The sequence below is a fragment of the Triturus cristatus genome, chromosome 5_1, assembly GCF_964204655.1.
Source record: "Triturus cristatus chromosome 5_1, aTriCri1.1, whole genome shotgun sequence".
NCBI classification, from domain to species: domain Eukaryota; kingdom Metazoa; phylum Chordata; class Amphibia; order Caudata; family Salamandridae; genus Triturus; species Triturus cristatus.
In genome coordinates, this window is record NC_140587.1 from 764,243,511 (window position 1) to 764,387,689 (window position 144,179).

At 43.2% G+C, this 144,179-nt stretch overlaps 1 protein-coding gene across 1 annotated transcript; it reads right to left on the reverse strand.

The window, feature by feature from the left end:
* Positions 1-42,056: 42,056 nt before the first annotated feature.
* Positions 42,057-102,511, reverse strand: LOC146831442 (histamine H4 receptor-like). The gene is made up of 4 exons (XM_085603912.1): positions 102,262-102,511; positions 101,708-101,877; positions 56,209-56,826; positions 42,057-42,188 (listed from the first exon to the last, which is right to left on the reverse strand). The coding sequence occupies exons 1-4, from the start codon at positions 102,509-102,511 to the stop codon at positions 42,057-42,059; spliced, it is 1,170 nt and encodes a 389-aa protein (XP_085460038.1).
* Between the last annotated feature and the right edge of the window lie 41,668 nt (positions 102,512-144,179).

Here is a 144,179-nt window from a genome sequence, read left to right on the forward strand (position 1 = left end):
TGGACTTTTGATAGGAAGTTATTGATGAATCATGATTATTGTAGCTGGATGGAACAGTGGATCCCGGATTTTATTCAGCTGAATACTGGATCCGCTAGGCCCGAGATATTGTGGGATGCTCTTAAAGCGGGTATAAGAGGCGAGACAATAAGATTCGTAGCAAGGAAGCGGAGGGAGGACCGTGTGAAATGTTTAAATGACTTGGCGGTCCTTTCGCTGTTGGAGCAGAAACTAGCTGCTGAGATAAAACTAGCTGGGAGAGTAACCGAGGCTCAAGCGGAAGTAGCTGCGTTTCGCTCAACTATATATCAAGGATATGCTGATGAGGCAGCTGCTAAATACCAAGTTCACAGAAGGGAGTTTTATGAATATGGGGAAAAGGTTGGGAGTGTCTTGGCCAAAAGGCTTAGGCAAAAGGAGGTCTATTCCAGGATATTAAAGATTAAGGATAGAGACGGGAATGTGCTGGAGACTCCCCCCCTAATTCTTGACTCGTTTAAAAAGTATTATGAGAATTTATATACAGCAGAACCGGTTAGAGGAATACAGCAATATTTGGAGGAAATGAGCCCCCTTGAGTTAGAACAGGGGGATAAAGAGGAATTGGTAGATGGGATATCCTGGGAGGAGATTGAGATTGCTATGCTGTCATTAGCCTCAGGGAAGGCGATGGGGTCGGATTCAATCCCGTTGGAGTTGTATATTAAGTTTAGGAAGAAGCTAGCTGGGGTATTTACTCTAGTGGTTGAGGCTGCATTTAGGGGGTTCCCCCCAGCCTCATGGTCAGAAACAGTAATAATAGTTTTCAAGAAGAAGGGAAAGGATCCTTGTGAGCACTCTTCATATCGGCCAATTTCCCTCATAAATGCCGATAATAAAATATATTCTAAATGCCTAGCAAGAAGACTGGGGTCGGTTATTACCCCCTTAGTCTCACTGCGTCAACATGGTTTTATTGCTGGGAGAGGCACTACGGATCACATTAGGCGGCTTATTTCGGTTTTTGATTGGGCACAGGCAACGGGGGCTTCTGTGGGGGCGGCCCTGTTGGATGCGGAAAAGGCATTCGACAGGGTCTCCTGGGAGTTTTTGTGGGCAGTGATGAGGTGGAAGTCTTTTCCCGAGAACTTTATAAGAGCAATACAGGCTATGTATTGCATGCCGAATGCGGTAGTACGATTAGAGGGAGAAGAGTCTCAGAGGTTTATGGTTAGCAGGGGCACGAGGCAGGGGTGCCCCTGTTCTCCACTTCTGTTCGCTCTATATATAGATCCTCTTATAAATAGATTGGAGGCTGATTTTGAAATCTGTCCGGTTAAAGCACACCTGTATTCAGTGAAAGTGCTGGCTTACGCAGATGATTTAGCGGTATTGACTGCGGATATGGGGAAAGCCATGGAAAGGATTGTGGTAGTTACCAGAGATTTCGGTGTAGTATCAGGCTATAAATTAAACCTGGACAAGACGCAGGTGTTACACACGGAGGTTGGGCTACCAATAGGGATCGATATATCTAAGGAGGCAATGTACTTAGGGGTGCTTATTTCTGTTAAGATCCAAGAGATACCAAGGATCAATGTTGATCCACTGATCACATCAGTTACTAATACCTTGGAGCGTATAAATAGGCTCCATTTATCTATATATGGAAGGGGGAATGTATTAAAGATGTCAATCTTCCCGAAGTTTTTATATCTGTTTCGGGCGATCCCAATTATGTTTTCTAACATCCTTTTTAAGAGAATGGAGCGTATGTGTTCACGGTTTGTTTGGGGGTATAGGCGCTCTAGAAGAGCGATGAAATGGCTTTATTTGCCGGTAGAGCGGGGAGGTCTCGCTATTCCTAATTTTTATGCTTATTATTGTGTTTCATTGTTTCAATATATGGGGGTTTTATTATATGGAAATACTGAGGTATTGGAGGCTACCTTTTCTCCCTCAATATACGAATGGTGTCTTGGCAAATCAGCTCGAGGATTATTGGTCAAAGTATTAGAGCCTAGCTACTATAAAAAGACTAAGTTTAAGATTTTACAGGCAGCATATGCAGTATGGAGGAGGGTCAGGAAGCAATGGGATATGCCTACTATTTTATGATGTACACCTTTTGATTCGTATGTGTTGTCTTCTACTATATGTCAAGATTCAGTTATGAGGAGGTGGTCACAGCAAGGTATAAGAATAATTGGGGATCTTTTTGATACTGGCAATATTCTTACTTTCTTATCGCTACAAGAGAAATTTGGGGTTGGCAGGGTGGATTTTTTTAAATATCTGCAACTTAGAAGCTATCTTCAAGCTGAAATTGCGAGGGGGAATTGTCAAGTGTCCCAGATTCGGATCTTGGAGTTGATAAAGTGTACATCTAAAATCGGACAAATATATGAAGAATTTATGCTAAAGGAGTTTGATGATATCCACAAATTTGAGGCAATGTGGGAGGGGAAATTAACTTTGACGAATATTGATATTCAGCTGGCTTGGAGGACTGCGAATGCAATCTTGCTCTCGGGCAGTCTAAGAAGCCAAGCATATATGGCCGCGTTTAATTTATATTATACGCCGGCAAAGATTTCAAAGTGGAAGGCGGGTAGGGGGACGAGCTGTGCTAGGTGTGGGTTGCACGCTGCAGACTCAATACATATGTTCTTTTCCTGCCCATTACTCTCCCAACTATTATTGGATATCGAACGTTTTATCTCAGGATCTTTGGGTATCCCGATTACGGTGACTGCACATTTGGTTCTGTTTGGGATGGAACATGGTACGGAGGTGGGGAGTAAAACGGTGTCATACAGAGGATTTAAGTTCATATGTATGTCGGTGTTGAGGTTATGTATAACATCTCAGTGGTTGGATTCAGAACCCCCCTCATTCGATATCTGGAGGGCTAAGCTTATTTCATTGTATAATTTGGAAATGGCCCTGTATAAATTAAAAGGCAGGGTAAGAAAGAAGCTAGGGGTAGCAATATGGGAGCCGATTGCAAATTGGCTTTAGAAAGGCATCTCTGATGATTTGTTTTGGGTCTGTTTGTAAAGTCAAGGATTATGTTTGTTGTATCTGATTGTATGTTTGTATATGTGCTTAATTTAAGGCTGTTTTTTTTTTCTTTCTTTTGTATATTATGAAATTTATGTAATATTATTGCTTCACTGAATTGAATAAAAAATTTAAAAAAAAAAAAAAAGAATACCTACAAATGAGGGGGACATATGTGAGGCATGTTTTTCACAAAGGATACAGGAACATCTGAGGGCAGTCAAGAATGGGGACCTGAGATACCCTTTAACATCACACTGCCAGGAACAACAACATAATCTGGATGATCTGGGGGACATATGTGAGGCATGTTTTTCACAAAGGATTGGCGTTTTACAGAAAAATGACCAGTAGCATTGGGAGTCAGGCTAAATTCCTTACAAGTAGGGAACGTTGGCAAAAGTAATGGGATATGTGTAAATAGCATCAATATCAGCGATGGCCATGAATGAAGTTTAACCTGTGCAAGGCAAGAGAAAAATACCAAGACTTCTAAAAGTCCTACGTTTTAACCAATCGGTAATGTAAAATACATGACGGTATTTAAGTGGTTATGTGTAAATAGTATCAATGTCAGCAATGACCATGAATTAAATTTAACCTGTGCAGGGCAAGAGAAAAGTGCCAAGAGTTCTATGAATCCTACGTAAAAACCAATCAGTAACGTCAAAGACGTGACGGTATTTAAGTGGATAAAAAGATAAAGAAATAACCTCAGAACTATCAATAGCACGCTAATATCATTATGCGCCGTGACCCTCCCTGCAGGCATGATAGGAGGCTTCTTACCCGATTCAGTATCCAAAAGCGCAGTGAAAGGCAAATGTCCGCTCCGTCCAGAGACAGCGTCAACCACTAGTCAGAGAAAACTTGTTTAAATAGTGTGGGGTATCAGACTCGAATGAAAAACACCTGTGAGCGATTCCCAAGGGTCGGAAGTTCAAGCCTAGGGTCCGGCGTTAGCCGAGGGGGAAGGATATCGGGAAGCCAGTCGCCATATTGGAACGAGCAACAGAGCATGAATGCCCGTTACCCGTATCGTAACATAAACGGGAAATTGATGATCCCAAGTGTGCCGGAAGACTCTCCCTTCAACCTAATATAATTTCCCAGAATAATGTGGGGTCACCTATCAGTAGTGCCAAAATAAGCAAAACTTTGATTAAATAAATCCAAATTATAATATTACGTTATATTGGCTCTCTAAGCACGACCATTGAAAGCCGTACATGCCTGAATAGGAACCTAGTTGATATCTGCGGCATCTCACCATCTTAGAGAATATATAAAGCATGCGTTAATAAACGGAAAAGCAACGGTCTCAACCAATGTATATCCTAATTCCGCCGCCATCTTAGATAGGCCGGAGTACAGCTAATATGTATATTGTTGTAAGAACTGAATACTTATTACAATACGGCCATAATACGTCGTACATCCCCAAGTGTAAACCAGGTTAACATCTGAAACAACTCATCATCCTGGAGTATATGTGAGGTGTGCGTGGTTGTATGGAGAGAAAAACAGTCTCCACCAGCATGTATCCTAAAAACAGTCGCCATCTTGGAGTGGTCGGAATACAGATCGCTTCCAAGAGGTGGAAACAGATGTGCATAACGGCCAGAAGCTCCTAATTACAAGAATAACCAACGGAAATTTAAGATGTTAGCGAAACCAAATCATCTAAACTAACTCATCATGCTAGAGTACATGCAAGGTGTGCATGGTTGAAACCAAGTCATCTAAACTAACTCATCATACTAGAGTACATGCAAGGTGTGCATGGTTGAATGGAGAGAAAAACCAGTCCCCACCAACGTGTGTCCTAAAAGAGGTCGCCATCCTAGAGGGGGAAACACCCCTAAACGTAAAATCATAGTAGACACTCAGCAAGTAATTGATGCCTCGAAATATGTCAAGCGGGCTACCCCAAAGGGGTTAACACCCAAACCCACTAATTCATGCCTCAAATACGTAAAAAAGTGAAACCCTAGTGGTCTGGCGGACCCCCATATGTTCGCCAACGTGAGAGAGGAAATATGCTGGATATGTCCTGGTAAACAGGTATGACAAAAACCACAAAACCAGTTAAGACACATAGTCAGTCCCAGGTCATGTAAGGGCAACAGATTAGGGAGGCGAATAGAGCCATGACTCCCGCCGGGGAAAAAGGTAGAGGAGAACTGCATATATCCCCAAAAAACCAATTGAGTATAACGCAGGGCATCAATCCCAAATTAATGGTAACCATGAATCATGTGTCATATGGTGAGTGGTACCCAGAGAAAACAGAATCGGACGGGACGGGAGTACAATTGAGGGAACCGATCATGATTAAAGAATGAGATGTCATCACATAACTATGCTAAGCATTGTGTCAAACATGGACATCAGTGACGTCATTAGAAAGCATATCTAATTCGAATTCAGCTTAGAAAAACAGAGGTCATATGAAGATGGAAAAGGTAGGGTAATCTTGTACATTTCAGAGAAAATAATGCATTTCGGATTCATTATTATGACCCATCTCTACACATCAGAGTCTACAAATCCAACTTGCTTCATTTCTCCTCAGGTTCTGTTCCCTATTCCCACCCCTAGGGGAGATCCGTGTGTGATCAATACCAAAAAACCACAGATCATCCAGATTATGTTGTTGTTCCTGGCAGTGTGATGTTAAAGGGTATCTCAGGTCCCCATTCTTGACTGCCCTCAGATGTTCCTGTATCCTTTGTGAAAAACATGCCTCACATATGTCCCCCTCATTTGTAGGTATTCAACGATAAGACAAATTTGTTCTTATCATTCGACTACGAACTGTCACTGATACTATAAGAAGACCGTTTGTGAACTTCTGAATTTTAAATGGTATTATCCATTTCTTCTCCTATACAGTAAGTAGGTTTACACACTGACTACGTCCACGACAATTAGTTTAGAGAAGTTGCTGGTTCCCTCATAGGGCCTCTCATGTGATCTTCTTTCCCTTTTAGGGACTGTGATCTTATACCATGGATATACCATATCCAGCTACACTGTGTTAGATTTTCGATTTGAGCCAATCATAACCATACGCGTTTATATTTCAACCTACGACCTTAGGTGGGTACAAATTGAGCTTTTGTCTTAAAAAGACGCTATTTTCGTCTTATTTTTATCTCTTGGTTTTATCTTCACTAGCTGGTTTCGTTCCACTTACCTGCTGTCTCCTTATCTCACTGGGGTGACGTCTCTTTTTTTTTCCTTTGTTCTACCATTCCTTTTCCCTTTTCTAGTCCCTATTCCCCCTTATGATAGCTTAGGTTCATTCTAAACATGTGACATATGTCGAGGGGTACCCCTATGTCTCACTATAATATTGATTTGCTATCCCAATGCACATGTTTGTTCACTGCATTACTGTTGTTTATCGTTGTAGCCTTTTTAGCAGCATTAAGATGTGCTCATATGAGCCTGTCATTGTTTTGCTATTAATATGCTCTAGTTTAACATGTTTTTTAGTATTTATATATGTATCGTATGTGCTATTCGTGCTTTTGTCTTCATGTATGTCACTTATATTTTTGGTGTTTTTGTGTATATAAATTTGTTACAGCCCTGAAGAAGTCCAAAGTTGGACGAAACGCGTCGGCTGTTTTTGCTGTTGTCAAAGTACTCACATTTTAAATTGAACATTAAAGAAGAACTCTTTGGAAAACGTACTACCTTGAAGACTTGGATTTATTTGTATTACATGAATAGAGTGGTGCATTTGGTGCTGTGTTTTGTCATTTGTATATTCCAAGTATTGGAACGGCATAGTGCTGGCGGGTGCTAACCAATAGTGCACACTCCTGGTGAATAAATAATCGTTTCACCTTACTACTATATTGAGTTATTCTTAAATCCGGTGCTGCCTCAGGGGGATTCCGCTGGCATTGTGTTTTTTTATTTATGTATGATGTCACCCTTGTAGCACGGATTTAACTCTGTTATATTGTACGAAAGGAACGTTTTTGAACATCTTAATTTCATCCTTGTTTTATTGAGTCTACTATGGCACAGTTTAAGGACAGAAGACACGAGTTGGCACAGGACTTATTTGTCAGTAATCCAAGGGCAGGAGGACAGGCTACGGCCACCCCCAGCTCCGAAGGACTACGCAGTAAATTTCAAAAGTTAGAAAGGCTAAAAAAGGCTGAGATGGCACGGTGGTGGGATGGCACCACCCTGACCAAGTATATAGAAAATGATAAAATCCCCAGGGGGTTGAGAATTTTAATCTTCCCTACCTTCGAGAATCTCGAGGAGGGGGACTTGAAAGATTGGGAAAAGAACTTACACGACGCATCATTTGTGATGATGCGTATTCTTATCAAAAATGCAGAATGTAAGGGTAAAAAGCTAGAACAGGAGATCACAGAACTAGAGTCTGAAATAACATCTATGGACCTAAAGGAGGCCACTAAGAAAAACTATGAAATATTAGAGAAGATTTTGGATGACCACCAGATCTATCTTAAAGATAAGAAGGTTAAAAAGATACGCAGGGATGACAAAGACTATAGGGACGGGAGGGTCTACACATTTGCCCGGAAATATGACAACATCAAAGTGACAGGGGAAGGTAAGAGGCAACGTGAGGATACAATGGGTTCCTCGTTAGCGGGCAGTGTGTCTTCAATCTCATCCTCCGTCAGTTCCATAGCCCCTGAGGACACTACTCCAAGACCCTCTGATAACATCCTACCCCACTCCGCTTCATCTTTTTTATTAGAAATGGAGAAAGTCAGGGTGGGTGGAAGACCGTTGGGAAAGGAACAAAGACAAGACGAGGTGGTAGGAGATGGCAGGAACAGCGAAAAAAACAAAAATATAACAAAGGAGATCCCAGAAAGGACGACAAGAGCCAGGAAGGGAGGAATCAGGAAGTGAGGGAAGTTGATGCCAGTATGACGAACAATTTGAAAATAATCAACCTTTCAAAAAAAGTACTTTCTTATGATGAGATTACCGTTCTGAGTAGGGGTTTGGGGTTTTGCCCAACTCAAACAGGCAACGATGTAGATATTTTTGTTGATGTTTATAAATTTGTACGACAACTTAAATTAAAAAACCACTTTGCAAACACTTTGCCTCCATGTATTGATAATTCTTCCAATCGTACTGATACTGTACAAACGGTCTCGGAATTCAACACTTTGAGATCCATGTTATCAATTCAGTCTGAAACGGAGATAGATACAGAGTCACTCCGCATGGAACTAAACATAACGGAGGATCTAAGTGTTAATAGTGGACTTCAACTGAAATCCAAATTTATTCCATCAGGGACACACCCTAACATCGACACCTTTCACGAGAGGGTCATACGTGACCTCTACAAACTCAAAACCGCCCCGCCCAGAACGGTTAATACTAAATTCAATCTCTCCCTGACTGAGAACCAAGCTATAAAAAATCTTAAATCGGACCCCTCTATAGTTATGCGGGAGGCGGATAAAGGGGGTAATGTTGTCGTGATGGACAAGGAGGCCTACATGGGGGAAATTGAGAGACAGTTGGCGGATGCCACATGCTATAGGAGACTTACACTTAATCCCACTAGGCAACTATGTGATCACATTAACAACAAACTCTTTGAGTGGCGTGAGATTGGGCTCATTGATGAGAAAGAGTACAGATATTTGACGGTCATGGAACCCACCTTTCCATGTCTATACATCTTACCAAAGGTCCATAAGGGTGGCCCTTTTCCCCCGGGGCGCCCAATAATCTCAGGCATCAATTCCCCCACGGAAAGATTATCTGAATACGTGGATGGCTTTCTCCAACCACTGGTGCAACAACTGCCTGCATACATAAAGGATAGTAAAGATATCCTTTCGAAATTTGAGGGCCTGGAGTGGTTGGACTCGATGATCTTTGTGACCTTGGATGTCACCAGCCTCTACACCAGCATCAAAAAAGAGTTTGGTGTTAGGGCCATGGAGCACTTTCTGGGACAAAGAACGGCCGACCACCTGGGCCACAATGAAATGTTGATGGAGATGACGGACATAATTCTCTCTAAAAACTATTTCATGCATGATAATGGGTGGTACCAACAGATACAGGGCACTGCAATGGGCTCCAGGTTTGCACCCGCTTATGCCGGCCTTTTCATGGGCTGGTATGAGCGGGTGCATGCCTGGGGCAGACACTCCTCTGCATGGACGGATTTTGTGTTGTTCTGGGGCAGGTACATCTATGATATTATCATTATCTGGAATGGACCTGTCCCAGAACTCATGGAATACTATAACTATCTAAATGATAATCCGTACAATATCCGACTGACTTTAAATTGGAACAAAGAGAGGATTGACTTCTTAGACATTCAATTTTTTGCTAACAACAACACAATTCAGAGTACCATCCATCGTAAATCTACAGCCTGTAACAGTGTTTTACACTATGACAGTGCTCACCCCCGCCATGTGGTTAACAACATCCCATTTGGTGAAATGGTGAGAATGAGAAGGGTCTGTAGTACCCATGAGTCATTCGTTCAAAACTTAACAGAAACGAAAAAGAGGTTCTTGGAAAGAGGTTATCCTGCCAGCCTGATGGATAAAACTGAAAAAAGGGCATTGAATATTAAGCGGGAAAGCACTCTTGCAGTGAAAACACCAAGTATGACAGGGAGAAGCTCACCTACTGCCTTAGTAACGGGTTACAACAGGGACAGTAGCAGAATTTATAACATCCTACGTAAACACTGGAGATTACTTGAGGAGGTCCCAGGCCTCAGGAATGAGATCACTAAATACCCAAAGGTTACCTACAGACGGGGAAAAAATTTAAGAAACATGCTTTGCCCTAGTTTGGTTCTGACACCCAAAGCCCCCAATTGGATGGTCAGGGTGGGTTTTTCACATGCACCCAGTGTTCCGTCTGCAAAATAGGTAAAAATAGGACCCGCACCTTCGAATTTAACACTGGTAGAGTACATACGATTAAACACATCATTACGTGCAGAACCAAATTTGTGACATATATACTGGGATGCCCATGCAATAAGATATATGTAGGTAGCACGAAGAGAGAATTAAAGGTCAGGATACAGGAACATCTGAGGGCAGTCAAGAATGGGGACCTGAGATACCCTTTAACATCACACTGCCAGGAACAACAACATAATCTGGATGATCTGTGGTTTTTTGGTATTGATCACACACGGATCTCCCCTAGGGGTGGGAATAGGGAACAGAACCTGAGGAGAAATGAAGCAAGTTGGATTTGTAGACTCCGATGTGTAGAGATGGGTCATAATAATGAATCCGAAATGCATTATTTTCTCTGAAATGTACAAGATTACCCTACCTTTTCCATCTTCATATGACCTCTGTTTATCTAAGCTGAATTTGAATTAGATATGCTTTCTAATGACGTCACTGATGTCCATGTTTGACACAATGCTTAGCATAGTTATGTGATGACATCTCATTCATTAATCATGATCGGTTCCCTCAATTGTACTCCCGTCCCGTCCGATTCTGTTTTCTCTGGGTACCACTCACCATATGACACATGATTCATGGTTACCATTAATTTGGGATTGATGCTCTGCGTTATACTCAATTGGTTTTTTGGGGATATATGCAGTTCTCCTCTACCTTTTTCCCCGGCGGGAGTCATGGCTCTAGTCGCCTCCCTAATCTGTTGCCCTTACATGACCTGGGACTGACTATGTGTCTTAACTGGTTTTGCGGTTTTTGTCATACCTGTTTACCAGGACATATCCAGCATATTTCCTCTCTCACGTTGGCGAACATATTGGGGTCCGCCAGACCACTAGGGTTTCACTTTTTTACGTATTTGAGGCATGAATTAGTGGGTTTGGGTGTTAACCCCTTTGGGGTAGCCCGCTTGACATATTTCAAGGCATCAATTACTTGCTGAGTGTCTACTATGATTTTACGTTTAGGGGTGTTTCCCCCTCTAGGATGGCGACCTCTTTTAGGACACACGTTGGTGGGGACTGGTTTTTCTCTCCGTTCAACCATGCACACCTTGCATGTACTCTAGTATGATGAGTTAGTTTAGATGACTTGGTTTCAACCATGCACACCTTGCATGTACTCTAGCATGATGAGTTAGTTTAGATGATTTGGTTTCGCTAACATCTTAAATTTCCGTTGGTTATTCTTGTAATTAGGAGCTTCTGGCCGTTATGCACATCTGTTTCCACCTCTTGGAAGCGATCTGTATTCCGACCACTCCAAGATGGCGACTGTTTTTAGGATACATGCTGGTGGAGACTGTTTTTCTCTCCATACAACCACGCACACCTCACATATACTCCAGGATGATGAGTTGTTTCAGATGTTAACCTGGTTTACACTTGGGGATGTACGACGTATTATGGCCGTATTGTAATAAGTATTCAGTTCTTACAACAATATACATATTAGCTGTACTCCGGCCTATCTAAGATGGCGGCGGAATTAGGATATACATTGGTTGAGACCGTTGCTTTTCCGTTTATTAACGCATGCTTTATATATTCTCTAAGATGGTGAGATGCCGCAGATATCAACTAGGTTCCTATTCAGGCATGTACGGCTTTCAATGGTCGTGCTTAGAGAGCCAATATAACGTAATATTATAATTTGGATTTATTTAATCAAAGTTTTGCTTATTTTGGCACTACTGATAGGTGACCCCACATTATTCTGGGAAATTATATTAGGTTGAAGGGAGAGTCTTCCGGCACACTTGGGATCATCAATTTCCCGTTTACGTTACGATACGGGTAACGGGCATTCATGCTCTGTTGCTCGTTCCAATATGGCGACTGGCTTCCCGATATCCTTCCCCCTCGGCTAACGCCGGACCCTAGGCTTGAACTTCCGACCCTTGGGAATCGCTCACAGGTGTTTTTCATCCGAGTCTGATACCCCACACTATTTAAACAAGTTTTCTCTGACTAGTGGTTGACGCTGTCTCTGGACGGAGCGGACATTTGCCTTTCACTGCGCTTTTGGATACTGAATCGGGTAAGAAGCCTCCTATCATGCCTGCAGGGAGGGTCACGGCGCATAATGATATTAGCGTGCTATTGATAGTTCTGAGGTTATTTCTTTATCTTTTTATCCACTTAAATACCGTCACGTCTTTGACGTTACTGATTGGTTTTTACGTAGGATTCATAGAACTCTTGGCACTTTTCTCTTGCCCTGCACAGGTAAAATTTAATTCATGGTCATTGCTGACATTGATACTATTTACACATAACCACTTAAATACCGTCATGTATTTTACATTACCGATTGGTTAAAACGTAGGACTTTTAGAAGTCTTGGTATTTTTCTCTTGCCTTGCACAGGTTAAACTTCATTCATGGCCATCGCTGATATTGATGCTATTTACACATATCCCATTACTTTTGCCAACGTTCCCTACTTGTAAGGAATTTAGCCTGACTCCCAATGCTACTGGTCATTTTTCTGTAAAACGCCAATCCTTTGTGAAAAACATGCCTCACATATGTCCCCCTCATTTGTAGGTATTCAACGATAAGACAAATTCGTTCTTATCATTCGACTACGAACTGTCACTGATACTATAAGAAGACCGTTTGTGAACTTCTGAATTTTAAATGGTATTATCCATTTCTTCTCCTATACAGTAAGTAGGTTTACACACTGACTACGTCCACGACAATTAGTTTAGAGAAGTTGCTGGTTCCCTCATAGGGCCTCTCATGTGATCTTCTTTCCCTTTTAGGGACTGTGATCTTATACCATGGATATACCATATCCAGCTACACTGTGTTAGATTTTCGATTTGAGCCAATCATAACCATACGCGTTTATATTTCAACCTACGACCTTAGGTGGGTACAAATTGAGCTTTTGTCTTAAAAAGACGCTATTTTCGTCTTATTTTTATCTCTTGGTTTTATCTTCACTAGGTGGTTTCGTTCCACTTACCTGCTGTCTCCTTATCTCACTGGGGTGACGTCTCTTTTTTTTTTCCTTTGTTCTACCATTCCTTTTCCCTTTTCTAGTCCCTATTCCCCCTTATGATAGCTTAGGTTCATTCTAAACATGTGGCATATGTCGAGGGGTACCCCTATGTCTCACTATAATATTGATTTGCTATCCCAATGCACATGTTTGTTCACTGCATTACTGTTGTTTATCGTTGTAGCCTTTTTAGCAGCATTAAGATGTGCTCATATGAGCCTGTCATTGTTTTGATATTAATATGCTCTAGTTTAACATGTTTTTTAGTATTTATATATGTATCGTATGTGCTATTCGTGCTTTTGTCTTCATGTATGTCACTTATATTTTTTGTGTTTTTGTGTATATAAATTTGTTACAGCCCTGAAGAAGTCCAAAGTTGGACGAAACGCGTCGGCTGTTTTTGCTGTTGTCAAAGTACTCACATTTTAAATTGAACATTAAAGAAGAACTCTTTGGAAAACGTACTACCTTGAAGACTTGGATTTATTTGTATTACATGAATAGAGTGGTGCATTTGGTGCTGTGTTTTGTCATTTGTATATTCCAAGTATTGGAACGGCATAGTGCTGGCGGGTGCTAACCAATAGTGCACACTCCTGGTGAATAAATAATCGTTTCACCTTACTACTATATTGAGTTATTCTTAAATCCGGTGCTGCCTCAGGGGATTCCACTACATGAATGCTCTATATTCAATCAAGAACTTTTGAAATTGGAAAATGAAGAGATTGTAAAACTGGAAGCTGTGGATAAAATAAAACATGAAGGAATAACTATTATATTGACAAGCAAATTGACAACTAAATTGGATTCTCTAGAGAAAAACATATTGAAAACAGCTGGTTTAGAAAAAAATCTTTATGTATGTATGAACTGTCGAGTAATTTTAAGACGTAATTTGGATGTAGAAAAAGGTTTAGTGAATGGAGCTATGGGTAAAGTTGTGGGTTTTGTTAATTACCAGAAAAAAAGATGGAATTGAATTTTTAAAAATAAAATTTGATCAGATTGAAGAGGTTAAAGACATTAGTCATTGTTCAGTTCGTTTCTTGCTTGTGAAAGACTTATATGTACGTAGGAAGCAGTTTCCGTTTTCTCTAGCATATGCTGTAACTATTCACAAATCTCAAGGATTAACTGTAGATAGTGCTTTTGTAAACATTGGATCTAGTGTGTTTAAAGAAGGTATGGCATATGTTGCTTTGTCATGCGTGAAAAAAATATCTGGTTTATTCATGATAGACTTTGATGAGTCAAAAGTTAGTGCTGATGCAAACTGTGTAAAGGAATATAATAGATTAAGAAGAAGCTATGCTCCTCATTTAGGTCAGTATCTTGTGTTTGAAAAACGTGTTGTTTGTCGGAAAAGGAGAATTGAGAATATCTGTAATGAGGATGTACAGAAGAGAAAACAAAAGGAGAGTGATGTGATTCCAAGCAAAAAGAAAAAGGACAATGTTGAAGAGGGTGTTGGTTGTCCTTTTGAAAATAGCTCTGGTGTCAACTGCTACGCTAATGTAGTGCTGAATGGTGTATTTTATCTTGAAAGTTTGCAAGAGCAGATAATACTAAATCATGAAAAAAGATTCTGTTCTCTGCTGAGTTTTCTTTATGAGAAGCTGAGTAATGATAAAACTAAAATAGAAAGTGCTTATGATGTTAGAAATCTTTTAGATGTATGTTCAGGATGTACACAGTTTACTCAAAATGTCCAGCAAGATTCACAGGAATTCTTAATGTATATGCTTATGGTACTGGAAGATGAAGGGGTAGAAATAGAAAATATGTTTGGTCTCTCTTATAAATGGGAACATAGTTGTGAAAACTGTTTGAACACATGCAGCTCTAATGTTGATTCTGAAAGGTTCATATATTTAACACTACCAGAGAGTAAATCAGTGACTTTTAGTAAATTAGTTAAAGATGCAAATCACAACATGGAATGTTCTCAATGTAAATCAGAAATGTTATCAACGTTATTTTTAAAGAAATATGGACAGTATGTAATTTTAATGATGCAACGTTGTAGAGCTGATGGAACAAAATTGGACATTTTAATAAAGAAGTTTACAGGAAATCAGTTATCAATATCAGGAAAAGCTTTTGTTGCAGTTGCAATAATTTTCCATGATGGACCTTCTATAACTTCTGGTCATTACACAGTTTATCTAAAATGTGAAAAAGGCTGGACACTGTGTAATGATTCTCAATTGATTTTCAAGCAACGTTTGCCTGCAGAATTACCAAATTCCTACTTAATTTTTCTAAAACCAAAATTTTAGATACAAATTGCAGCATCTGAAGAAACCATTATTTCGATTTTATTGGATTACCATTGGATATTTCACCCAAATGTTTTACAAAAATTACCATTTGGCCTCATGGAAAGGTAAAAATTTCTATTGTGGACTTCTTTGACAGATATTATTTTGGTGTATGAGCTTAAGCAACAAGATTTACAGACGTTATTTATTGGAAATAGTTATTGTTCTTAGATGATATTTTTTATATATATGTTACATTTCTATCAAGGTATGTTTTACTGAGGAGAGATTGAGGGCTTTTTTTAAACAATCTTTCAGATTGTTGATTTTTTTGCCTGCTGTCAAGTGATGAATGCAATTGATTTCACAATTTGCAGTGAAATTCAATATATTCTGAAAACAGCAAAAAAGGGCAAAAAATTACTTTCTTAAATATGAAAATATGCGTACTGTATTCTAAAATGTTTTGTTAAATATTACTACTTTTTTTCTTTTTTTTCAGATCGAGAAAGAAAAATTAGGAAATGTAATCCTTTTTTCTAGCAATAAAAAAAAAACATTTATTTATAATTAAGTTATTTTGTTGGTCAGGTAAGTTTGAAATATCTGTATTTCTCACCACTTCACTTTCATGCTCCCTTTTCTTCACTTCTCCTCACTCTGCTTTTCTCATTCCCCTTCTCTCTGTCTTCTTCCTTTACTGCTCTTTCGTAACTCCCTCACTCCTTCTATACTACTCCCCTAGGTTTACTGCCTCCATCACTACTTTTTCAACCATGTTTCTCTCCCTGTCCCCATGTGTCTCAGTCATTCTAACTGCCTTACTCCTTCTCAGTTCCTTGCTCTCTGTCTCTGTTTCTGTCTCTCTCCCTTTGTCTGTCTTACCCTTAATTTGCTTAACATCTCTGGGGAAGATTAACAAGGCCTCTGCGCCACCACTACATCACTTTTCATAATGTACTGGTGGCGCAGGGAGCTCCTTCATATTTACAAGGAGAGGAAAAGCCACCCTGCGTAACTTTTCCACTCCACATAAATACAGCCACTTCACACGCAGCACTGTGCGTTGAAGGGGCGTTCCATGGTTGTTGTTGTGGGTGTTCCCACGCAACACACAAAGAACTAGACACATCTCCAGGTATACGAGAAATCGTAACTCTGGAGCTGCGTGTGAATGCTACGCCACCCTAGAGGTGGTGTTGCGAGGCACAACGAGGAGAAATGTTTTTATTTCTCCTCGTTTTTTCCTCTTTTAGTGCGTCCTCCATTCTACAGCACGCATTGAAAGAGGAAAAAGCCTCTTGTGACAGTTTTTGTGCAGGAAGGTGTCCCTTCCTGCACAAGAACAATCATGGCTGCAGTTTGTACACCTGCGCAGGGGAAGCATAGAGATGCGACAAAAAAATCGTATAAAAAATAGAATTAAAAATAAAGTTTATGTGTTTGGATGTTGGTTGGCTCTAAAAAGAGCCATTGTGTTAATTGAGTGTTTTTGGTACCTATAAGTAAGTATCGATGCAGAGTCTAAAGATCAAGAGGAAGACTCTGTTCCCTTCATCTGTGAAATGTACACCGTCTACTCTATAAATGCCTTGCCAATCCCCTCACTATTTCTTCTTATTTCGTGGGACAAGGAGCAGAACAGGTATCAATTTTAGTTGTAAATGGCAGAAGAGCACTCTACTTCAGGGAGTGAGGAGGACATCTGGATGCACTCAGAAGCATTGGTTCATAGTAGTTTCTCTTCCAGAATTTTCATACACCATAGCCACTCCCCTCACTATTTCTTCTTATTACCTGGGACAAGGAGCTGAGCAGCAATCAATTTTAATTGAAAATGGTAGAACAGCAGTGTATTTCAGGGAGTGAGGAGGAGACCTGGATGCACTCTGAAGGTGTCTTTCAGTAGAATGACAAAATGAAAAGAAAGGTAGTTGTAAAAAGGAGGCTTATATATTTTTTTAATAAAAAGAACTCATTGGCTGTTTCAGACCATTCAACACTAAAAACTAGGCTGTATGTTTACATTTTTAAAAGCATGTTTTGTATTGGTTCAGAAAAATGTGTTCCCACAGAACATTACTTTGGATTTGCTGTTAGGTTTGAAAAGTCAAGCACTCTTGCTCTTTGGATTAGAAACATTATCTGCTGAACTTCTGACGTCTCTGCACACACAAGTGTTACATGATAAAATGCTATGCTAGCAGGCAGAAGTCATGTTGGGGGTAGAAATCATTTGGAAAGGGTTAAAATATGCAAAAAAAAGAAATGTGTGTTTCCATTTAAAAAAAAGGTGGAGAACGTGATAAGGGGGCAGGGTACAGAGTTCCTGACCCCCTACCTTTTGACAGAAGTTCCCTGAAGGACCTTGAAGGGTAAAAAAAACATTTAATTTTTTATAAAAAATCGAGGGGTGCGCGTACCATGCGCGCACGGTGTGCGCACGGCGGGGAAAAAAACTAAAAAAAAAAATAAAGTGTTTAGATGTTAGGTGGCTCTAAAAAGAGCCGTTGTGTTAATTGAGGGACAGAGGAAGAAAAGAATGGCAAAAATTATAGGGTGCCGCACGTGTGCTGCTGTATCTTGATCTCTATAAGGGGAATGCTGGTCTCCCCCAAAGCAAGAAGAGCATTACACGTATTGCACCGTATATGCACCCTCTTAGACAGAGGGTGTATATCCAGAGGAGCAGAAGAAGGTGAAGCTGCCACCGCAGATGAAGTGCTCGGCTGAGCTGCCGATGATGTACTCGGCTGTGCTGCTGCGGATGTGCTCGGCTGAGCTGCTGGAGGGTTTTCTCTAGCAGCTCGAGCATAAGCCACAGGAAATCACGTACGCATGCTCACACAGAGCACGTACGCATGCAAGCCACGTGCGTGCACCATACGCGTACGGTGCGTTCACAGTCAAAAACCCTTTAAAAAAAAAATGTTTAGAGGTTTATAGAAGATATTAACTATGCTGTTCAACTATATCTACAATTTAAAAAAAAAAGGCTGAGCCATTCCATATTGCAGGATACAGTAAATCTATAATTATATACATAGGTAGCATATTGTAAAATTATTAAATAAAAAATATAATAATACATTCATAAATTAGCATTTAAAAAACCTTGCAAATTCACTTAAAAAACCATAGGTTTCACACACGTTATAGTTAGGAATTAGCATTTAAAAAACCTTGGAAATTCACTAAAAAAACATAGGTTTCAGGCACGTAATAGTTAGGAATTAGCATTTAAAAAGCCTTGCAAATTCGCTGAAAAAACCATAGGTTTCACACATGTTATAGTTAGCTGGACATTTCACTCATACAAAACCATTGAAATTCCCCCGTTATAGTTAGTTCAGCTAACTAGAACTCGCGCACCCACAATCCACTGCTGATGACGTCACATATTACATCACTCATGACATGGTCAGTGACATCACTCATGACATCACTGATGACATCTCAAATGACATCACTGATGACATCACTGATGACGTCATCCATGTGATAAGTTACCACATCTTCTCACACCCTAATATAACCTTTGATACACCGACTCAAAATGTAAGAGTTCCATTCTCAAAACCATACAAACTGCAATACCAATAACTACATACCCACTTATTAACTCTTAGGTCTACATACACCTCCAATCATTCACCTGTACAGTCACTCATACTTACAGTCACTCCATACAAAACTATCATATGCATTTATACACCTATATAGACACTCACACACTACCAATCATCTATAGAGGTACTCTCACACCTACTCAGTCATGCAAATAATCACACTCCCATTTACTCACCTATGCGGTTATACACCCTCAAGTTCACTTACTCATAAAAATAGTATCACATTCTTACGCTCTTATAGAATCATTGATACAAGCACACACTCATCCATACAGTCACTCTCACAATCACACACTGGCACATCTACCCACTTATATACTCTTACACGCATATATACTGCCTTTCACATATGTAGTTAGTCACAAATGTACAACTGAGATATACATTCAATCCCTAACACACCCATACATACACTCACTCAACCATACAGTCCATCACAGATGCACTCTTAAAACCATGCACCCATAGAATCACCCACTCACACATCTATGCATAGAGTCACACACACCCTACCCACACAAACACTCAGGAACCCATACAGATACTGAGACAAGCAATCAATAACTCATATAGACACTTATATAGGTATTCACAAAACCATGCTGCCACTCATACACCAACATACAGACACATACAAGCATTTACACAGTTTAGTCACTAGTCTGCAGTAAGATACATTTAATTACTCACTTATAGAGTCAGTTACGCACCACAGAAAATCATCCATTTACACACTTGTACACCCACTCATTCTTCAACAGGCCTTTCCCTATATATATTAAACATATTAAAATTGTTCAGAAACACATACTCAATGGATGATGTCATCAGTGATGTCATGAGTGATGTCATTTGAGATGTCATCAGTGATGTCATGAGTGATGTCAATGACCATGTCATGAGTGATGTAATATGTGACGTCATCAGCAGTGGATTGCGGGCGCGCGAGTTATAGTTAGCTGAACTAACTATAACGGGGGAATTTCAATGGTTTTGTACGAGTGAAATGTCCAGCCTCCTATAACATGTGTGAAACCTATGGTTTTTTCAGTGAATATATATATATATATATATATATTCACTGAAAAAACCATAGGTTTCAGGGGTGTTATAGTTAGCTGGACTTTTCACTTGTACAAAACCATTGAAATTCCCCCGTTATAGTTAGTTCAGCTAACTATAACTCGCGCGCCCGCAATGCACTGCTGATGACGTCACATATTACATCACTCATGACATGGTCAGTGACATCACTCATGACATCACTGATGACATCTCAAATGACATCACTGATGACATCACTGATGACATCATCCAGTGAATGTGTGTTTTTCTGAAAATTAAATATGATTTATATATGTATATCTCAAGGTCGATAGAAGAATAAATGGGTATATAAGTGTCTAAATGGATGATTTGTTTTTGAAAAATTGGTTGTGTAACTGACTGATTAAGTGTATCATAGTGAATACATGGCTTAGTGAGTAATGTTTAAATATGTAAATATCTGTATCAGTCTCTCACTTTGTGTATAAGTGGCTGCATGGGTTGGTGAGTAGCTACATGGGTGTCTATATAGGTTATTGGTTGGTTTTTTGAGTATCAGTCCGACTGTCTGCATGGTTCGGTGGGGGGTATTATGTAGTGCATAGGTGCATGAATGAGTGACTCACTGTTTGTATGTGTTGAAGACAGCATGTGTGCAGGACTGTATGGGTGGATGAGTGTGTGTATGGGTGTGTTAGTGAGTGAATGACTGTCTCAATAGTGTCTTTATGAGTAACTACATATGTTTTAAACTAGTATATGTGACTATTGGTGTATATAAGTGAGTACATGTGAGAGTGAGAGATTGAAAAAGTTCCTGTATGAATAAGTATGTGTTTCTATAAGTGATTGTTTAAAAGACTGAGTATGTGTACGTTTCCGTAGAAGTAAGTGTGGTGGTGTGTGTATAACTATATATGCAAGTAAATGTATGTTTGATTCTTTATTAGCATGAGTGACTATGTGTGTGAGTAACTCTATGGATGAGTGGCATTGTGTAACAGGATGTATAGGTGTATGAGTACATATGATGAGTGAGTACATGTATGAGTGACTGTATAGGACTGTTGGTGAATGAGTGGATGTGTATGTGGATCTTAGAATTACTGAAGAGGTTGTTGTAACTGGTATTGGTATGTCCATTGTTTTGAAAATTTTAGTCTCTATTTTTGAATGTGTGTATCAAAGGTTATATTAGGGTGAGAGGAGGTCTGCCACACTATCACAAGGATGATGTCATCAGTGATGTCATCAGTGATGTCATTTGAGATGTCATCAGTGATGTCATGAGTGATGTCACTGACCATGTCATGAGTGATGTAATATGTGACGTCATCAGCAGTGCATTGCGGGCGCGCGAGTTATAGTTAGCTGAACTAACTATAACGGGGGAATTTCAATGGTTTTGTACAAGTGAAAAGTCCAGCTAACTATAACACCCCTGAAACCTATGGTTTTTTCAGTGAATTTCTGAGGTCTTTTAAATGCTAATTCCTAACTATAACGTGCCTGAAACCTATGTTTTTTTCTGTGAATTTCAAAGGTTTTTTAAATGCTAATTTCTAACTATGCCTACAGAGATAGGACATGTGAAGAAAGAAGAAAAAATGCACAGAAAGAAAAAAAAGAAGTGCAGAAAGAAGCAACAGAAGTCCTCAAAGACGAAGAAAAGTGCAGGAAGAAGGATAACGTGCAGAAAGAACAAAAAGAAGAGCAGAAAGAAGCCTTGTTGCAAAATCATCCTGTACCCTCAACTTTTTCAGACGGATACTGGTGGTAACTGAGTCTGACTAACCAGTCCTAGAGCCAGTGCTATGTTAAAAGACACTTAGAATACAGTGAAAACACCTACATACACTAGGGAACATTATGCGTTGGGGTCCCCCTGTGATTAGCATGACCTCCTCTGTAAGCCCCTAGTATATAATAGGGCAGGGGGATTAAAACTACCTCTTAAAACAGGCCACAGGGCGTTTTTGCACATGTTAACTCAAGCCCCGTCCCCTCCCGTCACCACTGTGTAAACACGTCCTGTGTCCGTTTTTAGTTGGGAGATTAAGTTCATTTGAATCCTGAGGGTCCCTAGGGTCCAACTAGCCCACTAGGTACCTCCTGCCACAGAGCTGCGTTGCAGAGAGGTGTAAAAAGTGGCACGGCCTGGACCACCTCTCTGCAATGCAGCTCAGTGGCGCTTACTGGAAGCACTTGGTGGGCTAGTTAGCCCCGGGGGCCCTCAGTATTGAAGGGAAATTATATCCCCAATTTAAAACGTGCCATAGTGTGTGTTTGCACACGTCACCTCAGGCCCCGCCCCCTTCCTTCACCACTGTGTAAACGCGCCCTGTTGCTGTTCTAAGTTGAGAGATTAAGTCCCCTTGAATCCTAAGGGTCCCTAGGGTCAAACTAGACCACTAGGTACCTCCAGTAAGCACCACAGAGCTGCGTTGCAGAGAGGTGTAAAAAGGGGCTTGGCCTCAGAACACCTGTCTGCAGCGCAGCTCCCTGGCGCATACTAGAGATGCCTGTTGGGCTAGTTGGCCCTCAGGGACCCTCAGTATTGAAGAGGAATTAATTCCCCAACTTACAACTCGCCAGGGGGCGCGTTTGCAGAGTGCTGCAAGGAGGGGGCATGGCCTCCGGCACGATGCCAGTCTTTTATTAATTTTAATTTTTGAAGAAGGGGGGCTGTGTGGTTCCCCTTCTTATTCTAATTTATTGGCCCTGATGACCCCATCCCCCAGGGCCTGTCTCCTAATTATATTTTTTTGACCCCAATCCCCAGGGCCGGCCACTGTTTTTAATTATTTAAAAAATATATATATATTTATAGACACACCTAGGACATGCTGGACAAACCGTACGTACCTATCACCATGTCGATTTGCGTGATATTTATTAAAAGGCGACTATGCATACAATGAATCCACGTGGAATGTATTTACACCACTAGTGAAGCTCTGACATGTCTGATGCCCTACCGTGCCCAATCCCGGTAGACACCCTTGTCGTTTATTTATACAAACATGGGTAGCTATTGACGGGCACATTTAATACACATGCACACCAAGCCATTCAAAGGGGATTCGAAAAAAATTCGACCAAAACTATGCAAGAAACCCCCCTCACGGTTAATAAAACACACATCCACTGCCAGATGTGTAATACTTTTTATTTTTCTCTCTGGAAAGGGGACGAACATCACTTGAGAGTCACAGCGCGCTCCTGGCAGAGCCCAATGCTGTGTTCCACCCACCATTGCCTGCTGAGTGCCACACACCTCTGTGTTGTATTCCACTAGCTAGTGCATATGCTATGACACTCTCTAGCCCATGTGCACTGTAACACCACCCCGTGAATATGTCATGCCACACTTGTCTTCGCACGGGTTATATTGCCCCATCTAACGTGCCTCCCTCGATGCCTATGTTATAACGCACAGTGCTATGCCATACATATTACAATCTGGGATCCATATCTTTGTCACAGTGCATATGCAACGTTACACTCCCCAGCACATATTTTATATTACAACTTTAGAGACTAGTTAGGTTACACAACCCTGCCCTGTGCATATTACACTCCAAGGCGCATATCGCATAGCACGCGCTAGTGCCTTTGCTATCTCGCGCTTTCCAATGAATCTGTCATTGCGCACAATGCATTGCATATTATATTTCACGCCCGGTTCATCTTATATCACACTTTTTGGTGCATAGTTTATACCATACACTATATCTAGTTTTCATTTTCAATCGTGCGCTCAGGACTATGTTCTATATAACACTGTGTTCACCTACCCTTTTCACGGGCATTACATTTTGAGATAGGGGGTGGAGGGTCAGGGGGTGTTTCTGCCAAGTGAGCCCAGAGTCACAGTCACAAACGTCCTCTTCTTCCTGAATAAAAGTGAGATTATGCTGCATACTTGTTCATATTTTAAGTAGTTCGCACAGACACACGTTTTAAAAACAATAAAGCTCCTAATACCCGCCTTCTCTGAACAGTTAGCTTGCTGCCCCATCCCCCTCCTCCCTATCCTCTGTTGTGTGAATCCATGGACTAGCCACCTCCCTCCTGCCATGCATGGTCTGATGTGCTGCCACTGCCCCCAATTTAGTATGATGTACCAGTCCACTCCTCCTGCCCTCCATTGCCCAATTCTATGCCCCATCATTGACCTCCTGCTTAAACTCTGTGCTTAGCTTGCTGCTCCTATTCTCCTTCCCCCTGCCCTCCAATGTCTTTGTGCATGCCCCTGCTCCATCCTTTTTGCCCACCATGTTCCATGGACCTGCCACTCCTATCTACTCTGAGTGTTCTGTTGAGCTGCCACTCCCCTCCCACCTGCCTAGCATTGTCAGATGACTGTAACCTGTCCCTGCTACCTCCACCCTGCCTGTCCACATGCCATGCCCCTATCCTCCTGTCCTACATGGTCCATTGTACTGCCACACCCTTCTGCCCTCCCTGGTCTGGTGTGCTGCAACTGCTCCTCCTGCCTGCCCCGTGCGGTCTGTTGTGAGGCCCCTTTCCCTGAAAGTTCTTGTCTGTGTACAGGTCCTGACCCTCCCTTCTATCCTCCATCGTCCTTTGTGCATGCCCCTGCACCCTCCTTCTTGCCCATCATAGCCATTGTGCTGCCACTAACCCTCCCACTTGCCATGCATGGTTTTCTGTGCTGCCATCGCTCCTCCCACCTTCCCTGTGTGGTCAGTTAGCTCCCACCTTCCCTCCATGGTCTGTGTGTATGCCATCACAGTCTCGCTGTTGCTCTTCATGGTGTGTCTTGCTTCTAGTGCCCATCCTGCCTGACCTCCATGGCTATCTTGCTGCTCCTGCCCTGCCCACTTGCCCCCAGCCCTCTGTTTACATGTGCAGACCCCTACTCCCTCCCTCCTGACTTGTCTGTTCCATTGTAATGCCCCTGATACGTCCCTCCTGCCCTTTATGGTCTGTTATGCTGCAACTTTCTCTCCTGTCTGTCCATTATGGTCAGCTAGCTACCATTGCCTCTTGCCCCTCTGTTCTCTGTTGTCCATGTGCATGGTCCTGTCCCCTCCCTCTTGCTTTCTATGGATTGTTGTGCTGCACTCCCGTCCCGCATGCCCTGTGTGGTGTATTGTGTTGCTGCAAACCCTGATGCCTGCCCTGCAGGGTTAGTTTGGTTCACCTCTCCATGTCCCTCCTGTCCTCTGTTATCCAAGTCCATGTCCCTACCCCATTTCCTTCCATGATCCAATGTACCATACTTGCGAACATTTTGAACTTGGTAAGAGGGAGATTTTGAAAAAAAACTGGGGTATTAATTTTCCCCTTTGAGTTACATTGAAAAAGAGGAGATTGTAGACAGGAGACAGATCAAATAAAGCCCATTTGAGCTTAAAAACATTGGACGTTTCCTGGCTGAATCGGGTCTGTTGGCATGTATGGTTGTACTACCATTGCCTCTTCCTTCTGCCCACAATGGTCTATTACATTGCCACAGCCTCTCTTGCAAGTCCTGTATTGTTGGTTTGTTGCCCCTGCCCCTCTTTCCACTGCCCTCCATAGTCTGTTGTGCTGCCACGGCCCTTCCTGCCTGCTCAGTGTGGTTAAATTGTTGCCTTTGCACCCTCCTACCTGCCTTCAATTTTCAGAGTCCGTGCCCCTGGCCTCTGCCTCTCAACAGTATCCTAATGAACAACTAGATTGCTAACATTCTATATTTATTACAAAAGTGTGGAACGCCTGACGTCATCTTGATGTAATCAAAACTGTAATACCTAGAGCATTTCCTTTAGAAATTACATATATGAGACGGTCTTATTGGCATCAAAATTATGGTTAGTGCTCTAAAAGACTAAAATAAAGACATATTTTCTGAGTTTTCAAATAGCGACAAAGCACTTTTAAATTATTTGGTATCTTTATGTTTTTTTATCCAGTTGACCACTTGATTAAATGTTGCACTTAGGGGAGAGGATGTGGTGTTACTTCCAGAACTGCAGACTTTGCAACTGGGGAACCAGGTTGGAGTTTCTGCTTCAGCTCGACATTCTGTGACTCTGGTCCAATTACTTAGTCTCCCCATGTCTACAACCAAAATGAATTTGTTCTTGTGTGATGTAACCAATGCTCATGTAAAGCACTCCAATACCTGACAAGTCTGCACTATATAACACTGCAAAAACACAAAATAATAAGTGTTTTGCACACTTCTGTCATTGGGCTATATTTGGGCTACATCTGGGTGATTTTGGGCTACATTTGGGCTCTTTTGTCTCCGGTGGCCATCTTGGGAGATTTATTTGTTATGAAGTTTCCTAATTTCCTCATGTACTTCAGTCTCCTCAGTAGGAAATGCTTTCAGTTTTTTACTTTGATTCCATCATGAAGGTATTCAGATATGTCACACATTTGCCATAAATTCTGAATGTTAGCACTCTAGTTGCTCATTAGATCACTGTAGTAAAACTACTGTTCACCATGGAAGTCTGCTCCTGGTATTAAAAGTGCATGTTTCAGTCTGCATGTCAGAATTTTTTAATGAAATAGAAGAGGATTTGAGAAGTCACTCAAAATGTGCCCTCATTTTCGTTCTTCAGCATTAATCATAATTTCTATGGCAAAATGAACCCCCTCATTGTGTTCCTTTTTAAATTAAATGTTTTAATTGTTACCAGTTTATTCCAATCAAGATGGCTTCAGGTGTGCCATACTTTTGTCATAATGAAGACAGTAAGCGCTCTAGTTGTTTTTAAGAACACTCTGGGACATTCTGTCATTGGGCTATACTTGGGCTACATCTGGGTGATATTTGGGCTACATTTGGGCTCTTTTGTCTCTGGTGGCCATCTTGGGAGACTTATTTGTTATGAAGTTTCCTAATTTCCTCATTTACTGCAGTCTCCTCAGTAGGAAATACTTTCAGTTTTTTACTTTGATTCCATCAAGAAGGCATTCAGATGTGTCATACATTTGCCATACATTCAGAATGTTAGCACTCTTTTTGCTCATTAGATCACTGTACTAAAGCTACTACTCACCAGGGAAAACTGCTGCTGGTATTGAAAGTGCATGTTTCAGTCTGCATGTCAGAATTTTTTAATGAAATGGAAGAGGTTTTTTTTGAGAAGTCACTGAAAATGTGCCCTAATTTTTCTTTCTGCAGCACTAATCATACTTTTTATGGAAAAATGAACCCCCTCATGTTGTTCCTTTTTAAATTAAATGTTTTAAGATTTACCACTTTAATCCAAGCAAGATGGCTTCAGGTGTGCCATACGTTTATCATAAGTAGGACTGTTAGCGCTCTAGTTGTTCTTTGGAACACTCTGGGAAGCTGCAGTAGAACACAAAGGAATCAACTGACAGTCTCTGCCCTTGTTGGATGTACATGTTTTACTGAGAATGTCAGACTTCATTCTCACATGACTAAGAAAGATAATGTGAATTTACAGAAAATAAGCTCTCAGTTTAGCTTACAGATCACCTTCCAAACCTCTGTGGGAAAAGCATGAGAAAATATTTTTCTCTCAATCATGATATCCCAGCAGAAGGCTTTTTCACATGGTGAAATCACCTTAGAACATACCACAATTCCTAAAATGAGTATGGTACCATCAACAAATGATTTATAATGTAACTAAAGTCTTAAAACCTTCTATTAACTGCAATGCTTTTTAATGAGGTGCTATCATGTATATTGGTCCCAAGATGGCTGCCAACACTTCTTGGATGAAGTGCTGACAGCCAATCAGATCTCAGGATGAGATGTGTGGTTAGGCTCCGCCCACATATATATATGATTTTACTTTTGATTTTCTCAGGAACTACTGAACAGATTGACACCAGACCTGCAAAAGGCACATCCCTGAGCTGAGGACTACCTCTCTGCCAAATTTCAAGAAATTCTGTTCAGCCGTTCGGGCTGTACCTTGGACTAAAGGTCCCTATGGAAAATTGCATGGGGAAAATGCGTTTTGGGACCCCCCTTTTGTCTCAGCCCCCGCTTGACGAATCCCCTCGAGACTTTCAGGGTAGGAGCGGAGCGGAGCGCCCCACCTATTTTGAAAATTGCGCGAGGATTAGTCATCCGGCACCAAAGTTATTCCAAATAGAATGTTGCGGATTTCCTATGGAAACACGGTCCTAACTATAACTATCTACTGGCGACGCCAGTAGATAATATATATATATATATGTTATGTTATGTTATGTTAGTTACATTTTAATGCGCACAGCTGCTCCAGCGAAGGAGCGTCCTGGCGCAGGGAAAGGAAAACACCACATAACACTGGATCCGGTGACACGAAACAGACAATAAAAACTGGAAATAATTAAAACAAGAGGGTTTTCAAAGCTCTGCGGAAAGACAATAGGTCGTTCGAGAGACGAATTTCCAAGGGGAGAGCGTTCCAGAGGGTTGCGGCTTTCACACGGAAGGAGCGACCCCCCATCCGACTAAGTCTGAAACGGGGGACGACCACCAAGGACTGTCCAAGGGATCGTAGTGAACGAGTGGGAACGTAAGGAGAGATCAATGAATTAAGTATTCCGGGTGCCAACTCTCTCAAAATTTTAAAAACCAGGCAAAGAGCCTTGAATTGGATACGCTTGCATATCGGGAGCCAGTGCAAGGACCGCAGGGTGTTAGAAGTAGGGCAGGATCGAGGCAGACCAACCACCGCCCTAGCCGCCGCATTCTGGACTCGTTGTAAACGAAGAATCTCGGCTTGGTTTGCTCCTAATAGGAGAGAGCTGGCATAGTCCAACCGCGAGATGATCATTGCTTGAATGACCAGCTGTCTTGTAGGGGCATCGAAGAAACGCAGCAGGGGTCTTAGCCCGCGTAGTACTCCAAAACAGCAGGCCGCCACTCTCTTTGTGTGAGTCACAAAGCTAAGCGTATGGTCAAGCCAGACTCCGAGATTCCTGAGTTCCAGAACAGGGACCGGCGCTGATCCCAGCTCTGGAGGCCACCATTCGTCCCCCCAGTGGTCCGCTTCCCTTCCAACGATCATCACCTCAGTTTTTGACGCGTTCAGTTGGAGACAGTTGTTATTCATCCAGCTGGCCACCTCTCTCAGTCCACTTCGGAACCTGAGGGCATCCTGCTTGGCATCCCCGCTGATCGTAACCGCCAACTGAGTGTCGTCAGCATAGGAGACCATGGTAAGGCCCCATTGCCTGACGACCTCAGCCAGCGGCTGCACGTACAGATTAAAAAGCGTGGGACTCAGCGAGGAGCCCTGCGGAACCCCCAGGTCCAAAGGATGGTACTTGGACTGAAAAGGAGGGGTGGCAACGCAGAAGGAGCGATCGCTGAGGAAGGAGCGGCACCACTGCAGAGCTGAACCACAAATGCCAATGTCCTGCAGGCGGCGTAGCAAGATGCGATGGGAGACAGTGTCAAAGGCAGCGCTCAGATCTAGTAAAATAAGCGCTGCCGTTTGGCCTGCATCGAGCACACCTCGCAAATGCTCAACCATTGCCAGAAGGGCCGTCTCAGTGCTGTGACCAGCACGAAACCCATTCTGCGTTGGATCCAGGACATTCACAAGGGTCATGTGCTCCGTGAGGGCCCGATTTACATGGGCCTCCATAACCTTGGCCGGCCAAGGGAGCAAAGATATAGGGCGGTAGTTTTCAGGTCTCGATGGATCCAGAGATGGTTTTTTAAGGATCGGGGAAACCACCGCTTGCTTCCATTTGGCAGGGACCAGGCCAGAGGTTAGGGAAAGGTTAATCAGGGAGCACACCGCTGTGCGTCCCTGAAAAGCAACGTCCCTGAACAGCGCAGATCTTACCGGGTCTGCAGGTGATCCAGACTTGACTCGCAGGGCCCACATTGCGAACTCCTCATCGGAGATGGTAGGAAAGGAGTGCAGCGCTGGACAGCTGCTAGAGCCGCTCCAAGGGATCACAGGAGGCAGTGTGCTAGGAAACGCCAGATAAATTTTCCTGACTTTATCCAGAAAGAAGGTGGCTAAGGCTTCACAGTGGGCGATGGAACTGTCCAACTGTGGAGGAACTCTCTTTGCCATTAAATCTTTTACGGTTTTAAAGATGGTTTTAGTCGGATTAGGGCTGTTTCTAAATTCGGCTGCGTAAAACGCCGCCCGGGCCCTGCATATAGCTCGATGGTAAAGCTTTACTAGGGCCAGGTAGATGGATTTCTTATCGGCATCGTACGACTTACGCCACACCCTTTCCGCCCGTCTGCAAGAGGACTTCAATGCACGCAGCGTGCTGTCATACCAGGGGCTGGCCTGCCGGGGACTGGACTTGCTGGAGATGATAGGTACCAGGACGTCCAGCGCCCTGGTAATCCAGTTACAAAACCGGTCATATCCCGAGGTGGCATTCAGCAAGGGACCTAGTGGCTCAGCACCCATAATGCGGTGAAGGTCCTCTAACCTCAGTTTGTTCCAATGGCGCCGGGGAATCCGCAAGGGAGGCGGTATAGTAGGATTGGCAGGGAGAGGGAGCCAAGCAGACACCAGATGGTGGTCAGACCATATCACAGGATCAACCGCCACAATCCGAACATCCGAGAGAGTGGTAAAAAACGGATCCAGGATGTGGCCGGCCACGTGTGTAGGCTGAGAAATAAGCTGGAACAACTGCAAAGCCTCTAAGTCGGCCAAAAAACCACTGATGGCCGGAGACTCTGACCTGTCAAAGTGGAGATTTAGATCACCCAGGATGGAAAAATTTGCGCAGCCACTAGCCAATAAGCTCACAGCCTCCGGAAAGGCACCTCTAAAAGCAACATCGCTGCCTGGAGGGCGATAAACAACCATCCCTGACAGCGAGAACTGAGGGCTGATGGAAACCTTAAACAGCGCACTCTCACATCCGGCAATCTGCAAGATCGTCCAGGTGCATGTGAAGGCGGATCTAATAAATAAGGCGATCCCTCCACCTCTAGAATGGCGGTTAGATCTAAAGCATGAATAGCCCGGAGGACAAGCAAGATTGACTATGGCGTCGTCAGTATCTTGTAGCCAGGTTTCAGTTACGGCCAACAGATCTGGTGTCTTATCAAAAATGAGATCAGCCACCGACAGATGGTGTTTCACTAGAGATCTGGTATTCAGATTTAAAAATCGTAGACCAGATCCCAGACTACCAGGCAACGGAAAGAGACCAGGAGGAGCTCGTGGTGCAGGAGAAGTGGCGAGCTCGCGAATACCTACCGGCTGGTCCAATGACCATCTATTGCAGGCACACTGACACGGGCCACACAGCGGATGGTGGGGTGTGGCAGAGCAGCGTGGGAGTGTATTTCTGATGGCACGAAGCGAGGCGTCGGAATACTTAATCATCCTGACAGAGCGAAAGCTACGAGCACACAAATATATGCAATGTTATAATAAAAGATGAAGTCCCCAGCGTACCGCGCGTACTTAGCGCGGACGGGCGCAGACGGGCAGACTCTGGCTCGACTCCGGCGCGAGTCAGGCGCTACCGCTGCGCGTCTCCGCTGCGCTAGCAGAGTGAGCTTTAAATACCAGCTCACCTGGGCTACAGGAAGCGCTAGAGCGCTGCAGCAAGTGGCCCAGGAGGCAGGAGACCACCCCAAGATGGCGGCCAAGCGCCACGAAGAAGCTACAAGTGAGTGGAAATTCCGCGAAAAAACGCGGTGGGGGCACAGTTAAAATGCAAGTATGAGGCCAGGGACGGTTCTACTAATTAAACGAGGCTCCAAACAAAAAATAATGCAAACATAAAAACAAGCTTTTTAAAATCAATAGTAAGCGCAGCGCGCTTAAATGTAACTAAAATAGCGACTGATATAGCGCATGCAGGCACCTTTCCCAAGGGAGGACAATGGGAGAGCTCGCCTTAAGTACCAGCTCACCTGGGCTACAGGAAGCGCTAGAGCGCTGCAGCAAGTGGCCCAGGAGGCAGGAGACCACCCCAAGATGGCGGCCAAGCGCCACAAAGAAGCTACAAGTGAGTGGAAATTCCGCGAAAAAACGCGGTGGGGGCACAGTTAAAATGCAAGTATGAGGCCAGGGACGGTTCTACTAATTAAACGAGGCTCCAAACAAAAAATAATGCAAACATAAAAACAAGCTTTTTAAAATCAATAGTAAGCGCGGCGCGCTTAAATGTAACTAAAATAGCGACTGATATAGCGCATGCAGGCACCTTTCCCAAGGGAGGACAATGGGAGAGCTCGCCTTAAGTACCAGCTCACCTGGGCTACAGGAAGCGCTAGAGCGCTGCAGCAAGTGGCCCAGGAGGCAGGAGACCACCCCAAGATGGCGGCCAAGCGCCACAAAGAAGCTACAAGTGAGTGGAAATTCCGCGAAAAAACGCGGTGGGGGCACAGTTAAAATGCAAGTATGAGGCCAGGGACGGTTCTACTAATTAAACGAGGCTCCAAACAAAAAATAATGCAAACATAAAAACAAGCTTTTTAAAATCAATAGTAAGCGCGGCGCGCTTAAATGTAACTAAAATAGCGACTGATATAGCGCATGCAGGCACCTTTCCCAAGGGAGGACAATGGGAGAGCTCGCCTTAAGTACCAGCTCACCTGGGCTACAGGAAGCGCTAGAGCGCTGCAGCAAGTGGCCCAGGAGGCAGGAGACCACCCCAAGATGGCGGCCAAGCGCCACAAAGAAGCTACAAGTGAGTGGAAATTCCGCGAAAAAACGCGGTGGGGGCACAGTTAAAATGCAAGTATGAGGCCAGGGACGGTTCTACTAATTAAACGAGGCTCCAAACAAAAAATAATGCAAACATAAAAACAAGCTTTTTAAAATCAATAGTAAGCGCGGCGCGCTTAAATGTAACTAAAATAGCGACTGATATAGCGCATGCAGGCACCTTTCCCAAGGGAGGACAATGGGAGAGCTCGCCTTAAGTACCAGCTCACCTGGGCTACAGGAAGCGCTAGAGCGCTGCAGCAAGTGGCCCAGGAGGCAGGAGACCACCCCAAGATGGCGGCCAAGCGCCACAAAGAAGCTACAAGTGAGTGGAAATTCCGCGAAAAAACGCGGTGGGGGCACAGTTAAAATGCAAGTATGAGGCCAGGGACGGTTCTACTAATTAAACGAGGCTCCAAACAAAAAATAATGCAAACATAAAAACAAGCTTTTTAAAATCAATAGTAAGCGCGGCGCGCTTAAATGTAACTAAAATAGCGACTGATATAGCGCATGCAGGCACCTTTCCAAGGTGCATATATATATATTCACTTAAAAAACCATAGGTTTCACACATGTTATAGTTAGCTGGACATTTCACTCGTAAAAAACCAATGAAATTCCCCCGTTATAGTTAGTGCAGGCAACTATACCTCACGCGACCGCAATCCTCTGCTGATGACGTCAGATATTACATCACTGTATTTAGACACTTATTTACCCATGTCTTCTTCCATTAATCTTTAGCTATACATATATTACAAATATTTATTTTTCAGAAAGACACATATGTCATCAGTGATGTAATATCTGACGTCATCAGCAGAGGATTGCGGTCGCGTGAGTTATAGTTGCCTGCACTAACTATAACGGGGGAATTTCATTGGTTTTTTACGAGTGAAATGTCCAGCTAACTATAACATGTGTGAAACCTATGGTTTTTTCAGTGAATTTGTACGGTTTTTTAAATGCTAAGTTATGGTTTTTTTTTTCAGGTTTTACACCGTCCCCCAAGAAAAAAAAACAATTTTTTTTTTTAAATTCGCAAGGTGCGTGCACCCAGCGCGCACTGCGAACCGTGCGCGCACGGTGCGCTTCCCACAACGTGCGCGCTCTGTGGGCACTCGGTGCACTTCGCGCACCTAGCACCCACGGTTCGCAGTGCGCGCAGGGAGCTCGCACCTCGCGATTATAAAAAAAAATTGTTGTTTTTCCCCTTGGGGGTCCCCCTGACCAAGGCTAGGGGGTCAGGAACTGTCCACTCTGCCCCATTTTCACGTTCTCCACCTTTGATTTTCACCCCCTTAGACTGCGAGAGACAAAATGGCGGCCGACACTTCCTGGTTTCGACCGATTCGAATGTTTACCGACATCTAACAACCAATCAGAATTGCGCTCTCGCACGGCAGGGTGCGCGCACCCAGCGCGCACGGTGCGCGCGTATAGATATTGATATGCTTTTAAATGCTAATTTCTCAGGAAATACTGAACAGATTTACACCAGACCTGCGAAAGGCACTTCCTTGACCTTATGGCTACCAAATTTCAAGTAATTCTGTTCAGCCGTTCGGGCTGTAGCTGTGTCTAAAGGTCCTATGGAAAAATGCATGGGGAAAATGCGTTTTGGGACCCCCCTTTTTTCTCGGCCCCCGCTTGACGAATCACCCCAAGACTTTCAGGGTAGCAGCTGAACGGAGCGCCCCATTAGTTTTGAAAATTCGTGAGGATTCGTCAACCGGCGCCAAAGTTATTCAAAATAGAATTTTGAGATTTCCTATGGAAACTGGGTTGTAACTATAACTATCTACTGGCGACCGCCAGTAGATAATATATATATATATATGATTGATTGATTGATGTACTTATAGAGCGCAGCTATCACCCTACGGGCATCTTGGCGCTTGCATTGGGAACCCGTCCTGGTTTTTCCCTGTAAGATAACCTGTACTGGGCATCCCCAAGGTGAAAGCCAGGCATCCCGCCGCAGGGGGCCGTTGTGGAGATTAAGCAGGCTTGTTGCCCAGAGCTGCATAGTGTGAACTCGTGCTTAGAGTGGGCACCGAAGCGAGAATTATCGAGTCCGTGGACGATTGGGCTCTGGATATATATATATATATAAATGTTGCTCTAACAAAGTCAGTTTCACACACTTAAATAGCCCAATGTTTTACAGACACATTTAGAGGACCGTAGATATCACAAAGATAGACAGCCATGTATGAACAAACTTACATACTCATTGAATAGGAATTCCTGATAGGGACTCACACAGTAATTGACATATATGTGAAAAGACAGAGATATTCAAGTAAAGCCCTTCTCAAGTTTTAAGCTACTCTTATATAATACATGACTGACCACTGAGGTAGGCTGTAGGTAGTAAATAGGGTAAGCTCCTTTAAGTTAATGTCTGTGTAAGTAGGTGTATGGCTGATGAGAGGGTGTGTGTGTAACACTATGGGTGGGTAAGTGTGTGTCAGTAGGTGTATGAGCAACCTTTTACTCACCCATACATATAACTGTGTAATAACATAAGTTGTCAGTAGTTAATAGGATGGTTGATACATACGTAAAAGTGAACAAACCTAGTCTGAAGATTGCTTTAGGTATATATCCTCATATAAACTAAATGTTTAAATAGTTAAATATGTAATGTGATACTATATAATTAAGTGATGAATGTATTTTTCTATTTTTGTTCTCAGACATCAATATCTAGTTATCTACACAGAATTACCATGCCAACAAAAACTCATCGAAGAAAGAAGCAACAGCAAATAGAGCATCTTCTTAGAACTAAGATATGTAAGGGGCTAAATGCAGAAAATATGGTAAAAGACAAAAGGCTTACTGGTAAAAGAACCAAGACATTTCCTCAAATTGTTTGTGCACAATTGGAAAAAGTGCAGAAGTAAAGAAAAAGAAAACTACATTACCAAGTACTAAAGCACAAAAAGTCTCTGATATAAAAAGTAGGAAGTCATTGAAAAAGTGGGAGACTTTAACAAGAAGGCAGAAGCAGTTCAAAGAAATCAGAAGTAGAATGTTCTGTACTAGAGTAGTTCGCAATTTGTTACTATCTATGAAAAAGTATAAGAGAAGAACACAAGCGATCAGACAGAAAGAATACCTTGAAAATGTAATTGATAAAGTGTTTGCTCTGAAGAGAAAACTATTTATCTTAGTTTTAAACAGAATTAAGACCCTGGACAAAATAGTGTTGTCCTTGAGGAGACAGAGCTAAACTCAAAGACTTGTTAATAGAAGTAATTTTTGCAAAGGTTTTAGTGGTGAATGGATACATACTTAAAGTACTGAGCCTTTCTTTAATGAAGAAGGCTATTCCCATGACAACACATTAGTACATGTTGTAGATGAAAGCGGATGATTTTATGAGATCAAAATTTTTATTCCTGTTTCAAAGAAAGTAATGGTACCTAGAAATGTTGAGGAAGAGATTGCTGAAGAGGTACAAGGAAGGCATAGACAGGTCCCTCTGTACAAATGGAACTGTAGTAGTGTTTGTAGCATTCTTCAACAATCAATTGATATATTGGGAAATTTCCTCTTTGTGTTTGTTTCCAGAAGTTTAAAACAGAAAATACATACTTTGCAGGGATTAGATCAATTCAAAGTAAAAAAGCATACTAATTTACAAGGACACTCACTAGCTTGTCTGTCGAAAAAGTGTGTCAAAGTAGTTTGCATCATTTTAGAATGTTAGATGTACACCATCCAATAATGAGAACTTTTGTTAAGAGGCTTCATTATATAACAACTCCTGCTCTATGTTTAGAAGAAATTAATAGAGCTTTTTGTATGGTAATGTATTAGAAGTAGAAAAGGTTTGTGCTGATTTTTGAAATTCGTTTTTTTGGACCAGAACACGAGTGAAGGGTAAATGAAGAGTTGGTAACAACATGAGTTGTGGAGCAGAACAGATGTATTAGTGTTTCTAATTTTGTAAAAGAGATTAGAAAGTTTAACGCAGTTTCTTCAGAGCAACCAAACTGTTTATATATGTTGTCGATGCACTAAATACAAAAATCAAACTCATAATGTTGATTTCTACATTAAATCTGAAAAAGAGTATAATGAGAGGCAAGAAATTGCTGTTTATTTATTTGTAGCGGGACGATTTGACTTGTACATTCATCAAGTTATATGTAAGCACTGCTCGAATAGGTCAGAGGAAAACAAAATGCCTGCTAGAGCAGTACACAACAACTTAGAAATAGTACCTATTGCAGAAGTACTTAAAGATTTAAATGTTAATGAATCTTTGGAGGAAAACACTTAATAGTCCTGCTACAAGTAACTTCACTAAAAGTACAACCGGTTTTTAAGAAACTACTACATAATGAAACTAGGAATTTCCTAGGAAGTATTGAAAATGTAAACATTTGGAGAAATTTCCAATACAAAGAGTTAATCCAAACTATGCGCCAAGCATCAGATATACATCATGGAGATATTCTAAAGGACATAAGAGTGGGAGTCATCACAAAAGATGGAATGACAGTATTAGAAACCAGACTCATCAAAAATGTGTTTCCAAGTAATATTTCAGCTGCTGAAGTAATGTATAATTTTGTTATGGAAGAGAAATCTATTGCTTGTTTGATGCCTACTCCTGAGGAGTGTAATACATTCAATGAACACTTATTGCAACTGGGAAAAGAAGAGATCATCAAAATTAGAGCAAATGATAAAATGGAATATCAATGAGTTACAGTGCTACTAACAGAAAAACTGCAGTCAATATAGGATAGTTTAGAAAAGTCTGTGTCAAAAACTGCATAATTAGAAAAACAGTTCCGCATCTGTAAAAATGGTTGCATAATCTTATGTCATAATTTAAATGTTGAAGAAGGGCTATTGAATGGCGCAATGGGTAAAGTTGTGAAATGTATTAATTATCCAAACAGAAATGATGTGGAATACTTAGTCATAAAATGTGATGATGTTGGTTAGTTAAGCAGATTAGTAGATGGAGTGCACGTTTCCTTCTAGTAAAATACTTCTATATAAAGCAAAAGCAGTTCCCAGTGTCCTTAGTGTATGCAGTAACTATCCACAAATCACAAGGTTTAAGTGAAGATACAGCTCTTGTCAATATTGGTAGTAGTGTATTCAAAGAAGGAATGTCATATTTAGCTTAGTCTCGAATTAGAACATTGTCTAGTTTATTTCTGATTGACTTTGATGAGAAGAAAGTAAGTGCTCATGTGAACTGTGTAAGGGAGTATAATCGGTGAAGAGGTCAGTATGCTCCTCATTTAGGCCAATATCCTGTGTTTGAAAAACCGATAATGTATCCAAAGCGGAAATCAAAGCAGTCTATGAGAGCTGAATAGAAAGATGAACAAAAAGAAAAGGAACAAAAAACTAAGAAAAGAAAACTACAGCACAATGAGGAAATAGATGGTGATCACTTTGATAATACATCTGGAGTGAACTGTTATGCACATGTTGTGTTAAATGGACTATGCCAGTTGCCTCATTTTACAAATTCTATTTATAAAAGTTAGATGAAAGAATATCTTCACAACTATGTAGTTTACTTGAAGAATTAAGAAGGGATAGAAGTATTATACATTCTGCGATAGGGATAAGAAAACTCACAGATGACTGTACTGGATCAGAAGTGTTTCTCTAAATCTTCAGCAGGATGTTCAATAAGTTTTAATGGTAATGGTAGGACTATTGGAGGAAGATGTGAATATCAATGAATTATTTAGTTTAACTTATAAATTGAACCATAACTGTGAAGATTGTGAATTTATGTCTAGCAGTGATATCAATTCAGAACGATTCCTGGACTTGCCATTACCAGATTGTAAAGCTGCGCCTTATGATTTTTTTTTATTAGAATCGCCCATCAAGATATGACCTGTGAAAACTGCAGATCAGAACTTAGGTCAACGTTGTTTCTACAAAGGTATGAAAAATATGTCATAGTCATGCTACAATGATGCAGAGTGCAGGGTACTAAATTAGGAACTAAAATTACAAACTTTGTAGATGGACAAATTTCCATTTCAAAAAGAACTTTCACAACTATAGCAATCATATTTCATGAAGGTGTTAATATAACCCCTTGGTACTACACAATATATTTAGGATGTCAAACAGGATGGACAGAGTGCAATGACATACAAGTGACATTCAAATCAAGACTACCTAAAAAGTTACCAAACTCATATCTGCTAATTCTAGAACTGAAGTTCTAAGGAGAATTTAGGATAATAAAATGTGCTATTGTGTTGCCATATATATGGATTATCTGTTTCTGAGACATTATGCAGCCTATTAGGGGTATTGTCTACAGCAACCTGTCAGAAATTAAAGACTCTTAAGAATTGTGGCAAAGGAATTTAAAGAACATTTGAGGACTACATTCTGTTACTAAAGATAGAAACTAAATGGAGATACCAGTAGCTTTAAGTTGCATCTTAGAAGTCTCTTCACCACTGAAAAAATGCCCCCTTTTGTTTCTGCTGCAGCAACTTGCACGTAGTGCTGTGTGTTATATTTTTCGTACATGGCCCAAGAACATTTTAGACATCATTTGGCCTAACAGGGATGATGTTTACAAAAGGATATCGAAAAATTAAGAATGCTTCATAATTGTTCGACATTTTGTATTCGGTAAAAATATGAGAAACAGTTTCAATATTTAGTTGCTTTTCATTAAGGTAGTAACCTGTCAGCAAGCCAATATTAACAAACTTGTAGTAAGTGAAATGCACAGTATGACATATTTGTAATGATCTACTGTGTATATTTGTTTTTGCTTTTACAATCCATTGATTTTTTTCCCAGCTGTTTGATGATGATGCTTCATGTAGGCCACTGTTGAAAGTGAAGACGTATGAAAGCTGAACACAGTAAAAAACAGTAAAACATTTGGCAATGTTGAATTCCAGTTTTGGAGAAAAAGGATTGTGTGTTGTTTTGGTTGCCAAATGTTTAAAATGAAATCCTAATACATTTTCTCTGTTTATATTTTTTCACAGTGATAGGAGAACGTAATATATTACGTGTGTCAAATGACTAATCTATTGGTGGACTCAACAAGTCACTACTCATATATTCATCCCATCATCCAGAAACTACACTTGCACTCATGCAATGCCCCAGGTAGTACCCATATAGTCAAGCAGTCCAGTCACCCACACACTACCTATGCACTTATCCAATCACCAAGGCACTGCCTATGCATTCATTCAATCACCCAGGAACTGCCCATGCACTCATACAAACAACTAGACTCTACTCATGTACTCACACAGTCACTCAGGCACTACCCATGCACTCATACAATCACCCAGGCACTACAGTTGTACTCATGCATTTACCCAGGAACTACATTTGCACTCATCAACTCACCTAGGCACTGCACTTGCACTCTTTATTTCACCCAGGCACTATACTTGCGGTCATTCAATCACCCAGGTGGTACCCCTGGAGTCATCCATTCACCTAGGCACTGCACTTGCTCTCATCCAATCATCTAGGCACTGCACTTGCACTTATACACTCACCCAGGCACTACCCATGCAGTAATGAAATCACTCAGGCACTGCACTTTTACTCATTCATTCACTCAGGCACTGCACTTGCACTCATCCATTCACTCAGGCACTACACCTGCACTCAACTATTCGCCCAGGCATGTACTACACTTGCACTTTTACATTCACCCAGGCACTGCAGTTGCACTCATCCAGTTATTCAGGTAGTGCACTTGCAATCATTCATTCACCCAGGCACTACACTTGCACAGATGCATTCCCCCAGGCACTGGACTTCCACTCACCCATTCACCCAGGCTCTACCCATGCACTCATTAATTTACTCACGCACTACACATTCAGTTATCCAATAATCCAGGCACTGTACTTACACTCATACAATCACACAGGCAATACCCATACACTCAACCATTCACACAGGCACTACAGTTGTAGTCATTCATTCACCTAGGCACTACACTTGCACTCATTAGGTCACCCAGGCAATACTGAGGCACTCATCCAATCATCCAGGCACAACCCATGCACTCATCCAAATACCCAGAAATGACTCATGCACTCATCCAATCATGCAGGCACTATACATTCACTCATCCAATCACCCAGACACTACAGTCGCACTCATGCATTCACACAGGCACTGCACTTGCACTTGTCCATTCACTCAGGCACTGTGCTTGCACTCATACATTTATCCAGATGCTGCACTTGCACTCATCCAATTTCTCAGGCACTTATCCAGACACTGAGGCGGTACCCATAGAGTCATCCATACACTCAGGCATTACCCATGTAGTCATGAAATCACCAAGGCACTGCACTTGTACTCATTCATTCATCAGGTACTTCACTTGCACTCATGCACTACATTTGGACTCATCCATTCACCAAGGCACTACACTTGCACTTATCCATTCACCCAGGCACTGCACTTGCACTCATGCTATCATCCAGCCATTGCTTTTGCACTCATACAATCACTCACGCAGTAGTTATGCACCAAGCACTACCCATACATTCATCCAATCACATAGGCACTACTCATGCACTCATTGAGTCACACAGGCACAATACATACACCCATTGAATCACGGATGCCATACCCATGTAGTCATTCAATCACCAATGCACTACTTTTACACTCATCCAATTACATATCCACTACTCATGCACTCATCCAATCACCCAGGCACTACACATGTACTCATCCAATCAACCATGCATGCAACATGCAGTTACCCAACCACTCATGCAGTCATTTAATCATGCATGCACCACTTTGAACTCATTAAGTCATCCATGCACCACTAATACACTCATTCAATCAAACATGCACCACTCATACACTCATTTAATCATCAATGGACTACTCATGCAAGCATTCAATCACCATATACATGTTCATATACTGATTCATCCAGCTTATTTTTTTTAACTGAAAAGATGTTTGTTTTTTGGGACTTTTTTGGTGAATGTTAAAGTTTTCTTGCTGGAGACAAAAATGGTGACTGGGAATGCAAAAACTTCAACATGCACTCAAAAATGTAAAAAACTATGAAGGGACAAAAAATTGAAAAAGATTGCTCTCCAGTACCCACCACAGTTCCACAATCCATGCAGTATGATGCCATTCGGTAAAACTCTGGAGACAAATCTTGAAGTTCACATAGGACCTCTGAAGGGACTTTCTGCCCCAGTGTTGTTGCGACTGCTATTGAAGCTGAGGGTCCTTCAGCCTCGTGTTGCCTTCTTACTGCTTTTAGATAATTGCCATGATATGTTTTTGGATGGCAAAAAATGGACACAGTTCTGCAAGAATATTTCTTGTTTTACCCCTTGACAATGTCTTGCCACATATTGTGCATTGCACACATTTGGAGACTGTTTTTGCTTCTTCCTACAGAATCCTGAAGAAATCCCAAGCAAAGGTTGATTTCCTCTGAGGATGCCCCTCATCTCCAGATTCAGCAGAATCCACCTCTTCGACTTCCTGGTCCACCTGCTGTTCCACCTGATCTCCCTCTTCTGGCTGAGTTGACAATTTTGCAAAAATATGCATAAGAACCAATCCAATAAATGCTAGTGAGCTGCTCACAATGAACTTCTCTTAAAGAATGTTCAATATAGATAAATGGGCATGTTCTGTCTATTCTTTTAGTTGAAAAGTGTATCATCCAATCATATTCATCTATTTCCCGATCACATAATCTTCACGATGATCAGCATCTTCGTGAAGACCGGAAACTGAACAGAATTATATTTAATTTAAAATAAGTACTCAAACATAATTGTTAATCGACTGGTATTAAACCCCCAAAAGTGGATCATACAATGTAATATGTATAAATATGTGTTATACACTTTACCAAAAGCACACCTTCATCGCCGTTACCAACGTCATAGTGACTTCCAGCATTGCCGCGATCACCAAGTAAAAGGCTTTTAATTGAAAAATTCTTACAAAAGTTAGGTTTAAAGAGTATATCAATAAACAACTTGTGTCAAAAATTAATTAAAATATGTGTAACTATGTGTTGCTGAGTTTTAAAAAAACACCCGCACTTCGCATCTACCGATAACGACGCGGTGTACGGAGTCACAGCGATTATATAAAACATCACATTGAAGAGGTTTCTTCACAAAATAATCACACAACCTCAAATATAAAGTCTACATTACAACTAGTGTCTGCTATTAAGTCAGATCTGTTGAAATATATGTTCAAGACTTCCTCAAAAACATGCACCTTACGCAATGTCCCCACTGGTATCACGACGTTGATGCGTGTATAAAAAATGCAAAGAAAAAAAACTACGCTTATCAATCCACTGAAGAAAATACAAGGTTATAAAAATACATGGTATAGAGCCATTATAGATACAATATTCAATTTAAAAACCTTAAATATTCAATAAAAAAATCATAGGTTGCATGGACGTTATAGTTAGGAAATAGAATTTAAAAATCCATAAACATTTGCTGAGCTAACTATAACTTTCACCCCCGCAATGCACTGCTTATGACCTCACATATTACATCACTCATGACATGGTCAGTGACATCACTGATGACATCTCAAATGACATCACTGATGACATCATCCACAGAATCTCTGATGCACCCACTCACACCCCAATATAAATGTTCAATACACCCACTCCAACTTGCACACTAACATCCTCAAAACCATTGACACACCCATACCAGTACATATACACCCACTCACTGATTCATAGGTCTTCATGCACATCCACTCAGTGAACCATGCAGCCACTCAAACACCAACTCAATAGCTACTGCTATATCCACTTAAACATCCATATAACCACTCACAAACTGTTAGTCACCCATAGAGCTACTCACGCACCTACTCACTCACACATAGAGTCCAACACACAGCCACATACTCTCCTATACATTTATACATACATTTACTCACTTATTCATACAGTCACTAACACGTACTCACTCACCTATACTGTTACTGACACAAGCACACACTCACCCATACAGCCACTCTCACATTCACTCACTTACACATAAAGTCACTCATATACTCCAACACTCACCTTTACTGTCTTTTACATAAACAGTTACTCGCCTATATACCACTGACACACCCATTCACTCACCGGCACAGCCATACACATGCTCAGTCACTCAAACAGCCTCTAACAGATGTGCTCACTAACCTATAAGGCACTGACTCACTCATCCATGCAGGCAGTCACACACATTCTCACCCCACCACACAGACACTCATACACCCATACAGGTACTCAGACAACAAATCTGTCACACATACAGCCACCTATGTATCCACTCACCAACCCAAAGAGGCACATAAACACCAACTGACAGATTGGTACAGACATTCACAAAACCTAGTCACTCATCCATACATTCACTGAGACACGTAATAACTCACTTATATGGTTAGTCACAACCATGCAGGTACTCATACACCCACTGATTCACCAATACACCTTGTGAGGTCATAAGCAGTGCATTGCAGGGGTGCAATTTATAGTTAGCTCAGCTAACTATAACTGCTGAATTCCACTGTATGAGTGAAACCTGAACCTAACTAAATCATCTCTGTAACCTCTGTTTTTTCAGGAAAAGTGTACGTTCTTTTAATTTCATTTCCTAACTATAACATCCCTGTAACATTTGGTTTTTTCAATGAATATATATTATATATATACACATATATATATACATATTATGTATATACATATATATATATTTTTTTTTTAACTAAAAAACAAGGGTTAAAGGGTTAAAGTGGGCATCTTCAACAGCGGCTATGGGCAGGAGATCCACCTGTTGCTGATCCAGTCCAGGTTTTGGCTACGCAGGTCACGCAGATGCAGGAAGCGGCACGAACTGCGAGCCGCGAGTGAGCCGCGGGAGAGCATCGTGGGTGAAAATACGCCAAAAACCAGAAACCAGAAAACACCAGAGGAAAGAAGGGGTCTGCAGCTGAGATGACCCGCGGGAGCCCCCACTGAGCCGCAGGAGGTCATACGGGACTCACGGGAACCACGGCTGTGGGAGAGCACTCAGCCTCAATTTTCCAAATTTTCCATCACCACTATCCAACGCTTGCTGAGGCAGGAGTCCCGTGCTTTGTGCCTGATAGACGGTGAGGTGAGGGGAGGTGCTGGTGGTGAGGAGCTGCCCCTGGTGAGCTACAAGTCCAGGCATCAAGAATTTGAATGGTTTGGAGCCCGGGGGTCCGTTGAACACCTGTTGAACGTGATATGTGGCACTGAGAGGCACTGAAGGGCAGTGGTATCAAGCAGTAAAGTGGGACAGTGTGGTTGACGTTAGAGTCAGCCAGAAGTGTTGTGCCAAGGTGCACTTCAGAGGCGACTCAACTAGGCTGGGAGTAGCCTGTAGCACCCAGTGTGCCCTGCTCTCTCGCCCTGCCCAGGATCCGGCGCTGCATTACCGCGCATTACTGCGCATCAGCACACTGCATCATTTCCTCACTGCCCACAGTCTCTTGTTGTTGAACCGGCCTCAGTATTTGCCCTTATTTCCCTTATGCGCATTTTGCGCTTCTGTGCTCCTGTGCAGTACTTGGCCGGTCACAATCACAGGGCACAGGGCACAGACGGTCACAGCCTGTGAAGCCGCTTACAACTTCACAGCCTCTTTTGCTCCATTCTCAGGAGGAGGCCCACAGGACCGAAGGGCACATAAACTTTTAGAAGATTACTGGACTCTATTACTGCGAGCACAATCTCCTTAATGCTATAACGCTTCTCCACTATAATGTTTTACTAGCTACTCACCCGGTAGATAACTACAGTATTAATAATCTACCCTCCACGACTAACTGGGGAAAAGTGAGTAGCTTGCATTTTTTGCCGCACCTCCGCCTGTGTTAATCTCCTCTTTGCGGCGCTGTGACTGCTCGGGTGGGATGCTGTCCCAGGATCCCCGTAGCCTTTGTTTCGTCAGCTGCTGCAGGTGCCAAAACTCTGGGAGAGGACTCCACCTCCCAGAGGGCATCCTATCTGGACCAGCTGCCGCGAGTGAGGGGAAGGCGTCGTCACCGCATTTAAAGCGCTGCCTCTCCACCCGTGGAGTGGGACGCAGCCCGGACGAAGCTCGGACCAAGGGCGGGCCCATCTGAGCCCGTCAGAGTACAGAGGAGGCTGGGTTGGGCCATCCCTCTAACTTTGGGTCCATTAGCAGGGAGATCAGTTTAGCAGCATTAGTGAATCGCTATGCCACGTGTTGGGGCGAGTTTATTGGGTAAACGTAAATCTGGAGTGGGGAGGGGAGTCGTGGGAACCCTCAACGCATTCCTATCCAGGGCCGAATCTGCGCTCATTCATGAGATACAACTAACTGAGCGCAGGTTATCGTTAGAACCTTTAACATCTATAGGCTCAGGTAATCCAGCCCCATTTACCCCATTAATGCATCCAAATCCCCCGTAGCTGCTCTTCCTGGGCCAACTAGGCAGCCTATATCCGTCCTAACTGCTTCACCTGATCCCACCTCATTAAGTCTGGCAGGTCCTCCTAGAGCCTCACTGGCTACTACTAGGAGCAAGCAAGCCAAGCAGGTTAAACAGGGGGCTGTGGGGGAGGAGGGGGAACCTCCAATGAAGAAAAGGAAAGCCTGAGGCATAGCAAAATCACATCCCAACTTAACAGGGGGCTCAAGCAGGAAGGTCTCTGCAAATGGGTGTGGGGGACGTCCGCAATCTTCTTTGCCAACCACCAGCGACTGCTCTCTTGTGGGCATTACTCCTGAACCAGCTAACCGTAGTAAGGATGATTTTACCACAGAGTTAATGCAGAAAATCTCCATTTTAATTGACCCCCTGATGCAGAAACTTGCTTCAATTGAAGATAAGCTCACTAAAATAGAACAGGGCCTCCGTATGAGCCCATCGATTAATTCTAATGCACAATTAGGCGGCGGGGGTATTCCACCAAACCGGAGGTTAGGGGTTTGCAAAGTAAGGGGTCAGATAATATACCACCCAGTTATTCTAGCACGGTTGTGGGTAATAGTCAGCTAAACCCATCAACTAGTGGTGGACACGGCACCCAGGGTGCACAACAGGACCGAGAGCTGGTAGAATACATCGACTCCAACAATCCTCAGCAGATGAGCAATATCTCCCAACATCTCTCCACCTACCGCCAGAAGCTACACGGTATACAGTTGTTTTGGGTAATGTCCCTGAGCTTGCAACACAGACGCTGCAGCACTGGTCAACCCTGTGAAACAAGGCACTACACCTGTTAAGTTCTAGAACAGGGATTACCACTGAACTTTTCACTGAATTTAAAATGGTGCCTAGGGTACTCTGGGTGGGGAAGTCTGGTAAATCTTTTCGGGGGGACTGTGTGGTTTTGAGGTTTAGGACACCTAGCATGGTTCAGTTTATATTGTCGAGGGCAAGGAACCATGATGCAAGGGATACTATCTCAGTACTACCACAGGGATTTTTCTACCGACCCACAACAAATACTAATAGTGTCAATGGGAGAGGGATATTCCATCCATTAGGGAATTACAATTACTCTGTCCCCGTAAGCAATCGATTTGACGCCCTTTCATCATTAGAAAGTACTGATTGACTTGATAGCATTGGTGGCCCTGCATTAATTACAACAAGCCTTATCGGGGACATGGGGAATTAGAACAAGGCGTTTTTACTAGTGACCCTGTTGACCTCATCAAAACAAGGACTATGAATGTATCGAGGGCTGCAGCTGGTAATAATGCGGGCAATCTAGGGGAAGACAAAATGCATTGGGAGAGCAAGTGGGCAGGCCCAGCCAGTGTATCCGAGGTTGGAGGCTCCTTATCGAATGGCCCCCCGGTACTGTGGCATCAAGTACCGCTTGTGGACCCGCAGTCCAAATGCCTCTCCTGAGTGAACCTCCAGGGCTCTATAAGCCCAGCAGTACAGTGGGTTCTTGGAACATTGTGGGGTTTTTATCTAAAACTGAATCTAGTGATTGGTCTACTTTTATTGAACAGCACAATATATGGGTATTTCAAGAGACATGGGCTTTGGAATAAGTCTACCATCCCGGGTTCTTAAATTTTTCAAAGCCAGCACAAGGTGGACAAAAGGGATTACGAATTGGTCGTGTATGGGATATCTTGTTAATTAACATCTATGCAAGAGGGATGCTGGGTGGGAGGCATTCAGAGACAGTTGCCCTCCTTGATAGACTCTTGGACAGCAGGAGAGAAGGTTGCAACATGATCATAGCGGGTGACTTTAACTGCTCTTTCGAACCTCTCGACCAAGAGGATGGCAATTTAACCTCTGATGAGGACTTACAATGGAATATTCCCCCCCAGACCTTAGCCCAATTCATAAATGGACGGAAGCAGCATTACAGCTCAAGGGGCTGTGCCTGGAGAAGGGAGTGAGGGCTGCAAATGGGAGGATGGAGTCGGACCGGAAGGGTGCGCATACTTTTAATAATGGTGTGAGAAACAGCAGGATAGATTATATCCTTCTCAATGTGGAATTCGGGTCCACTTACAAGACATGTCGGTTGTTGAACGGACCGAAAGTGATCATGACCCATTGATATTATCACTCAAGGATCTGAGCCCACTAGACAATAAGGATGTTGCCCACACCCAATTGGAAGCAGTAGTTTCGAATGATGACAGGAGAGTCAGATGGGCAAGGCTCGTTGAAAGAGAAGGGGACCTGGAGCTGATGAAATCTATGGTTGCTCATTCTGTTGCTATTCTCAACAACTGTTCTACCCAGGAGGACATTAACCACACTGTCCCATATGTCCATAGTGAACTATTCTCTAGTTTAAAACCCTTTTATCAAGCCTATTTCAAGGAAGAAAAAGCCTGGTGCAAAAATGGCCTCTTGGTACAATAAGTCATGTAGAGTGGCATACCGGGTACGAACGAACGCCCTTAGATCCATAAATAAAGGCGCGGTTAGATCTGCCAGGGCCAGGTATAAAGCAACCAAATCAACAGCAAAGAAGGAATGGGACGACAAACATTGGCTTGACTTGTATGTAATGATCGGGATATGGTCAAATTCTGGCAGCTAGTTAAGTGGGGAAGCAATGGAACACCACACATACCAGTTAACCATGTAGCACCAGAATCATGGGTTGCGTACTTTGAAGCACAATTTTCTAATTCAAATAATGTCTCGACTCACCCCCAACTTGGTTTCACCCCTACCACTTTATCGTTTGACAGCTCTGTGGTAGAGAAGGTTCTCCCATTGATACCGAAAGGAAGGGCACCAGGTCCGGATTGTTTACCGGCGGACTTGTTTCAGCACGACAAAGAGAATTGGGTCACCTACATCACCTATTTAGCCAACGCGATAGCTAGTGGTGCACCCATCCCTGATACATGGTCTGGAGCAGTCATTATTCCGATTTTTAAAAAGGGTGATCCTTCGCTACCTGGCAATTATAGGCCTATCCGCCTTATTGATTCAATGCAGAAACTAATTGCCAGGTTGGTCCTCAGTAGAATCCAAGCGTGCATTGAGGAGTATGAGATTTTATCACCACTGCAGGCCGGCTTTCGCCCCTTTACTAGGACCATCAACCAAGTTTTTAGGTTTGTTATGATTTACTGGAAAGTAGTTAACATAGGGGGAGGATCCCTTTATGCAGCTTTTATCGACCTTAAGTCTGCATTCGACTTGGTCCCACGTAATAAAATGTGGAGCGTCCTCTCGGACGCAGGGATGCCACAGGAGCTATTAGCCATGTTAATCAAATTGCACACATCGAACTATGCACAGGTCAGGTGGGGCTCAAAGGGTGAGGTCACCGATAAATTCCCTGTCCTAAAGGGGTGCGCCAGGGATGCGTCCTGGCGCCCACATTGTTTTCCCTGTTTATTGACAGGGTGGTCCACTATTACTCCACATGTCATACTGATGCCCCAAGTTTGGCAGGGCTGAGCATACCACTGCTCATGTTCGCAGACGACACCTTGATCCTATCTAAGACACAGAAGGGTTGCAGGCTGCTTTATCCAGGTTTGAGGTGTTCTGTCAAGATCATGGGCTGGTAGTAAATGTGGACAAGACAAAATTCATGGTTTTTCACAAACACAAGTTCATTAAAAGCAGTGTGTGCATGAACAATGCCCTTTTAGAACAAACAGATGCGTTCGCGTACCTGGGGATTACCTTAGGCAGGAAGCTTAACTGGAAATCTCACATTGATTTGCTAGCTTTAAAACACGTACAGCTGGCAGGAGCTCTTGTGAAAGAACATAGCCACTCATTTACCAAGCCCATTGCCCCTGTTCTTAAAATATATACCACCAAGGTCAACACTTCAATCCTATATGGTGCCGAATTATGGGGTTATGAGAACATCTCCATCTTGGTACGAGCCCAGAATAAATTTGTCAGAGCAATCACGAATTTTCCGCAATCTTCACCACTGTTGCCCCTCTTTATGGATTTGGGTTGCTTACGTATTGAGGATTTAGCCCGATATAGACCAGTAGCATTCTGGAGACGGCTCTGAGTCACTCCCGAGCTTTCCCAATATGCCAAATCTCTTCTGAATTTCAAGGGGTTGGTTGTTTGGGTAAGATCAAATGGCTCCAGAATGTAAAAAACACCCTGTGTGGGATGGGGATGAGTGGTCTATGGGAGCACCCTGAAGAAAACCCATTCCCAACAAAAAGGGAGTTTAAGGCTGCCTATTGGGATATGGTTAAGAGTAATTATTTTTCCTCTGCTATTAGGTCCACCCTGTCGAGGGACTTTTTGACGCAAAAACAGGATTTGGTCTGGAAGCCTACTGGGATGTCATCCTAAAACCAATGGATAGGAAACTATACCACCAGTTTAGGGTTGTCTCTCTTCCGATTAACACCTTTAAAAGTAAATGGCTTCTGCATGGGCCAGATTACTGTCCTGTTTGCTTGGCCCAGATGGAATCCATATCTCATGTTCTCTTTGTGTGTCCGGCCAATAAGTTACCCAGGACTAAATGGTTGAAACCAATCTGTATGGACCTAGGTAATAGATCTGCCACGGAGGCGCTAAGGATTCGGCAGACATCCACTAACGAACCAATAGTTATTGCTATGGCGCAATTTTTGAAATGGGCTTGGCTTATCCGTTCCAAAAAACTAAGAGAAACCCAAGTCTAGTTATAACTATTCTTACGTAAAGTTATTTTAGTGTGGCCCTGTTAATGAACTTACAATGGTGTTGAATTATTTTGTCTCACACATTTTATCGATGTATTTCTATGGAGCCTTTTTATATGATACAAACTCTAGTACTAATTCATGTTTTTAGCGATATTTTTTATGATTGCTATTTACAGCTCTGTGTTCTTATCTTAAGCATTTTCAGTGAATTTCTAAGGTTTTTTTTAATTGAAAACTCATACCTTTATTACACTTAACTATAACATTACTTTAACCTTTGTTTTTTCAGTGAATTTCTAAGATTTTCAAATACATATATATATATATATATATATATATATATATATATATATATATATATATATATATATATATTTAAAAATACATTGAAACTAACTACTCCAACATTGTTTGAGCACCGAGAATGTTCAACTTCTTAGTTTTTGTATCTCATATATACAGAAATATTCCCAGCAAAGTTTTCATAGTCTTTGTATGCATCCTTACATAAACTTCATATTTATATTTAAAAAAGACAGTGATAAGTTTTTCCAGTACTGTAAACTGTATGTTTTCACTATGTACATCCTTTTTTAAGGTGTGCGATCACTCTCATGGGAGACTCGACGATGACTTGCAGGAGGCTTGCTAGATTGTAGGGTTGTAAATTTTGTTTTGATCTATGTTACAGAGATCTTTCTCATGTGGTCAGTTATTATTGAATGCTAATCTTTTAATATTAAATTCAGTATAGTAATTATATTGTATATTGTATTACATATTTTGTTTACAAATTTACAGCTCTCGCAAGACGATAACTGGAGCGGAACCCACAATACCTTGGGTGGCGCATGATGGGACTGTACTCCTTGTCCGTCTCTCACGATCAGTTCGTGAGAACATACATTTGGAGTTAGTAAGAGTGCATTTTTTATGTTCTGAATGAAGTAAGACATCAGAAGTTTTGCTCAAAGTAGAAAAAACATTAATGTATTATTGCATTTGAGATATTAAGAAAGCTCTCTCTTTTTACCATCTTGTGGGCCTCTCGTGAAACACCTGCAAAATGCTCTAGATAGGGAAGACATACCAAGGAAGGACTGTGATTTGTTCATATGGATGTCTTTATTTAGCAAAAAAAATTCCTTCCTTTTTATGCTCCATTTACCTATTGGGTTTTGCTGTGGTTAGACATTTTTGCTACCTCTCTGACATAGCTGATTTTCTGTGATCAGAATGTCATCATTTGATTCAGATGAGAACCCTACTCCTCAGCTGTGATCTGTACAGGTAATAGCGGTGGGGTGGTGGGGCAGTGTAAGGGGAGATTCCAAGGGATGATGCAGAGGGAACATTTATTATTTATTTAATTTTCCCAAGGCATCGTCCCTCGGAATCTACCCCTACACGGCCCCATCGCTGTTACCTGCATGGACCGCGGCAGCTACTACTGTTCCTGCAAGTCATCCACCTCTGCCACCCAGGGAGTTCTTGGTTTGCCAATTTTTTCAGATGAGGCCTGGTGGAAAGAAAGTTTCTTGTAAATATGTAATTTGTGACATATGCAAAAAATGTTCAGCAGGGGCAGCCGGAACGAGCAAAATTCCATGAGTACCACTAAGATGTGGTGACATTTAAGGGCAATGGACCCTCAACACCTTGTTAGGGCTGAGTTAGCCTGTGTTGCAAAGCTTGATAACTCATCAGTGGCATCCACATCCTTTCAACCTGGTGACACTGTGCCTGCCCAGGTACTCACCACTCAAGCAGATAACAATTCTGCTTATATGAACGTAGCAAGGAGACCATTTATTTGTTCTGAGACTAGCAAGGGGTGCACGGAACAGGCTTGTCCAGGATCATAAATGCCCATCTAGGCAGTGGTTGTTTCTACATTTTTCTCCCCTTTGTTTTGAAGGAGTTGTTAGTTTTGCTCCCAGTTTCTTGTTTATGCTCTATCCTTAAAAAAATACAAACATTTTTTAAAATGTTAAAAAATCACAAGATAAAGTTGTTAAAAATGCTACTTGAAAAGCTTTTTTCATAGCTACCCTATACTTTCATTGTATATGTTATTTGTACTATACACTCCTTTTTTCCCTTCTTGATGACTCATGTGGGACACTCGAGAGAGCCATGATGCTCTCATACATAGCGTGGTTGACTCTTGTGGGCCTCTTGCCAGAGCCAGGGGCAAAGTCCTCCGTATCCACTCCAAAGGGGCAGTGATTGCTGCATTACACTCACAAGCCTCCCGAGAGAGCATAGTTTTAGAATGGAAAGTGCATATCCTGTTGTAATAGGTATAATTTATATACACTGGATTTTCGCTACCCCTATTTATTTATACGATCCGAAGGAGTCTCTCGAGATTGTAACTTTATTTTGAAAATAGTAATTAACTATCTGCTCCTTACAGTACGTACCTCTAAAACAAGGACCACAATATGCATTCCTACTAATGGAATGTATTGAGAACTCATCTACTCCTTTTTGCTATTCGCGATCCCTTGAGAGTCCCGGGAGTTCGCAAAAATTGGTTAAAACAATATTCATCAGGTTTCTTCACAGTAGTTATCCCTTAGACACCTCCTCTCTAAACTTAGGGGACAGCATGCCTTTCTGCTTCCCCCTTATATAGCTTTTTTGTTTCATTTCCACAACTCCTCAAATGTATCAGCCGAAATGTAGACCATGGCAGGGAAAGGGGATGTTACAGAGTTTGGGGTGGTGACTCAGAATAGGGATGTGACAGGGATTGAGATGGTGACAGATACTGCTAAAGAGACACATTGCTGGAGAGAGGATCTCATCATGCTCTGCTGTCCCATGCCTGATTCCCTCACTTGCTGAATGCCACATTGAGCTAGTCAAAAAAGTCAGTCAAATGTTGCCTTCATTTTAAATCATTCAAAGCTTAGAAAGTGTGTAATAAGACCATAGAGAATTGGAGATATCTCCTCACTGTTTTCATTTATCCTTACACAATCAGCCCATCCTATCATTATCCTTCTTCTAGGCCATTATCACTATCTTTCTTATCTTATTAACTACGGCACAGCCCACTAGTCTCACTGTCCTTCCCTTTATCATCACCCTGCTCTTTTCCTACTTTCTAAGCTCCCCATTCTTTTTCGTACATGCATATCCCCTCTTTGAATTCACTTCAATTAGCTTGTCTCCTCTCCCCCAAATATGTATTTCTTCTCCACCATGTGATCGCTCTCATACCTCCTAATACTGTGTTTTTGGATAAAGTTCTTACTACCGTGGAAGTCATTTAGTTTCCTCATTCACAAACAGATTTCATAATGCATTCTTTGAGTTTAGTAATTGACTGTGTAATGGCCACAAACAGGCATGCATAGTGTTGCACACATATCCCAGCAGACAGTGCTTCACTCAATGAGCTGTCCTCCTTCCTGCGTTATTCTCTCTTTCTTTTGCCACTGATGTATATCTTAATTCCAGGGGAGATGATTACATTGTCAGATACAGTTGTTGACAGGTATACCAGAAGTAGAGATGACACTTGAAAATAGGAGGTTTCATATTTGGAGATTATGAAGGGGTCAGTAGCTGATACTTTATTAAGAATATCCGTAAAATCCCCTGTGTTCATAACATGGTAATTCAGTCTTTATTTACATGCATCATCATTTAAGATGAGCTTACACAACTTTAAATGTTTTTTTATGTCTTCAAGTTGTATTTGCAATTCTCTGATTATATTGAAATGGGCGTAATACAGTGTTTTTTCTGTGCTACCATAATTTTTAAATTGTCTTCCCCGTAAACATTAATTGGATTGCATTGGACGTCCCACATTACATAATTTTTATTGCAAAATTAATTAAAATCATTGCAATCAGGCCATACAAAAACAATATAAAGTGTATATATTCCAATATTATAAATAGGGGTATACATTATTTTTTCACTCTGTTTTTCTGAAGTTTAAAAGGTTTAATCACCACTTTAGCAACTATAAACATGAAGCTCTAAAACAGTTGGCGCTGCGTTATGGATTATAGTTCAGTGTGAATTGTCGGAATCCAAAACTGTTTTTACTGCTGTCAGGTATTTCATGAAGGGTGCCGCCAACTGCACTGATTCGATATTTAAAATACACCAAATTTCACGTTCATTTTTGCACTTTTTAATTCTCCCGCTAAGCCTCTTTGCTGTCTTCCAACCCCACTGCTTCCTCTTCCGACTGGCGATATAGAGTCCATTCTGTTTTGGTTCCTTGTTGTACACTTTGTCATTGCTGCCAATCTGGAATCAAAATGCACTTGATTCCAAACTTCTGAGTGGCTGTCCTATCATGTCCCTGCTTTTCTTCCACACTGCTTTCGTCAGAGATGTTATATCTGCATCGAAGAAAGATGTAGGGGCTCTAGTTCTAAATCTTTGAAACATCTGTGTGGGATGTTGTTACATTGATTCCAGAGCGAAGAGCACTTCAACTTCTCCTGCTCAGCTCCTTTGTTCTTTTATACCTTAAAATACTGTAACTGTAAATTGTCTTATTTCTGTTTAGTCTTGTTTACCAACAGTATTTTCTAATTTTACTTTCTATCTGTATGTTTTTTTGGTGATGTTTTTTACTGAAGGTGCTATTTATTCAATCTTTTATCATTTTTCAGACTTTGAGAGATGCCGCTCATAGAGAGTTTGGCCGACGGGTTACTATGTCACAGACATGACGGATGTCCTGTCTGTCTTGTTGCAAGTGCCATAGAATATAATGTATGTGTAATAAGGCGAGCGGGATATCCGTCACATTTGTGATGTGACTCATCCAACAAACTTTAATCAGACCCAGATTTGTCTTTATTAATTAGCTGAATTTACTGAATCAGCACTTCTTAAAAAATCCATAATAATTGCAAAACACTTCATTCCAAAGCAAATAGCTGCAAATATAACTCACATAATAAGATTTTTTTTAAAGAATTTTACATAACAAAAAATACATTAGTATATTTATTTTGCTACTATTAAAAAATATAAAACATTCGCATTCGATCTTTATACCTAATTTCTCGAGGACTGCCAACCATTTCTTACAAAACAAAAACATGGCTAAGACTATTCTTCCTTCCTTATCCCTTATTCTGTTTGCACCAGTACTTCACTCATCCTCCTCTCCTATCTTAAAATTCTTCCCTTGACATGTTCTTTCTAGCATTTCCAGATTTCCTTGAGGCACTTTTACATCTACATATCGCAGGGAACAATATTTTAATGAAAGCTTTTTTAAAGGCTGGGTGACATAATGGATAAATAAAGGGATTGAGTGAGGAGTTAAGGTAAGTGAAGAGGTAAGCGGTATCAGACCACTCTGTTGGTATACAATCTTGTTGGCATACTTCACGTACAATCATAAGCAAGGAGCAGGGCGCCCAGCAAAGGCAAAATGTGCCCACTAGAACTGCTAGGGACTTCGCAATTTTGATATCTGCAGACAGCAATGCACTGTGTGTGGTAGGCGGAGATGTTCTTGGTGTGTTTCCTACACGGTGCTCCAAAACAACAGTTCTGTTGAAAGATGCATTGGACAGGAGGTTATTAAATAGTTTACTATGTTTAAAAAAAGAGTCATGCTTCTCTTTCCTTTCTTGTTTTGAAGGCGAGTTTTTGTTGCCATTACAGTTTGGCAAATATGCAATGGTGAAAATAGGACGTGAGTCTGTGGTGTTTATGACCAAAGATTTCTGTCTCATCCTTGTGCGGTGTCTGATATTAACGTAGGTGTTCAGGTTAAAATAAAGAATGCCGACAAGGGGGGTAAAGAAGAAAATAATGGATGACAACAGCCGGAAGTACTGGTTGTAGAAGAAATCAGGATTACAATCCCCCTCGTGAATGTTGCTGTAGCCGGCTACATATTCCCAGAATATTATCACTGGGCCATACACAAGGAAGGCGAGTGTCCAAGCAACCATCATTTTCAAAACAGCGCTTCTGATGTTATGCTGTTGTCCTCTGTAGATAACCTTTAAAAAATAATAGATAAGAAAATTGTGTGCATTTAGGCACTAAAAAAAATATCACAGTCAATTAATCTAGATTGCTTCGGTCAAAATGGGTAAAATTGCTGGACAGCCCTTTTCTGCTCCTCCCACCCGATTTAGAATGTGTTTGTGTAGACGGTTAATCCGCATTTGTGTAATGCTCTTATGAGTGGAAAATGTGTTGCCTGTTTTGGAGTCATAGTTTCAGTCAATCTTTAGGCACGGTAAATATGGTCCACGGTCTTCAGTCACTTAATTTGCAAGTGTACCAGAGCGTTCTAATATGAGGCACAGTACAGGTGCATAGTACTTCCACATGACCTATAGCAAAACTCAGGAGCAGCCATAACCTCTAAATCCTCACTCCATTCTCATATGTGAAAACAGGACCTGGCAACACCAATGGGTCTGCCTTAGCCACCAGTGGTTTGGCTTTGTCAATGCTTGTTTTGTTATGTATTTTGCAAAACTTTATTGTTAGCGGAACTGTTCAGCACTTTTCAATGGCTAAAAACTAAAATATTTTTGTTCTCAAAAGGAACACATTGCCATAGTACACCCTGGCATTGAACTGGATGTGCTGCTTGTGAAGGAGCAGCATGTTGTCATTCACAAAGAAGGTAGCCAATGGGTGAAGTGGACTGACCCTTTTCCACATGCAGTGCACTGTAGTGAGCAGAATAAAAATGTAAATGGCACATTAACAGACTAATGGATGAAGAAGGCTGTCTAAAAGCCCCTTTAGTTATGCATTTTAAACATTTTTGTTTTAGTAAAATCAAAAGATCATGGCCAACATCAGACCAAATAAACCATGTCAACTGTGCCAATCTAAACAAGCATTGGCATAGCCAATAGGTCTCGCCTTTGGGACCTTATAAGTGTTTAGCCATGCAACAGTTGCATAACTAAATACTTATAAGGTCCCAAAAGCGAGACCTATTGGCTATGCCAATGCTTGTTTTAACTGCTGCAATCTATTGAAGCATTGGATCATGGTGTGCACATGCACTGTAGCTCTAGGCTGGCCATGGTGGCACTTTTTGGAGCCCTCACAAAATGTCTCGCCAGACCAGCGCATGCGCTGGGTCAGGCGAGTCCTAAAAACCCTATAAACCACTTTGAGTTGTATGGAACAATGAAAAGCATTAAATTAGAGAAGGAGAAAATTAATGTGCATGCTGAATCTGTAAAACTGCAGGAGGAGCTGTATTACATACACACAGTGTTCAGAGGGAGAAACTGGCTTATGAATGAACTGTGTGTGCCCCATGGCATTATCGCATTACAGGAAGAGTTGCACATGCTTTTGCAGCCCCTGATGTAAAATTGATAGTGCTTGCACACTTATAGACCCAGCACTGTCTTCAGAGGGTGTTCTATCACTGGCATGAGGCCGTGACCCATGCAAATGAGGGAATCACTTTGCTTCCGCGCCTGCACCATATTATGGACGCAGGTGCTGAGGCAAAAAGGCCTTCAGGAGATGCACAGATAGTGTGCCACAAAAAAGTGGTGCACTGCGTGCAGTCTCTGCATGCAGCCCTCTGGGAGGGTGAAAGGAGGTCCCATGCACACCCCAGACATCATCCGGCAGAGGAATCTCTGCTCCCTCTTTAAAGTGCAGGCCGGTTGCCACCTGCACTGTGAATTACAGAGCAACTTGTTATCAGTCTCTCTGTATTTCATTGAATGTGCTGCAACCAGGGCAGCAGCGAGTTCAAGGCTGCCCTGGGGGCAGCACTTTGATTGTAATAGGGAGCACTCTCCTTGTTTGCGTTTGGTACACCCTTTTAAAGGTGCATCATGGTGCAAACAGAGACAGTGCGTCCATTACATAATACGGGACCAGGAGTGCAAATGAGAAACACCAGGAACAAGATGACAAGGTCTGTGTGATTCTACATCCCCAAGCACTGTTTAATAGTTTCTGGGATTATTGGTGCTTCTCATGCCGAATGGTGCTGAGTCAGCTCATCCGATAGTTTATGGAATGAGAATGTCCTCCATATTCTACAATCTGACCATCTGCTGCCTCAAAAGAATGCAGGTTCACTTACCTAATTGACGTAGGGACTCATTCGGACACCGCCAATAAAGCAAGTACAGTACTATTTACCTTGTGCAATAATATATTACCATTCCGAGTTTTTCCCATATTCATGGTGATTATGCAATCATAGAGCATACATTATTTGTTCCCTGCTTCTGCGGTGTTGTGTTTTTCCTTGCAGAACCTTCAGCAGGCCCTAACTCACAAAATTAGTGCAGGGAAAGTCCACCATGTACAGTCATTTCACTTACATTGTACAATTGATTTAATTGCAAACTCCAGTTTATGCCTGAATAAGGATTAACTGCCCGAGAACAATGAAGACCTAGATTCTCCAGTCCTATTTCCCTGCACTGCATAATTTTTATTTGACTTTTTAATGTGAAAAATGGTGCATTCAATTCATTATATACACTCATCCAATTCAGGTTTAAATTAACCGGGTTGCATTAATAGGAATATATATTTAAGAACGGTAGGTACAAAGCAGATGCACAGGAATAAAGACATGGGCATGATTGATACTCAGTGTTAGGAGTTTACCATCTGGCCACTGAGTGGCACTCACCAAGTCCTTCCAGTGCCCTGCCTTTATCCCTAAATAGGATTGTATACACTTCTACACTGCATTCCCAGATCCACTTCATATACCCATCCAGGCTTTGCATTATCTTCCTGATTCATCATGGTTCCTGTAGTCCTTTCAGTCTCCCAAGTCTGCCCTGATCAAGTCATGATGGTGGTATTATATTCTCTATCTTGATTCCTGAATCCTAAATCTGACCTCTTTAAACTTGTCTTTTGGACTTTTCTTGCTCTTGGCTCTGACCTGTTCTCTTTTGCTGGATTTCCTGTGTTCTGTCTTCTGTCTGCTGTTTTCCATAGTCTTCTTCTTTCCAAGTCTCAGAACTGATTTCCCTTAATTGATGGTTCCCAGATTCCTTGCCCCTGGTTGATTCCTTGTACTTGGCTCTCTCCCTTCACCTGTGCTCCTCCACTGACCTGCCAGCTGTTACTGCCCTGTCAGCCTAGCGTGCAGGGGCTCACAGCTGACCGTGCTACTGAGCCTCCTTGAACTCTACTGATCCTCCTACTATACTGCAGGCTTGATTACTGTTTTCATTGTTGTTTGATTACATGTTCCTATTCTGATTAGTTATTGTGTTTGTTGTCTTTCTCTTGTTTATCCTGCCTCCTTGGTCCTGTGTTTGTCTTGTTTATAGTTCTGACTGAAGACAACCAGACCTGCATTGTATATGCATATCTCTTGGTGGAAGAGCTGTGGCGCCGCGGCCAGGGCGACTGACTCCGGATTCTGGGGATCATGGTTCGATCCCCGGCGCCGGCGATTGTTCGCGCTTTACAAATGTGGATTATTATATTCCTTCTCTTTTATTTCTGTGTTCCTGTTCCGACTTTATATTCCTGTTCTGATAGTGTGCAGGTTTCTAGTATATTACATTTTGTGCATTCCTGTTCTGACCCTTATGTGAGTGCAGATTTTCCCTGAGCCCAGTTCCTGTTTCTGTGTACCTTCCAGCCATTGTTTTCCTTTGCCTTCTTGGGTGTTTATCCTGATTTTCATTTCTTCCATTGGTGCCAGTTAGACCCCAAAGCTTGTGCCTTTGGCGTTGAGAGACACCCAGAGCTCCTTCATAAGAGCTGCTGGGTGTCTCGCTGAACTGTGGGAACTTAATCTGCTCCTTGCCATCTTGTAGGATCCTTTTCACCTCCCAGAGAGATCAACTCTGAGGAGCAGACAAACTATCATTTATGATACCTTGTCTATTGTTTCCATGACTTTATCATATTGTTTTTACTTGTGTTAGCTTTATAGTTTTCAATAAAGACATGCAGTCCCCTATTCACTGCCTGTTGTTACCTTCTTCTGTTCTGTTTCCCTCCCTGACTCCAGGTACTGTCTTGTTTAATACTAACCTCTTCTCTAGAAACCCTTTGCCCTGCATAGAGAAAGCACCCTCAATTACCCTGTCTGTCCTGAACTAAGCTTGTGTGCCTCACAGATTGTCTTGAACTTTGCTAGATCTCTGACACTCAAGGTCTAAAATTGTGTGTCACAGGGCTAAGGTTGGTCTCTTCCACCACTAAACATGAAGTTCTTGGAGCAAGAGCTTAGAAAATAATTTGCTTTCTATGTTCGGTCGGTAGAATGGCAGGTGTGGGCTAATTTCTGACTTTTTCGGGTTTTTTTAAAAGCAGAAATACTCCAGTGGGAATCAAAGCAGATGTTGATATCACCGTACAAAGGAAAACGTGGACGCCCTTGAGAACATTTGTTGTACTTTACTGATAAAGATAGTAAACTACATTTGAAATTGTGCCTATGGGTGTCTGCCACCATAGCAGATTTGGGGATGTATCACAGTTTGCCCAACTATGAAAGGTTTTGTTGCTGTGGTAATGCTACTGTTGGATCTTTGGAACACCTAACCTTTAAATGCCCCTTAATAAACACCCTCATTTCTAAATGACTGGGAAAGAAATGGTGTTTACCTTCAGAGAAATCAGAGGCTTAGCAGCTAACTTTTCGATTTTTGGGCGAGTACGAAGACGTAATAGAATATACTTTCTAATCACTGTGTAGCATGCCATGGCACAAAGAGGAGGATTGGTCACACTGACAGTTTGTACGTTATTGTTATGTATATGTGAATGAGTAAATATATCTATATTACAACAATTTATTGAAAACTATAAAATAAAGTATTTGAAATAATGTTGACCAACCATCCATGCATCATTCTGAGTAATGCGGGATATTGTGTACTCCTGTTTGTAGGGCCTTAAGGTGCTGTGTGGAATTGTTAATATTCACTGAGCACATTGAGGCTTAGAAAGCCTAGTAAGTGTTTTATAATATAAAAATAAAACATAGGTGCCAGATGGTGTGTGTGTTGTCCTATGTGTGTACGGGAGAGGGGCAGGGGGAGCGATACCAGTAAAACAAAAACAGTTTGAATAAATTGGCCACATCAGGCACACAATATTTTGGCCCCTTACTCCACCACTGGTGAGGTAATTTTTAAGAGGGGCACTAACACCAAAGTACCCGCCATGAATAAAATATGTGGGAGAGGGCAGGAGGCACACAAAAAAGGAACTAGGAATTAATAACAAATGAGAGTGAGGGAGCTGAAAGAGGAATTGTATTGTTGCATTTATATAGAGCTTCCTGCCACTGACTGCGTTGCAAAGTGCTCCAATGGGCATCAGGATCCTGCACATCCTTTGTAGAGTGCAGGGATGAAATATAGGGTTGATTGTAGGTTGACCTGCGTAGGCAGGGTCATTTGATGTGTATGAGGTGTGGAGACATGCTCTAAAACATAATGTGGAGGCGTTGATTTGCATAAGCAATAGGTGTTGCAGAACTGAGGAATAATAGAGGTTTTGAATATGTAGATACCTAACTATTTTGTAATGTTGCAAGAGCAGGATTTTTAGTGATCTTTAAAAGTTAATAGGTTTACAAAACATTGTCATTCTTGCAGGGAGATAGAGTAACTGCTTTGACCAAAAAGGAGTTTCCACCTGTATTGACTTTGTTGAAGGCACAGACAGTAAAAGTAGAGCTAGTCTGGAAAGAGGCTATCTGCACTAATATTATATCCAGAGTCTTTGGTGAAGGAAGTGTAGTTCCTAAACCTTGAATGGCATGATGAAATAATCATATTGCTTTGAAGGGTACGCATCTTGCCAGAGGCAGTGTGTGGAGAGATTGAGGTACAGGAGAAATGTGTGACCTGACATTAAGTTTAATAATTCTCAAAGCTGTGTTCTTGATTCCCTATTGAAGCTTTAGTTTTACAATCACTTTGGTGAGTGCTCTATGGTATATTTCATTCACAAGCGTTAGTTGAAAGCCTACAACACTAAATAACTTTTTTGCTGAAACTCTTTTTAGGGGAAGATTCGACTTAGGCATCTCATCTTGTAAAATGTTACCTTAGTAACTTGATGCCTTAAGGTATCAAACAGATGTTTGTATGCATTATCAAATTAAGATTTTTTTACTTAGGGTGATGGTTTAATTGTTAGGCTAAGCTCCTTTTGCTAGAAGATGGGTAGTTGGTCCTTTTACCATAGGCTAGTAATGTGAATGACTTCTGTGCTAATCCATTCACATCCAATGGCCTAGAGCTATGAGACATCAACCAATGTCACAAAAGTCCAACCTGGATGGGTGAAAAAGTTAGTTGTAACATGTGTGTGTTATCCACGTTAGTTGTAGCAGTGGGTTTGAAAGAAGATGTATATTCTTGTAGTGGTTTGACATGTATGAGCCTTAAAGAACTTCTTTTGAGGGAATAGGACAAGCCCAATTAGTAGAGTGAGAGCAAGAGTGAATGACGGATATAATAATCAGGAAGGAATAGATCTAGTGGAAGATGAAGCCTCAGACCCCTATTGATATGAGTCTCTGGAGCAGGACAGGATAATCAACCATTTAAAATCAGAAGATATATCCAATAATAGAAGGGTTGTTGTCCCATTAGAACCCTATGTAGGTTTGATATAGTCCTATGTTACAATTATCCCTGATTTTGCCCCCTACTGGTACAGAATACTGTGTGGATGACTGAGAGGAGGAGAGTTTCAAAAGTGTAGGGTAATATTTGCTCTTTCAATTTGCTTGCCTGGGACAGTTACATATTAGGCAACAGTTAGATGGAAATGTTGGGTCTGGGCCTGTTACTTGTAATAGATTTAATGTGGGCAAGAAATTAAGAATCAGGGTCAATGTGATAAAGTAACACAGGCAAAAACCTATGCAAGCACATGAATGCAAATTTACAGACATTATTTCTGTCAGCGCACAACATACACCAACTAGAATGGTGCAGTCGCTGGTCCTGCAGGAACAACTGGGATCCACCACCTCCTCACTTAATTGTGACTACTGCTGCAACGTTTAATGGAGTTAGTGACAAAAACAGTGGAAAATGGGATGGGTGAAAGAGAGAGAGCACACACATCTTTTGCAGCTTGGTCCACTCTTGTTGTGTTGGTATTTGTCCACACTCGGGCACAGTTGTTTGGGTCCATGATGTTGGATATTTTGGAGTATGATGATGTTGAACTTGGCCCTTTCTGTCGGGTCATCCCCAAACCTTTTGCCTTACTTCCTGTTTTCTGAAGCCATTTATGTTGGCTTTTAGGAATTTACCTACCTTACCGACTTTTCCACTGCTAACAAATGCTAAAGTTCTTGTGCTCTCTCCTTTAAACCTGGTGAAATTGGCTTACACTAATTGCCACAAATATTTACTTGTAAGTTTCTAGTAAAGTGGTACTACATGTACCTAGAGCATGTAAGTTAAATGCTACTAGTGGGCTGGCAGCACTTATTGTGGCACAAACCTAAGTAGTAATTTTAAACATGTCTCAGGCCTGCTACTGCAGCCTGTGTGTGAAGTTTTTATCTGCCATTTCAACCTGGCAAAATAAACCTTTTTGCCAGGCCCAAATCTCCCTTTTTAAGACAATTAGTTCAAGTCTGTGGTAGACCCTACACAGCCAAGAGGGTAGGGTGCAGTGTATTTAAAAAGTTGGAGGTACAGGCTACATAAAATGGTACCTACATCCTCTCCTCTTTGCTAGCAAAGCTCGAACTCTCCCGGAGATTTCCTTCACATCTGATGGACTTGCCCACTTCTGGCCACATACTAGAAAGAGATCCTCAGCCACATCAAATTGGTTCTTGGCTTCCCCCTGCCTGAAACTCCAGCCACGGTTCTCTTGGGTATCAAGCCTGATAATCTACACGCTCTGACACGTAGAGACTGGCATATCTGTCTTCATATGTTGGGCGCGGCTAAACAACTCATAGCCCTATATTGGAAAAAAGCTGAGACTCCCCCAGTCACTATTTGGTTCACTCTCTTGTGGCATATCATGGCGATGGAATTACTCACTGCGCGATTACAGTCCCGAGACACCCACTTTACCAAACTCTGGCAACCACTAATAGATCATTTCTGTAGGATGGAACATGCCTGTCTTCAGCCTCCGAAACTCCGGGATTACGCCTTTTTCTAGATGCAATACATCTCTCTATCTCCGACACACTCCCTTGACTCCAATGTCAACAATCTGCGATTTGTCATCCCGGCCACGCTCTCTGCAATAACCACCCCTTGTGTCCCACCCTCCCTTCCTCTTCTCTTTCTCCTCGTCTCTTCGTCTATTTTTTCTCTGTCTATTTTATTTTCTTCACTCTATATCTTCTTAGAGTATTGGGGGGCTTATCCCCTCCTCTCACTTGTCCTCTTCTTTTGTTGGTATATTGTTTTATGTTTGAGTCCATTTGTTTGTTATGGTTCTTCCCATTTGGAGAAGCCCTAAAACTTGCAACTACCGCATTTGACTGTCATACTACGCGGCCAGCCCTGCTTGGGTTGTAGGTGACTTGCTGTGTAATCCAATATCCATGCATAGCCTCACAATGCTTCACCCTTGCCCTCTGATCGTTTAGCTCATCACGCGGCCGGCCCGCCAAAGGGTTGTAAGCGACATTCTGTGTGCATGCTGATTCTTCTTCTCTTTCTTAATTAAACAGATTTACATAAAAAAATTGGAAGTATATGTTTAAGTTTTACATGCCCACGTGATGGAAAGCTCCTACATTCATTTTTCAGTACTATGAGGGCTCCATCTCCAATAGGGTAATATTGGGTTCCCTTATTACATTTAATAAGTGGTAACTTCCAATTAGGAGGCAATAGGACTCTCAAGTTTGGTGTCTAAAGAATTATAATTTAAAACCCTCTTTAATGATGAAGTCGGATTTTACATCACCATTTTGAAAATGCCTCTTTTAGAAAGTTAGAGAAAAATTAACTAGGGCCCAACAGTCCTAAACAGAGAGAGCACTACCTTTAGCACTCATGAATTAGTGTATCATCAATGTTATACATCGAACTTAATACTGATTAACAGTTTAAAAAAATAAAAAAGTACTCAGTGTAAACACAAACAAAAATATTTCAGTGCATCTGAAGGTCAACATAAGACAATAACTTCATCCGTATTTCTTCTCAACGCTTCCTTTTATTCTGAAGCAGAGTTCATAAATCATATGAAACTTCAATGTGTGAAGTACAACTTCTTGACAATCATGAAGAAAATCAGTCCCAATGCATTTCGGGTGTATTCGACACCCTTTGTCAGGGGCTATCTACAACAGAACATATACATTTTAAATATATGTTACATCATGTACAACAAATTGATAACTCTGCAAATCTCTCATTATCCGGGAAAGCAAATCTTAAGTCTTAACGAATTGAGCAGTAAAAGTCATCCTTATGGTGCCACTGAGAAGTGAATAGCCACATCCAAGAAAAAAGAAGACTGAAGAAAGAAAACAGTGCCGATAATGTGAATTAAGTGGTTGATAGTGACAGTCGGACATTCCACCCATATTGTGCTAATTCTCATTCTAGTGGGGGTATCCATGCCTTACACATTAGACTTAGAGGGAGATCACGTTACCTAAATTCGTCTTAGATAATAGCGCGCTGCCCACAAATACATTAAAGGCTCCAGCCACGTGTTAAAAGGAACACCTGAAGGATGTCCTTTGATCGTTCTAAAATGCAAAAAATTCTGCTTTAATATGATATGCGACATATTTAACAAAATGGCTGTCCTGCCATCTATCTAATGTTCTCACCTGTCACTTTGGTGTTAACTAGCGACAAAAGTCTGTCCTGCGAACCACAACTGTAATGTAGTGATCTCCAAGATTTCAACCTGCCACAAAATAAAAACATATTATAAAACTCCTATTCATCTGTCTTACCCCCCTGGACATGCTAACACTAGTGTGTGTCTCGAGTGCTGCAGTGATTTTAGAAAGTTGACATTTTCTTATCCTAACTGTTTCGTGCCTGCTGCCAGTATCCTGGGTGACATGACTAGGTGTAGCTGGCAGTTGGCCTTTGTGTATTGCTCCCAGTGAGACAAAGGGGGGATAGTTGTTTCCAGGATAGCCCATCTCTGACTTCATATGGGCATAGCTGTAACCTAGCACATTTACACATCACAAAGCTTCTGCCTGAGCACACTCACAAAGGGTTTGACACCAGTCTATAGTGCCCCCAGACAAGCTGCTGCCAGGGCAGGGATACAGGAAATTCCAGGCCCTTCTAGGGGATGTACGTCTCTAGAAACTTCTACTTTTAAGTGAGCCCCAGGACTGCCCCTGCTGCTCTGTTGCTCTTCTACCATGCTACCCTGCTTACTGAGAAGGAAGACAGGACCTGCATCCTTCACCCCAGGTTGGAGGTATTCCAAGGGGTAACTGACTGACCTCCTGTTCTGAGCCAGTGGGACATGACATGCTCCAGAGTCTCCTTGCAACTACCTCTCTGACCTGTTGCCTGGACCTGCAACTTGACCTGCTTGAGCTCTGCTGGCCTCTGTTGGAGTGAGTTACTGATCCTAAGAGGTGTCCCTCAGGTCCTTGACCCTTAGTTTGGCATAAGTTGAGCTCTCTCTCAAAGTAAAGGGGAAATTCTGAAGTTTTGGTCTGTTCTCACTAATATCTTGCTGCCTGGACCACTCGACAATGCGAAGCACCATTGAACCTCACTCTATGTGCCACAATGAACACCAGAGATGCCCCGCAAAGCAAGATCTGCACTTCACCCTACAGCATCGGCAGCCCACAGTGATCACTAAAGTGAATCTCTAGCAACGATCATCCACAGCGCCTGACAGGATCTTCGTGCTACAGTGATGATTGTCTACAAACATGGCTTGCTCTTTGTGCTACAGCAACGACCATCTGCGACACTCTCCTTGCTTCTTGTGGACCCCCTGGAGACCCAATTTTGTGCTTTACTCCTGAAGGTAACTTTTTCAGCTTGACTAGCCTGGCCTCTGTTTCTGGCCAGCGCTCCATCCCAGTCGGTTTGAACTTGTGATGTTTACTGTTCTCACAAAACCTGATAACCGCTAGTGGAGATTTTTGCTCTTAGGCGCTTTACTTTTTAAAATTGCATATCTCTGGTGCATCTACTTATGATAGTCATTGTGTGGAGGTATAGTGATGCGATTGTTGGTGCATGATGGGGTTGTGCTGACTTATGATGGGAAATATGTGCTGGCATATGATGGGGTGTGTTGGCAAATTATGTTGACTGTTGATGTATGATGATGCTAGTGTGTGATGACGTATGTGTTGCTGTTTTGTGGGTCTATTAGTGTATGGGTATTCTGTTATATGAGGTCAGTTGTTTGGACATATGATAAAACATGTGTAGGTTTATGATAGTCTGTAAATGTATGGTGCTGGATGAGTTGGTGTACAATGTTGGTTATATGGTTGTATGATGGTGCCTATGTTAACCTATGGTGGTAGATGTGTAGACATGTAGGTGTGTTTATTATTGATATTTGTTGTGTGAAAATATGACAGTGAGTGTGTTAGCATATGAAGGAGGATATGATGGATTCTAACGTTGGTTGTGTGTACTTATGATGGTGGGTGTTGGGTGTATAATATTGAATTGGTAGACATATGATGGAGGATATGCAGACATATGTTGGTAGATGCATCGGCTATGATAGTGGTTGTGCATAGTTATGATGGTGAGTTTGTTAGCTTACTATAGTGATGTGTGATATATGCTGATTGGGATGGTTGGCACATGATAATGATATGATATCAACCTGCACCTTGTGACACACAACAAATAAATAGACATAATTGGCCAAGTGTACAAAACACAAGAATATCTGGTGTGCCAATATTCACAAGATGGGCAGATATAACAACAGAAATGTGCAATGTGAGTGTATTTATTTTCTACATGAATCTATCTCACCATTACTCCATATCCGGCGTCCGAGCATTGGACCAGCCAATGTCGTGACATGCTCTATCGTGACACACTCCCAAACATAAAGTGCCTGAGTGCTTAACTTCACAATAACAGAACGTTCTTCCACCCAAAATAATCACCTACCTTACACATTAATCTGTGCTATACAACGAGTAATCACTAACCTCTAATGTCTCTTGTCTTAACAATCTGTATAACAAGAGGGAAAATGTATAGTATATTAAATGTGTAGAAAGGCTACTATCCTGAGTAAGCACATCAGAACTATGGTGTGTCACAAGGTGCAGGTTGATATCATATCATTAAAGATTTGCTGTACACCATTTGAATTAGACACGGTGGTGGTAGTGAGGAATTGTGCATGTGACATGACATGTCAAGACGCTAATACATTGGTGAGTTATTCTGTATCTCTACTTAGCCTTGAAAAAGTTGCGGGCTTGTATTCCCACTGTGGCGACGAAACACATGTTGGCTGGCTAAGATCTTGTTTGAATGAAAAGGAACCTGAAGAAAAGAAATTAAGGAACAAGGGGGCAGATTTATGAGCCCCTTGCGCCACTTTTGCGTCACTTTTCCCATGTTAAAAGTGACGCAAAAGTGGCGCAAGGGGCTCATAAATCTGCCCCAAGGAACTTTATTGTGCTGTTTATTTTGTATTCTAGTGGACTTAAGTGTGCTACTGCTATCCAGTATTTGTTGATTATTAAACGTGTGCTGGGGATTGTTATTGCGTATTTCTGTAGCCTATGGCCACTAGATTTGGGGAGGCTGGTGGTTCTCTCCACCCTTCAGCACCGTTCAGCTGCGAGGAGCGCCAGGATCCCTATATTTTGTACCACGGATCATTTGTTCTAAGATTTTTTCAGACCTAAAAAATTGTAATTGCGCAAAAGACTCCTCATCAAGTTCACAAACCAGAAACAAACACCCATATGTTGATTCACTATGGAAATAAAAGAGGAGACACAACGCATTTCCCTACAGACACAGAATGAGTAAAACCCTTTGATACATGAGGCCCATAGAAACATATACATAGAAACACACATACTAAAGTACAAATAAATAGACAATGGAAAATTGCAAACTAGAAAGATAGATATTAGATAGTTACGTGGTAACACTTGGAATATGGAACCCATTGCACAATAAGCCACCCTGACGCCCCCATCCCCATTAACACTAACCCTGGGTGGAGTTTGCGGAGTTGTGCTATGCAAAACTCCGCGAAGTGGTAAAAAAACTCCGCTGCGTGAAGCTCCGCAAGCGGCGTAGTGTGGTAGAAAAAACGGCACCATGCACAGCGCAAGCGAGCGCTGCTTTTCTTTCTGTCGCTCGAGTAGATTTTTACTCGAGCGGCAGCTTTCTCAACGCGAACGGGCAGTTTCTCAACACGAGCAGTCGCGAGCATACGTGACCACTCGTAATGAGAAACCTGACCCCCTCGCGTTGAGAAATCTCATCGGGCGGTTTATTTTCCATGCTTGGAAAGCTAACTTGATGTTGATGATCGCGAACAAGGAAAAACCTCGCCAGGAGGTGGATTTTCCTCGCTCTCGCCCGCCAACTTGATGTTGGTGGACGCAAACGAGGAAAAAAATTCTGCTTCGCAAACCGGAGTTTTTCGGAACTCCATGAGCTCCGCGTAACGCGGAAAACTCCGCAAACTCCGCGAGCGGAGTTCACTGTCTAGGGTTAATTAACACACGTGAAAAATGCTTATTCAGAAATAGTTTTCTGACTCCTAAAGTATACCCATTGTATCTAATTTGTTTCTGCAAGGTGAATGGGAGTCTAATATTAATGGGGTAGGATTATTCAAATGCTACCGAATGGTCCTTTTGTACTGCAAAAAAGTACTATATCAGAGTCAAAATAAAGGTCAGGTTGTAAAGCATTCAGTAAGCAGAAATAGCTATTGTTGTGCGACTTTCTTGTACATTGGGTTCCAATTCCCACTTCCACAAATGATAGATATGGAACGTACTCATTCCCTCTTTGTGACACCTGCGGACTTCACACTTTAATATCAACAGCCTAAGAGACAATTATGCATCTATTGCCACTATCTGAAAGCTCATCTGTGTTTACTTTCTCTTTCAGAAATCACGACCACGAGTATCAGGAATCAGAGGTACTGAACGCAGGGCTGGCTTTATGGCAGTGTGACCGATGCAGCAGCACAGGGCGCTGACCTCAAGGGGGTGCTGTGTTTAGCATTAACTTGGAAAGATGAGTAGCACTTTTGCCCAGTGGTACTGAGAGAATCCGAGGACGCGTTCATGTGGCGTGAGGGCAACAAAAATGATTGTTGCACTTGGCACCCCCCAGTGTTAAAGTCGACCCTGAATGAACGTTCGTGCTTTTTAAGTTCTCTTACCCATTCTTTCATTCATTCATTCATACTAGAGCTATAAAGGCTAGAACATAATTAATATACATTGGGAATGTGAGACAAAGCTGTACTTGTGGAATAATGTAGCTTACGTGCCAGCAGGTATAGAAAGGCTCCTTTTTATTGAGAAATAATCAAATCAGCAAGGCTAACCCGAGAAATTATGACCAAGTCTATGGAGTAGTTTGATTTTTCATGGCTGGTAGGGCTTACCCTACTTTGAAGGCAGATAGTAGCTCATATCTTCACAAAGGGAAGGGTCACCAGATGTGACAAATTCCGTAGAGTTCAGTACGCTAGCCGTATTAACGCAACTTGAAGGGTCAGCGGATGGGACCAATTGCCCAGAGATCAATAAGGATAGCCTAAGACATTGCAACCATCCTTAATGTGGAAGAGGGTAGTTTAATTTGTAATTAATTGCAGTGCTGACCATACTTCACCTGCCAATGCAGATAAGGGCAGATTGTGGGCCATATCTTCACGATGGGTAATTTTAAAGTTCCCTAGGATCCCACAAGTCTAGCCTGAAATATTGCAACCAGCCTTGAAGTGGTTGGGGTGCTGGCAGGGCTCATCATAATTGCATCTTCTAACAATGGGAAAAGCAGATTCTGGGTCATTTCTCGGCAATGCGAAGGATCAGCAGGATAGTACCAAGTGCCTTAAATTAGTAAGGGGTAGTCAAATTTTTCCCTATTTTAAAGTTTTAAAAATATTTAATTTTGCATGACAAATAATTTTGAGTACCAATGATTTGTATGATGAATACTAGTCCTAATCCAAAAATGAGTAATATTGTATTTAAAACGATTTGCTAACATACTTAGAAGTGTGTTGAATAAGTGACTAAGTTGTGCCAAATTTTCTTAAGGCACCATTGTTATTAAAATGGATGTAGATTTCTGATGTTCTGTTCAAACTGCACCTGCGCAATCTCCCTCCCAATCAATGTCCCTGGTGTGTCATTTCTCTCTACTGCTCTGCAGACTTCGCAGAGCACAGAATTCTGTGATGTAACTGGTTATTTCCTTCAAGTGCAATCTACTGTGAATAAAACTTTCATTGTGTACTATATGTAATATTTTGGATGCCTTCTGCTGTAACTTCCTGATGGCAGGCCTGATAGAAGACATCAGTGTATGAACTAATGTTTGACTAATATATCATAATGTTCTGCATCTCCAGACAACAACATCAGAGAAGGTGCTGGAGACTCCTGAACACGTAGATAAATGCTATTATGGGATTTAGTGACGTGTTAACACGAGATTGGTTAGAAATGTGTTATCACTAGTCAGACCACTGTAAGTTTGCAGCTTTTGCTCATTACTTATGTTTGTAATGTGTGTAAAAACCCCTGGTTGTCGGGGTAAGCCAGAGAGATGTACTTATTTCTTCCCGAGACTCTGTCCATTTGTTTAGGGACTTTCTCCATGGTATTAGCGATGCTGTCAGGTTACTTTGGGAGTATGACTATTATAACTAAGATGACTTTGACTTGCCGCTAAGGACTCCATTAATTTCTCTACAGATTTTGCTGTTCACTTGGGATTTAGAAATATTCTGATTACTGATGATGTAATCTGCATTTATGTCTTCATGGCATTTACTAATGATCCGGTAGCCGAGCACAATTCCTAAAAGGTTTTCAAAAGAGTCCAAACTTTACGGTTATCAATGCTTGTTTGCGGTTGTGTGTAAAAGTACTGAGATTTATATTATCTTGTATAAAATCTATATCTATGGAACCCTCTGGTGCATTGTTTTCACCTTGGACCCTAAAATAAATAAAATATCATCTATTTTTATAAATTGGTGTCAGAATCCTTTCATATTCTGTGAATGTATGATTTAGTTTTGCTGCTTCTAAATGCTTTACACTTGTTTCTTTGTTCAAGCCTTGCTGCTCAAAGCCATAGTTACCCAGATTTGAGCTTAAGGTTTACAAATGAGCCTGACTGACCTCAACATAATTTTTTTGAGTGAAAACAATCACTGTGGCAAGGTTATCGGTTGGGCAAACAAAGTATTCCCATGTTAATATCACTTTATCTTACAGTGCTCCAAAGGGAAAAGAGTGGCCAATAACACCCCCAACCTCATTAAGGCTAAAATCCCCAACTTAAATGAATTAATAAGAAGCCTGAGCAGCCCACTTTTCAAAATGTCAGTACATAAGTCCAATGGTGTTTCTTTGTCTTTTTTATTCAATCTTCTTCACACAAGATTTAGGTAATCTCAATAAATTCTGTAGTCACTTTGGTCAAATCCAGTATCCAACATGCGTTTCGTCATTAAGTACATACACCTCTGACTTCATAAGGGCAGTACTTTCATATATCCTACTATAAATTATTGTCGTTGTGAACTCATTACAATCCAAAGTGTATTAATTGAGCAGTCATAAATAGTAATAATCCTCTTTAGGCATGTCTGTTTGTTTCTATCAATACTGTGTCAACACCTGTATCTTGGTAACCATAACCAAAGGAGAGTACTCCTATTTTGTATGCAGACCGGAGTGTGAGTGTATTATATGGTAAGGTCTCACAACCATACCATGTAATACCCCCAAATCCTCGCATTGGTGTCTACTGGTGGGATCCAGAACTTGTGTTTAGCTGTACCAGACAATTAATACGTTCGTAACCATCAAAAAATCCACCAAGTCGACAATGAGATGTTTCTAAAGTTTTGCCAAGTACTGTATATCCAAGGCACCTATTTCCAGAACTTACTGACTAGGAGTAAGAAGTCACAAATTTGACTGCAAGTTATTCAAAAGTTAGCAAAAGGTTTTGCAAGGTCTTTAGGAATAGAAAACATGGACATCGACTTGGCAATACTGCCCACACTATGGTTCAATGGTTTAAGGGTGTGCAGGGATAGAACAATCAGCCCAGGCATCACTGCCAAGAAGGAGGACCTGGAGAAGGCCCTCGGAGCTTGGGATGAAGCCCGGAGAGCCCTCGCCCAACTGGCAGAAGAGATCACCTCTGACAGTGGGGATGAGGAGGATAGCAGAGATCTCTTTGACAAGGTGGGAGACAATGAGAGTGTGACCCCCTCAGTTTGTTCAAAGCATGACTCCAAACCTGGAAGTTAATGATCTGCACTTGAATAAGGAGCCCAAGGACCTAGAAACCCAACTCAGTCTCTTAGAGATCCAAGAAAGGAAGCTGGCTCTAGAAGAAAGGAAATTGGCTCTAAAGGAGAAGAGAGTTAAGCTGGGGCAGAAACCCCATGGACATGGTGGCAGCAACAAAGAAGCATGGCGTGCCTATAGCCCTAGGCTGCCCAAGGGTATTGTTCCTAAATATGTAAAGGTGCTGGCATTATATGAGAGGGCTCTAAGGATGAGAAGGGTGGGTAGCCAGCATTGGGAGTCCTTTTGTGGAAACTAGTTCAAACAGTAGGGAGAGATAGGCAGCGGACACTAAAAGATGAGGTGGCAGAGTCATATACTCACATGAAAGGGGCCCTCATCGAGCTATTTGGTTTAAACCCAGAAGAGTATAGACAAAAGTTCAGAAACACACACAAGGGGTCACTCAGACATGGGTGGTCTTTGTGGATACCTCTGTGAAGTTACTGGAAGGCTGGAAGGCTGGATAAAGGGTTACAAGGTGCATTTCTATGAGGGGGTCTACAACCTGGTGGTTAAGGAACACATACTTATCAATTACACCTCAGAAAGGTTACACTAGCATCTAGTAGAGCCTAAGCTATCCATTCCTAGAGAATTGGGCATGATTGCTGATGAATGGGTACACACTAGGGTGCCCAAAAAGTCCCAAGGTGGTGATCATTAGAAAGGAGGACAGGCCCCTTTCATGGGAAGGATGGGGCCAAGCATAACAAGTTGGAAACACCCAGAGAGTCCTGAAAAGGTTCCAAAGGAGGGAAGCCCAGAAGCACATCCCATTCAAATTGTAGAGGGTACCTGGGAAAGAACTTTGATCCTGCAAAGGCTGTGTGTGTGCTTTGACTGTAGGCACACAAGGGGAAATTCTGCATGCATCAAGAAGTCACCACTGGTGACCATCTCAAGCGCATTGCCAGTGTAGGGATGGGGTAGAAGTTGTCCCTCAGGATTACAAGGGACACACTTAAGGTACCTTAGTCTCAATGGGTGGGGAGGAAGTTAAACCCTTGGCTCACTTGCCTGCCAGCTTGGTAAAGTACAGGTAGTAGCCAAGAACCACTGGGACTAAAATCCAGGCACTGAGGGATACAGGAGTCACCATCACCATAGTGATGGCTTAGCTGGTTTCCCAAGGGCAGACCATACCTGATGAGCTGCACCAGATAGTTAACTCTGACAATGTTATGAAGTCAAATATCATGGCTATAGTGAACATTGAGTGGGGAGGGGTTAATGGCCGTAAGAAGGTAGCTGTGTTCCCTGACATCCCAATGGAGTTTCTACTCGGCAACAACCTTGAAACTAATGCCTAGGCAGAGGTGAAGAAAGCTCATGCAGCAATTCTGGGTCTGCCTGAGTGGGTATGTGTCTCCACTAGAGCACAAAAGACCTTAAGGGAAAGTCAAGGGACCTTGGAGCCTGGTAAAATGGTACAGAGCCCTAGTTCCGAGTGGAAGGACAGGAAGAAAGACAAGGCCACTGACTAATGTTCACAGACGCAGGAGAAGCCTAACCCTCAAGGGGAAGGCCTAGTGTCTGAACAGGAGACTGCTTCCTTGAGAAATGTTCCTTAACTTGCAGAGCTCCAAGGAGCAGGTGGACACTCCAGAAAGCACTTATGCCTGGAGAAAAAACTCTTGTCCCACTCTTAAGAGCCTGAAACAGCTGGCTGTCAAACTGGAGTAGGGAGATGTAAATGGTACCCATAAGGTGTACCAGGATCAGGGAACCCTGCACACTGAGGCAAGGGACCCAAAACCGGGGGCAACCAGGATAGGTGTGATCCCCCAACAGTACAGAGAGTTCCTCTTTAACCTGGCCCATGACATCCCCTCTGCTGGACATCTGGAAAAAGGCTGGTCGACCACTGTTATTGGTCCCAAATGTCAGAAAAGATTAAGGAGTTTTGTTGCTCCTGTGCCACCTGTCTAGCCAGTGGCAATGCAGGTGGCAAGCCAAAGGATCCCCTTATACCATTGCCTGTGAAGGGAACTCCCTTTGAGAGGATGAGGATCGATATTGTTGGTCTCCCAGACCCACCTACTGCCTCTGGGAATAGGTTCATCTTGGTGGTAGTGGGCCATGCCACCAGATACCCTGAAGCTATTGTCCTTAGGACAGTTCCTGCTCCTGCAGTAGCTAGAGCCCTGCTTGGCATCTTTACCAGGGCTAGGTTACCTAAGGAGGTCATTTCAGCTAGGTCCCACAAATTGCATGCATATCTGAGAGTCATGGGGATGAGTTACCATGACCAAGGATATGGTCTTGTGGAGGGATTAAAATAGACTATAAAGGGCATGATTATGAGTTTACAGGTGAAAATCGGAAACAGATCAGATGTTCTGCTGCCATGCCTGCTGTTTGCATACAGGGAGGTTTCTCAGAAAGGAGCAGTTTTCAGTCAATTTGAACTTCTCTGTGGACGCCATGTAAGAGGTTCCTTGAGTTTGGTGAAAGAAGGCCCAGAGAGACCTATCTAGGACCCCAAACACGACATTTTGGACAATGTGCTTAGCCTTCGCTCCAGAATGGTTGAGTACATGAAGAAAGCAAACAGAAATTTAAAGGCCACCCAGGGGCTTATCAAGCACTGGTGGGACCAGAAGTCCTCCATGGTTGAATGCCAACCTGGACAACTGGTGTGGGTCTTGGAGCCTGTGGCCTCTAGAGCCCTGCAAGACAAGTGGGCTGAGCCTTACCCTATCTTGGAGAAGAAGGGTGAATTCACATATCTGGTGGACTTGGGAACCCCCAGACAACTATAGGGTGATACATGTGACTAGGATCAAACTCCATCACAACTCCATCACAACAGAGCAGATATCACACTACTCATGGTGATAGATGGAGGAGAAGAGGAGAGTGAACCTCTTCCTAGCCTCCTGTCTACCAATGTTAAATATGGCTCATTGGAGGGAGTAGTTCTCTCTTGCACTTTGACAGAACAGCAGCAAAAGGACTGTTAATACCTGCTCAGTCAGTTTGCAGATCTCTTTTTGTTGAACCCAGGTTTAACAACATGGTCTACCCATGATGTGGACACCGGGGACAGCTTGCCTATCAAAATTAAAATTTACAGTGTGTCAGACCAGGCCAAAATATAATTAAAGCTGAGGTTGCAAACATGTTCGAGTTGAAGGTGATTGAGTCCTCTAGCAGTGCCTGGGCTAGCGCAGTAGTTCTGATGCCCAAGCCTCTTCAGAGATCAGATTCTGTGTGGACCACAGGGGATTGAATGCAGTCATCAAGACTGATTGTCTCCCCATACCAAGAGTTGATGAGCTCAATGTTAAGTTGGGGGCTACAAAATATCTGTGCACCTTTAACCTAACTTCATGTTATTGACAGATAGCCCTCACACCTGGAGCCACGGAGAGGTCTGCTTTTTCAACTCCTGAAGACCACTTTCAATTCAACTGATGGGTTGTAAAATGCACCTTGCACATGTGAATACAGTTCTCTGAGGTTTGGAAGACTTTATTGCAGCTTTTCTGGGTGATATTGCTGTGTTTAGTTCCACCTGGGAAGATCACATGGTCCACCTAAGGGAAGTGCTTCAAGCCTTACAGCAAGCAGGGCTGACTATCAAGGCAAGTAAGTGCCAGATAGGGCACAGTTCCTTTGTGGGCCTGGGCCACCAAGCAGGTGGAGGCCAGGTACATCCTCTCCTGCTCAAAATCCTGACCATTCCGACCTGGGAAGTTCATATGACCAAACCCATATCAGAGCATTCCTTGGCCTGACTGGGTACTACAGGAGATTTCTTAAAGGGTATGGTACCATATTGGCACCTTGGGCAGAGCTAACAACCAAGAAGCAACCAGGCAAAGTTATCTGAACTGACCAATGTCAAAATTTCATTAACACCATTAAGGAAGCTTGTGCTCAGTACCTGCCCTAAAGGCACCTGATTATAGGAACAAGCTGGTTGTCTAAACTGATGGCTCAGAACATGGCATTGGGGCAGTACTGTCACAGCTAAATGACCAGGGGCAGGATCAACTGGTTGCTTTTATCAGCAGACGACTCCTCCCCAAAGAGCAGCATTGAAGTGTCATTAAGAGGAACGGCTTTGTCATGGTTTGGGCACTGAAGAAGCTGAAGTCCTACTTGTTTGGGAGCCACTACAGAGTTCAAACTGACCACAAACCTCTCAGATGGTTGATGCAGATGAGAGGCACAAACTGTTAAGGTGGTCCATTTCCCTACAGGATATGGACTGTTCAGTAGAACACAGACCTGGGACTGACTATGCCATTGCAGATGGCCATTCCAGGTTCTTCCACTTAGACGATGAGAACTATCAGGACAAAGGTTAGTTGCTCATCACTTTCATCTGGAGGGGGGAAATGTAAGGAAATGCTTATTTTTTCATGATCATTCCCACAATTTTGGACTGATGCTGTTTGTTTTATCTCTCTGAGAGTGCACTGAGGCCTGCTAACCAGACCTCAGTGCCAGTCTTCTCAGTGTACCCAGTGTTCTAACCCATTACAAAACGTATATTGAGTTGGCTATCCCCAATTGGCATAGACTGACTTAGTTGTAAGTCCGTAGTACATGGTACACAGAGTACTACCAAAGGCAGGTAAGTGTCCACCCAGACCTGCAGCACTGGTTGTGACACCCTGTGTGTGAAACATCCAAAATGGGACCCAGCCTGCCACTGTAGCCTGAAAGAACAGTTTTAAAACTGCTCGTCCGGCTTGGCCATTTAAACCAATGGTAAAACCCCCACTTTCCGTAACAACATATGCAACTCTCCCTTAACGAAGGCCCACCAAGCCCTAATGCAGGGAGCTGTATATTATTAGTCATTGGGCATATATTTTTAATATGTCCTAACAGCAAAACTTTCAATTGCTGTGGAAGAATTACTAGCCCCATTGGCTAACACAGAGTTACCAGCTGACCCCTCAGCCTGGCTAACTTCTGAATGGGACTACTAAAATGGGTACTTCGTGGTTTCAAATTAATCATGGCATTAAACCCAAGTCAAATTTAATGTCACTTTTAAGGAAAGGCAACTTTTAGAAATTTGCCACTCTATTGCCCAGTTCATCCAGCTTTTGGCCACCAGACAGCCTTCTGCCCTCCTTGAGAGAGGTGCAAACGACTCTGAGGCGCAGGAAAATAAGATCCTTCTGTGGGGAGAGGTGGTACCCCTCCCTTGCAGGAAGCAACTCAGGGTGTTCGCCCAAAAGACGAGCTTCAAAGGCATAGCCATCTTTGGTGGACAAATGACGATCACAATCCCAAAAGATTGCCTCTTTGTTCAGGTAGACAGGTTGGCAGTGGGAACAGAGCAGGGAAACCAAGCCGGTTTTCCTCTGGACGTTTAGCTCACAGGTAGCCACATGTCGAGGGTAGGCTACTGAGCTCTTAACATCCAAGGAGGGGTTGAGACATCTTGGGTAGAATATTGCACTTTGGTATTGCAAGAGGCCACACAGAGCCAAGGTCATCATAGGGTGGAAGGGATCCTGGTAGCCCATTGGCTAGTGACTGCATCATTCAGTGATGGCACTTTTTGAGCATAAATATGGCACTCCTGGCACCCTGAACCTCAGTTCAATGTGGAACTGGAAAAAAGTACTGAAGAAGGACTGCCCTGCTTACCCCTGGACTTGGCAAAGAGAGGTTGCATCGTCTGCTGGACCCCACCTACCACACCTTGGGCTAGCAAAGAGAGGACTGTGGCTCCTGGCTTAAGGAAATGTCGCTTCCATGGCCTAGACCAAAGAAATTACTCCAAGGGTCAGTTGGCTGATCCCCCTGGAACCAGCACCAGGGCCATCAAAGCTGAAGTAGCCCAACTCTGCATGTCAGTAGCCACTTCTGGACAATTGCCACTCACTGACTTTTGGTGTCCCAAGAGACCAATCCTTGATGACCAAAGTACATACCCAGAAATGTCATCTGAGTCCATATTGGTCACCCAGAAGGGACTCTAACCTCCACCAAAGGATACCTCTGAACTTGCCTTGGAAGCAAACAGGTAGCCCAGCCACTGATGACCTTCTACTGGCTCAATGAGAACTTCAAGGGACTCCGACATCTGTGGCCAAAGTCGCCCCACTTGACCCGTGGACCGAGGAGTAACCACAAGGACACTCCGGTTGACCTCACAGCACCACGATCATCCTTGAGCATTGTCCATCTCCTGCATCCCCAGCATCAAAATGACTCAGTTAAAGTCTATGGCAGTCATGATATAAAGTTCAGAACTGGACTGGAGAATGCTTTGGTAACAAAGATAAGTCTCCAAATGCTCCTTAGTGGCCCTCCTGTCCTTCTCCATGCCAAATCTGATTGCCCTGTTGGGGCTGAAATAGCCGAACACAACTCTTGTAAACTTTTCAAAAGTTTCCGAATTTTACAGTTACTAATGCTTGTTTGCGATTGTGACTAAAAGTGCTGATATTTATATTACCTTTGAAAATCTATACCTCTGTAACCCTCCAGTGAATTTTGATCATTTTGGATTCATACAAATATAATCTATTTTTATAAATTGATGTCAGATTTCTTATAGTGTTACTTTCTTATTTCGTTATTTGGTGCTTTTAAATGGTTTACATTAAATCTTTTGTTTCAGCCTTTCTGCTCGAAGTCTCAAATACCCAGGATTCAGCTTAACATTTACTAAAGAGCCTGACTGGGCCCAACCATACCATATGCCCAAATCCTCACATTCCCCTAGTTTTTTACATCACCTTAATCCCATTTGTGGGTTTCTGTGATGTCTGTCAGTGTAATGTTGTTTCTGAGAAAGTACCATTATTTTTGTAAGCACTTATGTAGATATTGTTGGCGTTCATGAAATCTAGTTATTAATCTTATTGTTGTGGGTTCCTTTCAATGACTTTTGGTGGGTAACAGTGTTGATCTATTCAGTTGTCTGACCTCAGCATTTTTTAAATGTTTTTGTTACATATCCTGGGTCAAAGAGGCACTTAACTAGGTGAAGGTGGTGAAGACATCATCCTCACTGCGGTTTCGTCTTGCTTTAAAAAGTTCATAGTTTGATATTCCCGGAATGAGAGACTTTGGATGGAGAGCATTTGGTTTAATGAACTGAGTTCACAGTTGTTGGTTTTCACTGATGTTTTGTTTGCAGTTCAGTATTATTGATATAAATGGTGCCCACGAATCCACTTGTTCTTTAGAAATCTGCATGGTTGATTTGGTATTAAAAGGATTTTGATTAATTAATGTGACATATCTCTGTACTTGTTCCTGCTTCCTTGTCAAATTAGGAGGTTGTCATCAATGAATCTTCCCCAATATAACACAAGTTGGATGAATTCAGACCATTGTCTTTCTACTTATTCCACGAAGACAAAAGGCACAGGAGAGAGTAGTGTTTTGCTTCTACTACTGTTCCGTGCTTCATGTTAGATGTGAAGGACATCTAACTTGAGCTTCAATTGGAATTCCATAGGGCATTTTATCAAGCCCATTATCGCCGTTTTAGCGGCAGTTTTCTGCCGCTAAAGCGGCGATAGTTTTATCGCCTGTCTTGATAATATGCCCCTAGATATTTTCTCAAGTCTGAATTTCTTTCACTCTCCTGCTTCAGTAGCTAGTACCATATCATTCTGATACAAGGAATTCATTATGTATTGTCTTACCCAGACCGGGCACTCGCCAATGACTACACCACACACGGAGAATAGTTATTTATGTCTTTCTTCTTCAGAGTGTAAGCAAGAACTCCACGTTCTAAATCCACATTCATTTCATTACCATCCAGCACTTATGTCACAGGTCTACTGAGTCCGTCAAGAACCAAAAGAGATCCATCATTCTTTATTTACACAACACTACATCTCCCCCTTTGTTAAATAAAAAGTTACAACTTTTCCAACAAATAAATGAATAAAGTAATACATAAAGAATTACAAATACATACACACTTATAACTTTTAAATGAGTCTTTGTGGCGCTTGGATCAAATGTACTGATCGGATCATGGGCAGGGCCGGACTGGGAACCAAAACCAGCCCTGGCAAAGTGCTTGGCAGGCCCTCCCGGGGGGAGCGGTGTTGGGGGTGCAAAAACGGCCCTGTAACAAAAACGGCCCCCACCCGTGCAGTTCACTGGGGGATTTCCCGTTGCCCGCTACGGCCAGTCCGGCCCTGATCATGGGGAACCAGGAGCTGGCAGTCAAAGTGTCAGTGATCTGCCTAGGTGAGGTGGAAAAAACAGTAGTTGCAAGATCATTAACTCTCTGTCTGGACTCAGTCTCTACTGTTATATGTCATGTTATAGGAGCTTTCAAAGCGCACTTATACCCAAAGGTGTCCTGGCGCTGAGTACTGAACTCACAGAATCCAAAGGTAAAATGTCTATACCGAGAATAGCCATGTCTTCGGCCCCTTTCTAAAAGAAAGGTGCTCCAGGTCATTCCTCAGATGCAGCGGCAGACTGTTCAGGCTTTCGCAGCACAAAAGGAAAAGCTGCTGCTGCCCCAACTAACTTTTTTCACTCTAGGGACAGTTACTAGCCTTCCTTCGGAATAGCGCAGCGCTCTACCAGGAACATACCATTCAAAGCATCTGCTCAAAAATTCCGGACCACAACCCACCAGTGACTAAAAAACAGTGCACAAAGCTTTGAATTGTGCTTGTTTTATTACTGGCAGCCAATGCAGTTGCCGAAGTCCATCTCAAACTGAGACAAATCTTGGTATGCCTGTTAGCAGTCTAGCCGCTGCATTTTGCACTAGCTGGAGTCTGTACAGATGTTTTTTTTTCAGATTCAGGTGCAGACAATTGCAATATTCCAGCCGTGACAAAATGAGGGCTGAGACCGCTGTCCTAAAACACTCATCTGGAAGGAAAACTCTAATTTTCCTCAGTATTCTAAGGAAGAAAAAGCAAGTCGACACAACTCCACTGACCTGGTCTCCTAAGTCAAGTTTGTGATCCATGATCACTCCAAGGTTCTTGGCCTTAACTGTGGGAGCTGCCGGCTTGCCCATTACTTTGAGCCATAGGTCAGGTGTCCAAAGATTGGGATTATTCCCGAATATAATGACCTCGGTCTTACCTGCGTTCAATTACAGGCAGTTGGAGGCCATCCAGCTAGAGATATCTTTCAGGCAATCATGACATCTAGAGGCCATAACCGCTTCAGTCCCTCATTGTATGGACAACAAAATTTGTGTGTCATCTGCATAAGATGTAAGTGGCAGTCCGAAAAGTCTTATCAGTGCTGCCAGCGGACTGACATATATGTTAAAAAGCGTGGGACTGAGGGAGGACCCCTGTGGCACCCCGCAGGGGAGGGCGAAAGGCTTAGATCTATCCCGCCCCAAATCTACTGTCTGAATTCTGTCTACCAGAAAAATTTCAAGAGGCTCCAGGCCCTACCCTGCACCCTCGCCTTCGATAATCTAGTCCATCAGAACGTAATGATGGACCGTATCGAAGGCCGCTGACAGGTCCAGTAAAATCAGGACCGCCACCCATCCCTGATCGACCGCTGCTCTAACCTCCTCCGTGGCTTTAATAAGAGCTAGCTCCTTCCTATGACCTGCACGAAAGCCAAATTGAGTGGGATCAAGCGCATTGGTACTCTGAAAAAAAGTACTGAGTTAGCTATTGATGGCATTATCTATCATCTTTGCTGGCAACGGGAGTCGAGATATAGGTCTGTAATTGTTGGGATCGTTCTTATCCAAATTCGTTTTTTTTATCAGTGGAAGTATTGAAGCGGATTTCCAGATTTTGGGATACTGGCCTGAGTCAATGATGTTGTTAAACAAGGGTGTAGGGGTGGTCGGCACGACCTCAGGAATGTTTTTAAACACCACCACTGGACAAGGGTCCTGCGGAGACCCTGACCGAGATGCCAGCAAAAGGTTTATGACCTCCGTGATCTCCAGAGGTTTAAAACCCTCTAGCCTGTCTGACCCTGAGGTAGCCTCCGGCTTGGGGCTAGCTGCTGCATCACCCTCCTCTCCTAGAAAGTTGGAAAAGGAGGAGAAGATAACTTTCACCTTATGAAGGAAGAAGGACGCTAGCGATTCACACAATGCTGGGCTACTGTGCGAGCTAGCTTTGGTTGGATTTGTGAGGTTAGTAATGGTCCTGAACAATTCTCTGGACGAGGATTTAGCCTCTTTTATCCGCCCCGCAAAGTAAGCTTTTTTAGTTTCTAGGAGTAATTTTTTATAAGTAATGAGGCTTTCTTTATACTCTTCTTTGTTTTTAATGTTGTACCCTTTCTTCCAGGCCCTCTCCAACCTCTTGCAGTCTGTTTTGTGCTTTTGCAGGTTAGCAGAAAACCAAGGTGCTGAGGGCTGGGCTCGCTTGGGTGTGTGTAACTTAGCTGGAGCAAATGTATCACAAGTAGTCTCTATCCACCTCGAGAACAACACCGTAGCCTCATCTATATTAGCTGGCAGGTTTGGAGTAGTTAACGTCAAAATATTCCCCATATCAGTGCTATCTATGTTTTTCCAGGCCCGTGTAGCAATGCTCTCCCTGGGCTTGGATTTAGACTGGTTGTGAGGCGTTTGAAGAAAGCGTAAAAATAATGGCCGCATGATCTTACCATGTGAGTGGCAATACCGGTGTTGTTAGAAAATATGCCATCCAGGGTGTGCCCCGCAACATGTGTAGGGCCAACTACCCATTGCTCTAGACCACCTCTGATCATTAATTGCTCCAGTCTCATATTGTCCAGATCTAAGAAGTTCTCCAGATAGAAGTTGAAGTCTCCCATGATAGTGAAGGAGTTTGCGCACATCCCTTCCTCCAGAAGAGAACGAATCGAGACAAGAAAAGTGCCTCTTGGGCCTGGAGAACGGTATATCAGCATAGCTTTAAAAGTATCCCGGGGGAGAATCATACACTTAGTGAGAGAGCTTCACAGGCTTGTTTGGAGGCTTTCGAGAATGTGGGCTCAAGGCTACTATGATATATAACAGCCAACCCTCCACCTCTTCTTAAAGGTCTGTCCAGCGTGTGGCATAGAAAATCAGTGGGCAGGGCTTTAACAATATCAGGTCCTGAGGCATTGTCCGTCCATGCTTCAGTTATAAATGCCATCATGATGTTGTGTTCTTCGATAAAAAGACAGCACTCCAGGCTGTGTTTTATCAAAGACCTGGCATTTAAAAGCAGACATTTAATGTGAGCGGCTTCACTGCGCTTCTTTGGGCCCTCTGACTTCTTAAAGGTAAATTTACTCGGATATGCCAAAATGTGAGGGAGGGGTCGATGACAGTTGGAACACGCCGCTGCCAAATCTCCCGGCACGACACTGGGCATGAACCTAGGACAACATGCCTTCCCACCCTCCGGGTCCAGACTCCTAAGAAAGTTCTTAGAATATGTCAATATATCTGGCCTGAGAGAGCCTATCCTCACAGGGATAGCATCAACTTTAACCTCTGTATGAAGCTTGGGATCAAAGTAGGCCACTTCCGAAGCATTTTTAATGGCTTGCTTGATTCTTTTTAAACTTTCATCACACTCACATGACCACTGAAACACCATATTCTTTTTCGGCAACTCTCGTAATGGTGCACAGATCATGGCAAAGTCTTATATGTATCTAGAACATTATCTGGACATTCCAAGGAATGAACATAACATATAAATGTCCTGTGGGGAATTAGCAGTAGATAGCACTCCACAACCTACACGCTTAATGCAATGTATACCCGCACACACCACAAAAATCTACCTTCAGGTCAGTCGAAACAGGGTGCCGGTCTGTCACGGTCAAGGTGCAGCAGGTAAGGGGGGACCTGGGTGAAGGAGTAGAGGACAAAATCACAGGCTGTACTCTGAAAAAAAGGTGAGTTTTCACCCCTTTTCATCCCATTCCGCCAACTCAAAGTAAGAGGGATTCCTGCTGAAATTGCCTTTGAAACAGCCCACATCCACATCTGGAGGGCGGGAATCCTGGCTAGAGTCCAGCTGCCACCTCCTGCAGCCCATCCCACCATAGACACGGGGTCGAAATCCTGGTGGAGGTGGAGGTCTTCTCCGCCATTGCCAGCCAGCATCTAAATCAGACAGGCGGACCACCAGGCAAGGCCGCCAAAAAAAAATCCCAATGCATCGCGGTCCCACCAACATCTAAATCAGGCCCGAGTCCAAACATAGAAATCTTCACCACAACTTTTTCATGTGTTTTTTTGGCACTTTATTACTATTTGTGTGCTGCAAAATACTTTACATATTGTCAAATTTGGCCTCACTGCTTATGTGCCAAGCTATAAGATGATTAAGCACAGGTTAACTTAGTGACTTTAGTGGTTCACCCTGTCAGGAACTGTGGCTGTTGCTTGAACCAATGTTAGTCTGAAAATCCCCTAGCTGTGTTATTCTTGCATTGTGCTATATTTAGTTAGCATTATATGCTAAGTTAGTAGCCGCTGCCAGGTTTGTATGCAACCCACTCAGTTATTCTCTCAGATTTTCTGGTCACATTAATAAAGTCTCCAATATGATGTTGCATGAAGTTCACTCAATTATGCTTATTGATGAAGGCCTGTTTGATTATTGAAATGCTTGACTTGTTATTACCTTGCTTTGATTGCTAGATGATTATGTACTGTCCCTTCCCACTTAGAATTGTAAAGACCCTACCGGATGGTCAAATAAAGCTCCTTAGCATATAATGCTAAAAGGAGGGTCTGTTAGTCTGAAAATCCTCTAGCTGTGTTATTCTTGCATTGTGCTATATTTAGTTAGCATTATATGCTAAGTTAGTAGCTGCTGCCATGTTTGTATGCAACCTACTGAGTTATTCTTGCAGCATGTAAGTTTTAGTTAGCCAGGGTGACTCCATTTTGTATTTCGCAATCCTTATTAGACTGCTCTCTTTTGAGCCCATGTTAGGCCTAGAATTCAGAATAGCATGCCTCAGCAGAATACTGTATTTCATTAAATTTCCTTGCCCTGCCCAAGGCCGCCGCTCGACTTGCTAACAAGACAATTATTTTGCTTCTACATTCCATTGTATACATGTAGCTCTGCTCCCACGTTAGGAGACGCTGAGACTCGGCACAGTGGCCTTGGGTCGCTGATAGAATGCCCATATAGCAGGTGTTAGCTCATCTTTCTGTGCCTCCTTTGTTTGTGTCCGGCTCAGACCAGTACTTTTCTACTAGAGGCGTGGCCGAAGTCTCTGAGGGGTTTATCTTGTACTAGCAAATGTTGGGGAGTCAGTCCCCTCGACAACATCTTATGGTGATGGTCTGACTGGGCTCCTCTGCAGAGAAATGCAATAAATACGTGATTTTCCATTCTCTACTGTCTGATCGACTCTTAACTTGGGAAGGCATAGCAGGTGGTCATAAGTACCCGCGTGGCCACAGAGGGCCACATCCTTCAGTTTGCGCCCGAACAGGGATCCCACAAAAGGGCCCCCTCACCCATAACCGGGTTTGTAGGGGCCAGGGTGGAATCTGGTCATTCGGGCGGATTGGGGCCCCTCACATACAAGACCGAGCTTTGTTGTTGCAGCTGCCCTGCCCTCCCTATCAGATGGATCTCCGGCTAGTGGCCCTTGGCTGGGGACCCGAAAAGGCAAAACCTTGGAGCTGACCGTTTGGTCTGAAGAGTTGGCAGTGAAGAATAACTTGCTTAACCTGTGTGCACCAGGTGATAGATTTGACTCTTGGGAAAATGGCGCCATTCTTGAACGACACAAGCCTGCGGGCTGTGTCCTGGTACAGTCACTGACTGTCTTGGTTGAACGGCACAAGCTGATGGGCTGTGTGTCCTGGTACAGTGTGCGGACTGTCTTGCCTTAGACTTGGTGGGTATGCAGACCCTTGAGGGACACAAAGCACTTGGGAGCAGTCTACCAGGCCAACTGGTAATTGGCCACTTTGTGAAAAGGTCTGGAACGGTTCATAGGTAATCTGCCAGACCAACAGGTAATTGGCTTTACTCTTCAAAAGGTCTGGGGCCGGTGCCTGTCCTCTTGTATTGGTGCAGTCACTCTCCGGACTGTCTTGGATGCATTTTACGAACTGCCTTGCTTGGATGACACGAGTCGAAGGGCTGTGTCTTGGTGCGGTTTAATACCGTCTTGGTTTGTACTTGACCGGTTTGCGGACCCTTGGAACAGTCTACCCAGCCACCTGGAAATTTGGCCCATGCTCGGAAAGGTCTGGGACTGTACGCGAACAATCTGCCAGGCCAACTTGAAATTTGGACTGTACCCGAAAATGCCTGAGGTGGTTCCTGTCTTAATTGAATTGGGTACAGTCTCCGGACTGTAGGGAGCAATTTTCAAATTGTTTTAGTTGGGTCCTTGGACAATTTTTTTTTTTTGTTTTTTATTGTGTTGGTCTGATGCAGTCTACGGGCTGACTTGTGGTTGGAGTCTGGTGTTTTGGTGTATGAGGTGTGTGGACTGACGTTGGTGGTGGTGCTAGTGAAATGCTTGTTTGAGTAGTAACTGTGGTTTCCGGACAGTGGTCCTGGTTTGTGAACGGTTTTGTTTCTTTATTTTATCTGTATTACATTTGTGGGTGTTGTTTTTCTGTTAGGGACAGGGTGTGTGTCTTATGTTAAGATGCCTTGTTTCTGTAAGTTTGGTGTTTCGGATGCCGATGCCGTTCTAAAAATGCGCAGTTGGAGGACAGCCAGGCCGCCCCGCCGGAGGGTACTCCGAACTTTGGCATGTGTCAAACACGGTATTGGCCCTATTATGTTTAGCACATTGTGGAATAAATATACGAGGGACAATACTAAGCTGCAATGGCCACTTACTGGTTCTTTCGATGAACAGAAAATTAATTTCCTGCAGGATAAATTGTTTGCTAAGAGGAGTCGACAGTCCATGTTTAACTCTTTTAGGGTGTGGCAGAAGGAAGCGAAGCAGCGGCGCATGAGAGCAGAGAAGGTGGCTAGAAGGAAAGAGACGCAAACAATTACGAAGAAGGCAGTAGCCTATGATAGAGAATGGATAGAGAAAGGTATAGAGCGCAAAGACAGAACGTTTAGACTGCAGACTGATAAAAGTTATGTTGCTAGGGAGGAAGGAGATGAGTTAGTTGAGGAACTTCTGGATTCTTGTCCTCCACCGCCCTACGCCCCGCAGCAGATATACCCCACTGTCCCCACTTCCACAGCTATGGCCTCTGGGGCTACTCCTTCCAATATTCCCGGCATTGTTACATCAGCCTCGGCACCACTTGCTTCCCTCGCATTCCCGCCGGTAACAGGAACGAGCACCACCGCTTCCCCTGTGTTGTCCCTTCCCTCTCCTGTCTTGTCTCCTAGCTCCACTTTATCCACTACCCTCCCCCTTACACCCCTCACTCTGACACCCTACGTGTTGGTACCCATTTTGGTATCTACTATTCCCTCTGCAGGTGCTACGCCACAAACACTGTTGCATGCTGAGACACCCACACGTAGGCTCTCTGACACCAATTGGGCAGCAGTGCAGGATCGCATGAATAAAGTATTAGTGTGCTCTGCAGTGGACACTGAGGAAAAACAGATAGCAGCGCACCAGGCAGCTCAGTGGGCTTGACACCTGATTTATACTGTGGAGGATGTGTGGAGTGTGATGAAAGATTATGAGCCCTTCGTACAGCAACATGCCCTTAAACATATGTCAACCACTCTGATACAATTATGGGAGCAGTGTTTTCAGGGTACCGCACCTCAGATTATTTATGAGATACGAGACCGAGTATATGTTGTGGACATTGCCCGAATGAAGTTTTTGGTAATGTGTCCACCTTAGTGGGTTATCGAGGCAGATTACATCAGAAGGTTCTGTCACTGGGGGCACAACATCAAATGCGGGAAGTTCATCTTATTTACCATCCTGAAATACCAGAATTGTGCGACTCTATCGATACTGTAATAAGGAAGCGAGTTGATGCTTGGTTTCAGGAACATTGGTTCTATACACCTTGGAAAAGGAGTGAGGTCCTTTCCCTAAAGAGTCAGTTAATGGACCCGAGAAAAAAACCTAACTGCGTACTATAAGGAATTGACAGAGGCGGCCTCTTTCACAGTGATGACGTTAGCTGACATAGAGTTATTCTTCGGCTTGTTGGTTCCGGTAGATATATGGAGACAAGTTCATACGCAGGACCATGCACTGGAACTGGGTGGCACATGGGAAGAGATTAGAGCTTGGGATAAGGAGCACAAGCCAGGGGAGAAGCCCAAGGCAGAGCTACTGGCCCTGCCTGGACATATTATTGCCTACATGCACTCCCTTATCCCACCGAAGAAAGTGGATTGGGATAAGTTGACTGTGTGTCATCAGAAGGATGACAGTGTGTCGGATGTCTTTACAAGATTTGAAGGGGTGTTTCTAGATATCAGTGGTCAGGATTTGTCACAGGAGGGTGGCATTTGTTTGTTTGTGAACAGGTTTATTACTAATTTACTCCCTGAGATTGCTGCTCGACTGCAGGCCTCGGAGAGTTCTTGGACACCATCCTCGCCATCCGTCATAGATGAGGGATTTGAAAATGAGAGTGTTGATGCAGCAGGTTGCAAGGGAAGGTAGTAGAGGATCTGGTTCGGGGCCAAGTCCGCGGGGCCCCAGGTCCAATAGGGGTGGCGCATCAAGTACGCCCGTGGGACCCAACCAATGTGTATACTGTAAAAAGGGATATTGACGCAATGAGTGTCCAGAGTTGCTGCAGAGAGGCGGGACTCCTAGAGGTAGAGGGTTTGGGGGACGTGGACGTGGAGGAGGTGGTCGAGGTGAGACGCAGTCAGAGCGACTAACAATAGGCAGAGCAGGAATTATTTTGACCTTCGAAGCCGACAGTACTATCATGCAGATTATGACATGGATGCAGTGACTGGGTTGTCTCACAGCTACGACAGCCAGGGGCAGGGCATGGGACCAGTTTTGGTGTCTGTAGATCAGCGTGGACCATATGTTACTGCGGATTTACAAGGCTCCACCAAGAAATTCCTAGTCGATACAGGGTCTATGAATAGCTCTGTTTCCCGTTCACTGGTCACAGGTGCTGCTTTTTCTGGCCAAAATAATATTTTGGTAGGTTTTTCAGGCGTGCCGGTCATTAGCCCCATTTCTAAGCCTCTTGCTCTGACTATTGGTCCTTGTACAGTTGATTCACCATTCCTACTGACGTCGAATTGTGGAGAGAATCTACTGGGACTGGACTTGGTAAAAAGGTTACATGCGACAATATATTGCTCCACGGATGGTGTTCACATTTATTTATTTAAAAGGTTTTGTATAGCGCGAACAAGACCCCGAAGGGTATCAGGGCACTTCACATTAATGGGAAGGGGAAACAAAGTAGGGGAACGTTGAGGTAAGGGAGGCTAACATGTTAAGCTTGTATGATTGTACATAAATGTGAGCAAGAAAAATTATGAAAAAAAATGTAGATACAAAACTATAAGGCACAACATTACATAAAAGTTAAGGCAATGAGTCAAAGACATTAATATTTGATAAAAAAGACGAAAAAAAACGGACATTTCGAAAACAGACGAGCCATGGACAAATAAAGGCAGGAACTTGTTCATTAGGATTGTTTTTACTTCCTTCTTGAACGCCACCATGTAGGGGCTTCTGCGAATTTCCGGTGGGAGAGTTCCAGATCTTGGGTGCTACGCCCGAGAATGCTCTGAGCCTCGTTTTCTTTTTACGAAATGTCTGCGGTTTGAGTAGCAATGAGGTAGTACTTCTGGAAGGTCTGCTACCCCCTGAAAATTCAAGTTTTTGTTACACATATCCGGGTGATTTGTGGTGAAGGGCTTTGTCTGTCAGAACGTCAATCTTTAATTGTATTCTAGCTTCGTAGGGTAGCCACTTTAGAGATCTTAAGGTTGGGGAGATGTGCTCATTTCTTTTAGTGTCGGTAATCAGTCTGGCCGCGGGATTCAGAGAGGCCCTAAGCGGGGCTAAGGCATATTTGGGGAGGCCACTGAGAGTTGCACTTCCATAGTCTAGCCTAGGGAGGACAAGTGCTTGTACCACCTGCTTGAAGTCTTTTTGAGGTAGGAATGGTTTTAGTTTCCTAAGAGTCCTTATTTGGTGTTTCGCACCCTAACACATCGTACTAATATTTTTCTTCATGTTCAGGTGTGAGTCCAGGGTGATTGCAAGAAATTTTGCTGAGACTATGATAACCGGGGAGCAGTTGAAAAGGTGAGGTGTTTCATCCAGGTGTCAATCTTGAGGGTGTGTTTAGGGGGGAGATGAGAAGGAATTCAGTTTTAGAGGTGTTCAGCAGAAGATGGTTTTCAGTTAGCCAGTTTTGGATAATCGTCAAGGATGAGTTGAGCGAGAAGAGGTCTTCAGATGAATTGATTTTCAGGTAGAGTTGCGTGTTGTCTGCATACATAGGGAAGAGCATGTTCAAGGAAGATAGAAGATTCGCTAGTGGTTCCAGGAAAAGATTAAAGAGTATAGGAGAAAGGGCTGAACCTTGCGGGATCCCCATGGAAACTGCAGACGGATGGGATAAGGTATGGTTCAACTTAACTCTTTGGGATCTATTGTGAAGGAAGGAAGAGAACCTTTGCAGTACGAAGCCTGAGAGGCCCATCCTATGTTCCAGAATAGCTAGAAGTTTATCGTGATTAACAGTGTCAAATGCAGAAGAGAGATCAAGAAGGATTAGGAGGCAGGATTCATTATGATCTAGCATGATTAAGATATCATCAATGATGTGGAGGAGTACAGATTCAGTACTGTGACCACTCCTGAAGCCAGATTGATATTGATCGAGGAGATTGAAGGTCTTGATGTGCCAGCACTGTTGCGATTGGACGCATTTCTCTAATAGCTTAGCCAGAGTAGGGATGTTGGAGATGGGATGAAAGTTGTTGAGATCAGATCTGTCCGCATCAGGATTTTTTAAAAATAGGTGAAACCTGGGCTGCTTTTAGACATTCAGGGATCTTACCTTGAGTTAAAGAAGCGTTACAATTTTAGTCCATAGGGGGATGAGGGCCTCCTTGATTTCTTTGACGATAACTGGTGGCAGAGGGTCGCTAAAGTGATTGGAGGGGTTAATGCTAAGCAGGGTTTTGTAGATGTCATCTTCAATGAGCGGCAGGAAGGAGTTCCAAGTGGCACTGTTCTTAGTGCTGCTACTGAGCAGCTTTTGCATCACCGAGAGGACTGGCTGAACCGTCATCTCAAGTGAAGTAAGACAGGCCCTCTTTGCTTCGAGGTCAATGCTGATGGCTTTAGTTTTCTCGATAAAGAAGATCGCCAAATCAGAGCAGGAAGGGGATTTGTCTGATGAGTTAATGTATTTGGAAGCTATCCCTGATTGGGAGAGGCTTGTCTAAGCTGAAATCGGAAGTAGTCTGCCTTAGTCATCTTGATTTTTTTCTTGTAGGAGCTTCTGACCGTTCTAAGGGCTTTTAGGTTAAAGGCAGATGGTTTTGATCTCCATAGGTGTTCAGCTGCTCTTAAGCCGAAAACATCTGAGTTTAGGTTGTCATTGAACCATGGTTTGGAGAATTTGGATGCTGAGTTTTTTAGTTGTAAAGGGGCTATTGAGTCCATGATATCAGAGATAGTTGAGTTGTAGAAGTTCGTGAGGTCATGAACATCAGTCATGTCAACTTGGGGAGACAGGGCTTTTTTACAGTCGGTAGCTAGACAGTCCGTGTCAATATTCCTGAGGTCCCTTTTCCAATGTTTAATTTTCTTGGGCTGGCTCTTTTTTGGTATCACCTCCCTATTGATAAGGAAGAAGATGCTGTAGTGGTCGGACCAGTTACAAGGAGAAATGTCTAACAGTGTGATGGCATTACTTTTAGAGGTAATGAGGTCCAGAATTTCTCCTTTGTTGTGAGTTAGTCGGTCATAGAATTGAATAAGGTCCATCTCTGCTAGGAAAGCGTTAAGACAGATCACCGCTTGGTCATTGTGCTTAGACCAGTGAAGGTTGAAATCACCAAGGTAGATTTGGGATAGTGAGTGTCATCATTGGTGGAGATAATTTCCATTAGTTGTTCGATGAAAAGTAAGCTATTTCCAGGGGGGTGGTAGAAGGTATGCCATTTGCATATTGGGAGGTTGTTACTAAAGATTTTGAGGCACAGATATTCAGCTACTGTTGAGGTGGGGGCCTCAATGTAAGAGACAGATAGTGTATTCCGGTATATACAGGCTAATCCCCCACCCTGTTTCGTGGTTCTGTCAAGACGGGTAATGTCATGACTAGGCGTACCAAGAGGTCTAATTTAGGAGTGGAAGAGGGATTTAGCCAGGTTTCCATGAGGATTATGATAGCAAGCTCATTATTTTGTATGAGGTCGAATATCTCGGTAGCATGTTTTTTTGCTGATCTGCAATTAAGAAGTGCACACTTCAACCAGATAGGTATGTGAGATGTGGGGGGCTGTGTGATGGTCACTTGCTTGAGACTGTCAATATTTATGACTCTGTGGTTGTTAGAAGGTACCCTGTTTGGGTGGGCTAGAATGGACTGAATTTGGGCCATAGGGACCTTGTCAACATCTAGAGTGATAGAGTAGGAGAGGAGTAGATCCTCTATCTCACTGGTCGCAAGTTCTACCCTTGCTCTTTTTGGGCCGGAGAGGGCATTGGGGAGGGGTAGGGTATTGGAGTTAGGGAACGAGGCATGTTGGTCGAGGCCGGTGATTGCAGAGGTGGGGATTATGTGCGGCTTGCCTAGGTGGGTAATAAACGGGTAAAAGGCGCCTTCAAGGGATTTATTTGAAATACTCTATTCTATTGCATTTGATATATATTTTTAACTGCAAGAATTATTGATAAACTCGCAAGAGATATTATTCAAATGTATTTTAACTAAGAAATATTGTTGTTCCTTGTGCGGACATAAGAACCAATGAACCAATCACAAAACAATAAATATTCAAAACACAGGTATATATAGAAAAAGGTTTTATCTTTCAAAATGTATCAAGGGTACTACACAGTTATACAAACAATGTAACAAGAGGAAAATAAATACAATTGTATAATCCTTCAATGTCACTATTGTAAACACTTCTTCTAATTGAGAGTGTGAATGTCGACGTTTCAGTCTCTATGCATTTGTCCATGAGACCATCTTCAGGACTATCATATATTTAACAGTTGACCCCTGAATGGTGTTTCCAAAGATTGAAGAATTATAGAATACAATTGATACATATATGTCAAATCGATCGTCGTTCTGTAGCTTTTGTTTAAGGTGAATAATCGTCAAAAGATACAGGTAAGTGAACTTTGGTGCTTTTTGGACGGTGTAATTAAATTAGTATTAGGATTAGGATTAGTATCCGACTGCAGACTGCCGAATTTTCGCTGCGCTACAAAACTTAACAGAATAAACTTCTTCAATTGAAAAGTTGCTGGGGACTGGACATTTAATTACACCGTCCAAAAAGCACCAGAGTTCACTTACCTGTATCTATTGACGATTATTCACCTTAAACAAAATTTTGGGCGCCTCTGGGCAGAGAGGGGATTCCTGACATCATACAGGCAGAAAATACAGTATGGCCCCCTAATACTCAGACTGTTATCAGCACTGACGCTCCCTGATAAACTTGCTATAATAAAATGCAGCACACATAAAGCTGTCGTGGACAATGTTGGGAGGGGGAATGCATTCGCGGACCAGACAGCTAAGGAAACAGCTAGGTCAAAGATGAGTAAAATGTTTGTGGCAGATCCTGCTAGATGGGTTCCAGACAAAGGAATGTTGGAGAACACTGTGGAAAGTGTGAGGGTAATACAAAGAGAGGCCACTGCAGACGAATTGGCAATGTGGGAGAAGAGAATAGAACGCTTAGACAAGGAAGGGTGTTGGACTGATTTGTTGGACAAGCAAAGGTGGTTGTTGGCGAACAAATATGTTTTTCCTGTAGTCACCATGGTCCATTGCCCAGTGCATATTAGTGCTAAAGGTATTTGTAAGTTGTTAGACCCAGTACGGCAGAATGAGAACATCTCTAAAGTTGCAGCATATTTGGGTCGACACTGTATCATTTGTCCCAAGCATAATCCTGGAAAAGGTACCCCTGCACCTGCTGGTAATTTTGCACCACCTCCCTTCCCTTTCAAGGTTCTCCATATAGATTTCATCGAAATGGAATGAGTGAATAACTTGAAGTATGTACTAGTGGTAGTTTGTACATTCAGTAAGTGGGTTGAGGCCTACTCAACTAAAGAGAATACAGCTCTAGCAACAGCAAAAGCACTTTTAAAGGCATACTCCCCGTGCTACGGATTGCCACGTGTGATCTGGAGTGACAATAGGAGCCACTTCAATGCCAAGGTCATTGATTTGATGTGCAAGGGCTTGTAAATTACTCAAAAATGTTATGCAGCAAACCATCCTCAATCAGCCGGCCTTCTTGAGAAATACAATGGCATTCTCAAACTGACACTGGCAAAAATACATGAAAGCACAGGATTGCAGTGCCATGTGCATTGCCCCTAGCACTGATGTATCCAGGGTGACCACACATTCTAGGACTGGATTGTCACCCTACGAGGTGGTCTGCAGGCTCCCTGCTAATGTCTGGGGCGTCCCAAGACCCAATCATTTTTCAGAAATTGAATTTCCTCTTTTGATTGACTATTTGTATGCCTTGTCTAAAGATTTGCGTCATGTTCACCAACAGATATCAACCTCCCTACAGCCATTGCCTGAGGGTCCCGGACATTGGATCCGGCCTCGGGATTTCGTTCTTATTTGCCAGTTTCAGCGCAAATCTTGCTTGGAGCCACGGTGGAGAGGCCCCACCCAGGTGCTCCTGGCCACTCGGACAGCTGTGAAGGTGGATGGGCTGGAAAAACTGGGTGCATGCTTTGCATGTGAAGAGGGTGCCTCCCCGCTTTCATATGATTCCTGGGTGAAGGACGGGATCGCTGAGCAGGAAGGGGAGCTGGTCCCCCGCTTTATTCCCTTTTACGATGCCCTGCTGAGAGGGGCGCGGACCGACAAGGAGAATGATGAGGCCTTATTCGAGGCGATTCCCCCTGAGATAAGGGCCACCCCGGATACCCCAGCTCCTGGAGCACAAACACCTGAGTCTCGATCCCCAACTGAATGTGAGCTTTTACCTTTGTTTGTTGATGAGGAAGTGCCTAGGCACACGAGGTACAATTTGCGGCCCCGACGGAAAGACAGTGTGCCAGAAGGGCAACACATGATTTAGGGAAGGACTTGAGTTTAGGGTGCAGGTGCTGCGCCTCTGGCGCCTGTTTTAGATTAGAGTGAAGAACACAGGTGCACTGCCCTGGACACCGGACAAGATCGTTCAGGGTACTTTCCCTTGAGGGAGGTTGTGGTGGTAGTGGTGTTTATTAACTTGGTGACGATAACACTGTTCGGGGTAGTCTGGTACTTAGAGGAACAACACCCTGTGCATACTCGGCTAGGGACAACCCCAACTCCAGCTGAGCATTTGTTTATTACATTTTCTCCGCATAAAGAAAGACATAGACATACTTATACCCAGAATGCATTCATACAGATGCTCCATAATGTACACAGCACCACTAATGCCACAAAGTGTTGGGTGTGTGGGCTACTCCCTTCAGTCGTGCATAAACATGATTTATTAGTGTCATTGCCCTCATCATATTTAGGTAGCTTTGAGGCCTGGTTTCAACTGCTCTCTATGGTATACATGCATTACTATGCGGATGCGATGAACACAAGCTGATTATGAGGCGGTTCTAGTTTACATAGTGGTACATCAGGGGTATACGCCAGGGACAGATGGAAAGGAGGTTATCCTGACGCATGTATGAATGTATTTACAATTCATGAAAATGTCACTTGGTTACAAAATGAAGTACTAGACTTACAGGGATTCAATGTCACTGAATATTTTAAATGTTTCCAGGAGCGTAATATCACTTAAGATAAACCATGCCCGTCCGCTTGATAAATGCAACAGCTTGATTTTGTGTTCAAGGGACAGGAAATGTTTCAGTAGGACAGAGCCATTGTAATTATACCTATCAGTTGAATATTACCAGTAGTCCGCCCTTGCTGACACCCACGAACGTATATTTCATCTGTGGGGAACAAGCTTACACCTGGCTTCCTAGGGGGTGGTAAGGCTGGTGTTAACTCTCCTTCCTCCTGCCTCCAGTTTACATTGCACCTTCCACCTAACATAAAGATCACAAGCTGTATCATAAGGATCTTTATGTGCATCGAGTTAAGAGAGTTGTTGATCCGGATGATATTGATCAAACTGATACATCCTCTCAACAATTCACTGATATAATGAAGGGTATTGTACCGTTCTGGGGCCTCATGTTCAATAGCCACAACATTCGTCGTCTCGCAAAAGTAGTTGAAGGAGTCATTAATACTACTGCAGGCATACAAACAAATATTACAGTTGAGCTCCAAGCTATGAGACTTGTCTTTCTTCAAAATAGAATGCTTTTAAATGTTACCTTAGCCGATCGTGGTGGAGCCTGTCGCATCATAGGGAGCAGCTGCTGTGTATACATACCAGATGGCGCTCCGACTTTCTATTCTGCCATACAGAAATTGCAGAAACTTACCTCAGAAATACATGAAGACAATGGTTCATGGTCTCTCACAGGATGGCTCTGGGGTTTGTTAATGTCCCGGGGTTGGAAGATTCTGCTCGTCTTGATAGGTATTGCAGGTATCATCTTTACTTGTTGCCTGTGCATTCACTGTCTCCCGGTATGCTGCACTTACTGTGTTACTAAGCTTACACCAACTCCCAGATTTTCTGGTCACATTAATAAAGTCTCCAATATGATGTTGCACGAAGTTCACTCAATTATGCTTATTGATGAAGGCCTGTTTGATTATTGAAATGCTTGACTTGTTATTACCTTGCTTTGATTGCTAGATGATTATGTACTGTCCCTTCCCACTTAGAATTGTAAAGACCCTACCGGATGGTCAAATAAAGCTCCTTAGCATATAATGCTAAAAGGAGGGTCTGTTAGTCTGAAAATCCTCTAGCTGTGTTATTCTTGCATTGTGCTATATTTAGTTAGCATTATATGCTAAGTTAGTAGCTGCTGCCATGTTTGTATGCAACCCACTGAGTTATTCTCGCAGCATGTAAGTTTTAGTTAGCCAGGGTGACTTCATTTTGTATTTTGCAATCCTTATTAGACTGCTCTCTTTTGAGCCCATGTTAGGCCAAGAATTCAGAATAGCTTGCCTTAGCAGAATACTGTATTTCATTATATTTCCTTGCTCTGCCCAAGTCCACTGCTCGACTTGCTAACAAGACAATTATTTTGCTTCTACATTCCATTGTATACATGTAGCTCTGCTCCCACGTTAGGAGATTCTGAGACTCGGCACAGTGGTCTCGGTCTGCTGATAGCATGCACATCTGGCAGGTGTTAGCTCATCTCTCTGTGCCTCCTTTGTTCGTGGCCGGCTCAGACCAGTACTTTCCCACTAGAGGCGTGGCCAAAGTCTCCTTAGGAGATTATCTTGTACTAGTGAATGTTGGGGAGTCAGTCCCCTCGACAACATCTTATGGTGATGGTCTGACTGGGCTCCTCTGCAGAGAAATGCGATAAATACGTAAGGTTCCATTCTCTACTGTCTGATCGACTCTTCATTTGGGAAGGCATAGCAGGTGGTCATAAGTACCCACGTGGCCCTAGAGGGCCACGTCCTTCACCAACAACCCAATTTCTCACACTATGTATCTAAACTGATGCCGGGGTATTATGTCTCTGCACCCTTATTTACGTTGACATGTTTCATCCCTTGCTTGAAAAAGGCCCATATGGGTCCTGGGCTGTCTTCAGGAATAGGTGCATGCCCCAGGAAAAGCTGATTTATTGCCTACCGTTGTTCATTAGGCATCCTAACTCAGTTAGTCTGGACATACAGCATAAAACTTTGAAAATGCAAAGTTACTACTCGCCCTAAAGCTGAGTTCCCCACTCTAGATTCCTATAGAGATCAAAATAACCAAGGGAAGCATACTATTATACATAATCAGCATCAGACCAAATTGTCATTGATTCAGTGTATACAAGTATATACTCATGCAACACACCATAGTAAGACAATGCACAGCGATATGTAGACATATCGTAATTTCAAATAAACACTTGAGACATTGGTAGTTGAGACACTTTCATATGGACATTGACAAAATACATAACTAGAAAGTAAAAACAACATAAAAGATGCAATCACGCGTGCAAGCTAAAAACCCATGTAAAAGATTGTTTGTGTTGTCCAGCGTCACTAGCATTTTACCCTAACTGAGGGTCCATGTAACTTAAAATACATAGGAATGGCATCCAGGAAAGTCAAAATAAGAATCTGTGAACACCTAATGAACATTCATTGGCCAGCAGTATGAGTTTGGTGTGACTTTGCATTGTCACAAAAGCTATGCATTGGTGTTTGTGAATGGTCTGCCGTTGTTCCAGCAGGTGCTGCTCACTGCTTGGTGGTGTGCAGGTGAGTTTCATAGCACTTGGCCATCATGATGGAAATTTTACCATCTTTTGTGGTGTTCCTACTATGGCCGTCTGGACTGAAGGGTCCTCGTTCATGCCGTGTTGACAGATCATTCTAAGAGCCAGATTACGATTTTAACGGTTCGGCGCCAAGTCCACCCCACTTCTGCACCACCAAAGCTGTGGGCGGGCCACCTGCCAGATTATGAGTTAAACTCAAGTTTTGTGATCGTTTTTGGCATTCCCACAGCGGTGCCTTTAAAAATAGGCACTGCAATGTGAATGGTAAAAACAGTTCCCTGCATGCCGTGCAGGAACGTGTAGGAACTGGTGGGCATGCACAAAGGCGGGCACAAGTTGAGCCCACCTTTGTGCATACACAGGGCGTGAGGGACAAGGGGGCCCTGGTTTTTTTCCTCTCCGCCAAGGTTTTCAAGGAGCAGGAACCGCCATGAAAACCCAGGCAGAGAAGAAACTCGTAAAGTGTTTGGCGAGACCACGATGGTCCCGCCAAGCATGTTGCGGCATCTCGACCGCCGCGCCTCCTCCTGGGCATGGCAGTTCCCATGGCGGTTTGACCACCCGAGTCATAATCGGGCGGTTGCCAGCCCACCACTGCTGCCCCACCATGAGTCTGGTGCTCCTCCAGCCACCAGTCTTGTAATCAGGCCATGAATATGGAGGACGCAGGCAGTCCAATGCACCTACAGAAATTACCTCTTCCTAGAGGATGGCTTGATATCGTGGCTAAACTGTAAAATTGATAATCCGTCATCTGCCAGCAGTATTGCACCCTTGTTGCAAAATCTAAACGGTCCCCTCGAGTTCTAACACCATAAGTAATCTGGAGAGAGAAGTATTGTAAATCATCACGATACGAGCAATAAAAATGCAATGTTGAAGAAAGTGGTAGTTGCAAGTTTGTTGTAGAGGGACGAACACACTGTTTAAAAATGATGGATACTTACAGCTTTGGTAACAGCCAAAAATCGGTCATAGCTGATCAAGACAATATTATAAACTGAGCATTGGCATATCACATAATCTATGGCCAGCCATGCTTTGCAGATATACTTTCCAAGAATCCACCTTCCATTCATAATGTAGTTTTTCATGTAGAGTGGGATAGAAAAAGTACCTGAACAATATTAGTGAAATGCAATTAATTAAAATGCAGCAACTTGCTTTTTAGATCAATAGTCTAATTAAATGTGAATTAAAACAAAGACTCATTATAAACTTTTTTCTAATTGCTTTACATATCATTAAACAACTCGCGCGTCCATTACAATTGTTCTTATCATATGCTGCTACTTGAAACTGACCCTATATGTCCATCATAATTAATTACCTACGTATAACTTTTTTTAACTGGCGGAAGCAAGCAGTACCTATCATTTTTGCAGCAGCCTCTGCCACTGTGTATGCTGCTAAAATGATTTAACAGTCCGTCTAGAATGCAATGACTGTTCAGACCTAGGTCAACAAGGAGTACAACAAATAAATAGAAAAAAGAATTTACCGATGCAGAAGTCACAGATCGCGAGGTTCAGAAGGAAGTAATTGCTCTGAGTTCGAAGGTTCGCATCTACGACAAAGCTCAGAATCACCAGCGCATTCCCAGTCACAGTGACACTGACCATTAACGCCATCGCTGCATCCTTGATGAGTCTTACATTGTCTGACGTCTTCGCTGCGTCACTGGTAAGATGGGTATCGTTGATGGTAAGAACGTTTCCTTCAAATGGCAGTGACGTGTTTATCGAAGTCATTGGCACGTTGGTTATAATAACGTCTGTGTGTGTGCCTACAGGTTGTTTTGAGGCAAGAAATAAAAACAAGCATTGTAGGACCATTATGAGTGTTTTTCGTTACTTCTATTAAGAATTCGGGTGTGGTATGGTGCACAGCATTTAGCTTTATAAATACCTCTGGGCCTGTCTTCTTTCCCTAGTGCTAAGCTTTTAAGCAGGTGCAGTATATTAGTCTCCCAAACAGTTTTGCCTCACATTTACAATGGACGGCCCTCAAGATGTTTGCCATTTCTTTTTTTTAAATTCACCAGCAGTAAGAGAGAGATTAAACACTGTGCTGGTTTCTTATATTTTATGTTTGCTTCATGTTACTTTATTCAGTCTTATAAAGTATTACAGGGTAACAGAGCTAAGGAAATATTCGATGCATAAACAGGACGATCATTCTTCCAAAATATTCAACACACTGATTTAAAAAGAGTATCATTTTGTTGTGACTCCAGAAGCAAGCACCTACACATCCCCAGCCCCGCAGGTACCATGGGACCTCTTTCAAGTAACTTCATTTCAGGAAAGATGAGGGGGGTGGGGTACGTCGAGGTGAGCTTATGGCAAGAATATAGTTACTGATAAAGAATGGGGGAGGGGAGGGGTGAGAAGTAGGGGGTAGGAGAGGCAGCTGTGCGGGGGAGAAACAAATCAGAACAATGACAGAATGGGTGGGTGGATGAATGTTGGGGGTATAGGGAGGTCCAAGATGGGGGGTGAGGGGCAAAGGGTGGGCTGTACATGTCTGAGCTTTATGAGGTGCGTGCGGAGGGGAGAGGGTGGGGGGGATTGCGTCGTACGTGTCGGCGGAGGCGCTGGTGAGTTAGAGGAAAGAGGGGTGGGGCTAATGCACAGGACGGTTGCTCATGCCATGAGTCACACATCTTCGCCTGGCAGCGCTACTGTGGCTGGGATTGGATTCCCTCTCGTAGGGTTCTCTTGGTTATTGCCGTCCATGTGTAAGAAGGGTGCCCACACTTGGAGGAACAGGTCGGATTGATCCTGGAAGTTGTAAATAATTCGCTTGTGGGTGGCTGTGTGGATCATGGCCGTTAGCCAGGCCTCCTGTGATGGTGGGGTTATTGACCTCCATTTTCACAGAATACATCTTTTTGTGGTGGCCAGTGCCATGTGGAGGAGACAATGTTGTGGTTTTGAGAGCTCCGGGGAGTGTCGCAGGTTGTGCAGAACAATGATGGCAGGGGCTAATGGCAAGTGCAGGGGCATAGTGGCACTCAGAACCCGGCCCACATAGGACCAGAGAGGTGGCACCAATGGGCATTGGCATATGATGTGAGTCGTATCACAGTTTGTATTAGAGTATCTCCAGCAGTTAGCATGCGGGAGTAGGCCTGCTCTGTGTAATTTCATTGGTGACCAGTGCCAGGCATGCAAGGTCCTAAATAAGCAGAAGTTCGATCTTGCCTCCTGGTTGCCTCGGTCCAGGCCCTTTAAGAGCTCTGCCCATTCGTCTTCCTCATAGGAAACCGATAGTCGGGCTTGCCATTTGGAACGGAGGGTTCGGGAGAGGGGCTGTGAGAAGAGATGGCATGTGAATACCCCATACTGTCTGGATGTCACCCCTTTGAGTTTCCCCCACGTGTGCAAGTATGATACCACTGGTGAAACTGGTAGGGACCAAGGGCGCAGGCCTAGGCATTTCCTCAGGCAGTGCTGCAGTTGGATGAATTTTCAAGACTGTGGCAAGGCTAGGCCACATTCCTCTCTCAATTGTGCGAATGTCTCTGGGTCGCCGTCATGGAGGAGCTTGTCTAGGGAGTGGCCGTCGCCCTCCATATGGGCCTGGACAATGTCTGCCCATCAATGCATTCATGAAATTGCGGGTTTGAACCTGTTAGAAATGGGGGTCTCTAGTTGGAAAGGGTTTGCACCTTTGTCCAAGTAGGGACCCCTCCTTCTAGTCAGGATAAGGGAGTTACACTCCTAAAACAACCCCTGTTCACCCCCTTGGTAGCTTGGCACGAGCAGTCAGGCTCATCTTAGAGGCTGTGTGTACAGCATTTTCACATAACCAGCTGTAATTCAGTGAAGACACTACAAAAGGACACCACACCAGTTTAGAAAAATATCCAATATTTTATATACTTAAAACAAGACCAAAGCGATGAAAATCCACAATACAGTTATTCGAAATCTTCAGTAATCAAAATAGACCTGAAATACAGTTCCTTGAAAACCATAGCTCTGTCTGGGGCTATCACGGCGTCGTGAACAACAAATCCAAACAGTTATGGCTGACCGCGGCATTGCGGGCCAACTACGGTGTCGGTAAGACCCGCAATACAGTACATTTAGAAATGTAGGGCTTCGACGACCTCTCGATGAGCCCCGAGGGGCCGCAGTATGCAGGCTTCGGTTCCGGAGGTCGGTGCAGGTGTCGACAGGCCCTTGAAGTCACACGTGTTGCAGATCGAACTCCTCGCGGTGGCCTCGAACCACAGTGCAAGCAGCTGCGTCAATGTCGGCGTTGAGCGGTGTTGTCGGGGATAACAGGGCTATGGCGTGAAGCGAGGCGGTGCAGAGTGCGGAGTTATGTGGCGTCGTCGATGAGACAAAGGTTGCGGTGCAAAGTGTGGCGGTTCCCTCTGTGGTGCCTTCAGGACACGGAGTCAGCAGCGGCGTCGTAGATGACATCGGGTTGCTTTTTTTTCAATTGCAGCACTAAACACACAGTTCCCAGTGCTGATGGCAGAAGAACATGAAGTCTTTGCTGTTCCTGAGACTTCTTGAACAGGAGGCAAGCTCTACCTCAAGCCCTTGTTGAAACTCACAAAAAGGAAGTTGCAGAAAGTTCAGTTCAATCCTTTTACTGACCAAGACAGAAGCAGCCACTGCAGGCCAACACAGCAAATCCCGCAGCAAAGTGGTAGTCTCTCCTCACAGCTTCTCCAGCTCTTCTTTTTCTTGGCAGTCTTCTTGGTTCCAAAAGAGTTCTAAAGTTCTGGGGTCTGGGCCCCAGTATTTATACCACAAAATTCTTTATTCTCTCAGGCAGAGAGTGTCTGTGCTCAGTCCAAACCAGTTCTGTCCTCTCTGGTGCAGCTTCCTGGCAGGAGGTGGATACGGCATAGTGGAAGGCAGACTAGGCCCATTCAGGTGAAAGGAAATCTCCTCCCTCTACTCTAAATGCAGCCCAGGCCTATTCAGCCCAGCCCTGACCCATCTGACTCTCTGGAGCCACTGCACCTTCCCAGCCCCTCTCATCCCAAAGCCAGACATGCAATACACAAACCTAGCAGAGGCACACTGGATGGCTAAGCAAGAAAATACATACTTTCTAAAAGTGGTATTTTCAAACACAGAATGTAAAAATCACCCACATTAAAAGATGCATTTGAACATTCTGAGTTCAGGCATACTAAACTTTATTTTCCTATGTGGTCTCAATGGAAAGTTATAAATTAACTCCCATGCTTTCCTATGGGCAAGATAGCCTTTCAATAACGAAAAACGAAATTGGCAGTATTTCACTATCAGGACATGTCACCCACATCAGGGCATGTCCTACCTTTCACCTACACTGCACCCTGGACCTACCTTAGGGGTGACTAATATGCAAGAAAAGGGAAGGGTATGGCCTGGTAAGTGGATGCACTTGCCAAGTCGACATGACAGTAACAAACTGCGAGCAGACCCTGCAGTGGCAGGTCTGAGTTATCTTTGAAGGGCTACTTGTGTGGGTTGCACAACCAGTGCTGCAAGCCCAGTAGCAGCATTTGATTTACCGGCCCTGGGCACCCACAGTGCACTGTACTAGGGATTGACTAGTAAATCAAATGACCGATCATGGAATAACCAATCCATAACAACAATTTACAACAGAAGCACTTGCAGTTTAACACTGAACAGCAGTGAGAAAGTTGACCTAAGGACTTGGGTGGTCGACCTCGAATCTGGGGAACTGGGTTCAAGTCTTGGCAATGATGCTGAACATCCTGTGATTCTGGGCAAATCACTTAATCTCCCAGTGCCTAACAAAAATGAATGTGTCCTCATGTAACGCAAATGGTGCTATGTGAAGCACTCTGATACCCAATACCGGGTCAAGTTTGCGCTATATAAAACTCTGTAAAAAAAAAACAGCAAAAAGAGAGTCAAAACTGGAAGGTTAGAAAGCAAAAAGTCAGGGGAAACACACCAAAAGCTGCCAAGTCTAACAGAACCCTAGAGACGATGTGCCTGGTGCCAGGCCCTTTGCATGGCAGACAAGACCATGTTAGCAGGGCCCTGGCGGCTTGTCCCTGTCCCATAGAGGGCAGAGAGACCCATCTCTGTAGATAACAAGTGTCCATTGTAGAGTGTCCAAGGTCTCTGGTAGCATGTACGCCAGTTGGGAGAGCTGAATGAATGAATGAATGAATATAATAAATATTAGTCTTATAAAGCGCAAACTTTGCACAAGGGTGTCAACGCGCTGCGGATAGAGCCAGAGGTCACAGGTGCATAGATGCTCCCAACACTTAGGTGGTAAAAAGCCAGGTCTTCAAGGCCTTGCGGAAAAGAGAGTAGGACTCTTGTCCGCAGATTGACAACAGGAGAGTGTTCCAGAGTTTAGAACCAGCAACAGAGAAAGTTCTTCCTCCCCACATGGCTCTCCTGAACCTAGGGCACTACCAGACAGTTTTCACTAGCAGATCTTAACTGCTTGGTAGGGACATATTGTTGGAAAAGCCTTTTAATGCCTTTGGAGATTAGGTTATAAAAGGCTTTGTGAGCAGGGCAAAAGGCTTTAAATAAAATTCTCTGGCCTAAAGCAAGCCTGTGCAGTTTGTGGATAGATGCAGAGACTGAGTGGAATTTAGGAAGATCCATAATCAGTCTTGCCACTGCGTTCTGTACAAACTGCAGTTTGTGAATGGATCCCTTATTGATGTCCAGATATAGGGCATTCAATAATCTAGTCTGGGCAAGGCCAGGGTGACAGCTGCATGCTTTAGAGAGGAAAAGGAGAGACACGGAGAGAGCTGCAGGGCAAGAGTGAAGTGCTCTATCGATGCAAGGCTCAGTCCTTCACAGGAGCAGCAGGCCTTCAGTTTAGATGCTGCCAGGTGGGCCTCGAAGAGCCCCACACAAAAGATTTCACCATAGAGTCTATCATATATAGAGAAATTGTTTATAATGTGAAGCAGAGATGGTAGAGAATGATGCAGGTCTGTGAGAGTGAGTAGGATGTCGTCCGCATAAAGATAGATTTTGGAGTCTCCCATCGGGAGGTGTCTGTGTCTGTAATGTTGGCTGATTTGTGTATGGTGGCTGCCAGGGGTTCCATGGCCAGGAGGAAGAGAAGCGGGAAGAGGGGGCAACCCTCATGCATTCCCCTGTGAATTGGAAACGAAACAAAACCCCCACCGTGTACCTTTGCTATGGGGTTGTCGTATAGCAACCGTACTTTGGTGATAAATTGATCACCCAGTCCGAAGCTCTCCATTACCTTAAAGAGGTAGTCCCATTCGATGCGATCGAACACTATTTCTGCGTCGAATGAGAGTGCTAGTGCATTGGTCCGAAGACCTTTGGTGGACCAGAGCGTGTGGGCAAGGGCGCGCAGATGGTTTCTGGAGAAGTGGCTATGTACGAATCCTACTTGTGTGTGGTGGACCAGCGAGGGAATAACTTTACGAAGGCGAGAGACCAGGACACTGGCCAGGATTTTGATGTCACAGTTCAGCAGTGAGATAGGACGGTAGCTGCCGCCCAGTAGGGGATCTTTCCCAGGCTTGGGTAGAACGGCATATCGCTGCTCTATTAGAAATGGGGCCTAGAGAGGACGACTTGCACTCTGCCTCTTGAAATGCTGCATGCAAAGTATCAGCTATTCCCTCTCCTGCCCAGAGATAAAACTCTGCCAGAAAGCCGTCTTCGCTTGGGGCTTTATGGTAGGGTAGGTTGGCTATTGCTTGTGGAATCTTCTACTTGCTTATTTCACCATCAAGGAGCTCTCTACCCTTGTCCGAGAGACTGGGAGGGTAGTTTCCATGAGGAAGGTGGCCATTCTATCCCCTCCTGCTGGTGTTCCCGGGTGTAGAGGGATTTGTAGTACAGAACAAATTTGTTAACAATATCCTGGGGGCGCGTAAGGGTCTCCTCTCCATCTGCCTGAATGGCCGATATGGCCACAGCCGCCTCCCGTTGATGAAGCTGCATCGCCAGTAGTCTCCCTGCCTTTTTCCCCTGCTCCTAATGTCTCCCTTTCATCCTCTGTAGGGCGTATTCTGCCTTGGATGTGAATAGACCATTCAATGCCATGCGGGCCTATTCCAGGGCTCTATGGTGCTGTAGGGTAGGTTGTGCAGTGTAGAGGTGGGTATAAGACAAAATATCTTTTTCCAGGTCCTATTAGTCTGTTGGCTTGCCCTGCACCCCACATGAGCTGGCCCCGAATGGTCACCTTTGCTGCAGCCCATAGGGTCCTGCCCGAGTATACAGACCCCCAGATGTTAGAGAGGTACACTTGGAGGTGCTTGCAGTTGAGATTTGCCCTTAGGCATCTGATGGCACTGTATATTCATGCACCAGGGCTTGCGGCTCTGTCTAGCCAGCCCTACCTCTATTAACAGGAGGACCGGAGAGTGATTAGAGAGTGCTGCCTCTAGAATGCAGGATTCCTGGACAAGCTGCACCGTTCACTGAGAAAAGGGAAATAATCCAAGCGAGAGAGTGTGCTGTGCGTCGGTGCGGTGAAGGTAAACTCTGAGTCAGCCAGGTGACAAAGGAGCCAGTGGTCCACCAGGCCATTGACCGCCAGTATGTCATCCATCAGGGTTCTGTCCACTGCATTACCTCTGTTGATGGGGCCCGTTCTATCCAGAACTGGGTCTCTTACCAGATTCCAGTCTCTGCCGATAAGATACTGTGAGGCGCCTATCTCCACTAGTAGGTGGCTCAGTTGGAGAAGGAATGATTTTTTCACTCCTGTCAGGGTATAGACTGATCCTACGCCGATGTTGGCTTCCTCTAGTCGCAGCTTAGGAAACGCATACTGTCCACCCGGATCCGTCCACGTCCCTGTCACCGTGGCTGGGAGAGATTTACGTATGAGGATTGCTACCCTGCATTTGCGGATGGGTCTCGAGACCAAAGTATTGCTCCCCAGTAAACTGCTGTGAACCACCTTTTCAACCCAGTGTCTGCAAAGTTTATCGGACTCTGGGGCATCTAGGTGCGTTTCTTGAAGAAGTGCTATGTCCACTCATTTAGTAGGAAAGGATTTTTTTCTTTTGAGATAGTGCAGCAATCTGAGGACGTTCTTGATTAGACAGTGACCATAACCTTGCAGTGGTGCCTATTCAAGAAAGTATTCATGAGTAAGGGAAGAGGTGGCTTATTACTATAAACATGTATAACACAATGCCTTAATACTTTGTTCACTTCCTTATTGCATATGCAGTAATCACCTTTATTGCATTGTTTTGTCTGTGTCATATCCAAATGGCTTTTATTCATCAAATCAAACCTACATGTCCGGTGGAATTATCCTGTCTCCCTCTCATTAGAAAACAGCCTTGACCACTATCTATTGTTTCAACATGCAGACTCAACTGGTACTTCCTTCTTCTCTATCCATCCTTCCTTGACCAAATCTTTAATTATCCGCAACTCGTGCAGTCCCTTCTTGTCTACCCGACTCCTATTTTGTAGTAAGTTCTCGACCATATCCTCTTAATGTCCTGGCCCTTCCAGCAGCGGCTGCTCCACTAAGGCAGAAGAGGTTCGCCATACTGCTTTACAGTAGTGCACAAAAGGAAACATAAATTGAAAATAACACAATGTTATTATAATTTTATTTTTCTGAGCTGAAGCCAATTTTGGAGCGGAGTGGGACTTGGCTGCTGCCACAGCAAGCAGGGGGCAGAGGGGTTGGTGCACTTAAGTATGCATGATGGTTTGGCAGGCCATCTTGGCCTGTATTGCATAGCCTGGGAGGGGAATATGCACAGGCTCACACTCCCTGTCTGAGCACCAAACCAGGCCACTGAAACCAATCACAATGCTTCTGTCATGCTGGTGACTGGCCAGGGGAGTCAGTGTGCTTCCAGTTGACGTAAGAGGATGGAGGAGAGGTAGCCGGGCAGTTAATTTTATTTTTTTCTTAAACCTTCTCTCCCTGCCGCACCACTACTGCCCGAGAGCAGCCGCCACTGCCTTCATCCACACTGGAAAGCTGAGATGGACAATAGGCGGCAGTATTTCTTGATCCTGAACATACTCACTATTGAATGTACGCACTTGAAGAACCCTCAACCGCTGACTAATTCTTGAAGACACACTAGCAAGACACTTTGACATTAACTTTCATAAGTGGTTAAATTATGTACCTTTAATTCTGAACTTTTTCACTACCTAAACTACCATTAGCACCTTCTACTCATTGACTAGATGTCTAGTCTTAGCCTTTTCAACAGGCAAGAAGCAAAACTAATGTTTCCTGTTCTTCTCTGTGTAATAAAACATAATCAAATGAATGAGGTGGAATGGTGATAATTAAGCATTTACAGTTAAATCAAGACAAGATTGCTTCAACTCCTAATTAGTCCTTGAGGGCTCCTAGCCTGTTAAATTATTTTGCTCCTCAGTCAAAACCACTGCTTCCTTCTTTTTTAAATTTCCTAAATTTCCCATATTCATAGAAATAGATAATAAAACTCAGACAATTCTACAAAAAAGTAATCTATACTTTACAAGCTAGTTCAGGCATCTATAACAGATATTTGCAATGACAACACCAGGTTTATCTTCTTCACTTTTTATGATATGTACCAAATAATCAATGTGTTTTAACATAAATTCAGTATTTTTTGCTTAAAATCATATAATTCTCTCTAAGACGTTTTTACACTTACCATGATATTCCACAATGCTATTTAGCAGCATCCCTTCTAAACACTACTATGTCATGTTAGAAATGCAGGAGCTTTCCAAACAATGCATGTATCGCACACTTTAAGCCTGGTGCTACTGACAGCATATCAAGGGGCAGATTAACCAACATTTTGCAGCAGATTTGTGTGACAAAAAAAGAATGCAAACTGGCATATAATGTTTATTTTGAGTTTACTTTCCATCACAAACAGTGTTTTGCACTGGAACATTGCCTGACAGTAAACATTTGCATCAAGGGGGCTTCCATCGGTGGTACATGGGAGGTCCCATGCATCCACTCATAGTTTTTGATTCAAAACACAATCTACTAACAATAGTAGAGAGGGTTTTTTCACATACAAATAATGTCTCTGTGAAGCAGGAGAAAAAAGAAGAAATGTGTTTATTTCTCCAAAGTTTTCAGACTTTGCATGTGTGATGCACTGTACAGCTCAAACCCAAAGTGTCAAATGTTTTAAAGATTGTCTAAGATTAGTATTTTGTACTGGAATTATACCGGGAAAACCTGGTCTCAAACAGGTGCAACGAGGAGAAATGCTTCATTTCTACTTGTTTTTGCTGTTTCTGTGTGTTCTGGGTTGTGCAGAACACATAGAAACAGCAAAAGGCCATTAATTGTTTATGTGCAGGAAGGTGACCCTTAGAAGTTTTAAAATGCCATTTCAGATTGTTGATGTGCAGCCCTGCGTTTTGACAGTGGCAGAGTGGAGCGCAGCTTTAAGCCAAGGCGGCTAATGCCACGCTCCGCCACTTCCTTGTGAATATGCCCCAAAGTCTTTTAATTTACCTTGTTATCTTTCTCTTTTGTTAACAGCAATATTCAGAACTATATCAACGAAAAATACAGCTGCTTGTTGAATTAAAGGCAGTTCTCAAGTCCTCGCATTTCTCACTAAATGCTTCTGGGTATTAGTAATACATTTAGAAGACTCATCCCCTTTCCTTTGCGCTCTTGGTTCTTAGATTTTCAACAATTTAAAAGGTACATACGTATACCTGAATCTCATTTGTTTACATTTTTATTAAATGCATCTTAAGTGTCTTCTCCTGTTTTCACCTTTCAAAAGCTACTACTGGTTTTCTTTTCTAAATATCACTTCCTCTATCATTTTTTCCTCCCCTATCCACATTTTTTGGCTTAATTCCAAGATTAAATGTAAAACTCTTCTCCAGCATTACCACTGAATTGACTTCTTGCACTTTTATCTATTCCTTCCCACATTCCGGCATATGCTCTATCCACCTGCCCTCCCTAATGACGTCTTGCAAACTTTGATCTCCTTTTAGTCAAATATCTTTACATAATCTTGAGTGATTGCACTGCAATATAAATGTATCTTTACTCTTTTATCCAGTTGTAGGTATTTGCTAATCTTTTCAATGGAGTTATGCATCCAACTACCTGTTACCTTAAAGGACAACAGGCTGCATTTAAAAAAGTAAAATGAAACGTATCTGTTTCATCTTTTAATAGTAGGCAGTGGTCCGTGGAACACTGTCTGCTGTTAAAAAATATCTTTGCTGCCAGTCATAAAGGGGAATGGGTCCCCTGGGGACCCCTTCTCATTTTTGAGTGGCTTACCACCTACTTGAGGTAGGTGGTAACTGCAAGTGTTTTGTGACTGCACTTGCGGTCGCAAAACAATCGTACATAGAAGTGCTACTCGCTATTAGGAAGGGATGCTCTTGGCACGCACCTTCTTAATAGCGAGTCACAAACCCTATTTTGCAAGTCGGTAAAATAGGGTTTTTAGATTGCACAGACCTATTTTGTGGTTTCACACAGGCCAATTTCCCTTTTGCGACTGCAAAAAACAGTCGTACATCTGATCACTGGTGCCGTCCTTCAAATTGGTGTCTTTTCATTCCAATGCTAACTAATGCAAATCCAACTTCAGCATACATATAGAATTCATAACCATTCACTTTACGTGAGCAAATCTTAAAAATGATTAGCTTTTCTGAATTCAGACAATAAGTATTGTATGAGTAAAGCTTTTTTTATCTTATAGTTGAAATTGTGCTCATACGCTGATTGTTTATTGAAGTACAGTTTCACAGGTCAGATACAATAAAAAGCAGTTAGCCTGCATATTATGCATGTTTTGTGCAATGATTACCAAAACAAAATATATATATATATATATTAGTACATGCTAAGATCCTCACATACATGTAGATGGCTGAATATCTTCTGCACCCTCTTTAGCTTGCGTGATCACACATCTAAAACCTCTGAATTAAAAATCTGAAGGTCTGATAAATAAATCTACTAGGGAAGGAACGTCCAAGTTAAAACTTCCTATAGATATTTTGTATGAAAGGAGATTGTACGGTAGAGTTTGTCACAACAACCAAAAAATATGATTGTTGCAGCAAATTAATTGAACAGTAAGGTAAGCAAGTAGTTTTTCTTTCGTTCTTTTGAGATACAAAATGTGTAGGTACCTTCAAAAAGCCATAGATATTACGGGCCAGATGTACATACAATTGGTTGCAAAACACTGGACACAATTTGTGATCAGCATTGTTGCAACCAGTAACGAATTTTAGGAACCAATCTATGTACTAATAGGTTGGTTCTTAAAATTCCAATTGAGTGGTTCTCAATATGAGCTACCACATGAATAGTAACTATTTAGGTGTCAAATTGTGACTCACTACAGTTGGAAGCCATCACTTGGATGGTGGCCTACTGGGGTCAGCAGACCACCATATCTCTTATTGCCTTTAAATAAATGATACTGTGTTTTATAATGAAGTACATTTTCCTTAAAAGAAATAGGGATGCATTTAGAAAGAAAAGGTATTTTTGTTTGACAGTAGACTGAGGTCTTGTGGCACTGCATCTTCCTAAACAAAGTTTCATTTTTAATTCACAAAGGTCAACGGGTCTCTATTGTGAATAGGATATCACCTATTTTGAGGTCTCAGTAAATTGGCAAAGTTTTGGAACCAGATTTTTATTGGAAAGCATTGATGCTTAGCTTCTCATGTCAATGTACAGAAGGGATGCCTACAACACTGCCCTTCCAGATAGAGAATAGGTGTGCATATGTAGTCCCTTTTTAAGAGTTGGAAAAACCTTTTCTGACACCTAAAATGGGATTAGCACATCTGAAAATGCAGTTTTACGGTTGTAAACACCAAATCGGAGAATCTCCGACCATAAAAATGCTTAGTGTAATTTACCCCTCTTTCCTGTCATGTGTGTCAGATACTCTATGTAGGAAAATGCCTCTTTTCTGCATGATCACCCTCATTTTTTGGGGATCAATGCTGCTTGCCTTTTTGACTCTGTTCACTAGGGCTCTGCTAACCAAGTCTCAATGCATGTGCTCTGACACATAAAACTTATGGAAACTGGCTATTCTGTCAATTGGCATATTGAACTTACCTTTAAGTCCCTAGTTGCAGGGGTTCCCAATCAGTGTGCTGTTGCAATCTGGTGCGCCATCAACACTAGCCAAGCACACAGTTTGGGAAGCACTGCCCTAGTATATGGTACCACGTGTACTCAGGGCCTATGCATTAAATGTCACTAGTGGACTGCAGCACCCATTGTGCCAGCCACTTTAGTGACACTGCAAACATGAATGCAGGCTTTATACTGTTGCCTGTCTGTGCAATTTTAATGCCACAAATGCAACCTGTGAAGTTTTTACAAACCTAAACCCTGTTTTTTAGTCACCCCTAAGAAATCCTTAATGCCCAAAAGGAAGGGTGCAAGGCATTTATAAGAAGAACATGTAAAAGTTTAATGATAAACACTTCCTCACAGTGAGAAGGCCCCAAAAACCAGTTTCACTATAGCAGAGTAAGTGTTCCATAGGAAGAAAATGGGATACAATACTAAATTCTATCTTTTTATCTCCACCTACGAAACAATTACAAACTTTCTTCTTGGACTTTTAAAAATATTTATTATAAGCCCAATTCATTGATGAAGCCGGATTTATAACACACATTCTATAGAAGGGACTTTTAGAAAGTCACCTTTTCCATGCCTAAAACCTCTAGAAGCCCAGCTTCCAACTGTCACCCAGGTGCTGGATAGCCCCCTCCATTGATGAGGTGTGAACTTGCTCCCAGTGCTGAAATAAAGGTCTTTGGTGTGGGGAGGTGTACTGTTCCTCTGGCAGGAAGACCATCTGGGCTGAGCCCAGTAGCTTACTTTGTCACAGGCCAATGTCAGCTGACACCAGGGCAGGGTCCTCTTTTGTCCATGTAGTCAGGCAGGCACCAATCCCAGTGGGAGAGGAGATGCCCCCAGAAATGGTTTCCAGTATTCGCGGGGAAGAGGTTGCTCATTTTCCTGGCCACACCTCTGGGGTAGGCACAGGAGCTCTGCACAGGGTAAGAGAGGTTCTTCATTCTTGGTTTTAGGTAGGGAGGGCCACTGTGGGATTGTTTGCAGCGGAGTACCCAAGAACTGCTTAAAAAGTGGGTCGGGTACCACTGGAACCATTTTCCTATTAGTTGAGGAGGACCAGAATTAACTCCCAACCCACAGGCTAGTGCCAGGCATAAATGTGGTAGTCCTTGATAACCTCTTCAGAACTCAGCTGGACCTGGGGAAAGCAGAAGATGGACCTCACCTGCTGTTGAGACCTGTGAGGAGACATGAAAGGCTGGACCTGCTCCACTTGTACCCAGGACAAAAAATGAACTACAAGGGTCATTTGGCTGGGACACAAAAAGCTGCTAGAAACCCTTAAAATCTCAGTTGACCAGTTCCAACTGGACCTGTCCTGGACCCTGCTGGTGGCTTTTGCTGGAGTGAGTCTTGACCTTCAAGTGCTGTTTCTGAGGTCATGGGGCCATTGGCTGTGTCCAAGTGTACTCCTCCTAACACCCTGAAAAACCTGGGACTTAGATATTTTTTGGCTCCAAAGAACTCCAGACCACTGGGACAAACCTGGCAAGTCAATACAACAAAGGGGCGTTGTCAATGGGCCAAATATTCAGATTGCTCTAGCTTAGAGCTTTGCCACAGCAGCAAATCCATTTCAGCAGGATGTCGGGGAAAGAGTATCCACCCTCTTGGAGTCCTCTTTGGCTGCAGTTTGCACCGTTGCACTGCTGGAGTAATCTGAACTCCAAAAAAGTGACAAAATCTAAGCATAGATAGCTTCATGGACTAAATATCTGGCCAGCAAGGGACCCCTCTGCAAATTCTGAATTTCTACCTCAGAGCTTTCTTGGCAAAAGTCTATGGTTTCACTGGGACCTCATCTGATGGCTATCTAGCCTCTTGCACCCCTTCTCGAACACAGCCTGCTGCCTTTCACTGCTGAGCATTGTTTACTTCCATTTCAGAGAATAAGTCTGATGGTGAAACTTCCGACCGTGAAAAACCTGTTTTTTCTATCCGATACACTCACCCTGTCCAAGCAGGAACCACAATCCTAGTCAAGGTAAGTCACAGCATACTCAAAATTATCCTGTGCTCACCCGCTGGTACCGTAGCACATAGCAGTCAGGCTAAACTTAAGAGGCAATGTTTAAAGTATTTGCACAGTACTTCACACATTAGCACACTGAAAACACTGTGAAAAGACTCCACACCAGGTAAAAAAAATGTATTATATTTTTATGTGTAAAACAAGACCAAAATGACCATACCTTACACACAATTCTCTATTCTGCACAGTTGCGCAGCTCTCTGCCGTCTGCCACGAGGATTATCTTTCAAATCTGGCGGCAGGCGCTACGGAGGATGGGTTGGTGGAATAGGCTGACCCGGGAGACCCCTCTTTGGCGCAATGGGCGCCTACCACAGCTGGCTGCCCTGCCTGGATTTGGCGATTGGGACAATATTACCCTGGGAGATGTCATGCGGGGGCCTGTCCTGAAATCCTTTCAAGATCTACAAAAAGGCTTCCATATGCCAAAAACCCAATTTTTTAAATAACTTCAGTTCCAACACACCATTTCCCCTAGCCTAGAGGGCTTGGAGACGCTGGCTGAGTTCAGCCCGGTGGAGGCAAAGGTGTTCATGGGCGATCTCCAAGATCACAAGATTTCGAAAATCTACCAGTCCCTAGTTACCCATAGCTCCACCTCTCTGCAGCATCTAAGGGAGGCCTGGGAGGGTGATGTGGGTCCGATGGAGGAAGAGGACGGACAGAGGCCCTGGCCTCCCCGCGGGGGGCAGCCATTGCCATGAGCCTCCGCCTTGTCCAGTTCAAGTACCTTCATTGGGTATACTTCACCAGGGTTAGGCTGTGGAGGGCAGATCTGGTGGCTTCCCCTATGTGTCTCACATGTGAGCATGAGGAGGGTACTCTGTTACATACAGTTTGGCATTGCTCTGCTCTGGCACGCTTCTGGAGGGAGGTTACGGCCTGCCTCTCTGAAGTGTTGGGCTGGGACCTTCCCTGTTCGCTGAAACTGGTGCTCCTGCATGTTAAGGACGGAATTGGGGGCAATATATACAAACGCCTTCTAATACTGCTATTGAAATTTACCCTAGCTAAAAGAAATATTGCCAGGGTTTGGAAAGCTTCGTAGCGCCCTCAGGGCCTCATTTATGAAAAGTGACTCATCGCTGCGTGGAAACAGAGATGCTTCACTTTTTATTGCGTCCTCCTTGCGACACCAATGATGCGTCATATTTACAGTATGAACCATCATGTCTCAAGGAGTTACGGATACGTCAGTATTTGTGACGTATCCGTAGGCGCAAAAATGACGCATTACTGGAGTGTGTCACAAAAGTGACGCAACTCCAGTAATGGGTCATTTCACATGGGAAAGTCCCATTTAAAATGTTCTTGCATCAGTCTTACGCCTGCTGTGAAGCAGGCGTAAGGTATTGACTCATTTGCATCCTAGAAGTGGCGCAGTGAAATCTCATAGATTTCACTGCGTCACTTCTATGAGTCTTACTTGCGTCGGAATGCCCACCCTGCATACATTATACCTGGCGCAGGTATAATGTGGTGCAGGGGTTTACAAAGTGACACATCTACCTAGATGCGTCACTTTGTAAATACGGGCGCAACATTGCACATTTTTTACGCCGCTGGTGCGTCACAAAAATGACGCAAGGGCTCATAAATAAGCATCAGAAGGAACAGAGCTAGCGGTAACCCTCTGGGACAGCACCGGATTATCAATTACCCTTTGTATTGATAGGTGATAAGTTCAAATTCACCCTATGTGTGCGCTCTCGACTGGTACCCGCTAACACAATACCTCCCCAAACACTGGGGCAAGAAAGGAACATAAACAGCAAAAGGCGCACCACAACCTCAAATTTGAATCAAAATTAGTCCATATACATCAAGTTTTTCTTTTCTTTTAGGGGCTCACTTGTGACATTGGAATAAGAATTTAAACGCTCATTTATTTGCACTATTAAATTTTGTAAATGACCCCTTTGTTTTGCTTTATACTCCACTTCCTGTTTAACTTCTCAGGTTATCATTAACATAAGATGTACCTTTGACACTCTGTAATCTACAAACACTAGGACATTACGCTGAGTAATGTCCTCCCATGTTGACCTTTTTCAGTGGTTCTGAATGACATCCCAGAATTTTCAAGAAAGAATTACACAAACAGATGCATTATTTCTTACGGTGGGTACATCTTTGGACCTCCCTCTTTCCCTTGCTGCTTCCTGTGAAACCGCATTGAGTCTGTTGATAGTTAATTTTCAACCCTTCTGACCCAATTAACTATGGTCTATGCAAACTTAGTTGGGGAACGTGATTTGGTTCAAAGAAACCAGTTGCACCACACGTTTGTGCAGTTTGAAATTACTATTTACCCAGAAACATGTCAAAGAGTTGATTACTCGTTCATATCGAAAGTTATTGAACATAAATTAATAGCAAGGATTAACTGACTTATAATCTTGTTTTTAACTTGTTTATGTCTTCAAATGTATGGTTAATATTGTCCTTTGTCTTCCTCTTTATTAGCACTTCTTTGTATTTGCTTAAGATCTATGATTATGTTGTTGGTTTTGTATATATTGTATGTGGGTATTCGTTGTATTTATATATTGTTTTATATATATACTTTGCAGCCCTGAAGAAGTCCCAAGAGGACGAAACGCGTCGGCTGCTCTGGCTGTTCTTAAATGTCATTTTAACATATGAAAAATAAAGAAGATCATTTTGGAAAAGAAAAACTTGATGTATATGGACTAATTTTGATTCAAATTTGAGGTTGTGGTGCGCCTTTTGCTGTTTAGGCTCATAAATAAGCCCCTCAGTCTCTGCATGGAAGAGCAGCCTGGACTTCTGTATGGGCTTGGAGACGATGCTTTTGCTTTGCTTTTCTGGAGTGGACGTTAGTGCGATGGGGGTGGGTTAGTGGGGTTATAGTTATCTTGTTATTATTTCATTTGAATTGCTCTTCATTTTCCCTCTTTTACTTATGAAAATAGTCAAAGTCAGAATGATGTATGTTTCTACTGCAGAAGGTTCTGGGGCACAGAGCTCTGCTTTATATGTCTTATTTGACAAATAACATTTGTTTAAAAAAAAAAACAAGACCAAAATGACAATTATCCAATGCGCAGACCCAGATATATGGATTTTTAAAGTTTAAAGGGTATTATAGTGCTTAAAAGGGATATCTGGCATGCTAGACAGGGGTAAATCCAAAAGTTCAGGCAGGCCGCAGTTGCACGCAGGTTGAATAAAGGGACCAGCCTTAAGCTGCTAAATAGTACCTTAGATGTATCATCGACAGAGCCAAAATGTAGGAAGCAAAAAGTGATGCATTGTCGTCAAAGTAAAGGATTGAAGGTAATGTGTTGGCACCCAGCCGAACAAAGTTGGAGATGAATTGGAAACTGGAAACGAAGCGCTGTGCAGTCGGCGACTCTGTGTCCACGGTCCTCACAGCTGCGGTGATGCATCAGCATAGAGGAAGATCTGACGGTTCTGATCTGCGCAACGGCATCGATGCACGGGTTCTGGTTATAGCAGCAGTTTATACCCATTTCCAAGGGCCCAGGACTCGATTGGCACCACTTGGCAGGGCAAGATATGCAGCAAGCAAAGTTCAAGTGCTGTTTCTGAATTATTTTAAATCTTTGATGTCCCTGAAACTTAGAACAGGGACCAAGCCAGCAAGCCCATTGATTCACTCTGAGTTCAAGTGAGAGGGGTCCAGTCTTTCCTCAGCCAGGACAGATGGGAGAAGTTAACAGAGAGCAGGGCATCAGAGGATAAATGCAGTTCTTCCAGAGAAGCAGTCCAGCAGAGTCACAGTCCTTTTAGCAGCAAAGCAGTCCTTTCGCCTGGCAGAGTTCTTCACAGGCCCAGTAGTGTACTCTAGGTGTAGGACAAAAGCCCAGTTCTCATATGCAGTGATGCCTTTGAAGTAGGGGGCTTCATAGAGGGAGTTAGAAGTCACCAGCCATGGCTCCAGACTCACACCAGGGGGGTATGCAGCCCTTTGTGCGGAGACAGGACACAGCCTATTCAGGTGTATGTGTCAGCTACTCCCTTCCATCCTGCATAGGATGATCCATCAGGATGTGGATGGCCACTCAGTCACATCTAAGCTCTCTTTGTGTGAGGCTGTCTAGAAGGAATGCACAAAGTCCAGCTGTCTGCCACCCCTGACATGTATTGGAAACAGGCTGCAGACACACAGGGCTAAGAGCAGAAAAAATGGCATTTTTAAAAGGATAATGATAAATTTGACTTTACTCGTAAAGAAGATTTATCATGACCATTCGAATGGTATGAAACATGACAGATCTACTCCTTCTCAATCAGAAATTACAGCTTATAAAGTGTAATAAGGAATTCACAATGTTAGCCTATGAGAGGGGTAAGCCTTACAGTAGTAAACATGAATGTGGGTACTTTTAACTACCAGGGCATGCAAAACTTAAAGGTATGTGTCCTACCTTTTGATTGCACAACACTTTGCCCTATTGGATACCTAGGGCCTATCTTAGCAGTGATATATGTAATAAAAGGGTAGTTTAAGGCTTGGCAAAGTTTTTTTTTTAATGCCACATCGACATGGCAGTGTAAACTGCAACAACAGACTCTGCAGTGGCAGGCCTGAGACATGTTTAAAGTGCTACGTGTGGGGGTGCCACGATCAGTGCTGCAGGCCCACTAGTAATATTTAACAGGCCCTGGGAGGGGAACAGCCATTACAACGCGGTTTTTACCACGCGCAGCTTTTACATCGCATGCGTTACAACGCATGCGATGTTACAACGCAATGCCATTACAACGCAAGTCTTTACATCGACTTGCGCTAGATGGCGTGCTAACATTACAAATAGTGTAGTTTACTATCCCAACACCTTCCCTACTGTTAAGTGGACTGGAGTTGGAATAGTAAATTACACTTTTCTAATGTTAGCACGCCATCTAGGGCAAGTCGATGTAAAGACTTGCGTTGTAATGGCATGGCGTTGTAACATCGCATGCGTTGTAACGCATGCGATGTAACTGCACGCGTTGTAATGACACGCGTTGTAATGTCATACATCCGCCCTGGGCACATGCAGTGCACTCTACTAGGGACGAATAGGTAAATATAATATTCCGATTGTGGATAGGTCAATCAAAATATGTTTACGGGCGAGAGCACATGTATTTTAGCACTGGTTGGCAGTAGTAGTAGTTAGACTTTATTCGAGTTCAAAATTCATGAAATCATAAAAGCAACAGGTTCATTACATGGTCAAAAGTAGACCACAAAAATAGAATTTTTTAAAAATACATACAAAATTTTACTAAGAATTGATTAAACTTTTCCTTTTCCTTAAAATACTTTTTTAAAAACCCAGCATTACTGACACACAATATTCATCATTTAAAGAGACTAAAAACAGTAAAGCTGGGCGACATTGTCTCCATGAACCTTGATTTTTTAAGAGTGGTTTGATCCATCTTGACCTTTCCAATGAGTAAAATTTACAAAAACAGATTACATGCAGAGTTGATTGGGTAGACATATTATCGCACGGGCATTTGCAAAGATTTCTACCCCAGTCATTTACTGTAGGGAAAGTGACTAAACGAAAGAAGACATCAAACCTGAATCTAGTTAATAAATAACGGTCAAAACCCTCCAGACACCAGATTAAATAAGGCTGAATGGTATAAGAGACTAGTGTAAGTTGATGTTGCAATACAAGTTTTTTGTTTAATTCTACTCCTAGTCTAAGAGATTCTACGTGGTACCAACACAGCTCCTTCAAGTCCTTTCTAGTAATCCTACACATTGACTCAGGTTGGTGGTAAAACTCAGGTCTTCCAAGATCCCTAGTGAAATTACATATATACTTCAACCAGGGTATCCTGGAGGCCCTATCCAGCCCCATACAGTCCTTGATAATATTTCTATTTAACAATAGGTCCGGCGAGGTCCATACTCTATGCCAGAGCAATACTGGTTGTAAACTAATCAAGTCACTCACATAACGCACTCCCAACTCTGCATGACAGTTAAAAACAGGGGAGCTAACAGGGGTTGCCAAGATAAATCTAAGAAATGCATTCTCTACCTTTTGTATTGAGGAAGAGTTATAAATCCCCCAAATACCTGCCCCGTATGTGGCTGTGCTAATACACTTCGCCTGATAAATTTTTAACAGGATTGCAGGTGGTCTCTTCCCCATCTTTTTCGAAAAAGACATAAGTGCAGCAGTGGCTCTCTTAAATATCAAAGTCCTATTTCTGATGGCTGGCCCCCAGGACCCTGTTTCTTCAAGGACTATACCCAGGTATGAGAAAGTTTTAGTTGAAGCAAGTTTCTCCTTCCCGGCATACAATTGACACTCTTTTTTCTTAGATCTACCACAGGTCATTACAAATGTTTTGGATACATTAAGTTTTAACCCCCTGTTGTCCATGAAGTTTAAATAGGTGTCCAGAGCCGTTTGTAGACCTCTTTGAGTCCGAGACATGATCACCGCATCATCTGAATATAAAAGGGACGCGATTTGATGATGATTAACCTGTGGAGAATCGCGTACCACAGCAACTAACTCTTTTTCTAAGTCGTTGATGTACAAATTAAACAAAAATGGGGCGAGTACGCACCCTTGCCTCACTCCCCGCTTTACATAAAAAGGTTTGGTGCATTCACCTTTGGTACCGTACCTAACTTTCGCCCTGGCCCCAACATACATTTGTCTTAAAAAGGAGATGAGCACATCATCCACCTTCATGTCCCTCAGGATCTGCCACAATCGATTATGGATGACACAATCAAAGGCAGCGCTTAGATCGACAAACACTACAAAAAGTTTGCCTTCTTTAGCCTGGGTGTATTTACCTGTAAGTAATGTCAAATTAAGGACCTGTTCCAAGGTGCCACGGTCCTCTAGAAAGCCGTATTGTACCGGGGATAAGATGTTAACCTTTACAGCCCATTGTTCCAGGCGATTCAAAATTACTCGCCCTGTGACTTTCATAAAAGAATTCAGTAGGGATATAGAACGGTAACAAGAGGGTTTTTCCTGGTCCCCTTTTTTAAATATAGGGATGATTATAGAATCTGCCCAGGTGTCAATAAAGCCCAGAACGCAACTAGCATCCAATACTCGTGTGAGTAGAGGCGACCAGAGCTCAGGCTGATATTTAAAAAGGTCTATAGGGACACCATCTGCGCCTGGCGCTTTGTTGCCCTTGCTCTGGGTAATTGCATCTGAGATTTCAGTTACTGTAGCTGCTAGATTAATCGGGACAAAATTGCCCTCCTTTTGTCCCTGGGTGTCACTCCCCATCTCTACCAATTTGTCTACCCCTCCTGGGTTATAGACCTCGGCAAAGAAGTCTATCCAAGAATCTTCTGTAATTGCCACTTCCATTCTTGCCATTTCCCCTAAGTTAAGGAATGGAGCCTTGACAGCTGCCCAAAATACAGAGCAATCCCTTTCCAAAGAGGCGTTATATAAACTTACCCAAGCATCATTCTTAATTTCGCATTTACATGACTTTCTAGCCTGGTTGTACTTGTGCCTCCAATGCCTAATTTCAGTTTGTTTTCTCGGATTTTTTCTTAAAGCGTTCTTTAGTTGTATGTGGGCCTTAGTACAAGCTAAGTCAAACCACCCTTTACTGCTTAGTTTCCCATCTTTGATTGGGCACTGTAAGTCCTCTTTAATAATCTTTGTTATGTTGGCAAAAGAGTCCAGGACGTCTTTTTGTGATACCTCATCCTGAAGGCATATATTGATAAAAGTTAACGCCTGTTTAATAATGTTACTATTAGTAACCTCTGGATTACTCTGTGACCATCTAAGAGCGTACCCGTTCAAACTACTTAAGGTACAATTAGTTGTCCAGGCCAACTTCTCTACCAGTGTACAGTCTGTTTTGCAAGGGAGCTGAATACAAAAACTAAGTAGGAGATGGTCACTCACCCCAATTGTGTGTGTGACAAAATCAGTTATCCAACATGAGTGAGAGTTGGTGATGGTAATAAAATCTATCAACGTACTGGACCCTCTCCCCACATACGTTGAACTAAACTCCACTGGGGGCCTGCAAAGCAGATTAACAAAGCCCAGATCGAATGAGGCCATCATATCATTAAATGAGTCGCCCCCGCTATTATGAGCAAAATGGGGTTGATTCTCAGATTTGTATATTTCCTGATCACCACAGCCACTCTGGTACTGTTTACAAAGGTAGTGGTTGAAATCACCTCCCCAGATAATAATTGAATCCCTTACAGATTTATCTACTAGAACCTCTAAATCCTTATTGAGGGTATTTATCATATCATTAACTGCCCCCTTCTCTATACTATTGTACATATTAATGATAATAATCTCCACCTTGGGGGTCACCCGGATTATAATAATTTGATAGTGACTACATGTGCCCACCATTCTCAGAGATAATACCTCCAACAAATTAGAAACATAAATAGTCAGGCCGCCTTTACACCTCCCGTGATTAGAGGAACTTGCAGGTTGATGATAAGTTTTAAACCCAGTAATATGGATGGCATCAAGATACCAGGTCTCCTGCAGACATAATATATCTATGTCCTTGATAAAATCAATCCATATGGGATTGTTTATCTTGGAGCGGAGGCCTGCTACATTCCAAAAAGCAATCCTAGTCCCTTTCTTTATATCAGCCCCAGGTTGTTCAGGCAGAGGTGTTACCTTCTGTTGATCACCTTTACTGGCTACTACTATTTTTTCCTTCAAGCCAGGAATGACAACATCCTCAGTGGTTGGGCATCAGTCAACTCCTTCTAGTCCACTCAAAACTGAGAAGCGATTGACCCCTTCAAATCTTTGGTCTGGCCCGTCATTCCCTCTCCACGTCCGGTTAGGGTACAACTTTCCAGTATATTCCCAACCTGGCCTTGTTGGAATGCAATAACTCTTCCTGCCCCCATATTCAATAACCCTACTTGGGTTTGGTATGTTCAGCTCCCTGTAAAAGTAGTCGAGTGGGAGGATCTCAATGCCCTTCAGTTGTGGCTTAGGATTGAATATGGACTCATCAATAATACGTCTAACTGGGTTGGGTCTATTAAAATTAAGTATAATACAGTCCCCAGCTCTATTCTTCCTAGTTCTGTCAATCCAGGACACTCTGCGTACCATTATAATATCTTGCCAATTATTATTCCCCACCGATGTATTCTTTATGATCCAGTGGAGCGCCTTATTTTTTAATTGACCAAAATCCTCTCTTACGCCCTTATTCAATACGGGGACATTCGCAAGCACTGCTACTAAGGGTGAACACTCTGGCGGGAGATTAATGACTGGTAAGGAGACCCGCTCATCCTGGCCAACTTGCACTATCTCCCCCTCAATGTTCTCACTGATTTGAGGGGATGAAATAGTAAGTGATGTAGTTACTACGGTTTTGGTTACAGGAGGTTTCAGAGGTTTGGCAATGGTACTATTACCACCTAAAGGGGCTACGTCAACAGGGATGGTTGGCAGTAGTAAAGTGCTCAGAGTTCTAAGGTCAACAAAAAGAATGGGGTAGAATTGGAGGCAAGCAGGTAAAAGATTTGTCGGAAGACTACCCTAAGTCTGACAGGTCTAATAGCCTTCAATCGCATCTAAGTTCCATTCAAGCACAACCAGATGTCCATAGTTGGAGCTTAATTCCTTTTTGGTGCTATTTTTATTCAAAATATTTAAACGTTATGTCTCCTGTTATCCTTATTGTGTTTTTGTTGTTTTGGTGCCATTTTGTTCATTAAATTATTCTCTATCATTATAAATACGAGTGGGATCTTATTGGGTTGTGTTTTTGACTTTTTATTGTCCTGGATTTTTATAAGTTAAGTCTAACTGCAGTTGAGCTCAGGTTTAACTTACTGAAACCTTTACCGGACCTAAATAAGAATAGTGCCATTATTACTTGTTGTGATCGACCATCCACCTCAACTAATCATCAGTTTTCTCACACTTGCCACAGATCCTTGTCAGGAGAGTGTGTTGAAGCATTGGACTAGCATGCACACAAGCCTCAACCAGCTAATGCTAAGAGCTCTCCAGCAGATCTGCATCAGAACAATATACTAGTGTATGGTGCCTCAAGTTAGACAGACTTTTCAGCTCCAACCATAGATACTCACACTCAGTGTGTGATACGGCTGTACTAGACAACAAGCTATGTAAAAATCGTGGACAAGGAGGTAGTGGATTGGCAGCAATGGCAAATTTCTGCTTTCTAATCATCCTCCTTTCATCTAGGTCACTGAATAGACATGCATCCTCTTTACTACTGCACATAAGGGTGTTGTGCAATGTTTCTAATCACGTGGTGACTGTGCTTTCAGTGCTGCAGCTCAGATGTATGAGACAGGCTGAATTTTGAGGAAAGCAATCTCATCTCAAAAGCCCAATGACCAGTGTCCTGTGACTCTCAAGTTTTATCCTTTAGCTGCACCTGGGGACTCCAAGCTCCCACCCACTTTGTTGTGGATGCCTCTATTTTGCCAAACTGCAGATAGGAGCCAGGAATATTGCACTGCTGTTGTAGAGGAGCTATCTAGGAGCCTTGCAGTGCCTGGTTGGTTGGCAGTGCTAGCAATCAAACTGTGAGCTCTGTGACCACCCAATACCTTTGAGGTACTTGGCAACAAATGACATGAAAAGAAGCTCCCATTGTAAGGTCTCTCTTTTTTATTGGTTTAGCACATGCAATTCATTTGCTACATTTTTGGTGACTCAGACGAACTTAATTCAATGTGTGACTTATTCATTGCATACATCTGCATTCCACAATGTCTAATTGAAAGGGTCCTGATAAATTTACTATCCCCTGCATTAAGCGACTTGGACTGCCTTGCTATGTGTGATTATCAATGATATTTGCTGATATATCCTTTGATTTACTATGAAGTCTTCAGGCCAATGGATAGGCTGCTCTTTGTTAGGGAAATGTAATGCGTAGGTTAACAACTAGAATGATGCACAATAGCAGTGAAATAGGTACCTTGTGCCTGTGCTGTTTAAATTGGGTAAAAGGTTCCCCATGAAACAGTAACTAAACACCTGCCATCTTAGTTTGGGGCCATTTTGGATTGGAAACTATATTAAAAATTAAAGACAGCAGCAGTGCAGATCAAAAGGCTTATGCACTAATCGCTCCTAAACTACTTTCAATATTGGCATGAATACTGGAATCCCATCTCAGCCCTACTGGCTGGTGCCACAGAGAACAGGGCCAGTATGACTTGCACATCAATAAGGTAAGAAACATTCTTGCCATGAGTCCTGCCACTGAAAAACATGTTACTTCCCAGCTCGGGATGAGCAGCTGAGATGTCTTCATCAGCATCCCTACCATTTCTGAAGCTCCAATCTTCCTGGGATGCCAGCAGTACAATTTATGAATCAAAACAGGGGTGTCAATCACTGAAGCTGAATCCTAAGATTGGACATAATTTGGGGACCCTTTCCCCCTTACCAAGAACATACCAAGAACTGCATTTTTCCGTGAAAGAAGCAGGAATATTCAATATCGAAGACTTCATATTCCAGCTGTTCACTAACCTCTACAGGTGGAGGTGAAGGCATATTTTTAGCAACTTATCTGGAGCATGTGACTTTACTCGAGACACATGAAGGATGGAATGAATTTACCAAGTTTGAGGAAGTCTCAATTAGAAAGCCCCAAACATCAAGCTTTGGCTGGAAAATAGAGGGATGACAGTCAAACCTTTTCATCAACTTTATAGTTAGGTATCTGTTGTCTATGCTGGTCTGCCTGCTTTTCCATCTGAGTCATGGCTACACTCAAATTCTCAGAAACCAATCTCTTTACCTCAATTTGCTGCTAAAAAATTGCAGCTCATTTCTTCAAAGGTGGTAAATCAGAGATAAAACCGGTAACTAAAACCAGACAAGGTTCTGGAGCTGGAGGTTTTGGTGGCAATAACCCTATTGGTTTCTGATGCAGGTTTTTTATCTGAGAACATATAGGGCAGGATTGAACATAACGCTGCAAATGTTGCTTCACAGAAGGCCGCCAAAATGTTTGTGTTGTTCCAAGGTGTCTCTTACTCCTCGATGTCCAGCAACTAGGGTATCATGAGCAGTTGTAATGCATTCATTAGTAAAGTGAGACATGGAAAGAAGAGTGCTTGTTGGAAAATATTTAACCCACTCCTTAGCATTACCTTTTGGTAGTCCTGAATTTGTTAATCTTTCCCGCATTGTATTACTGTTGTACAGCTTGTACTTACTGTTAAAGACAATGTGACTTGGTGGAATAAGAGTCAATATTTCAGGTCCTACACCACCAAAATATCTCTGAGACATGGAATATGCTACTATATATTGAGTTCCATGAATAAAGCTGATATCAAAATAGCGGTTTGAAAAAATACACCCACTGTGCTTGGTGGCTGTTTTTGCATGGAATCAATGTTCATGCTTGTAAATTTTCTGTGTTGTTCTCTAATTTCAGGGTGACAAAGAAAGGAGCTGTCATGAATGCTGATTTTTATGCTTGAAACACTCTTTGAAATAGATACCCCAGAGACAAAACCCTTTATGCCTAAGAACGGAACCAGGGTACAATCTGAGAACTAACAGGGAAGCTCCATGGTCTCATTTGCTTACAGGTGTGTGTCACGAATGCAGACCCACTGTTACTTAAAAATCATGCAACACAAGAATAAAAGAGGCCTTTCCTTCCAGAAAGCCTAAATGATATCCTCCTTGATATATACCAGCAACTATGTGACAGACAAAGGTGCAGTGTTCAAAGGGAGGATGTTGTGCCAACAAAACAAGAGAGCTACCTAATATACACAGACTCAGGATTGCACATTATTTCTCCATGTTACAAGTCCAGTCATGCTGATCCCTTCCTAATACTCAGGTTTTTGGTAATCAGTCCTTGAGCTTAGTTTGTTTCAATCCTATCCACCAAAGCGATGGGTCAAATCAAGATGTGAAGCACGCTGTCTCTCTTTCGTACCTTACATATCATATGCAATACCTTGGAGGGGGAGGTGTCTTCTATGACACCAGTGTATGTTAACTGGGTTGCAGCCAAAATTCAAAACAAATGTCCAGTGCTGAATCTGCAAGATCAACCAGGACATGCAGCTGGTACTCTCTTGTTCCCATTCCATCTTCAGGTCTGCTTATGTGACACAGACCTATAAGCAAATGAGACCCATGAAACCTCTGTTTCAGCACAAATATCCCTATTACATACATCCTTGAGTTGTCCTTTTTTGCGGATTTTTGTGATTTTTCTGGTGTAACCAGACAAAATCTTTATGAACTGTTGCTAAAACTTGATGAAGCCAGGAAAGCTTTGAGTTTCTCTCATTGTAAACGTAGATGGTCAGACCAATATAGCACATATCTTCCTCTCATCCTTTGTTAATCAGTGTAGTGTCTGTACAAATCCCATGTATTCCACTTCACTAATTCCAAATGAGCATTTTTCTGGTTTACATGTCAGTAGGTTTCTCCAAAGTCATTATAATACAACCTTAACATCTTCCCTGTGATTAGCAAATGATTTATAAAATATCACAATGTCATCCAAATAGACTAAGACAAAAACGGCCAGCTTATCAAAAGAGTTACTGTCAATGAAATGTAGGGAACTAAAAGGATCCAGAGGGCATTATCCTATATTCAAAATATCCACATGGGGTCCATAAGATAGTCTTCCACTCATAGTGTCTCCTTATATGCAGTAAGTAATAGGCTCCCTTGAGATCTAATTTGATAAAGAGTGGAGTCTCCCAAACAGCTTCTAAGATGTCCATGATTAAAGGAAGAGGGTGTCTATCCTTTATTGTTCTTTCATTCAATCCCTTATTATCAATACAGAGGCTCAACTGATTATTGTTTTTAATAATGGGGTTATAGCTGCAGAAGAAGTAGGAACCACAGCTTTTATCCAAGTTCTGTTTTAAAATCTACTTTTCCTTTTCAGATAATACAATACATGAACACATTAGCTCGTAGATAACTTCACAATTAGATGGGAATTGCTAAGACTTAGATTGGACAATAATGTCAATAAATTATTTATGCTGATCTGGAATGAAATTTAAGGAATATACCCTGGGAGATATTCCTCTGACTGCTGAGTGCCTTTCTCTCACTTCTCACGTAGTGAACTTAAGAAAAATTGTCTATAATGCTTGGAATTGAGACAGATAGTTCAAGTAACCCAATGTATACATTATCGAGCCCTGGTTCTGCACCTGTGCACCATGAGAGGTATTTGACCTGTTTTAATTACATTTTGGCAGTACACTCGGCACCCCTTTACATTGTCCTGCTCCCTGCTGACGAGAGGCAACTACCTCGAAACACGTGTCCAGGGATGGCTAAATGCAACACATACTTTTTTCTTTTTACACATCGTGGCATAGGCGTACCCGCCGTCGCCACTACATTCACCACAGTCCTTTGGGGCAACTTGCTGGTGTGACGAGCAGTGTGCGACCAACTTGTGTTCAAATTATTACGGCTCCCGTGAGCTATCGGGCTGACGAGCCCTGGTTCTGCACCTGCGCGCCATGAGAGGTATTTGACCTGTTTTAATTACATTTTGGCAGTCCACTCGGCACCCCTTTACATTGTCCTGCTCCCTGCTGACGAGAGGCAACTACCTCGAAACACGTGTCCAGGGATGGCTAAATGCAACACATACTTTTTTCTTTTTACACATCGTGGCATAGGCGTACCCGCCGTCGCCACTACATTCACCACAGTCTTTTGGGGCAACTTGCTGGTGTGACGAGCAGTGTGCGACCAACTTGTGTTCAAATTATTACGGCTCCCGTGAGCTATCGGGCTGACGAGCCCTGGTTCTGCACCTGCGCGCCATGAGAGGTATTTGACCTGTTTTAATTACATTTTGGCAGTCCACTCGGCACCCCTTTACATTGTCCTGCTCCCTGCTGACGAGAGGCAACTACCTCGAAACACGTGTCCAGGGATGGCTAAATGCAACACATACTTTTTTCTTTTTACACATCGTGGCATAGGCGTACCCGCCGTCGCCACTACATTCACCACAGTGCTTTGGGGCAACTTGCTGGTGTGACGAGCAGTGTGCGACCAACTTGTGTTCAAATTATTACAGCTCCCGTGAGCTATCGGGCTGACGAGCCCTGGTTCTGCACCTGCGCGCCATGAGAGGTATTTGACCTGTTTTAATTACATTTTGGCAGTCCACTCGGCACCCCTTTACATTGTCCTGCTCCCTGCTGACGAGAGGCAACTACCTCGAAACACGTGTCCAGGGATGGCTAAATGCAACACATACTTTTTTCTTTTTACACATCGTGGCATAGGCGTACCCACCGTCGCCACTACATTCACCACAGTCCTTTGGGGCATCTTGCTGGTGTGACGAGCAGTGTGCGACCAACTTGTGTTCAAATTATTACGGCTCCCGTGAGCTATCGGGCTGACGAGCCCTGGTTCTGCACCTGCGCGCCATGAGAGGTATTTAACCTGTTTTAATTACATTTTGGCAGTCCACTCGGCACCCCTTTACATTGTCCTGCTCCCTGCTGACGAGAGGCAACTACCTCGAAACACGTGTCCAGGGATGGCTAAATGCAACACATACTTTTTTCTTTTTACACATCGTGGCATAGGCGTACCCGCCGTCGCCACTACATTCACCACAGTCCTTTGGGGCAACTTGCTGGTGTGACGAGCAGTGTGCGACCAACTTGTGTTCAAATTATTACGGCTCCCGTGAGCTATCGGGCTGACGAGCCCTGGTTCTGCACCTGCGCGCCATGAGAGGTATTTGACCTGTTTTAATTACATTTTGGCAGTCCACTCGGCACCCCTTTACATTGTCCTGCTCCCTGCTGACGAGAGGCAACTACCTCGAAACACGTGTCCAGGGATGGCTAAATGCAACACATACTTTTTTCTTTTTACACATCGTGGCATAGGCGTACCCGCCGTCGCCACTACATTCACCACAGTCCTTTGGAGCAACTTGCTGGTGTGACGAGCAGTGTGCGACCAACTTGTGTTCAAATTATTACGGCTCCCGTGAGCTATCGGGCTGACGAGCCCTGGTTCTGCACCTGCGCGCCATGAGAGGTATTTGACCTGTTTTAATTACATTTTGGCAGTCCACTCGGCACCCCTTTACATTGTCCTGCTCCCTGCTGACGAGAGGCAACTACCTCGAAACACGTGTCCAGGGATGGCTAAATGCAACACATACTTTTTTCTTTTTACACATCGTGGCATAGGCGTACCCGCTGTCGCCACTACATTCACCACAGTCCTTTGGGGCAACTTGCTGGTGTGACGAGCAGTGTGCGACCAACTTGTGTTCAAATTATTACGGCTCCCGTGAGCTATCGGGCTGACGAGCCCTGGTTCTGCACCTGCGCGCCATGAGAGGTATTTGACCTGTTTTAATTACATTTTGGCAGTCCACTCGGCACCCCTTTACATTGTCCTGCTCCCTGCTGACGAGAGGCAACTACCTCGAAACACGTGTCCAGGGATGGCTAAATGCAACACATACTTTTTTCTTTTTACACATCGTGGCATAAGCGTACCCGCCGTCGCCACTACATTCACCACAGTCCTTTGGGGCAACTTGCTGGTGTGACGAGCAGTGTGCGACCAACTTGTGTTCAAATTATTACGGCTCCCGTGAGCTATCGGGCTGACGAGCCCTGGTTCTGCACCTGCGCGCCATGAGAGGTATTTGACCTGTTTTAATTACATTTTGGCAGTCCACTCGGCACCCCTTTACATTGTCCTGCTCCCTGCTGACGAGAGGCAACTACCTCGAAACACGTGTCCAGGGATGGCTAAATGCAACACATACTTTTTTCTTTTTACACATCGTGGCATAGGCGTACCCGCCGTCGCCACTACATTCACCACAGTCCTTTGGGGCAACTTGCTGGTGTGACGAGCAGTGTGCGACCAACTTGTGTTCAAATTATTACGGCTCCCGTGAGCTATCGGGCTGACGAGCCCTGGTTCTGCACCTGCGCGCCATGAGAGGTATTTGACCTGTTTTAATTACATTTTGGCAGTCCACTCGGCACCCCTTTACATTGTCCTGCTCCCTGCTGACGAGAGGCAACTACCTCGAAACACGTGTCCAGGGATGGCTAAATGCAACACATACTTTTTTCTTTTTACACATCGTGGCATAGGCGTACCCGCCGTCGCCACTACATTCACCACAGTCCTTTGGGGCAACTTGCTGGTGTGACGAGCAGTGTGCGACCAACTTGTGTTCAAATTATTACGGCTCCCGTGAGCTATCGGGCTGACGAGCCCTGGTTCTGCACCTGCGCGCCATGAGAGGTATTTGACCTGTTTTAATTACATTTTGGCAGTCCACTCGGCACCCCTTTACATTGTCCTGCTCCCTGCTGACGAGAGGCAACTACCTCGAAACACGTGTCCAGGGATGGCTAAATGCAACACATACTTTTTTCTTTTTACACATCGTGGCATAGGCGTACCCGCCGTCGCCACTACATTCACCACAGTCCTTTGGGGCAACTTGCTGGTGTGACGAGCAGTGTGCGACCAACTTGTGTTCAAATTATTACGGCTCCCGTGAGCTATCGGGCTGACGAGCCCTGGTTCTGCACCTGCGCGCCATGAGAGGTATTTGACCTGTTTTAATTACATTTTGGCAGTCCACTCGGCACCCCTTTACATTGTCCTGCTCCCTGCTGACGAGAGGCAACTACCTCGAAACACGTGTCCAGGGATGGCTAAATGCAACACATACTTTTTTCTTTTTACACATCGTGGCATAGGCGTACCCGCCGTCGCCACTACATTCACCACAGTCTTTTGGGGCAACTTGCTGGTGTGACGAGCAGTGTGCGACCAACTTGTGTTCAAATTATTACGGCTCCCGTGAGCTATCGGGCTGACGAGCCCTGGTTCTGCACCTGCGCGCCATGAGAGGTATTTGACCTGTTTTAATTACATTTTGGCAGTCCACTCGGCACCCCTTTACATTGTCCTGCTCCCTGCTGACGAGAGGCAACTACCTCGAAACACGTGTCCAGGGATGGCTAAATGCAACACATACTTTTTTCTTTTTACACATCGTGGCATAGGCGTACCCGCCGTCGCCACTACATTCACCACAGTGCTTTGGGGCAACTTGCTGGTGTGACGAGCAGTGTGCGACCAACTTGTGTTCAAATTATTACGGCTCCCGTGAGCTATCGGGCTGACGAGCCCTGGTTCTGCACCTGCGCGCCATGAGAGGTATTTGACCTGTTTTAATTACATTTTGGCAGTCCACTCGGCACCCCTTTACATTGTCCTGCTCCCTGCTGACGAGAGGCAACTACCTCGAAACACGTGTCCAGGGATGGCTAAATGCAACACATACTTTTTTCTTTTTACACATCGTGGCATAGGCGTACCCACCATCGCCACTACATTCACCACAGTCCTTTGGGGCAACTTGCTGGTGTGACGAGCAGTGTGCGACCAACTTGTGTTCAAATTATTACGGCTCCCGTGAGCTATCGGGCTGACGAGCCCTGGTTCTGCACCTGCGCGCCATGAGAGGTATTTAACCTGTTTTAATTACATTTTGGCAGTCCACTCGGCACCCCTTTACATTGTTCTGCTCCCTGCTGACGAGAGGCAACTACCTCGAAACACGTGTCCAGGGATGGCTAAATGCAACACATACTTTTTTCTTTTTACACATCGTGGCATAGGCTTACCCGCCGTCGCCACTACATTCACCACAGTCCTTTGGGGCAACTTGCTGGTGTGACGAGCAGTGTGCGACCAACTTGTGTTCAAATTATTACGGCTCCCGTGAGCTATCGGGCTGACGAGCCCTGGTTCTGCACCTGCGCGCCATGAGAGGTATTTGACCTGTTTTAATTACATTTTGTCAGTCCACTCGGCACCCCTTTACATTGTCCTGCTCCCTGCTGACGAGAGGCAACTACCTCGAAACACGTGTCCAGGGATGGCTAAATGCAACACATACTTTTTTCTTTTTACACATCGTGGCATAGGCGTACCCGCCGTCGCCACTACATTCACCACAGTCCTTTGGGGCAACTTGCTGGTGTGACGAGCAGTGTGCGACCAACTTGTGTTCAAATTATTACGGCTCCCGTGAGCTATCGGGCTGACGAGCCCTGGTTCTGCACCTGCGCGCCATGAGAGGTATTTGACCTAATTTAATTACATTTTGGCAGTCCACTCGGCACCCCTTTACATTGTCCTGCTCCCTGCTGACGAGAGGCAACTACCTCGAAACACGTGTCCAGGGATTGCTAAATGCAACACATACTTTTTTCTTTTTACACATCGTGGCATAGGCGTACCCGCCGTCGCCACTACATTCACCACAGTCCTTTGGGGCAACTTGCTGGTGTGACGAGCAGTGTGCGACCAACTTGTGTTCAAATTATTACGGCTCCCGTGAGCTATCGGGCTGACGAGCCCTGGTTCTGCACCTGCGCGCCATGAGAGGTATTTGACCTGTTTTAATTACATTTTGGCAGTCCACTCGGCACCCCTTTACATTGTCCTGCTCCCTGCTGACGAGAGGCAACTACCTCGAAACACGTGTCCAGGGATGGCTAAATGCAACACATACTTTTTTCTTTTTACACATCGTGGCATAGGCGTACCCGCCGTCGCCACTACATTCACCACAGTCCTTTGGGGCAACTTGCTGGTGTGACGAGCAGTGTGCGACCAACTTGTGTTCAAATTATTACGGCTCCCGTGAGCTATCGGGCTGACGAGCCCTGGTTCTGCACCTGCGCGCCATGAGAGGTATTTGACCTGTTTTAATTACATTTTGGCAGTCCACTCGGCACCCCTTTACATTGTCCTGCTCCCTGCTGACGAGAGGCAACTACCTCGAAACACGTGTCCAGGGATGGCTAAATGCAACACATACTTTTTTCTTTTTACACATCGTGGCATAAGCGTACCCGCCGTCGCCACTACATTCACCACAGTCCTTTGGGGCAACTTGCTGGTGTGACGAGCAGTGTGCGACCAACTTGTGTTCAAATTATTACGGCTCCCGTGAGCTATCGGGCTGACGAGCCCTGGTTCTGCACCTGCGCGCCATGAGAGGTATTTGACCTGTTTTAATTACATTTTGGCAGTCCACTCGGCACCCCTTTACATTGTCCTGCTCCCTGCTGACGAGAGGCAACTACCTCGAAACACGTGTCCAGGGATGGCTAAATGCAACACATACTTTTTTCTTTTTACACATCGTGGCATAGGCGTACCCGCCGTCGCCACTACATTCACCACAGTCCTTTGGGGCAACTTGCTGGTGTGACGAGCAGTGTGCGACCAACTTGTGTTCAAATTATTACGGCTCCCGTGAGCTATCGGGCTGACGAGCCCTGGTTCTGCACCTGCGCGCCATGAGAGGTATTTGACCTGTTTTAATTACATTTTGGCAGTCCACTCGGCACCCCTTTACATTGTCCTGCTCCCTGCTGACGAGAGGCAACTACCTCGAAACACGTGTCCAGGGATGGCTAAATGCAACACATACTTTTTTCTTTTTACACATCGTGGCATAGGCGTACCCGCCGTCGCCACTACATTCACCACAGTCCTTTGGGGCAACTTGCTGGTGTGACGAGCAGTGTGCGACCAACTTGTGTTCAATGTATACATTATATATAGAGGTTTTGACAACATAGCCAAGAAAGGGACTCTAATTCAATTATGTGACTCAAAAATTAAGCTCTCTTGATGATTGATTATACATGGTTACCATAAAAATCAAAGTATACTCCCTGACGTGTCCTGAGGTTAAGGGTGCATCTTTGATTGTATGCATGACTTCAATTTTTTGCTTGTTATGTCTGGGTATTTCCATACAGAAAGCTCACTTTGAGTCAATGAGTATTCCAATGGCACCAGAGCCCAACAGTCTCAATAATGGGATGTTCTTGCCATCTTTCAAATGAAAGATAACCATTAATAAAAAATAAGTCACAACCCTTTTCAGTGTCAAATTGATAAGACAAGATGCTTAATACCCAGCTCCTCCTTCCCAATGAGGGTTGGGTTAATGCATTATCCTATATTCATAGTTGGTCAAACAAGGCCTTGGTGAACGAGAGACCCACATTCTTCATAAAAACAACACAAGCTGGTGGACCTCTAGAAGAACCCATTAAACATAGGTTCTTCTATGGCTACTGTGTCCTTTGTTTCATCCACTTTCCTGGATTGAATGTTTTTTTTATAAATGAGGAGTGCTGACCAGAACATTCTAACCTCTTCTCCTTCCTCCTCTCATTGGGTCTATGTAAACAGACTTCAATGTCTTCATTAAAGAATGAGGGACAAAGTACCTGAACAAACTAATCTCTTATCTCATCTTTCAGACCTCTTCTGAACATAGTTAGCAAGGAATTGCTAGACCTGACAGCTGTGGGGTTGTCTTCTCCCAACTTTATTCCTTCCTTTGTCACTTTTTCTGACTTTGTTTTGGCTGGCCTTAGAACTCCGAGCACTTTACAACTACTAACCAGTGCTAAAGTACAAGTAATCTCTCCCTAAAATGTTGCAATATTGGATCATCCCCAATTGGCATATTAAATGTACTTGTAAGTCCCTAGCAAAGTGCACCACATGTGCCCAGGGCCTGTAAATTAAATACTCATAGTGGGCCTGCAGCACTTATTGTGCCAATGACTTAAGTATCCTCTCACCATTGCTCATGCCTGCTAGTGCAGAGCCTTTGCATGCAGTTTACACTACCATTTCAACCAGGCAAGAAAATCCTCTTGCCAGGCCCAAACCTTCCCTTTTTACACATATAAGTCACCCCTAAGGCAGGCCCTGGAAAACCCAGAGGGCAGGGTTCAATGTATTTAAAAGGCAGGGTATGTAATTTTAAATTTTACATGTCCTGGTAGAGAAAAACTCTTTGTTTTTCACTACTGCAAGGCCTATCTCTTCTATAGGTTAATATTAGTATTACCATATTCCATTGTCGAATTGTAATTCCCAATTGTAAAGAGATAGAATTTTCAAGTTTGGTGTCCCTAGAATCACAATTTAAAATCACAGCTTATATTGAAGTCAGATATTAAATTGCAATAATGAAACTGCCACTTTTAGAAAGTTGGCATTTTCTTACTTTAGCCATTTTGTGCCTTTTGTCTGTCTCTGATCTCTTGTCTGGAGTGAGTGGCAGCTGGGATGTGTGCATTCCCCTTAGGCAGCCACACACAATAGCCTTAGGTGTGACTTGATGGGCCATTCAGGGAGGATGGGAGGGAGGAGCTGGCCCCAGCCTCACTTACATCAGAATAGTCTATGCCCTGTCCCCACACAAAGGCATACCCACCTGTAGGGAGTTTGGAGCCAGGGTAGGAAAGTAGGACCTCTGTGCACTTCAAAGGCATGTCTTTGAAGTCTCCCCCACTTCAAAAGCACAACTTAGAAAAAGTACTGGCCCTCAGGCACCACTTCTGGACCAGTGAAGACTCTGCCAGGAAGACGGATTGCTGTGCTGCTAAAGGACTCCTGTCTTGCTGTGCTGGTCTGCAGCCTGCTGCTCCTCTGTCTGGGTGAGAAAGACTGGACCTACATTACTTGAACCCAGAGTGATTCCAAGGGCTAGCTGGCGGGCCTCCTGTTCTGAAGTCTCAGGGACATAAAAGACTTCCAACCACCCAGCTTCTGCACCTGAACTCTGCCATCTGTGAGTCTTCCCTGCCAAACGGGGCCACATTAGTCCTGGACCCTTGGAAGTGGGTCTAGTTGTTCCAGTGGAACCGACGCATCCGCCACCGAACTGATGCACCACTGCATGGATCAGAACAGACAAATCGCCTCTGCTGCATGGATTGGCACCGATGCATCACGGTTGCTGCGTGGATAAGACTTGAGGCATTGCCTGCAGTACCACCACTGTGTGATGCTCTTCTCAGTGCGAGGTCCTCGCATCTCCATCGACAGCAGCCTCAACGGCAATGCCAAACCTCCACATCGCTGCTCACCACTCATTGGAGCCAATGCATTGCTGCTGCTGCGCGGATCAGGACCAGTGCATTACCGCTGCTACATGGATCGGCACTGACACATCACCTTGACTGTACTATGCATCCTCAACGACTACGCATGCAAGATTAAAGTACTTTTGTTCAGCTGGCCTCACTAGGCCTGCGTTCCATTGTGGTCGGCCTGAACTTTTGACTTTTTCTGGGTCTGGCACAACCTGATATCCCAAATAGTGCTTTCTGCTTCTAGGCTCTACTTTTACCTAAAAACTTTTACATTCAACATCTTAAGTTCTATTTATTCGATTTTTGTCGTTATGGTATTCTTTTATTTAATAAATTAAGTTCTATGTTTCTAATCTGGTGTGGAATCTTTTTGAATGTTTTTTTTAACTAATTTACTGTTTGAAGCGCTACCCAAATACTTTACATTTTGCCTCTATAGTTAAGCCTGACTGCTCTGTGCCAAGCTACCAGAGGGTGAGCACAGGTTAATTTAGGGTGTATTTTGGAAAGCAACCATAAAAAACAGGTTGATTAGATCTCGATTGATCTACTAAAAGCTGCAGTTAATAGAGGTTCTAGAAGGTTCTGGCAATATAACCACTACACAACTGGGTGAAGTATAGGGCCCAAAATTAGTCCAGTCTCAAGTAATAAATTGTTGTCTTATATTTGGTACATCTTCTCTGCTAATCACCCACTTGATGAGGATGTACTTCCTTTGGCGGATACCTCCTCTGAAGCGGATAGTTAGTAGGTACTTAGAAAGCCTAGATTAAGGTGAATATACTTCATGCATGAATCTCTGGTGCTAGGTGCCCAGATCAAGTCACAATCACTTGCAAAAAATTGGAGGCAGACCGTTGGTCAGGTTATTTGGAAGCTCTCTTTAACTATTGTTACTGGCATAGATCAATTCCATCTTCATAGATAAGTAGTATCATTTTACTACTACATAAGAAGGGCTCTCCTGCCTCCCTAATAGCTACAGGCAAATAACGCTCCTTGATTAAATAGGGAAAGATTTTGCTAAGAGCCTTTAACAGCATCTTCAAAATTTGGTGGATGTTAATAATATCTTACTACTAGAGCAGGCTGGGCTTAAATCTAACAGATCTGACTTAGATAATATCACAGCCCATCCAACTCAATCACAGTCTTAAACAAGGCTGCCCCTTTATTATTTACAATATATATCTTTGATTTACCAATGGTCTTGCCTGATATGGGAGAGGATGCCCCAAACTTAGGCCATCGTAAAATATTGTCAATGTTTTATGCGGATGATATTTCGGACCTGACTCCTACAGCGCTTCAGAGTCAGTTGGATTGTCTGCAGAGGTTTGCTATTGACCATTATTTAAAGATTAATATCAATAAGAGCAAAGTGATAATATTTAATGTTAAAGGAGGTAGAAAACTGAGAATTTTAGGTGCTGGCTAGTAACCCAGGAATTGGAATGTGCTAATCCGTGCCCTCATTTGGGCAAAAAATTCTCCTCTAATCCCTCCATAAGATAACACATTTCAGACTTATCTGAGGAAGTGATGGCACATACCAACGCATTCCTTGTAATTTATAATGTGGTTGGCTGCAGAAATTTAGCTCATTTGCTTTACCTTTTTAATGTGATTATCCCCTCAAATTTACCTTATGCAATTGAAATTATGGATTTGAAATATTGGAACATTCTGCATAAAATCAGGGGGAAAGTACTTCGTAAAATTTTCAATGTAAACATCCAAACTCTGGTTGAAGCCTCACGCTTACAAATGGAGCTCCTGAGCACCTATCTTAAGGGCCAGGCCTCTGCCCTCAGATGGGGACACAGGCTTTTGTTTGGCATAAATAATTATTTTAGAAGCCTACTCTGCTTTGGAACATTCATCAAAGGTAGGACCTCCAACTACTTGCTTAAGAATTTTAAGAAAGCACTACAGCAATTTAATCTGTACAGGATTGGGCATACAGCAATGTCTAGTTTTATACTTAAGAACTTTTTAAAACTTAACATTAGGATTACCTCAAGGGATCAAGATATGCTCTCATGATATCCTTTCATGCCTGGAAAAAAAGGATGGAGATAATAGTATGTACATGCTCGGGCCCATCCTCAACCATGTTTAAAATTGAACTTGGAGCATAGTATTCGTCGATTTATTTATTTTATTTTATTGTTTCGATTGCCATCAAATACTATTACAGGAATATGGTTGGACATATCCCTGAAACATAGTTTGTGTAATTTCTGTGAGGTCTCCAGACAAACTTTAGAGCATGTTCTTTTTGCATGCTCTGCATTGTACCATATTTGTCAATATTTGTGGAAACCACTGTTTTTGAAATATGGAGTGAGCTCATCAAAAGACGCCATGCATTTTTTACATAATCCAGTAAATGAAATGAAGTAAAGTGGATCTCATTGTCGATCTGTATCTTATAAATATATTGAAATTCACTGTGCTGTTTAAATAGGGTAAACATACCTCAAAGCAGAAAAAGCAAAACAGGAACTAAACATCTGTCATCTTATTTTGAGAGCATAACTCACTGATGCGAAAAAGGAGACAGCACCTTGGATTGGGAACTACAGTAGAAATTGAAGATGGTGCCTGTGCATGTCGAAAGACGGATGCGCAAATCCTTTCCTAACGTCCCTCAATATGGGCGCAAATACATTGACGATTGCATCGTATAATTATCCTCATACTCAGGAGGACTTACCTGATTGCACCACCAACCGGATTACCAGATCCGCCACTTTTATTTTACCGAGGAGTGCGTTACCCTGTCTAACCTATAGCTAATACATTGACACCATCCCAACACTAGTAGGCAAAGTCCCAAATGACAGGACCACATTCACCCACATGAAGAGCAGGTAAGAAATATTCCTGCAGCAATTTCCTCCACTTAAAAACATACTAACAAGCTTGGACACCGCAGCTGTGATGCCTCCCAACACCCATTTGGCCCAACTATATTTTATGGGAATTTAAGCAATAAAAGAAAGAGGAAATTCACAATCTTTCATTACAGGTGGTCTCTGAACTTCCTCACTAAACTGGGCACGTTGTTTGTCAACCAAGGCCATCAAGGAAATTAATCCAAACTTCATGAAAGATTGGAGTTAATAACAACATATTTTTTTTATTATTGATCTCACTACATAAGGCCCCTATAGCACATTGCACAACATATAAAACTTTCAGATTAAAAGCTGTCATAGCTTCAGTAATAGACTGTCAACCAGAAAATATCATGATTCTATGTTGCCCAACTACTGTCTGGTTATAGCATTGCTATATATAGTTTAAACAACATTTCCATGACACAATTACCCTCACCTACAAGCCCATGTAGAAGGCATGATCAGGACAGCAAAGGAGGCAGCTACAGATTAGGGCATCTCTGGCCTTGATAGCCCGGATGTATTTATTATCTGCCATTTAAAGGCTTCATCCACAGTCACAGAAACTTCAGGCGATCCCCATGCCAGAAAGACGTTTGTATAACCTATGGGTGGTGGTTGGCTGAATCCACTGTCTCCCTGAAATGCGGGCACTGCATGATGTGCTGAAGTAGAAAAGGGCAGGCAGAAGCAGCAGGCCTGCTACGTATGGTAGGGCATGCGTGCTGGGCAAGAGCCCTCCTCTGGCAGCCTTTGGGAATAGGGGCATCACATCACCGCGGGGCTCATTTCAGGGACTGCCAATCTTAATGCATTGTCTTTGCCGGATGGACTCAGAGTTTACAATCAGATGCAAAAGGCAGACAGATCTGGAGATGTTGATGTTTTCAAATGCACAATTTTGGATCTAGATAGTCATTTTTCTCCTATGGTTTCGCAGTTACGAGGCGTTCATTTTTTAAAAGGAAAATTAATCTATCAAGGGAGGAGTGTGTTGCCGTTTTGAAAAATCTTGCTTCCACAAGCAAATTTGGTATGTTGCACAATGAGATGATGCGGGATCAAATTGTTATTTGTACTAAGAACAAAGGTATTCAAGACAGACTTTAAATAGAGGGCGATTCAAGTTTGAAAGATAGTTTGCTGTGGTCAAGAAGGCGGAATTATCAGAAAGAAGTGCTAAAGCAATTTATTCGCAAAATGAAATACCTAAAATTTATGTGGAAAAAAAAGGAAATAGCAGCATCACAAAGAGCTCTGAGGGCCGTACTTTCAATAATACATTTTCCAGTAAAGACAGTGCGAACAAACAAGGAAAGTTTACTGAATTTGCATGTTACCGGTGTGGTAGTATTTCACAAAATGCT

Bases quoted from the DNA above. Each gene is read 5' to 3' on its own strand.
- LOC146831442 (XM_085603912.1), bottom strand. From the start codon at position 102,511: ATGACTTCGATAAACACGTCACTGCCATTTGAAGGAAACGTTCTTACC. The intron at 56,827-101,707 runs GTAAGTATCCAT...TATTTTTTAAAG, and splicing joins TTTTGGCTGTTACCAAAGCT to GTTATCTACAGAGGACAACA. The intron at 42,189-56,208 runs GTACGTGAAGTA...TTGTCAACTCAG, and splicing joins CCTGCTCCTTGCTTATGATT to CCAGAAGAGGGAGATCAGGT.